This window comes from Ammospiza nelsoni, chromosome Z (assembly GCF_027579445.1).
Source record: "Ammospiza nelsoni isolate bAmmNel1 chromosome Z, bAmmNel1.pri, whole genome shotgun sequence".
In the NCBI taxonomy this organism is placed as follows: domain Eukaryota; kingdom Metazoa; phylum Chordata; class Aves; order Passeriformes; family Passerellidae; genus Ammospiza; species Ammospiza nelsoni.
Window position 1 is genome coordinate 11,427,298 of NC_080669.1, and position 121,896 is coordinate 11,549,193.

The following is a 121,896-nucleotide window of genomic DNA, read 5'->3' on the forward strand; positions in this document are numbered from 1 at the left end:
ATTGTACGGCTGACCATGTTTTGAATACAGTTAAAGATACAAGGCAAAATAAGCAAAAACAGTAAGATTACACCCAGTAGGCCTATAGCATAGATCACAAGGTTCCTCAGCCACGGTCCAAGTCCTAGGCCTTTAAGCCATTCGTCAATTCCTAAACCGTCTTCTTCCTTAAGTTTGTGAAGTCCCTGTTGCAATTCTTTTATCTTAGTGTGAATGGACACCGAATGATCAGACAGATTCATGCAACACATTCCCTCAAACTCTTCACATCCATGCCCTTGTGCTAAGAGCAAAAAATCTACAGCAGCTCTATTCTGCAAAACAGCATGGTTAACACTTTGCACATCTGCAGTTAACATGTCTAGAATTTGTGATGTCTTGTTCAGCTCATCCCTTGCCCAGCATCCTAATTGTTTTGCTAAATTCATAGCTTTATTGGCAGATCCTCCTGGCAAGATAGTTGAAACCACCACCTGTTTGAATGTGCCCCAAAACCGTGGATCTCCTATCTTGCTGCAGTCTAAGTCATGTATGCTACGTTTTTTCCTGTTTGAATTTTGACTCAACTGCATTAGCAAGGACACATTAGGGTGAAACAGTGACAATTTTCCCAAAAAACAGGGTCCACCCTGTGGTTTAGCTGGTATACCATTCCACGCCCTGTCTCCACAAATCAAAAATATTCCTGTGGGTAATTTCATTGGTGCTGTGATATTTGTGCTGTTACATTGACTGTAATGCTGTGGAGAGAATTCACTCACATTCAGGCATGAATCTTGGGTGGCCCATGTTTCTTTAGGTTGGTTTAAATTCTGAGCACCCAAAAGTCTGAAGCTAAACCATCCGCCAGCTGTAGTGTTAGATACGCTGGCATTTGTACTTCCAAAAAGATCCAATTCCTCAGGAGGAGAATGCAAAGAGGTGTTAAGTGATTGGATTAGTAAGCATTGACGATAGCCATCACTCTGACCTGCAGTATACCCTTGTTGCACTGGCAATGTGATGTTTGACATGTTAGACATACATAAGGTTTGATTGTTTATCAAACTGCAAAATTCTCCAGGAGACCACACCGGAAGTCCCACCAGGAATGTTCGAAATGGGTTAGTGACTCCTCCAAGACTAAGACAAAGTGATGATTGGTTAGTTTGATTAGCAAGTGTCACCCATAAATTTTCCCTTGGTTGACTAAAGTGTGTTATTCCTACTGCTTCACTTGCTACAGCATTGAGCAGTATAACAAGAACAAACCTCATTTTTCTTTCTGCTTGCTTTGCTTCTCCCTTTCTTCCTTCTGCTTGCTTTGTTTTTCCTTTCTTCGCTGTCTTTTCCCTGGTTTGCTAGATTGTCTATTGTAAGGCTGAGTCAATTTTTGAATGTACTGATCTAATTCTAAATCAGCATCCTTGCTCACAGGTATAGCATGAGGTAAGTTTGAAGGCAAATCAGCTTTACAGCGAGCTGCTATGATGCGTGAGGCTTTAGTAATTTCAAATATTCTAAGGTTTTCCTGCAACTTCCACCTAAGATATGCTATAATCACTTGTTCTGCACTCTCAAAGAGCTGTAATCCTGTCCGTCCTGGCAGGCCAGTACTTCGTTCAAGAGCTCTAACCCAGAAATAATTTTGAATCCACCTTCCAGAACAAGGGTTACACCATAAATAATCTACTGACCTCTGTGAATACCAATAAACCTGATTACAATCTACACAATGCAAAGCTACCCATGCATAGCATTTATCATTATCCCTTTTGCAAACATAACAAGGAAGTGAATATAAGTAAGGACCAGTATGAAATTGTGGTTCTTCAATCCAAAGCAACCAATTCAATGGTGGTGATCGCAAAGCCTCTTCTGCCTTTTTACTATATGAGGCTAACAGCTCAAGGTCTCTCTTTAATACAAGACGTATCTTATTTCGTAATCGTAGTTCTTGTTCGTTATCCTCCTCAACAACTATATCTTCCCGAGGGTCCCACAACTGTAAAAGTGTTCTAATCATAGAAAATTAATTAGCAATCACTGATACCCTTATTCAAATGAGACCCTTCCCCTTTTGCCTTCTTTTTCTTATCTGTCTTTAATCTTGCTGCTCCTGATTTCACTGGTCCTGCCACTTGCAAACTCAATTTTTGCAATTTGTCAATGCAGCAATCTAATGCTCTATCAGGATCCCCTTTGAAGGGTCCTACAATTGAATGCTGTGTTAAAGGCACTAATTTCCTACACCTTATAGAAACTATACGTGATTTACTTTGAACCTTAATTCTATTTACAATACATTGTACTTCCCATCGATAATAAGCAAGAATTTTCTGTTCAGGAGACTCATAAAGATTTAAAGCTATATATGCATTTTGCCCTGTTTGTCTCCTTAATTCATCTTGCCAGCTTTTACCCCACATGTGCTCATGTTCACAAGTATGACACCACAAATCCCACAATAGTGATTGTTCTATCCAAAAAGTTCTTTCACAACCCCCACAACGTAGAGCTATCCAGGCAGCACAATGTGGATTGTGACAGTCAAGGCAATGTAGTTTCGCTGGATTCGTTAAATGAAAAGTTGATAATGAGTCAATAAAACCAATCAGCTCCTGGGCTGTCCGATAGTGACGTGTCAGTGCTCTGTCCACCGCTTCCGAGTACCCCTTCAATTGTAACAGTAGTGGTTGTAGGACTAGAAGCAGTTTCTTCCCCAGTCGCTCCCTGTCCTCCTCCATAAGGCGATCCACCAGAGGCTGCATCAAAAACAGGTTTAGTCCACTTAGCAGGCACCCACAAAGGCCCTGTAGGTGAGGAAACACAAAGATACCCCCGACCCCAATATAATACTTTTGCAGGTTTTTCCCATAGTCCTGTACTTGGGTTCTTATACTTAACCCAGACCTCTGTTTCCTTAGTATTTTCCTGACCTGACCTCGGATGATGTTTCATTGCAGGGGGGGTATCATCTTCCCCAAAAATGCATAAATGGTTAATCACATACAAAACCTTAGACAAACATGCTTGTGGATCTCTCAAATCTTGATGCTTTTCAATATACTGCTTAAGGGTACCGTTTGCTCTTTCCACTATTGCCTGTCCAGTAGGAGAGTGTGGAATACCTGTCACGTGCTTAACAGACCACTGATTCAAAAGTTTCCAAACCCTAGCACTTACATAAGCTGGACCATTATCGGTTTTAATACTCTTTGGAACTCCCATAACAGCGAAACAACTTAACAGGTGTCTGATAACATGTGTAGCTTTCTCTCCTGCCTGAGCCGTAGCCCATATGTAATGGCTGTATGTATCTATGGTGACGTGCACATGCTTGACTTTACCAAATCTGGCTATGTGTGTAACATCCATTTGCCATTTCTCATTTATTTCTAAACCTCGAGGATTAACCCCGATGCCTAGACCTATCCCACCATTATGATAACTACATGTTGGACATGCTCTGACAATGGCCTTGGCTTCTGACAAACTCAGCTCAAAGTGTTTTGCTAAACCTCTTGCATTTTGATGATATCTACTATGTGCTTCTCTGGCCAATGTGTGCTTGTCAATAGGACAAGAATTACCAATGGGTAGGGTAACCAATTTATCTGCACGTTCATTCCCTTCTCCTAAACCTTCAGACCACTTATGGCTCCTAATATGAATCACAGAATATACTGCATTTCTTTCTCGTAAAGCCTTCCTTAACTGTATCAGTAACTCATACAATCGTTTATTATTCACTTCCTTAATTGCTGCTTCCTCTATTCGTTTGGCTACTCCTGCAACATACATAGAGTCTGTGACCACATTTAAAGGCTCCTGTAAGTTGGACACTGCCCATACTACTGCTAACAATTCCAAAGTTTGTAAGCTATCTGCAGGGTCTGATGCTTCCATTGTCCTTTTTCTTGCCAGGTAACAGCAGCACGCCTTGATTTCTTTCCTGCATCCGTAAAAGCTGTAATAGCTCCTTCTATGGGGCGTTCTTCTCTCAAAGGTCGAGTGATCCAGTTCCATTCTGTCATCCATTGCAAAACTCTAGGCACTAATTTACTAGTCTCTACTTTAGCAGGTGACACCAATAATGCTTCTTGTAAATTCTTTGAATTAATCAAGTACCAGTCCAAGGTTTCTTTTTCCATAGGCAATCTAATAGTAGCAGGTTCTCTACCATCCACTTCAAGAATTCTGAGATGCCCCTTTTTGATTAATGCAGCCAATTGTTCAGTTTTTGAAGATATTGTTTTCTTATGCTGTAGTGGTGGTGATAACCACTCCAACACCCGTATCTCCCCCGTTTTCTTTTGCAACTGAGAGAGAGCACCAAGCAAGTGGCAAGGGCTATTCCAGATAGTAAGGTCAATGGGGTGGTCGAGTTGTCGACGAGACACATACCCTTGCTGTACACAGTTACTAATTTGCTGCAAAGCAAGATGATGCTCCTTTGTCAGGTGTACAGGAGTAGTAGGGTCCACGCCTCTTAACAAAGGCCGTAGGGCTTCTAGTAAATGATTTGGTATTCCCACAATAGGCTTCAGCCACTGTAAGTCTCCCAGCAACTTTTGTGCATCACGTAGAGTTTTAATGTCCAATTGTAATTCCAATTTTTGTGGTATTACTATTTGATCCATCAGAGTCCATCCCAAATATTTCCAGGGCTTTGTAGTCTGAATTTTCTCTGCAGCAATAACAAGCGAATATGCAAGGGCTTGTGGATAAACGTAGGTGTCCCTTTTGTATATTGTTCCTGTACCAATTCATGGGCATGCATAAGACTCTCCCCTTTTAGTGGCCATTGCTTAACCATCACCGGTGTATCCGTTTTCCAGGTGAGTGGAATGGGGAAAGTCCAAGCAATGGCAATTACCCCAAAGGGTGCTGATTAGTTAACACCACTCCTGTGAGCATGTTTGATGAAGGAAATAGAGGCCAATGTTGTGGCCACGCATCTGGAGAAATGATGCTAGTATCTGCTCCTGTATCCAATAATCCATAAAGGGTTATGCTTTGATGCCCATAAGTAATTTCAACCTTTTGTTTAGGTCTATTTTGTAAATCCACAGTTAAAAGTGTAACACCAGTAGAACCAAAATCTTTTTCATCCCGTGTTTGTCCAGTAAATGATTGTATTCCCGATATAATTTGTGACAGTGGTACCAATTGTGCAATGCGTTGTCCTTTTGTAATTTTAATCGGAGGATAAAGGGTGTAAACCATGATTTGTATTTCCCCTGTAAAGTCTGCATCGATAACACCAGGCAAAATAAATAATCCCAACATAGTTGTAGAGGAACGTCCCAGCAATAATGCTCCACATGTTTGTCCATTTAATATAAGAGGGCCCTTTACTCCAGTGGGTATCCTCTCAGGCCGGTTCGTCATTAGTGTGACGTCTACTGCTGCTGTTAAGTCCAAGCCGAGGCTCCCTGCTGTTGCGGGTTGCAGACAGGAGGTAGCAGTGATGTCACGGCAGCAGCTGGTGTCTCCGATGACACGGCGGCAACTTGTGTCTGTCCCTCATTGCCGCATCGGTAACACTTGATGAATGGTCTCGAGCCTCCTTACGTGACTGCCAGTGAGCCGCTTCGGAGAGGAGCAAGAGCAGCTAACACCTGATTTTGAGTAGACTATGCTTTTGCAACCCTAATCCTAATTCCTTTAAGGCTTCTACTATAAATGCCTGTGAAGCTGTTGGCATTAATGCCATTCACTCTAATGCTTCCTCAATAGCCCAATTTGCCCCTAAAGTAGCTAGCACTCTTTGGGTTGCTGGATTGCTATTTTGCAAGGCACACTACTTCAATAGCGCCCTGCAACACCAGCCCGATCTATAGCAGTAGCTACTCTATCGATAAAATTTCCAAATGATTCTTCTCTACCTTGTTTAATGCCCATATAAACCGGTAACCCTCCTGGCTCTTTAACCATGTCAATTGCAGCACTCACTAACCACATAGACTCCCTAAGTTTATCTTCTCCCGATATCATCTGTGCCTCTGTACGTAAAAATGCCTCTAAGCCCATCAGCTCCTTTACTGTTACTCCATGTAATGGGTCATGTGCATTAAACAATAACTGCTGATGCTGAGTAAATATCAACCGAACTATTCCTCTTAAATCATTAGGACATAAAACCTGAGTATTAAAAAGATAATCTAGCATTTGCTTAACAGGTTCACTTTTTACTCCAAACTGACTAACCGTAGAATGTAGCTGAGTTAACAGCTTCCAATCTAAGGGAGTATATTCTGCTATATTATGCGTAAGGTTCCCCTGTGCATCATACTGTGGTGTGTATGTTACCGGACGTGCAAGACTAGAGGCTATTTCCACCGCCTCACCATCCCCCATTTGCATTACTTCTTTCGCCAAAGCAGCCCAAGCTTCCCTCCTCTGTTTAGCCATCTCCCCCCATGGATCACGGTGTGCCCCTGGGATGGGATCTGGCTCTTTAAGGGTGCTATGCTGCTGGCGCTTCGGTGCAGACACCGAGTTTTCGCACGGGGAAGGCAGTGAAGCAGAGGCTGGCTCGCGCGGGGGAAGCACCCCCCCCCCCCACTGGAGCTGACAGTGAAACCGGAGCCGGCTCAAGCTGAGCCGGGCTGCGGGGGGCAATCAGCCCCCCCGCTGGAGCCGACAGTGAAACCGGAGCCGGCTCATTGAGGGGAAGCGGCGGAGGCAAAGCTGGCGGCGGAGGCGAAGCTGGCTTGCTCCCACCCCCACCGTCCGACCCGCCTGAAGCTGGTGGCGGAGGCAAAGCTGGTTTGCTCTTACCCCCACCATCCGACTCGCCCTCCCCCTCTGACAGGAAAGGTGCAGACGGTTCCACTGCGCCTATAGGAAAATCCTCCACACCACTTTCCTGGGGACCCTTAGGCATAAGTATCTTAGTTACAGAAGGTGCCAGGGGATCATCCTCACGACCATACCCTATATTCCTCTTATGAGCTTCTGTTGCCCTTTCTGCTGCCTTTCTCTCAGAGACCTGCTGAAGTAACGTGTTATACACCACCCGCCATAACTTTCCTAAATTCTTTGCTGACTTATCATCGTCTAGCACTGTATCCCACAATATTTCCCCAAACTTCTTCCACTCTGCTAGCTCATGAACTGTATGAGGATTAGAAAAGATACCCTTAGCATGGCCATAGGCTAATAACCCTGGTAACTCCTTTTTTAAATCTATCCCTTTTATCTCTGGCCACTCTAAATATGGGGCGAATAAATCATATGCCGCTTGCCTATTCATACCTATTAATCAGCGCGTGCTGTTGCAGCTCTCCAGGCTCCGGCGGACACGTATTGGCTTAAGTCACAGTTGTGAACCTTAAGGGTGCTTCAAATTCCGGCACCGTCCCTGCTGCCGGGACCCAAACCCAACTTCCTCGACCGTGGCGTAATCCCTTTTTCTTTTAATCCGAGAAAAAGGGCAGAGATTCGGTTATGCCCGCATTCTCCACCATTTGTCGACGGAAGGAGACCCAGACATCCGTTTGATCATCACAGGCCCAATTTTATTGATCAGTACGGCGGGTTAAATACAGTTAATAATAAGCTTCATACATATTGCAAAAGTTGAGCTCAGGATTGGTCAGTTACATATCAGCACCTACGCCTACTTCTGCATTCCTATGGTTCTACTTTTGATACTTTTCACATATTCTCAGGATATATTCAGGACTAATCTCTACTCCCTTTCCTCATGTTGCAGCAAGGTCACTGCTGACCTTTCCTTTTAGTTTGCTGACTGCTGACTTTTCTCCTTCAGCTTAACCAGCGGCATTATTTCAGCGTGGCCTTTCTCAGCTAGCCAATTATTAATAATACTCTCCACACTGGAGTGCTGTGATAGATGGCTGTAAAGTTTTCAAAAGGGATGAGTGAGGAAGGAGAGGTGCGGAGGTAGCCATGTAGGTTAGGAAGAGTTTTGGTTGTCTCAAGCTCAATGATTATGACAATGGGGTTGAGTGTTTCTGGGCAAGAATCAGAGAGAATGATAACAAGGCAGATATCCTGGTAGGAATCTGTTATAGGCCACCAAACAGAAGGGAGGGGCAGATCAAATATTCTATAAGCAGTCTCACAATTGCTTGCCCTTCCTCTCTAGGGGATCTTCAGCTTTCCAGATGCCTACTGTCAATACAATACAGCAGAGAGGGAAAACAATCCAGGAAGTTCCTGGAGTATGTGTAAGACTATTTTCTGACACAGCAAGTCAGCAAAGAGAAGGCACCTGTTGGACCTGTTGTCTGTGAACAGAAAAGAACTAGAGGGTGATATGATGGTCTGAGGCAATCTTGGGTACAGTGATTATGAAATGATAGAATTTTCAATTCTCAGAGAAAAAAATGGAGGGGGTCAGCATAACTGCCATCTTAGATTTAGGAAGATCTGTCAAAGGGCCTGGTTGTCAAAGTCCCTTAGGAGGCAGTCCTGAATGGCAAAGAAGTCCAGGTTTTTAAAGAAGAAAATCTTCAGGGTGCCAGCTGCTCTCATGTGCCAAAAGACAAGCTGATGTGGAAGAAGGCTATCCTAGCTGAACAGAGAGCTTTGGCTGGAATTCAGGGTAAAAAAGAGAATATATTACCTTTGGAGGAAGGGGAAGGCAACTTAGGAGAACTAGAAGGATGTTGTGAGGTTATGTAGGGAAAGAAATAGAAGGGACAAAGCCCAGAAATTAATCTGTCTACTGCTGCGAAAGACAACATAAATGTTTTTATGAATACACCAAACGTTTTCATAAATACATAGAGAAGTGTTGGACAATGTTCTCAAGCACATGGTATAGCTCTTGGGATGTCCTGTGCAAGACTAAAAGTCCCTTCTGACTCAGCATATTCTGTGATTAGGTGACCACGAAAAAAAGGAAGGCTAAGGAGGACCTCATTACCTCAAAGATGTGGGGAGATGCCGCATGACAAAGGATGAAGAAAAGGCAGATGTGCTTAGTGTCATCTTTGCCTCTGTTTTTAAAACAAGACAGGTTGTTCTTTGAGTCCCCAGCCTCATGAGCTGGAAGACAGGGATGGGGATCAGAATGAAGCCTGCATATTAAAGGGGCCATGACCACTGACCTGTCGTATCATACCCAAGTCCGTGGGGCTGGATGGGATTCACTGAAAATTACTGAGGGAGCTGTCAGCAAAGCTCACCAAGCCACTTTCCATCATGTACCAGCACTCCAGGATAACTAATGAAGTGACAGATGACAGAAGGTTGGCAAATATTATGCCAATCTATATGAAAGGTTGGAAGGAACATTCAGGGAGCCATAGACCTGTCAGTTTGGCCTCAGTGCCAGAGAGGGTTGTGAAGCACATGCCTTCACTTGGCGTGTATGGGGCTACTGGGGAACAGGCACAGCCAGTTTGGGTTTAGGAAAGGCTGGTCCTGATTAACTAGATTTTCTTTTGTGGCAGGGTGACCCTGCCTAATGGATAAGGAAAAGACTGTGGATGTCTATCTGGACTTCAGTAAAGCCTTTGACACTGTTCCCCACAGCATTCTCCTGGAGAAACTGACTGCTCATGGCTTGGACAGGGGCACTCTGCCCTGGTTAAAAACTGGCTGGATGGCCAGAGAGTGAAGGTGAATGGAACTATGTCCAGCTGGAGGCTGGTCAGAAGTGGTGTTCCCCATGGCTCAGTGTGGGGGCCAGTCCTGCTAAACAAGTGGTTTGAGTGCTCCCTCAGTCAGTTCAGAGATGACACTAAGTTGGATGGGAGTGATGACTTGCTGGAGGGTAGGAAGGCTCTGCAGAGGGATCTGCACAGGATGGATTGATAGGCCAAGGCCAGATTCAACATGGTGAGGTGCTGGGTCCTTGTGCCACAACAACTTCATGCAGGAGTTGGAGGAGAGTGGCTGAAGAGCTGCAAGGAGGAAAGGACCAGGGCATGCTGGTCATCAGCAGCTGAACATAAGCCAGTGTGTGTGCAGGTGGCCAAAAAGGCCACTGGCTGGGGGTGTAGCCATGAGTACCAGGGCAGAGATTGTCCCCCTGTACCAGGCAAAGGTGATACAGGGGGACCATGTGTGCTGTGTCCAGTTTTGAGTGCTGTGTCCAGTTTTGGGTTCCTCACTACAAGACAGACCTTGACTCTGGAGAATGTCCACATTCTGGAGTAAGTCCAGAGAAGGGCAATGGAGTTGTTGAAGGATCTGGAGCACAAACTCAATTAGAAAAAGCTGAAGAAGATGGGGGTGTTTGTCTTGGTGAAAAGGAGGCTCATGGGAGACTTTATGTCTCTCTACAACTATCTGAAATGAGATTGTAAACAGATGAGGGTTGGTCTCTTCTCCTGGGTAACAAGTAATAGGATGAAAGGAAATGGTCTCCATTTGCACCAGGGGACTTTTAGATTGGATTTTAGGAAAAACTTCTTCACCGAAAGGGTAGTCAGGCATTGGATTAGGCTGGCCAGGGAAGTGGTGGAATCACCATCCATGAAAGCACTCAAAAGGCATGTGGATGTGGCACTTTAAGACATGGTTTAGTGCTTGGACTCAATGATTTTAAAGAATCTTTTCCAACCTAAACAATTCTATGATTCTATAAAAACACTCACTACCAAAAGAAAAAAAAAAAAAAAAAAACAAAAAACCATCACAGGTATGACACTCTGTTTGGTAAATGGATCTAGTGATGTTCTCTCATATACTTCACTGGTCCCCAAGTATCCTTTGACTTCTGCCAGGAGTCCAAATAGCTCACATAATTTCTTAAGGTAGGTGGAAATCCTGCTCATAAGTCAGGAGTCAGGAACTGTTTCTTGTTCCAAATGTGCCATAGACTCATTCTAGATTTGATGGAACAAGCAGCTCTTCAAGAAGATAAAGTTAATTTAAGTTGGCAGGAAGATGACATAACTGACATAACTTTGACATAACTTCAAGATCTAAAATGGACAGGTTTGAATTATCATCTATTTCTTTTTATTTTAAGGCAAAAACCTAAATAGTTTATCACATGGATTCCTGTGGTAAGGCTGCATGTTACATTTTCTGAGTCATGTGATTAATACCAGATTGGTGGAAATCCAATTGTTGAATTAATTTGTGTTACTCTGTGGTTTTTAAAATGGACTGTGACTCAGTCACAGTCATAGCTAAACACAAATTCAAAGAGAACTCCACACAAACACACTTATTGCAACCTTGGAAAATAGAGCACAAAACCTGAAAATAAAAGAAAGGTGAGAGCCAAGATAAAGAAATAACAGGGCAGAGGCAGTTCTGCTGTGGTTTGAAAATAACTCTACTAGTGCAATGATCCTGCTAACTTTTCCCCAAATTCCTGATGAGCAGTTCAGATTGAACAAGTATAATTCTATTGGGCAGATGTACATGGGGAAAAAGAAAACATGTTACACATATTTTTATATGGATTGTGAAAGTTAGTGGTAGATACAAATAGCAACACAGTGCTCATATTTGACAGTTTTGTTAGGAAATTACATACCACCACACTGCATGTCATTATGGTTTTAAATCCCTTGAGAGAAATGGCAGAGAACATTTTATAGTCTCTTGAGAGATTGGTTTTGCTCCAGATGACATCAGATCATTTTACACCTTATAAATCAGTCTAAACAGATTTTCCCTACGCAATACGTTTGCTCTAGAAAACTGGTTAAGGGAAAACAGATCAATGAACTCTTCCTTAAGGTCTGTGTGTCCTTCTCTCTCTTCCCAATTCCTCCCCTCCTCCCCAAATTATGCCCTTGTAACAAGTAGTGACTCTGCAAATCATTTTCCTGTCTTTTCCTTGTCCATGTGGCTGCTTTGCTCATGGCTACAAGTGATCCCATTGTGGCTTAAGGAAAGTGGAGAGTATAGATAGATACATATTGAACTATACCCTAAACTAAGATTCCATCTCTCAATCTCTCAATTCTGTGCCTAAAAATTGATTCAGTTTGTTTAATGTGAAATTATTGTGTCTTCCACTGTATTTCCCTTGCTTACAATCATTATCTATCTGGGAGGAGATATTAACCCTCTGCTTTATTAGATGTTGTTACTACAAAGAAGCCAATCTCAGGGAAATGAACACTGTGTTCCCATATGATTTTTGCATAAGGATGCTTCTTTCCCTTCTAAGCTCCTATGTGCTTGTCCATTGTCTTATTGGAGTTGTTTTAATACAAAAGATTACACTGTGCACCTCCTGCCTTTTATAAACTTGAAAATTCAGAAAATAAAATAAGACCTATGCACAGCATCTTGTTGTTTGCCTTCATTGCACTGAGTTAGACAACAAGCTAGGAATCCACCCACTAAGGACACTCTATATTTGACAATGTGTCTATTTCTCCACATCTGAAGATTTCACTGAGGAAAAAAACCACAATAGGTGTCCTTTCATATTGTACTGTATACTTACAACTGCTTCTACAACAAAGGCCAATTAAAAGGAAATATTAATAGAATTATTAGCATGTGGCTTAGGAGAGGCAAAGGAAGAGCCATTAAATATTATGACTTTTAATATATGAAAGTACGCGAAAGACCATGAACATCTGAGGCTTTATTGGGTGAGTTAAGAGATAGAAGTTTGGAATATGGCAGACCAAAGCTGGAGCACAAGGCTGGGCTAGCTAGCCAGCTGTAGCAGGACCACGCCTCTCTTGTCTACCTCTATTTCTCTGCTACGAGAAGGGACACACAATGCTGATTTTTCCCTTGCTTGGTATTTGCAAATCCTTCATGCAAAGTTCCACAGTGAAAATTTGTATAACATAGCACTTCTGAAACACAGACTAGGAGTACAATAGATCATAGCACTGTAAAACAACAGGCAGAAAATTGAGATCTTCTTTCCCAAACTAAGGTCCCACATTTTAATATAAAAATTGCTATGGGATTCATGTCCAAATGGGAACTTAAAATTGGATAACTTAAGTAAACCACAAGGTATTCAGCACCTTCAGTGCTTTAAAAGAGTGAGGAACAGTCAGTCCTAGGAAAAGTGAGAGCTGTGGTTCCAGAAAGTCTACATATTTCAGTTACAAGACCACTAAACAGTTCCTCCTGGCTTAAAATGAACTTCTGCATATGGCAAAGTGCCATTCAATCCCACTTCATCATTAAAGAAAAAAAAAAAAAAAAAAAAAGAGAGAGAGAGAGAGAAAACAGAAAAAAAGAAAGATACATTTTTTGAATTCTTTTCAAGACTATTTTCATTATCCTTTTAAAGACCTTCTATAAGAGCACAATTGAACTTTGTCTATATCCATCCCATCCTCTGGTAGAATACAGATCTGACTCACTTTAGGGCAAAAAACCAAAAGAGATGGACAAAAGAAACATAGACCAATCCTTTCTGAATAAATATTCAAATATCCTTAAATACACATTTGCACCAAATGCATTACAGTTGCTACAGCTCTTTTGAGTTGGCATGGCAGGATGGGGTGATGAGGGGAGAGCAGTGGATGTTGTCTACCTCATCTTCAGCTGAGGTAGACATTGTGTCCCACAGCATCGTTGTAGTTAAGCTCAGGAAATGTGGGTTAAATGACTGGACAGTGAGATGGATCAAGAACTAGCTGAATGTCAGAGCTTAGAGGATCATGACGAGCAGAGCAGAATCCAAGCAGAGGCCTGTAGTCAGTGGCATTCCTTAGGGATCAATACTGGGTTTTACTCAGTCTTACTCACAGTCTTACAAACAGTCTTACTCAGCCTGTTTGTCCATGACCTGGATGAAGGGACCGAATGCACCCACAGCAAGTTTGGTGATGATACAAAACACCTGAAGGCTGTGCTGACCTTCAGTGCATGAGCTGGAGATGAGCTGGAGAGCTGGGCAGAGAGAAACCTAACAAGGTTCAAGAAAGGCAAGTGTAGAGTTCTGCACTTGGGGAGGAAGAACCTCAAGAACCCACACAGGCTGGGGGCTGACCTGCTAGAGAGCACACACTTTTTGTCTGCGTGCATACAAGTGTGCATGTGCTATACCAAATGTGGGAGAAATGCTGCTGTCCTAGATTTTTAACTGCTTAAATTGTTTAACTTAAGTTACAAGTTAAGTTAAATACTGTTGAATTGAAGTACTAGTTTCAATTGAATTGAAGTTCTAAATGCTATTAAATTAAGTGCTGTTGGGCCTTTGGGCTGTATTTCCCTTTTTCCTTCCCCTTTCTATCCTCAGTGCGCCTTGACCATCTAGTAAGTAGTAGTGGGGGCCTATAGAATCTATTATATTAAACCTGTTTTTGCTGATACTTTTGCCACTGATTCTTTAAACAATTTTAGAACACTCATTCATGACATGGGTGCAAGTGCAAACCAATAACAGATGAACAGATGTTTGAGAAATCACAAATTTTTACCATTCTTACTTAGTATCAGAAAAGGTATTAGGATAAAAAGTTGTGTAATAGTGCACTTGACAGCACCTTGTCAAGTTAGCTTCATTATTTATTGTTTCTAATCTCTCTTTCCTGTGTTTCTTCAGTGAGGGTCTGAACGCAGAATCATACAGGGTAGAAGAAGCCTCCAGGGCTCACAAGTCCAACCTCCTGTGTCAAGCAAGTCCAGGTGGAGCAGGTTGCCCAGTTGAATTCTTAGTGTTCATTCTCCTGATTATCCATTTTAAATATTCTTTTGATGCAGCAAAGTGTGAAAGAAAACACCTTAAAATAGGTCCAAGTTGTAATACTACAGAATTGGCAGCGCATCTAAGCAGCACATCCAATATCTGTATCAACTGTAACTTTGTGAAATAATAAGAAATTGTTTAGACTTCCAGCTGCTCTTGCTCATTTTGCCTGAACAAACTTTATAAAATTCTGCTTTCAGGGGAGATTTCCTAGAACAAAAAGATTTGTTGAGTTTTTTTCAGTGTGGAGCAAAACACTCATTTTTCTTTTCTAGTCAAGTAAATTTCTTGCAAGAATATTGCATTTTTTTTGTGTGTGTTTTATAAGAGCGCAGAAAACCAGATGAATAGTTGAATACTACTGTATTTCATCCCAAAACAATAGCTTGAAAAACGTAATGGCCATTCATAACAGTGACTGTGGGTCCACCTTCTGGTATAAGTTTGTCTCAGTTTAAGACAATTTAAAAAGCATACAATCTGACAATCTGAGAAGAATTGCTTCACCTTATAGTTTTAACCAGTCTATTTCCACCATAAGGAGAAATGAATATGAGTTTTCCTAACACGCGAAACAGCGACAGGCAAAAAATAACAGTGAATCACCATTAGATACAAAATTGCTAAATGTCATTTGCCCTCCGGGAAAAAAGAGAAACTTTAAAATGGTGGAGTGACCGCCCCTCCAGGATGGTGGCCTCCCCAGCTGGCAATGCGGTTTGAAAGACGAAGGGAAGCTGGTGGCAAACCTGTCCTGGGAAGGCAGGAGCTTACAAAGCAGATCTGGTGGCAGACAGAAATCGTGGGCATTGCTGGTGTGCCTCTGGCCCCGCAGAGTCAGGCTCTGGCTCGCTGGGTGCTGGTGCTGCTGTCCCACGCTGGGCTCCGCTGGCATTGGTGCTGCTGCTCCTGAGCCATCGCTGTGTGGGGAGGGAGCAGCAGGGAACAACCAGGGTCTCAGCACGGACGTGTGGGTGACCCGACCCCGACTGGCTCAAGCTTTGCACGGTTGACGGGTGTTGTGAAATTCACTCTGAAACGGGTTCTTATTGTAAAATGCAGCTTTTTGGGTTGCTACTGTTGTGAGCCCAGAAAAACCCACCTGAAACAACATCTACCTTGAGCAAAGGCCACGAGGATAAAGAGCTCTTGGCTCGGGTGCTCCAACATTTTAAAGGGATTGGCACCACCCGCACCTGCCACGCAGTTCTGCTTCTGGCTGTGGCGCTGGGCCTTAAATTGTCAGTAACTATTTTGGGCACAGATAGGTATGGAATCCAATAACATTTTGGATTTCCCAGGACAGAGTATAGCACAAATGTGTTTTAAGTCTCAGGCAGGAATTCTCTGCTTTCAAACTCCTGCTAGAATATGGCCATGTCTCTCACAGGGTTTTTTTTCCTGCTAAAGTTGCTTCTTAAGGCCAAGTCTATTTAATCAGAAATTATCTTTTCAGATGTTCTGGCTGCAATGGTGACCATATTGAAGTTGACTCTACTGACTAAATTCCCTTCAGTTAATAGAGGCAAAATTTCAGCATATATGTTTATAAAACATTTCTTCACAGTACTCTCAAAAATTTCCAACCTTTTCCCACCTGTCTCTTCAGGTTACCATAATTTATTACCATTCATTACCTTCGTGACACATATTATAAACCTTTGCAGCTACATTCTGAAGAAGTCTTCAAAAAAATTTTAATACTTTTAGTTGGCTTCCTAGGAAAACAAGGCTTATGCAGTTATGCTGCCTGTTCCTCTGTTCGCTCATCCCATTGTCTTTGATCCTGTTTTTCAATTTCAGTGAAACCTGATGGAAAATAGAGGTCTCACAGACATTAGATCCATTTGTGAAAAATGCCAATCACTTGTTTTTAAAATTTTAAAAGTTTAATAGTAATAAAATGGTTATAAAAATAGTAATACAATTAGAGTAATAATAATTTGGACAATTTGAATTAGGACGATATGAGACAAATATGATAGAAATAAAGCATTATGGACATCTGGGTACCTTTTTCTGGGCAGCATAAGCCCGAAAAAGGACCCTCGTTAACAAAGGATTAACCCTTAAAAGCAATAGCCTGTTGCATATTCATACATGCAACATTCATACATTCATACTTCATACATGATGCATAAATTCCATTCAAACACAGGATTCTGTCAACTTCTTCCTCATAAGCCTAACAGTGTCATCCTGCCTGTGCTTGGTGGGAAGAAGTTTGTTTCTCTTGGTAATGGATCAACAAATTCCCTTTCTCTGAAAGATTTAGGTGTCCTGCGACTGCTATCTCCCTGCGAGTCCTTTCTTTAGAGAAAAAAAGTATCCTACATAACATAGTTTCTATTTTAACATTTTGTTATAACCTAAAGTTACTAGTAGTGTTACTACACTACTTAAGAGAATTAATACAGCATTACTTTCTAACACAACACCTATAATATTCATTTTAATAGTTGCAAAAAGCCAATCATAAAATACACATTTTTCACACATTCAAGTGAAGTAAAAACACTCAATTCAACGCTTGAAAGTTAATGGTTCTGTTCATGTAGCTTGAGAACCTTGTACTTGGCCTGAAACAAGGCACGGTGTGCTCTGTGTCTTATGCAGGGGAGTTCAATGGCGTGGGACGGGGTGGGACTCTGGGAGCATTACCTGGGCACAGGTTGTTTGGGGAAGGCAGGAACTGTAGATTCCATGGCCTCCAGAACAACTCGCTGCTGCTGCAAGGGCGGCAGCTTGCTTTGACAAGGCTACAAACAAGGCCTACAAACAAGGATGGTGACGACAGGTATTTTAGGGCTGACGGTGCACTCCCACACGGGAACAAATGTCCCTGCGGTTCCCGAGGGGCTGAACAGCGAGGGCTCAGGATGAGCCTCAAGGATGAGCACTGGTCCCCGCTGCCTGCTGTGGGCACCAGGGCGGCTCGGAGCCGTCCCCGCCGGGGTTCAGTCGCAGCCCTCGCCCGGCGAGGCTCGGCACCTTCACCCAGGCTACCGGCGACGAGGCGAGGTTAAGGCTGGACCTGAGGAGGAAATTCTTCACAGAAATTGTGATTAAACATCAGAATGGATTACCCGGGGAGGTGGTAGAGTCACCGTCCCTGGGGTGTTTAAGGAAAAACTGTACGTGACACTCCAGCGCTGTAGTCTAGCTGACATGCTGGTGCCCGATGATGGGCTGGAGCAGGACGATACCGGATGTCTTTCTCCACCAAGCTCATCCCGTGATTCTCTGGGTCTGCGCTGCCCTCGCTGAGAGCGGCGCGGCAGCGCTTGGCCTCGCCAGGCCGCCGTAGGGGGCGGGCCCGTGACACAACCATGGCGGCGCCCGTCGTGCCGGAGAGCGACAGGTACCGGCGCTCCGGCGGCGCGGCTCCCGCCGGGCCGAGCCGAGCTGGGCCGTGCGGGGCGGGGCGGAGCAGAGCAGGTACCCCCAAGGTGCCGGGGCGCAGCGGGGCCAGGGCCCCTCTGACACCCCTCCCTCCCTCCTTCCAGCATCCGCCGGGCTGTGTCGCTGCTCAACGCCGTGGACCCGGGCCGGTTTCCGCGGCTCCTCTCCCGCCTTCTCCAGAAGCTGCACCTGAAGGTTGGCGGGGAGCTGGCTGGGGGTCGTGCGGCGCTGGGCGGGGCGGGGCGGGAGTGGGGGCTCGGCGGTGGTGGGAGGACGCGGGGCTGGGCCTGGCCGGAGGTTGGGAAGCGCGCCTGCGGAGCCTGAGCGCAACCTCCGCCCCTCCCCGCTCCGCTCCTGCCGAAGGATTTTAGATCTTGATTTCATTCATCACTAGTTCTTCAGAACTGTATCGGGAGGATGAAGTAAAAGCCGGTAACAAATGGCCTGAGAAGGTGAATGGCATGCGAACGAGTGATACTTGTTGTAGCCCGCCTCTCCCAGGTGCTGCTGCCTCCGAGGGCGCTGTCTGAGGACCCCCGAGTTGCTTGGCCTTTTGCAGAAACTCCTCCTCTGCCCTCACGAATGTTGTCCACTGAAATCGGATTTGATACCCGGTTTGCAAAAAGCCAGTGATTACACGCTCGAGCGAGACATTGATTATTTATTTCAGATTTGTGCAGGCTCGATTTTCAGTGGCATTCCCTAAGGCAAGCACCCCAAGCATCCAAACTTTTTACCATTTATACATCTTAGCAAACAAAGGCTTTAGTTTTCATTGGCAATAAGTTACATAGTTCTTGTTAGTTAATATTCTGTCTTCTACTGGTTAATGATTGTCTCGCTTCCCAAGAAGTAGTCTGCCTACTCTTTCTTTTTTTTCTCTTGAGTCACTGGGCTTCTTGGGTTTGTGGTCTGTGAGCCAGTGGTTGCAGATTCCTCCCAGGAATTACCTTTCACCCAGTCAGAGCTAACTTCAGCACAGTTGCTGAATTGGCATTATCAGTTTCTCCCTTATCTTGGGAGTTCTGCCGAATGTCCTTGAGGCCCATAAATTCTGCATTATTTGTGTTCACTGTTGGTGGTACATCCTTCTTCCCAGGTTTTGTTACCCTTCCCCTTGGTCTGAGGTCACTGATGCATGTCAGGCCCTAAACCTTAGCAAGGCAACTCTTCCATCAAGTATTTTGTCTTTCTGAATCTTGCACATCACTCAGAGCTTGTTAGCTGCTCTGTGTTTCATGGGTTAATTCATCTTTCTTCTTGATTAGGCTTAAAAGTATGCAAAGATTAACCATCAAAGAACATCCTTTCTTAAGAAAATGTTACATGTTCTGTGTTTTACAACACAAAGGAAGAACCAAATGGGTGTGCATTTGTGGATGTCCAGCAACTAAAAACACCTCTGGAATTGAGGATAAAAATTAAATCCAGAGCTTTTAGTGAATATTTCTGTCATCTTTGCATAAGACGATTATTGATTGTGAAATCAAAAGAAATAAAATAAAAACAGAGAAAGAAAGTTTTTCCCAGTGGTCAAATGTCAAATGCAGGCTAACTCTAAACTTAGTACTAAATATTGCTGGGGAAACTGAAAAATGAATCTTACACCAGAAGTTATTTTGTTAGTTTCATTGTCTTACGGTGTCAGATTTTGTTTATTCCATTGCTTTGTGTTTAGAAAAAGTATAAAAAGAAACACAGAATTTGTTTTCTATACACATATGCATATAGGCTGAATGGTAAAATATTACAGGAGCAGCATGGAAAAAAATGCAAATATATTAAAGATTGTAAGTGTGGGACTGTAAGGACTAATTTGATTCAGCTGCTGGTTTGTTTGTTTGTTTTTTTTCCGTTAACATCACTAGCTTGGATGCCACTGTTATTGCAGAGAGTTTTCTCTGTTTTGCATGGATATTAACGGCTAGGTAACAGGAATGCATCACCAGCTTTTTGTTTGTTTGTTTTGTTCTTTTTCACTACTCCATAGCATTTTAGTAGCTCTTCACAGTTTTAATTGTCATTTACATGAGCTGAAGTGATTATTGTAATTCAGCCCACTCAATCTCATGAGTAGTTTTACTTTCTAAAGTACCTAAGTAACTAGTTAAATTGCTGGAAGCTTGAAATGAACTTCATTGCCTTAGCAAAGCAGACACTGGGAACTCTGTGTTTCTTTTTAACAACTAATGATTCAAATAATGTTTCCATTTTGATACTCTTGTTATAAACGTTGTGATCATTGAAAGTTTTGTGTAATTGCCTCATTTTTTTTATTTGGACAGCTAAATTGTTTTGCTTGTCTAGCTTTGCAGTTTTGGATTGCTAAGTGTTCTAAATGTCGTGTTTGTTAGTAATTGGGTTTTAAAAGAAGGCAATATCTGGATTTTAAATTACTATTTAATTTGCTGTAGTATAGTAAATACAACTGCTGTATTTTAAAAGTACAGCAGATTCTCAATTGTCTTCAGTAACTCAGTAGGCTATAGATTCAAATTTGACTTTCAAAATAAATATGCATTAGGCCTTTATTTCCTTTGCAACAGCATGGGTGATTTTTAGAAGGGTATCCAGAATGGAAGACACATACATAACTAACTTAACTATAGTTTTGCCTTCTGTTTTCTGGGGTGTGATTTAACTAATGCAGTTTGTATTTGCCTTATTTTTATTTATAAAAGTTTGTTGGAGATGATCTGATAATTGAAAGAATAATATTTCTGTAGTGTCTATGAGGTACAAAGAGAAAGCTTTTTCTTCTGATGTATGTCAGATAATCCTGTGGTACTCTGTAGGCTTTTAGTTTTTGTTTTCAGTGAGAGGAATTGAAACTGCTTTGTGATTTCTGTTTAGAAACAACTGGATAGCCGCTGTGTTTATAAAGATGAGGCGAAAGTTTTGATTCTGATAAATATGGTCCTTAAATAAATTGGTCCTTTGATAAATTGGTCCTTAAATGAAATGTCAGGACTAACCATTTTTGTGCTTCAGGCTGAAAGTACCTTCAGTGAAGAGGAGGAAGAAAAACTTCAAATAGCTTTTTCATTGGAAAAACAGGATCTTCATCTGGTTCTTGAAACTATATCATTCATTTTGGAGCAGGTATTTTGTTTTCACTATTAGGCATTAATAAATGTATTTTTTTAATCCAGCTATAGATTTCAAAGATAGGATAGTGAAGTTAAAAAGGAATTAGTGAAAATATATCTGTAGTAGTTTTGTATGTTTTGGGGTTATGATTTAACTGCTTTTTGTTTCAGGCCTTTCTGATTTGGATGGGACTAAGTTCCTTTGTACAGTGGTTTTTCAGCTAATGTAAAGATAAATAATATAAGTGAGGTCTGCAGTACTCCAAGGAAACTCTTGAAAATGATGAGATATAGTATTCTCTCTTATTCATCGCATTGAGCCAGCCATGCATTTTTAAGTTCTTGTGAGGAAAATCCTAGATAACATTACTGAGCACAGCTTAACTTACTTTAGGAGTCAGTTATGGAAAATTTTCATGCACAGAAGCAGACTGTACTGAGGTGGACAGGCACAACTAACGTAGCTCAAGAATTTGGAGGAGTGGACGACTGCATGGTGTAGCACGGTGCAGTCACCTTGTAAACAGAGAAGGCTTTCTGATTCTGTGGTCTACCTCTGCTAAAGCTGGGAAGCTGTTGTATTACCCAGTAAATATGGTAACTGTTTTAAAAATTGTTAAGCCTATGTTGTTATCTACCCATTTAATGTAAATATAGAAAGTAGAGTCTTGTACAGAGGGCACGCATAATGATGGTCTTTTGGTGGATTTAAATCTGGTCCTTTCTTACACATGTCAATTTATAATCAGTTTACTTAATTAACACATTCCACTGTATTAGAAATAAAACAAATAATCGTCCTCATGGCTCCCATCCACCAAAAATCAAAATAAAACCTGAGGTCACCTCCAGACTGGAATTTTTTAAAATTTTCATCTCAGCAAAATAGCAGAATTACCTTGTCCTGATTTCTCAGACTGCTTAATTTATATTATAATTACTGAAGATGAGCAGAAAAAGCAGTTAATTCTCTTCATGATTTTTATGCATTTAAAAAAAAAAAGAGGGAAGAATATTAATATCTTCCCAAAAAAAGAGTCCAAGATGGACTACATGTTGGATGAGAATTCTTTGTTTTCCTGCTGATAGTTGTGCTTCTTGGAGCAGCTGCTTGTTCTCTCAGATAATAACTGTTTTAACAGCACTTTGGTCTGTGGAGGTATTATAGATAAAAGGACTACCCTACAGTTTTTGCCATGTATGTTGCTTCTTTTTTTAACCTGACCTGGTGATGACACAATCCTGTTTTGAAAGTGAAGAACCATTCCACAAAAAAATTAACCCTAGTAGGGAAGTAATATCTAACCCATTCAGTTTAGGCAAACTTCTTGGTTTTTCAGAATATTGCCTTGTAGTTTAATTTTGCTTGAATAGTGTGAATTTGGAAAAGTTCACCTTTCTTGATGGTCACAATTGGCTTCAAAGCCCATCTGTTTTTCACGGATAGCTGCTTTGTGATTATGTACAGTGGAAATCTGTACATATACTCAGATCTGACTTGTGTCTATATTTTTTTGTAGTGTGTCTGTCTTGAGAAGAGTAATTTGTTACACTGCATTTTGAGATAGTTACAGTTTTCCATCTAGCAAGTAAGAGGGTTAAGATGAAAAGGACGCAGATAGTTCCCCTAGCGGAGTTGCTACTAAAAATCTTGTGTGAACATGGTGGACATTTGTGCTAGAACATATCTGCTACAACCTGTAGAACAGCACTTGGCAACAGCAGTTATTTTTCCTTTAACAGGCAGTCTACCACAATTTGAAGCCTGCTTCACTGCAACAGCAGCTGCAAAGCATTCACCTGGATCAAGACAAAGCCGAAGCATTTGCTAGTGCATGGGCAGCTGCAGGTCAAGAGACGATTGAAAAGTTCAGGCAGAGGGTTTTGACCCCTCAGAAGGTAAATGTGTGTGGCTTTTCTTCTGAGAGAGAATAAAGTTGTATTAGTTCAGTTTAAAGCAAAGAGTTTTAAACTAAGGTGCAAAGTTTGTGACAAGCCAGGTCACTTACAGGTACTAGATAAATTTGATTGAGACAGTCAAATTCTGTTGTCTTAAAGAGATGTTACATGTTAGCTGAGCTGCTGTAACTGCTGGAACCCAGCTATAAATGCAGTATTAGCAACCTGCATAGTGTTTGTGAGCAGACTTTACAACATGCCCGGGGGACAGTGTGTTCAGGAGCATTTGTGGTGATTGAGCTCATTGAGTTGGTCATTCTCTGTGCTTGTATCTGAGCTCCTGCCATCTTTAATTTTGTAAGCTGGTTGCGTAGTGAATTTTGCAAGATACTTATAATTTTGTGATTTTTTTATTATGGCATATAATCTTGCTTCCTATGTGCCTGTTGTGCTTAAAACTTGCTGCAAACTTTGAAAGTCTTATTGTATCTTTAGACATAGACATCTATATCTATGACAAGGTATAATAACATCATTTTGTTGATTCATAATAACCTTTCAAATGCATAAGGAATTGTATATAGAAGACACCAGTGTCAGCCAGGATAAAATTTTTAGAAAGAATTGTGAAACATAACTCAGTTATTCTTACTTTATTTTTAGCATTGCTTTATATCATGTTGGGATAACTTTGTTAATTAATGATTTGGTGAGTAAGATAAACACAGAAAATAAATTTTATAAATTAAGTATATATGATACACAGAACTGTAGTTATGTAATTTTTACCAGCTTGCTTGCTCCTAAATAAATCTAGAATTTCACTTAGGTGTAAAATTCACATTTTGAGAATTTTGAAAAGATGAGGTGTATCTGTGGAACAGACTGAAGATACTGAATTGCATTGCAGTTGATTTTTTTCAAAGTACTTAAACTTGATCTTTTGTAAAACTGGGTAATTTTAGACACAAAACTTACAGGATTCTGATATGCAAAATTATAATAACTCATGAATCTAACAGAGTAAACAGCTGATAGTATAAGTATACAAAAAATTTAAAAAAAGGAATCAGCAAGATATTTTGCGTTTCTGGATTTTTTTTGAAATAATGTTACCAATGGCAAGTGTACAAGTCCCAAAGTTTAAATGGTCAGTGGGACGGTAAGTGTAGAGGCAGGAATGACTGTCCATTGAAGGAGGTAAGTAATTTGAAAACTTGCCTCCTTGAAATTGAAGTGAAAAATGAAAGGTCATAAGGTAAATTTTTCAACATACAGAATATATGTGCAGGATGGAAGGCAATTCTGAATGTGGCCTACCAATCAGAGGTCTTTAAAATTTTTCTTCAGGCAGACTATGCATTAATACATGTTTTATTGCTGGCTCCTAGGCCTTTGAGAAACTAATAAAAACACCTTTCATCCTCTTCCATTTCCAGGTTGTACCATTCATACCCAAGGTCCTTCTGTGACCTGGTTTGAGAATGACCTTGCTCTGTTACTTGTCTCAAGTTTTGTCAGCCCTGCAACATACAATGTTTGTGGTGTATGTTACAGTTTTGGAGGTTCTTTCTGACTTCAACACCATCTGCTAGGGCAATGGTGTTTTCCTACTATATTACATCCCATATAAAGAAGTTTTAAACTGTCTTTTTAATTGAACTTGCAGGTAAGCAACTGCAAAAATATTGTAGTGACATGTACTTGTTTTTTGGTCTGAAAGCAGGTTTAAATAGAGGTGTGTGCCACTACATATGCTTAAACCATCATTTTATCTCCTACCTTTTTGCTCAGATAACAGGTTGAGTTTCAGTTCAAGTGTAATTTGAGTTGGAACTTGAATTTGCTTTCTCAGTTTGTTTTGAATATCTCTGAAGTATTACTCCTGTAGACTTGATGTTTATGAGAGTTTTCCTTAAAGATTAGGTTCACAGAACTAATTGCTGAATAAAGAATTAATTCTGCTAGCAAGAAGTAAAATATTTTTTGAAATTGCATTGTAATGGAAGAAAAACTTGGCATGTCCTTATAATCTTCTGAATCTCTTTGTAATATCTTACAAGTGCAGTAGGTGACTGCATTGTTTCCTTCAATATTGTGTGTAATTGCATATCTGCATGTATTTTCTATATTACCTTTCTGTACCTTGAAAAATAGTGGGCAAAATATTCTCCTACTTGTGCATTACTGTATTAGCCCATTTTCTGTAATGTTCGTCATCATCTCTTTAACTGAAGTTAGAAAAAAGTTCTGATCCTGACAAGTATTTAGAGAAGGGTGATTGCTTTTTCGATTACAATAATATACAATCTAAAATTCACAATTTTAGATTACAATGATATACAATTTAGGTATTTATATTGATTTAGAGATTATATTAATTTACTTCTTTGTAGAAAGAGATGTGTAGTCAATTATTAATATCCTCTTCAACACGTAAATACAGGTGTAACATATTAAATAATTGATCCTATATATTTGCCCTCTATATTGGTAATTATATACATGGCCATATATGAATTCCCAATTTACATAGCTTTTCTTCACGTAAGGAATTAAAAAGCTCTCTTGTGGCTTGCTCTCATATGTGAGGTGCCCTTCCCTATCCTTTCCCTGCCCTTCCTATCCTTTCATCATCCTGGTGGCCTTTGCTGTACTCATTACAGTATCTATATGACTCTTATACTGTGGAGCCCAGCGCTGATTATGCTGCTCCACGTGAGGCCTCACATTGTTGAGTACAGGGGAAGGATCATTTTCCTCAGCCTGTGGGCAGTACTTTTCCTGGAGCAGCCCAGGATGGCTCACTATTGACTTGGTGTCCACCAGGAGGCTCAGGTTCTTTTTCACAAGGCTTTCTTCTGGCTGGACAGCATCCAGCTTGTACTGGTGCTTGTCCCCTCCAGTGTAGGACATTTCACTTCCTCTTGTTGAACTTCATGAGGTTCCTGTCAGACCATATCTCCAGCCTGCCCAAGTCCCTCTGGATAGCAACACAACCCTTTGGTGTACCGACCACTCTTCTCAGCTCTTCTCAGACCTCACCTGGAATATTGCATGAAGGGCTGGCTGAGGGGCCCCCAGCATGAGACAGACACAGATCTGTTGAAATGGGTCCATAGGGCCATTGAAGTGATTCAAAGGCAGGAGGACCTTTGCTGTGAAGGCAGACTGAGACAGTAGGAGTTGTCCCGCCTACAGAAGACTCCAGAGAAACATTGTTGTAGCTATTCAGTACTTAAAGGGGGTTTACAAGAAAGATGGAGAGAGACATTTGACCAGGGCATGTAGTGGCAGAACAAGGGGCAATGGTTTTAAATGGAAGGATTATGGATTTAGACTGGATTTAAGGGAGAAGTTCATGATGAGGGTGATGAGACACTGGACCAGGTTGCCCAGAGAGATTGTGGATGCCCTGTCATTGCAAATGTTCAGAAGATTGGATGGGGCATTGATCAACATGATCTAGTGATCAACATGTTCCCAGCCCGTGGCGGAGAAGTTGGTCTAGATGATTTTCAGAGATCTGTTCCAATCCAAACCATTCTATGAGTTTATGAATGCTAATTGTTGGTTAGTTTTTCTTTTCTCTTTCATGTTCTTTTAAAAACACGTACCAGCTTTTTGGTTAGCATTGCATATTTGATATGGACTGTTGCTGACCTGTTTAGGTGGTGCACTACATATGAATTCAGAATTTAGTTCACATGTAATTCTTTTGTACTTTTGCTTACCATCTGCTTCCTCCACATTATTAACTCTGAATTTTCTTTATTAGAAGCTTTAGTGGGTGTAAAGGGTTTGCTTGTGTGGATCCAAGTGCAGAATCAGGATCATGGTTAACATTACTGAGGTCTCAATAGCTCTGTTCCAACATACACAGTGTCCCTGCACACATTCACAAGACAGAGTTTATGAAATAACTAAGATCTGTTTGGAATTTTATATTGTGTTTTACTAAAATCTGTGTGTCAAAATAATTCTAAGTCTTTCCTGACACATGGTACCTAGAGGTTGTCTGTTTCAGTAGTATTGAAATGCTGACAGTACAGTATTTTCTGTCATGTACACAAGAAGGACTGGGCTGTAATCCATTTCTGTTTCAAAACAATAAAAAATGGCAGTTTAATTTTTTTTTTTAATTAGGGATATGGTTTACATATTAAGAGAACATTGGAACCTGAGTGATTGATTAGCTTATGGTCAAAAACTAGTGGGTAACTGAGTGACCAAGTTTGTTGTTTCATAATAGAGCAAAAAATTTGACATTTGACATTTTGACATTTTTGAGAGTAGGCCAGTTATTATGGCCTAACCACTAGTTATTATGCGAAATAATTTCATAATTTTTCTTTATTGATGTGCTATTTCTTTATTGATGTGCTATTTCTCTTAAATCAGATTCTTTTCTTGCCTGCAAACTACAAGTTGTTAAAAAGTAGCATTCTGAGTTCTAGGTCTGTTAGTTCTGAGCAAGAGATACCTTCATTAGGATAAGTCAAATTGTGTTTATTAGAGCAGCAGAACAAGTATTTCCTAGAATACTCATTAGGTGAAGTTTTCTGGGGCATATTAAACACTATTTCTAATAGTTTCAGAAAAAAACATTCTTTTTGAGCAGAGGTTTTTGAATTTTTTTGTGCAGACTGTTTAGCAGATAGGGATGTTATGACTTGAGGAATTAAAAAAACCGTGGAATTAAAATAAAGCTGTACTGTTTAATACTGCTTCTCACTTCATCTTTTGATTTTTCTTTGCTGAATTATTGGCAGTCTTCAACTGCACAAAGTTATTAATTATGTATATTCTGCTGTTGCATTAGTTGGTTCTTTGGTCCTTACTCATATGGCAGTGCCTTTATTAGATGATTTCTGCTGATGATAATACAATCCTAGTCTATTAAAATCATGGTATTTGTATATTGTTTTTCTTTGAACGCATTCTTAATCTGCCCTTTAAAATGATAGGCTGGTAATAATAGTTTGATATTAATCTGATCCACTTTATAAGTCTTTTCTTGGTAATGTACAAGTTTAGAAATGAGGGCACACTGATCAGATGAAAATGTATTTTTTCCTCCCTGCAAAGAAGAGCTGGATTTTTGATAGGGTTCACTATGAATTCTCATGGCAGTTTTACATCAGTTTTGTTGCTTTTCTCCACTTCTCCTCCCCCTAATATTCTGTTCTCTGTATGTGTTTTGGTATTCTGTGAAAATCTTTGTTTTAAAGGCAGATCAAGCTGAGTGCTTCATAGCTTTCTAGTTTTGGAAAACTATTCAGGGTATCGTTAAAGTATCTATAAAGAAAAAGATAAAAGTCCTGGGTTGCCAAGCAAGAGGAGTTTTTTATAGCTTTCAGACAGCATTGCTTAATATAATGATGCGTGGGAATGCAACTAGTGAAATTATGTACCTTAAATTCTTGACAGAGCTGTCAGTTCTGTGTCTTGAGTGCCTATTTGAAGCCATATGGGGAAAACTCTGAAAGTAATTTTCTCAGAAACTGGCCTTCTTGCTAATGGGTGTATATGTAATGTTAATGTGCTAAATTTCCTCTGCTAAATGCTGGCACATCTACAGAAATACTCTGAAACACATGCATACTGTGGTTATGCCAAAAAAAAAAAAAAGAAGAAGAGAATTGGTGTGCTCTGTATGTATTATGTTGTTTTTTTTCTGATACCAGAAGAATGCAAAATAAGAAGGAATACAGCTCAAATGATAAGAAATAATTTTACAGTTTCTTGTTGGTATCTGATTATCTAATTGTTCTTACAGTGACAAGCTGAGGTCACAAAAACAGTGTTGTATACCTACGGGTGTTGTCACAGTGAATTGTGAATCAGCCTGCATTATGTGATGCCGATGCACTCACAAAGAGACTGCAAATGATGAAATACAAAGTAAAACCACAATTTTATACCTAATGGGATTATTTTAATCACCTGCTACAGCACAAATGAGTCTTAGTGTTTCACTCACTCAGCTTTGTTAGTAGGAATTTTAATTGTTTACAGTTTTTAGATACTACTTCTTAAGGTTTTTTTGATGAGTTGCTTCCTATCCTTGCCCTCTTCTGCCAAGAAAGTGTAAATTATGAAGGTTGGAAGAATGTACGTTCTGAGAATGTTTAGGGAGATCTGTATGTTTTGTTCTGTTCCTACATGCAAAATAGCATTTTAAGAGGTTATAAAATGAGTACTGTCCTTGTCTTGTGGAACTTCCTGTGTAATACAAAACATAATTTTTCGTCAATATATAAAAGAGGTTTTGGAACAGGAGTCTGGGTGTGTTTTCAAGGCTTGAAATGACAGGTAACTTATGAGGATTTTTTAATGATTTCTAAAAATGTTTGCCTTATCTCTAATTAAAAACTATCCAACTTAATCTTTCCTCCATTGGATCTTGTTATATTTTCTGCTAGGTAAAAACACCAGTCAGTCATGACTTAATATAAATGGTCATAGACTGGTGTACATTTTTACTGCAGCTGTGCCCACAAATTTGCCATAGACGGAGCACAACAGCACGTTTGCCTTTTGCACTAAATGCTACGGTTTTTGAAATTGGAATGCAGTTTCTAATGTTTGTCATAGAGTCTCTTTCTGTTTCAAGCTAGCTGTTTATCAGTGAAAGATGAAAACTTGCAGTAACTTCAATTAGGGGAAACTCTTTTAAAGTTGTTGCAGCTTAGCACTAGTTTTACTCTACCAATGTCGTGTCATATTATTTCTTTTGTATCCTTCCTTTTGAAGCATACTGGTTCTTTTTTGGAATGTGTCTTTTTTCTGATTTCCTAGGTTAAAGAAGTGAGGGAGATTGAGTTGAATATTGAACAAAGAGGTCTGAAAATACCACTTTTCTTGGTATACATGCTAAGTAATATTTGCTGAAGAAAAAAATAATTTTATCCTTGAAGACAAAAATGGGAAATCAGAAGAAAGAAATCTCCAGCTAGTTTCGGATAAGTAATCTAGCCAAACTTAAATATTTGTTAATAAGGTGGATTTAGTGCATAATTTGTGCATATTTTCTTTTTAGAGTTAAATCCTAGTCTCTTCTATTTTTAATATGCTCTTAATATCTTCTCTGAGAGGTGAGGTACTAGCTCTTTGTTCTGCTCCTGTTGCTTTTTCTAACATTAATTACAAGCTGAAACGAACAGTTTACAGAGCTAAAAAGCTTACTGCTCTTCATTTTAATTTTTTTTGCTGTCTTCTGAAGTTACTGATGTTCTTTGGGGGTTCAAGAGTTGTACGGCAAACATTAAGTGTTTGGTCACATTAGTGAAGATTCTTCACATTCAGTGCCTCTATCTCACTTGCTTGGTTTAATCAATTGACAGTCTTTGACTAAATTGTTTTCAGTCTCTTGATCATAACAGTGCCTTCCTTTGAGGCCAAGATACTTTTCTTCCCCCCTGAGAACTGTGCTTCATTTGATCAATATTTACTTAATTCTGTAAATTCACTCTGTTGGCCTAGCCCAATCCAACTCTTTCCTTGCCTTTATACTACAGCTACTTTTATTTTTGTCTGCTTTGCTGATGGTCTCACAATATTGACAAGATTAGGACAGAATCTGGTTTAACATTGCATTCAGGTACTGTGTCTAAGTAGATAGGATCCATCCAGTGATTCTTACTTCCTTTTGCCTTCAAAAGGACTGAGAAACATTGCAAGAATGTCATTAAAGTTTCAAAATCCAGTCTTAAAAATGTAGTATGAGTCACTGTAGTTGACTATGCCACTTCTGCTTAACCTGGCTGTGCATATGTGTTATGACTGACTGTAAATAGAGACTTGTAGTTCATAAAAATCTTCAACCTATTGTAGTGAATCTGTTATGTGGCTGAGTAGTTGTACCCATGGTTTTGTTGACAGATACATACCATTTTTATGGGGACTGCTCTTGTGTTTATTTTGAAGTGTAATACTGTCAGCTGAAGATGCTAGTCGCTCATTTTGTAATCCATATATACAGGTAAAATATGAATGTTATAAATTTTAAACCTTTCATGACAGAGAAACTTATCTCTGAAACTTATCACTGAAAGTACAAAATGCCTCAGTAACCTATTTATGAAATGGGGATGCTGAATTTTATTGAAGTTGAATATGTTTGTCCAGTAGAGGGCCAGTTTTTTAACTACGGAATACTTTATTTTCTATTTTCTATTAAAAAATAGAAGTCTTTTTCTATGGCTGTTAAAAATGTGGTAACGGACTTCAGTCAGAAATTTCATGCAACCATAGAAAATCCAGCTGTTTCACTGTAGGCTTGCACCTGTGGAGCAATTGTTACAGAGAGACCTGCTGAAAAGAAGGTGCAGCATCCAGAACCTCTTCAATGATATTCATGCAACCTGACTTCAACTGATGTCAGCAGCAACAATGGAGAATAGAAATCAGTGTGTTTGTGCAGTCATTTCCCACACTCACAATGCTCCATTTTCCCGTCAGGAGAAAACTGGTGTTTGATATGGGACTTACCTTTAAGGAAATGCTTTCTTCCTGATTACAGATTATTTCTGTGATGAAGACCCTACCTGTGATGATTGGCAAATTTTGCCTGTCAATCATTGTCTTCTCTTAAAAATTTGCCCCTTTTTTTCTGTTTTAATATTCATTTGTTTTATTGAGTACACTTTTGGCTACATCCTGCTGCTATCTCCTCTGCAGTAATATTCTTCTCTTGAGATGGAGAGAGTTTTTGAAGGAGTGAATAGTCAGGCATGTTTTGTCACCCTTAAATCATTCCTAAATGATTTCTATCACCACAGCAGGCAAAAATTTTCATGTCTTATTTTGATTTTTGATTCTGGAGTGCTGTGTTTGCTGATGAAAAGTGGAATTGGCACCTCCAGCTGCGAATTTTAGAGAGAAGAATTAATGGTTTCCTCTGGTTTTAGGCTGGTGTGATTAGACAGGTATGAAGTTAGAGTAATGCATTGTAGACCAATGGATTTTTTAAATATATAATACATATTTAGTCCTCTCCAGTCATACAAAACTGATACTTAATATATTAAAATGACACATACATGTTGCAATACTTTCTTTAAGTGAAAATTATTCATTTATTTAACTGTTACTTAGTGTATTTTGTCCAGCTGATTATTGAAAGATGAGGGGAAGAGATCCTCGAACTTTAAACATGAGTATTTTGATTTTAGTTTTTTACAATTAATTGAGGAATATTTTGTCTTCCTTGCAGGAACTAAGCATGGCAGTTACTCTTTCAAGAATTAAACTGAGTGAAAGGGTAGCTTATACTCATTTTCTTCAAGGTTATTTGCTTAGAACAAGCAAAAAAAATATAAGTGAAAGAACTGCATTAGAAAATTTCTTTCATTGTGGAGTATTTATTTCCTCAAAATATTTTGTTGAGTGGAAAACATTTTAAAATGTTTTGTTGTCAGTGTGATACATACTACTGTAATAATAGGAGAAAAAGATTTTCTGAAGATGTCTTTCATATCCCATTGTCTCTTCACTGTTCATAATAGTTCCAATTAGAATAGTATTGTTGGCTTAAATTTCATAACACCTCTTTCAATTATTCCAGGAAATGTTTCATTTTTCAAGTTGGACTATTCCTCTGAAGTTAGAGGGAAAAATCACTGAAGTGAATGAGTTGATATCTGAGATAAAATGATGAAATTCTGATTTCATTTGTTAAAATGAGATGTAATTTCTCTCCTTTTGTAATTGTTTTTGGGACATTATAGTCCCTTGCTAAGGTACATTGGGCAAAGACATTAAGTTGTTAATTTTCCCCATTACTGCAAGCAGCACAATTATGTAGTGCACTTTTTCAGTTTGTCAGGTTTCATTTTTAAGGTATAGTTTTTGCTCACACTGGGGCTATTAAAGGATAATTCATTTTTTCTTCTACTTCCTCAAGAATAGGCTGAAGGTTGGGTTTTCATCTCGCTTTCATGCAGTCTTTGACAGTGTTAGTTACTTATTCTTAACACTAAAATAGTAGGCGTTTAAACTTTGCAATCTTAATATGTCAATATTTACTTTTAACTATGAATTAAGGTAGCCTGTTCAGTAGGGAGCCTTGATGTGGTGAAGCTGAACTTACCTCCAGAGTAGCTGCTGTGTGTAAGCTGAAGATACACCACATTTAGTAGAAATAGATGAGGAGAGTGTAACTTTGAAAAATACCGCTGTGCTCTTGTGCATTATTATGGTGTTTTTAATAGAAAGAGCTTCAAGCGTGTCAATTTCTTTCTCAGGCTATGAAAAGCTTAATCTGATGTTCAGTAACACCGAAGTTATTACAAATACCAAATCATCTTGAACTAAATGGTTTCTCAAAATAAGGATTAAATTATTTGTAAATAAATGGGTGAATCTATATACCAGTGGAGCATGACACTAATTTCTGTACTGCTGTAACTGACCTACTTTGTCTGCAGTAGTTCATTAGGCTTGAGACTAATGGAAGACTCTTTTCTGTGGTACCTGCAAAAAAAATGAGCCAGTAAGAAGTTATTGGCATTCTGTTTCCTTTATGCAATTTTTAAAAATCTCAGAAGAAATGAAGTCAATTTCACTACTTTGGCATATCCTCAAATTAATCAGACTGCCTGAGAATGGAAGTAACTATAGATGCACTTAAACTACCCTGAAGTCAGTATTTGAGTATGGATGTAAAGTCAGGAGACGTGGACATTATTTCCTGACTATGCAAGTCTGCAGAAGCATTCTGTGCCATAAAAAGCTGCTGGCAACCAAGAACAGGGGTGTTCATGTTAATCAAGTCTTTCAGCCCCACCAGTACCAGGAGGGGATGACCCCTCAAGGAGAGCATACAGAAGAGCTGGAGAAGAACTTTTTACACAGGCATGTAGTGATAGAATGAAGGGAAGTGGCTAAAAACTGAGGAAAAGGGCAGGTTTAGTTTAGATGTTAGGAAGAAATTCTTTACTCTGAGGGTAGTGAGGCACAGCAACATGTGGCCCAGAGGAGCTGTGGAAGCCCCATCACTGGAAGTGTTTGAGGCCAGGCTGGATTTGGCTCTGCATAACTGGTCTAGTGGAAGATGTCCATGTGTGTGGAGGAGAGGGGAGTTGGAACTAGATGATTTTTAAGATTCCTTCCAACACAAATTGTTCTATGATTAGAAGCACTTAGCTTTCTGCCAAGATTTGAATTTGCAGAAGGAATGGTAGGACTTATTTTCATTTGTGTTCATATTACTGGCTTACAATTCTGACTGGGCTATAAGCTCGGTTTGCTTTAAAATTCTCCTCAGTCATGTTAGAAGGCTTTAGCAGTTCCTTAGCAACTTTGTGGTAATGAAAATATTTTGCTACCTAAGAAGGCACATGTTGGGCAGATTTTTGCTTTAAAAAAGTTCAAGCGGACAAACTAAACTGTAGCCCATTGACTGTGGAAGAAATACTGAATTGAAATAATACTGTTGAAAAACTGCATGATACAGCTGGTCTTCAAAGATTACTATTATATGGTAGTGTTCCCACTTTTATTGACCAATTACCTTTAGGCTATAAAACATTTGTTGTGGTACTAGTAGTAGACTTCTACAAATTGGATATGTTAGTTTGCCTATGCTATATGTTCCTTTCCCATCCCGGGCTTTCATAACCTTTTTTCCTTCATAAGCATAAAACCACAGGACACTTGCTGCCAGTTTAGAGTTGCTTCTGCATTCTCTCCCCACCAGGCTTGTTAAGCAGTACAGCGCGGAATTGTGATTTTCTCCCTTTTTGGGTTTTAAGATGAAACACTGGTTTTGAGCATTCTTCTTGGTCTTTGCTAACTGCTAATCAGCATTTATTGCTCTGCCGGGAGAAATGCTCCTGATCATTTGCTTGCCAGAAAGGTTAATACTGGATATGACAGGACCTTTATACCATTTTCCTGTAGGCAGGTTATCTGTAGTGGATTGTTAAGTAACATTTAACCTGTAGCACTGAATAATTGTCCACATATTTTGAATCAAGCATGTTTTCTGAATATAACATTTTTATTCTATTTAGTGAAAGTTAGGTGTTCTGAAAGCAGCAAATCTTGCCAAGAAAAGGGTGAGCAAGAACTTGAGCAAAAAAGTTAGATCTTCATAACAGGTTAAATTTGATCTGTAAAGTAATTGGCTGTTTCATAACATTCTAAATGCCTGGTGGTTATAAAAATCTGAGTGCTGTTGATTTTGTGTGTCCAAGCAGTATTTCTCTAGTGTGGTTCTTGCAGGTTCATTGCTGTGTTGAGCAAGTCATCGTTGCTCTTACTTTCCATGAGTCTGTGCTTAAAGCGCTTTCTAAGGGACAGACAGGTGCCAGATCATGTATGAGAAACAGGAGTTTGCGTGGTATTAGGGCATCCTGCTGGCACTGTGGTGAGAAGTAAGCTGCCACATCTGAGTGGCAGAGAGCCATATAAAATACTGGTTTTCTGTAGTTTCTGTAATGAAATGTTACAGCCCTTCCAGAGTCAGATAATTACGTGTTTCTCTGGGTCTGGATTGAAGGCACTTGAGACAGTAGTTAATGTTCTGATTCAGGTGTTTATTATTTCTTATCAGTAAAACAGTCTCACAACCATGAGTTCGGCAGTTTTTCATTAGAGGGCACAAAATGGCTAACAGTCTCTTGTTACAAGGTCTTTTAAGACTAAACTATCCAATTAAGAATTGACACCTAGATTATTTTCCCTTTTAACCCAATAACTGATCTCAGAGAGCCCCACTGCAGACTTTTCTGCCCAGGCACCCAAACCCAAGAAGAAGGAAGAAGAAGCATGAAGAAGAAACCCTGGACAGCACCCGTGCCCTCCATCTTGCTTCCATCCACAACATAACTAAAAAATCCCCAAACCTAAATTTCTCACCAAGTGATACACCTACACCACTCTCTATATCTATTTCACACTTTTGTGGATTCTAGTCTATCTTAAAGTCTAGGAAACTTTTTCCATGAATGAGGGTCAAAGTCAGTGCTCCCCTGGGGGTCAGGACACTGCAGAGCAGACAGAGAAATATTCCTGGTGCCCTGGGTTTCCACAGGTAACTTACATGAAAATTGAAGTTTTCTTCTTTAAAATTAAAGCAAACTTCCAGTCTTTATGAGTGTGGAGACAGACAGGAGGTGTGATCTCAGTTTATCAGCCAAGACCAATGGAAAAATATCCTCTTTTCCTGCTCTGGTACTGACTGAGTATTTAAGGCCCTTTTTTCTGTTGTCCTTTAAAAATACTGGACCCTGCTCCAGACGTTTGGCTGAAGTTGGAGGTATTAGGTAAGAAATTTTAGGTGAATACATATTTTCTGAAATTCTGTTCTACTTCATTGTCCCTGTTTCACAATACTTCCCCTTATTTTGTTCCTTCAAATTAGGCCCTTGCCAACCATTTTTTAGTGTCAGTTTCTTGTTCACTTGGGCTCTGTTCTTGCTCTTTCAGGTTGAAGTCCTGCAACATGCTCATTATTGACATTTGTTCTGCTTTCCTTCTCAAAGTTGTAGTCCTTCGTTTTGAGTCTGACAGCCTCGTTCTTGTATAGTTGAGATGATTAGACTGAAGTTCCTTGCCAAAGAAAATGTATTTCATTTGTCGTTGAAGAGTGTAAAATAAATATATCTGTGTAGTTGAGAGAAGTATTTTTGACAACTAATATAGAAACTTGTCCTATTTGACAGACTTCTTGAATTTTTTCTCAGTTTAAATTTAATTTGTAATAATATTTATGGGCAGCAAAAAGTGGAAGTAAGGAACTGTGGTGAAGATATACTGGGAAGAGACAATGAAGTATGCCAAAACACAATGGGTTGTAAGAGAAATGGTGGATTTTATGGGTGTTAATTTTGACTGTGTGAACCTTGATTTAACTGGATGGTGCTTGAGGTTTATGTCAGCTGTAAAGGCTGCCTTGACATTTAATGCACTGGGCTTTTTCAAGAGAGTGACTTTCACCCAATTGTTTTGCCATAGTTATATTAGATGGGTGATGATCTTATCTTACTGTGTAAAATGCTATGGTCTACTATTTAGCATGTCTGCTGGATAGGGCTTGAGTTGGAAAATCCAGTGTTTTACACCGGAAGAAAATTACTGTGGCCATCATGGACAGACCAGGTGATGTTTATGTACCTTTAAAGGTACTGCTCATCTTCAGTTGAAGGGTCAGATCTTCTTATCATAGGGGAACTAGCTGCTTTCTGGTGTGGATCTGCCCTGGGACAGCTGTGGGTGGCCGCTGAGAAGCACTGTGGGTGGGGGAGTACAGAGCTGGTTCAACGTGCAATGACACCTTACCTCTTCTGCAGCCGGTGCAGAGTGAGTGCTGGAAGGGAGAGGTGCTTAAGTTCTCCCGTGTCTGTGAGTCCCTACTGCCATGGTAATCTCTTCAGAAGCCTGAATGAAACAAAATGGACAGAACAACTGAGGATTTACAGGGGTTGTTGAAAGCTTCCTCATATCTTTGTTGCCCTGACTTATTTGCCAGAGAGTTCATAAAACAGGTCTGAAACATTTTCATGTGTTCTTACTATTGGTTTGGCTTATTTCTTACATTTATTTCCCTTTCTTTTTTCCAGCTTGAACCTGTTTACTTTTTGTTGTATTTTTTTCCTAAACATATCCTTGAAGTTAAATAAGTGCCAGAGACATCAGTGGGAATTTACAGCAATAAACAGTATATTTTCAACAGTGTTTAGTGTTGCAGTGACAAGGTAGCTTGCATATTTCTAACCTGCTGATAAGAAATTGTGAGAAGGAGGTCTACACTAGCTAAAAACACGGCTTTGTTTTCATGCTAGGCATGGAGAAATACTTCTCCTCTGCCCCAGTAAGTGCTTTTCAGTTAGTATATCACAGATTCTGGCACTGTTCTTCCATCATTCTTTTTTCTGTAACAAGTTTTATACCAGAAGTAAAAATAATTTTATAGTCCTTTCATATTTGAAAAAAAATGCCCTAAAGTATGTACCACCTTGTGACTAACAAATACTTTGCCTTGATATAAATGCTATGCAGAAATGTGTCACTACTCTCAAAAGGTTAATTAACATTGTAAGATGTCGAATGTCTTCTAAGTAAACGAACACAACCATTGCCAGATACATGTTGCATTTTTCTTTCAAGAAAATGGACCATTTTGATGCCTCAGGCAGCATGCTATTTATTCATTAAAATTTATTCTCATAGAAGTATATCTAAAACAGAAAACAATCATGACTCATACAGGAAAACAATGTAATTTTTAAGGTAAAGCAATATAAAACAAGAGTTACAGCTGCTCCTCAGCTATAAACTCAGGCCGGTCTGCTGCCACATGTATTGTCTTTGTTCTGAGCACTCTAGAGTATTCTGGGATAGATGTGTATTAGAAGTGAAATAGAAAACACAAACTTAATTTTTTTATTTTTGGTGGTTTGTTCTTCAGTCTACTCAGAGTATACAGTATTTAACAGCTTCAGAAAAGTCTTAAAGTCAGACTTCTGTATATTGTATATTGTTTTTGTCTCTGGTGGCATTGTCTTATGATCCTGGGTAAGCTGCTATCCTGTCTAAGGCTTGGTTTCTGTACTAGAGTAATAAACTCTTTAAGTAGCTGATAGAAAGTCCTTTCTAACATAAGGAGCAGAGGGCTTGAACCACAGTGACTGTAGTATGAAGAGCTGTCACATTCCAGAGCTTGATGTCTCTGGTTTTGTCCCTAGTGATTAGCTGTTCTGTCAATAGGTTGTTTATGTTACCAGTTGCCTGCTTTGGCCTCCTTCCACGCCCGTAACCCATAACTTAGGATCTGAGTCCCTTTTCTGTTGACCATTATCAATTTTCTTAACTGAACTATACTTTTTTTTCTTGATAAAAACCGAAAAGTTATTTAGTTTGTTTTTTTTTATTTTTAAGGTACTATCTTTATACTCCTGAAAGAGTCAATTTCTTAATTTCATTGAAGTTTGTGGAGAGAAAAATGTTTTCTAGTTCTGTCGTTCTGGTATAATTTCCTGGAAAATAGGGGCTAGCACAGGGACTTGGCAGAGTTGTCCATTGGTGTGATTGACTTGAGCATTTACACAGAATCCACTCTAGATTGTTCTGTACTTTTGGGTGGGATGGGTCATGCACTATTATTTTCACTATCCAAGATGTAATCAAATTAGAGAAAATCAAAATCAAAGCAGAATTATGGTTAAAAATTCATCTGCTTTTATAAGTTATGTAACTTTTCTTTAAAACATCTTCTAATTCATAGGCTGCGAGCCTACTGTTATTAAAGCTATGCTCAAAATGAAGTGGACTGGACTTGGAACATCTTCTCTGAGTCCCTTTATGTGGTCTGCACGCTTTCATGGATTTTATTTAATGTAAACTTCCTTATTTTAATGACAAATTGAAGCTTGAATGGTTGCATTGCTTGCAGAGCAGCTGCCAGACTTCAGGCTGACCTGCTGGCATTCTTCCTGCTGCTCTGTTCCTATAGCTGTGCACAGAGTCAGTCTGAGGTGGTGTCTTTCCCTTAGCTGTGGTCTTGACTGACCTCCCTAACAATCTTGTACTGGCCTTGGTGGTTTAGATACATCATGATACACAGTTTTCCTCCTGGTATGTGTAGATATGTGGTGGCCAGTGTTTGTTACATAGTTCTGCTATTCATCCTGCATACAGGATATAAATAATATAAATAAATACAGTATAAAGTACATTAGTTTGTAAGTGTAAATCGTATAGCTGCAAGAAATTTTCGAAGCTCTGTCCGTGAGCTGTGTCCATGGGAGGAGCTTTTACCACCCTTTCCTATCTTTCATCTAGACATTACTGACACTGTAGGATGCAGGGCATGTATTGCTGTTCGCAGTACAAGGCCTTTGGCATGGCTTTATTCTGTTAATGATTTTAGCTGAATTTAGCTATTAGATTGGTGAGAGATTAATGAAGATGTGGCACTATTTCACTTTTCCAAATCAGCTACAATATTTACTAGAAGAGGGGAGACCCTAGATTAAAAAGAATTTGTAAATGATCACATTAAAATTTGTAAATTTACATGTTATAAAGAATGTGTAAATTATTTTGGCAGATAGTAAGGCTTTGTATTTCCACTTCTTATTATTCACTAAGGCCAGGAAGATAATTTTGTGGAAGCTTTGTAGTTCTGTTGTTGTGTACTTCATTTGTGCATGAGCTGTACTTTAATAATGCTTGAATTTAACTTCATAGGAAAAAGGAATTTGAACAGTATTAAAAAAAAAAACTCTATTAAAAATTCTATTGCTCACATGCTTACCTGGGTTTTGTCCTTTCAGCATTAATGATTCAAAAAGCAAAATTATTTTTGTCGTTAAGATCTGAATATGGTACTACACACATGAGTAGATCTGTGAATTAAGAAATCACCATTTTTAGGTTGTTTACTATTTACTGAAAGTAAACAACTTAACTTTTTCCTGAAAGCAAAATAAATATGAAATTGAATCTGTAACTTTGCTGATAAACTTCCACAAGAAGAGGAAGCTACTGGATTTTGGATCTGTAGTTGTGTTCTATGGATTGGGTCCATCAGATCTGAGACACAGGAATTTGCTCTATTTGAGTGGTAGTGGTTTGAATGGTAATTTTGATAAGAAAAAAGTACATCTGTCCTGGAGTCCAAGATAATTTGAGGGAAATTGTATACAAATATTACGCATTGTATACAAATGTTTAATGTTTGTAGAATGTGACACTTTGTTCACTGACAGACCACTGGCAGGCCTGAGGATTGAGATCAGTGCTTCTGTACCATCTGACTGTCGTCTAAACTTGTGTTTTGTAGCTTGAAACAGTTGGATGGCAGCTTAATCTTCAAATGGCGGAATCCATGCAAGCAAAGCTGAAGTCTCCTCAAGCTGTGCTAGAGCTGGGAGTGAGCAATGAAGATTCAAAGGTAAGAAATATAAGTCAGCAGAGCTGGAATGAGTTGTCATGGTGACCTTATGTTGAAGTTCTATTAAAGGCATCCTTTGGAACTCTTAATTGTTGTTATTCTTGTTATTATTTTCATTTTTGTATTTCATATAAGTTATAATAAACTCTTGGAATTGTGAAATACTGATATAGTAGCATAAATATGCAGCAGACTGAGAGCTGTGTTACCAGCCCTCTGGGTATAGGGAATATGGTTATTTTAGGTCTCCAAAGTTTTTGTAGATAATTTATTTTTATCACATAGCATGTGACTGTAGTTCTTATGCTTTTAATACATAGCAGGTTGCAGCCTTCTACCATGTGTGTAGTTATGTAAGACATTGCTCATCACTTGCAACTTTTCTGTGCTTTTGATGTATATATGTGAATGATGACACTATGTGAGGCCACAGAAACCAGTATTTGGAGATTTTAAGGTAGAGTCTTAAGTTCAATGATTTTAGTGAGTTAGTGGCATATCAGAATCTAAACTCAGTAAAGAAGATAATTTTTTATTCATAAAATCTGTCTCTGGTTAGCCGGCATGTTTCAAATTAGACACGTGATTTGCTTTTAACCTTGTCTTGCTAACAGAAATTGAAATTTATTTCTGTGGTGTTTGTCAGAATGTTTACCTATGTCAGAACGTTTACTTATGAAAAATCCAGTATAAGGAGTTTGAGGGGAGAAATCAGACCTCAGTGCTGCTTTAGCATTGCACTTAATTCAGTAATTTTACTAATGAGAATGGAGTTTCTGATTTATGGTGAAATATGGTGAAAGCTTAAGTTTGTGCTTCTCACTAAGACTTGCAGCAGTTGTATTTTTTTCAGCAGTTCATTGCTGCAGATACAGGATCTGGACAAAATTTTATACCCAAGCTACATTGGTGAGCATTGAATACTGATTCAGTTCTTGTGGCAAAACTATTAAAAATTACAGACAGAAAAATGTCACTTTCATGTCAGATAGAAAGTTCTGTTTCTTGTACAAACAGAATTCATGTACTGGACTTTTTCTACTGTTTCCTCTCTTACTTCTTTTTGTGGATATGTTTGGATACCAGGATCAGAATTACTTTGATATAATTACAAGCCTAGAATAAACTATGGTGGGCATTTAGATGAAACAATGCAACAAGAAAACTGATGGTCTCACAGTACAGACATTAAAATTTAAAAATCTGGGTTGGTGTGAAGATCACTGCAGGATTACTTCCTAGTACATAGATTGACTAATATTTGCTTAGTGCTGGTAATTTTTCTGCTGTATCTTGCCTCTTTGTGGTCTCTTGGTGCATTAAGTATTGTATCTGAAAATTGTAGCTACTGGATACCTCTTCTTTTCCTCTATGAAATTGTGTGTGCCTTTTGTGCAGAAATGTGGTGTAAATTTAAAATCTATATTCTTAATGATTGGATTATTTTTTAATTTTTTTTTCATAATTCATGGATGTAATGACTTGATTTTTTTTCAGGAAAGACACAAAATGCTGTTACAGAGGAGCTTTTATGGTCTGGCTCATTAGGGGGCAGTAGTGCTCTTTGTCGCCCTGGTTCCTTTTTTTTTTTTTTTTTTTTTTTTTTTTTTTTTTTTTTTTTTTTTTTTTTTTTTTTTTTGCGATAATACTCAGAATCAATTCTGAAATCAGTCATTGTGGGAAGTGTTTAAGTGTTTACATTTCTAATCTGTATATGACAATAGAAGTTTCTCTTGTGTATACAAAAAAAATAAAGCCTATTAATAAAAAAAAAATACTGAGCAAGGCAGATGAAATGGGCTATTATTTTCACTTTTGCTAACTTTAATTAATTATACCAATACATTTGTGTTCACTATAAATCACACTACTTGAAGAACATTTTAACTGTTCTTATTCAAGATGACATTTTAAATTAGTATTTAAATTATCTCTTCAGGAAAGATAATCATAAAACCTGTGGCTATATGGATGTTAATTGTGTGTTGAGAAATAAAAAGAAATCTGGTATATGCTGTATAAATATTTATAGAGTACATTTTGTCAGCTTCAGATGTAATGCAGAGTCCCAGAGGAATAAATCCATCGTAATGCAAAAGTAGGATGTTCTTTATTTCTTTCAGGTGGTTCAAGCTGCTAGTGACATTTGCATTTCCCAGGAAATAAACTGTTTGTGACTAGCAAGAGTTGTGATCGGAGCTCATGATTTTTGTTAAACTGTTTTTACTGGGTTTTGTTACAGATTTGCTGTTTGCGTATATTCAGGCACGGAATTGTGCTTGTGTTAGCCCCAGTGTGAGCAGGGGGGTGGATACTGTGGGCTGCCAGACACAGCCTTCCAGCCCAAGTTGTCCTGTGATCTAGACTGCTTTGGTTGCTGCTGATGTTTGGTATGAGAAAGAGAGAAAAGGAACTTCCAATTAAAAATCCAATTAACAGTGTTTTGTTATAATGATTAATTTTTTCAAATGTATAATTCATCTCAGAATCTGAGAGAAGTGAAATGTCAATGAACTAGACACATGAAACAAACTGGTATAATAGGAAACATATTTTTGATTTGCAAGATCTCTTTGCTTCCCTTATGATATTTTGATGAGTTTAGGTGGCATTTGAGAACTAATGTGTAACTTAGCAGCTGTGTATAAGGGTTTTTTTAAATCGTAAATTTGGTTTCAGATTTTTGGACTGTTGCTATCAACATGACAGTCTGGAGATTCTGTACAGGGTATCATTATTTTTATGGCTATAGGTTCAACTGACCAGTAGAAAGAGCACAGATTAACAATCCTGACAATTTTGATTGTTGTTAATTTGGATTTTTTGATTTGAAAACAAGGACTAATGCCAAAAACTGCTGTGTTTTTTTTAGTATTTCTTTCCTCCAGTAATCTATTTGGTAACTATTCACATAGACACACACTCTCACATTCCTTCCCACTGTTAATAGCGGTAATTCCTTAGGCTATCTAGTCCAGACTTTTTTAAACAACTGTGATAAATTTCTATAACCGTACGAGAAGCCACATAAATAAATAATATTGAAGTGTGTAGAATGATTGAAGGGCTTCGGAAATGTCTCACAATTGGTGCTGAATATCTTCACAGAGGAATATGGGAAGTAGGAGTGTGTTCTTAAAGAGATGTTGCTATTACTCATCATTAAAAAGATACAGTAAGGCACATTACTATATAAGGTATTTGTTACTGTGTATTTTCACACATTATCTGTAGTTACCATTTATGCTTGAAAATCGTTAGGATAAATAAATTATTCTTGCCCAGTGTTGTCTCTCGATAGTTATCCAATTTTCTTCTGTAAATCCGCTCCACAGATTTTATTAGATTCAGTTATCTAATTGCAATTTGTCCTATGGAAGGCTTTGCTCTTTTCTTGTTTTCCTTCTCCTAATTTAATCTGTGAATTTATTCTTAGCCATAAAGAACTTCTTGGGGGAGCTCTATTTTTCAGTATAAATACTATGTAGATATTCCTTGTGAAAAATCAATGTTTTGGTTCTTTTGTTCCTTCTTTATAGATGTATATAAAGAATTTTTACAGGATTTTGCCTGCTAATGCAAGACAAAAAGTAACTGATAATTTTGCTGGTTTGTTGAACCTGGTAGTGTAATACTTTTGGTAAAAGACAGATAATATTATCCTGATTTACTTTTATGTCCTTTTAAAAAATAATTTTCCCTAACATCATTATGGTTTAACAGGGGAATGTAACACATGAGAGACTGCAACAAATTAAGAGAGATGGGCAATCACTAACCAAATATATTTTAATCAGGACAAACGCCAGATTCTGCACCTGGGCTGGGGCAGCTCTGGGTATGTGGACAGACTGGAGAATGAGATGCTGAACAGCAGCTCTGTGAAAAGTGATGTGGGGGTTGATGGAAGTTGAATCTGAGCCAGCAGTGTCCTGGTAGCCAGGAGGGCCCAGTGTGTCCTGGAGAGCATCAGGGACAGCACGGCCAGCCGGGCAAGGGAGGGGACTGTCCCAGTCTGCTCTGCACTGGGACAGCCTCACCTGAGTGCTGGAGGCAGTTTTGAGTGCCACCATATAAAATAGATACTAATTTATTAGAGAATGCCCATGGGAGTGCAGCAAAGATGGTAAAGGGTCTGGAGGTGAAGTGATATGAGCTTCAGATGAGGTTGCTTGCTCTGTTCAGCCTGGAGAAGGAGAGAGTGAGGAGACATCTCATAGCAGTCCAGAGCTTCCTTGTGAGGGGAGAGGAGGGGCAGACACTGGTGTCTTTTCTGTGGTGACAGTGACAGAACCTGAGTGAACATTGTGAGGCTGTGTCAAGGGAGATTTTGGCTGGATATTAGTAAAAGGTTGTTCACCCAGGGGGTGTTTGGGCCCTGGAACAGGCTGCTTAGGGAAGTGGTCACAGCACCAAGCCTGACAGAGCTGAAGAAGCTTTTGGACAATGTTGTCGGGGACATGGTCTGACTCCTGGGGCTCTGAAGGGCCAGGAGTTGGAGTTGGACATTGATAACCCTTGTGGGCCACTTCCAGCTCAGAATATTCTATGATTCTAGGAAAATCAAACAGTAGCCTGATTACATTTGAAACTGAGGTGATACTACATATTCATCATTCCACTGAGTAAGTAGAAATCTAGAAATCTGGAATTGTTAAAATAATAGCATATTTGTTGGGCTTTTTTTCTCCTGTTTTTTACAGATTTTCTATCTATTTCCGGGCAGTGAACAAAATTTATACCTTTTTGCTCTGTTTACTTCAATAAGTACACCATTCTACTTTCTGAGTTTGCTATTGTGATTACTTTTCCCATCTGTTACAAAAAAAACCCAAAGCAAAGTAAATGAGAAATCTTCTATCAGAGCTACATCAGTTACTTAATTCACACTATACATTCTCTGCAGCCTGCATGGCATGCAGGCAGGAGCTGCACATTGATCAATGTGTAAGGAAGTATGGTGGTACTTCCCTTTCCACCTCAGTTTAGCCCTTTGTTTTTCTCTGAAAAGAATTTATGTTTGTGGAGTGGCACAACAGTGGGAGTTGGTGGATGCTAGTAATATTATCCCACTTCTGAGACGTAGGAGGTGGCAGCGTTGAGCATGTTCTGCCTTTATTTGTCATGTCAGTCCTTGCCTTTGGGGATGATGCATTTATGTGATCTTTTTTTTGTTTTTTTCAAAATAAGAGGAGTAATTTTTATCTGTAGGGACTTCAAAAAAGAGGACACATGAAAGTAATAATGCTGAAAGAACTATGATGAGGTCCAAAAATGAAACAATTGCAAATTGCTTCCAACATTCATCAGTTCCCTCTCAACCACTTTCTTTTCTGATGAGAGCATCACCCCTTTCCTTCTCAGAGCGCAAGCAGCCTTGTATGTACACCCTGGAACTGAGCTTAGTTTTCACATCAAGAGTATTTGTAAGTCTCTAACAACTGGAAAAAGAAAGTAGGACAGGCCTTGGGTGAATGCAAAAATATTTAAGAATTAGATTGAGAGAAAAGGGTTTCTTCATTCCTATTCACAGGAGTTAACTGGGGACCTGGATAGCCTCAGACAGCACAGTCCTGGTTCAAGGTTTTTCTGTACTTCTGAACAGGCAGTGTTGCTGCTTTTGGCAAGGTGTACATCATTAAATGAGTTTTGTTCCAAGTATTAAACCCTAATAAATATTGCTGCTGTTAGGAAAGGAGAAAGTTCCCTAAGAGGAGGTTTCAGAATATGAGAAAGGTCCTCATATTTGTAGGAGTGGTAGTAAGAAAGACAGTATAATCTTGAGTGTAGGGAAAAACAGAGAAAAATGAGCCTGAAATTTATAACGTGATTATAACTTGATTCCAGCAGTCAAATTGCTACGGACAGATGACAGAAATTTAATTGCTCCACCATGAGTGACGGAAATTCTGCACTTACGATGAAGAGCAAATCCTGCATTAGACTGTTTGGTTTTGATCTGTCATAGCTATTACCTCTGATTAAATCCATTTAAATAGAGGAAAAAAATGAATCTGTGGCCTGGAATTTTTAAAATGCTGAGAGGTTTTTTTTTTCCTTAGCAGCATAGAAATGCTTGCCTGTGTAACCTATGTTCTGTAAGTTTGGAGTAGTTTGACAATTTTCTTAGTAACTATTTTTCACAGGGTGTGGCTCCAGGAGTATGCGCTCACGTCTGGCAATTCTACCGCAGAGTGTACTTAATTATCTGACCACATGTGTGATTTTACATTATTTAATTATCTAGCTTATAGTAAGGATCTCTTTTCAGTATACTTATATTTCTTTCATCTGGCTATATGCAAAATTTGTGAATACAGACTATATCACATAAATTTACAAACCCTGTAACTGGTTACATTCTCTACACATGCTCTGCTCATGGCAGAATATTCTTAGGACTTTTTCCCTGTCTCTTTGTGTCTTGGAACTAAAGAAGAAGATGGTGCCAGTTGACTGTAGTTGGTTGCAGCCTTGGGCAACCTTGGTCTACACTTAAAAATGAATCTTTTGTGCAGGAGTAAATTTAACTGTCTGTAATATGTAGTTGTACTGTTGTCAGTCTCAATAAACAGCAGAAAAGTAGTTCAAATACTGAAGTTTAAACTTGGTGACCATTTCATTGCCAGGCAGAGTTAAACTTTAGGGCCTTGAGGGAGTTTAAAAAACAGAAAGATATGGTGAGCTTTTCTTATGTAATGCAGTTGTTTATAACATCTTTATTCTTAGAAAACTTGTTTCCTCTTAGCCCCAAACTGGTTTTGTAGTCTTGATACTTCAGTCTTTTTAGATGAATAAGACAAATCCCTGGGATTCATGGCAAATTCTCAGACACTTATATATCTTCTTGCCTGTTAGTCTCAGAAGCTATGCAGTGCCTTAACAGATGAACTGTTGCTTTTATTTGTACGTAGCAATGGAAGATAACCCTATTTGTTTAGTACTTTTGCTATGCTTTTGCAGAACTTCTGGACATTATTTTTCCCTCTGCTTTTACTGAGACAATAAGCTCTGTGGTACCTTCACAAATATGTAAAAAACCACCATCTCTTCCATGCCTGTTTCTTACCAGCTCTATGGTAGAAAGATAAGGTAGTCTAAGAAATGAGTGAGGCTGGGGAGAGATGAATGTGAAAGTTGAACTTGCTCTAACAGAAAATCTAATGTTACTAATATTACTCCTCTGCCTTTTCCTCTGTCACACTAATTTTGACTGCTGCCTTTGAGAATTGAAGGTGGAAGCAGAAGTTGACAAAGTATAACAAAAAGAAAGGCAACAGAGCTGTGAAGAGTCTGGAGTCTGATGAGAAGGGCTGAAGGATCTGGGGATGTTCAACCTGGAGAAAAGGAAGTCAAGGGGAAACTTGATGGCTCTCTACAACTGCCTGAAAGGTCATAGCCAGGTGGGGGTCAGTCTCTTCTTCCAGGCAAGATAGGACAAGAAGAAATGATCTCAGTTTGCATCAGGGGAGGTTTAGACTGGATACTAGGAAAATACCTTCACTTAAAGGGTAGTTCACATTGCATATGAAACTGCTTAATTTGGATTCTATTACTGGTGTAAAATAAGTAAAGTAAAAATACTGTGCAGCCCAAAGGAGAAGAACTGATCCGTGTCAGAGCATTTGCATCTTGGCAGGGTCAGGCCCCACAGCTTACTTTGGGATCACTTTGGGGCTCTGCATCCTGTACCGGGTCATGTTTCCTCCTCCGTACACAATCTGTCACATGTCTTATGGAAAGATACGTGCTTGTCTTTTCTTCTTGATAATGTCAATACTCATATCAGAAGAGGCTGTGAAAACAGTTGAATGGGTGACAAGGAGCAGCTGCCAAACCAATTCAGTACCGTACACATCACACCTTGTTTTTGTGTCGGGTACCTTTAAAAAACATCATGGTGAGGGTGACCATTTCCAGTTACTCTGTTGGTTCATACCTTGCCAGCAGTTCTGTCTTGCTTAGACTATTACAAACTAGTTAGGTGTTTTATGTGACAGGCATCTCACCAGGTTTGCTCAGAGCAGTGTAGCAAGAGCCCACACTTCTTCATTTGCATTCAGTTTACATTTCTGTTCACCATTGTAATTCTCTCCTGTGCTTTACTTTTTCTTTGTCAGTTCTTTAAATTAATTGTTTTGTGAGTTTTGGTACAAAATGGTACTGTCAAGGAAAAGTAATCTTGTGGTAATGAGTTTCAAACCAAGCATCTTTGGGGGTTAATAGCATGGTTTTGAATTTAAAAGCAGTTTTATTGCCCACTTTGTCAAATTGCTGGACTTGCATTCCTGTTACTTTTGCTAATTTTTTTGTCATTTTGAAACTAATGTAATTGCTAAATCTGGCTTTTTGGAGAAATAGTGCATCTGTTCTTGAAAGAGTATAAAGTTAGTATCTCCTGTGTTGCTAACATCTGTCCTGCTCATGGCAATAAATATACAGTACAAGCTGTCAAACAGTATCAACACCAAGCATTTGACATCGAACAGGTGTCTAACAATGTTGTGACACCCTCTCCAGTCCCTCTTCAGGTGGAAGAAGGTAGGTCATCACCTCAATCATATGCAGAAGAGACAGTTTTCACTTGTCTTGTTTCCTGTTGTTTACCAATTGCAGGAGTCTGGTATCTGAAACTGTGTGGCATCTCAGTTTGTGCCACTTGGCTTTGTATGAATGTTTAACAAACTTTAAAAGCTGCTACGACAAGTGACCTTTTCCACTGGTTGAAATACATGAAATATGATCTCTTTCCTAGGAAAACCACAATCCACACCATGGCTTACAGCCTCTGAAAAAATCTTGTTCAGTATGATTGTATAAAATTACTACTAATGAAATAAAACATATTTCTAGTAGTGCATGCTTAGTGGCAAGACAGTAGAGAAAGATTTCAAGGGAGAAAGGAAAAACATTTTTTTCATATTGAGACAGATCCTGTTACTAAGAATATGTTTGGAAGCCTTGGAGTAATGAATAGATAATACAAAAGGTGAGAGAGATCCAAAGCTACTGAAAATGCTTGTCTCTCTTTTTTAGTAATGCCTGATTTGCAGCTTTTTGTATTACCTCTGGTGTATAGAGGCAGGCAGCAGACTTTTAACAAGGTTAAAAATACTAGATTATTTCTATGTCATCTTTTGCAATGTCAACTGAAACAAGAAGTTGGGAGATACCTATGCTTGGAAATAAGTCGTGTTATGAGACTGGGAATTTGACAGCAAAACAACTGGCCAATATCTAGATTACTGTGGAGCTCTACTACTACTACTACTACTTCTAATGGTGTACAGTTCTTTGATTAGGGGAAACCTCAGAGAAGGGTTATGGCAACATGATGCAGTGCTTTTTTTTCAAGCACTGAACAGTCATTCTAAAAAGCTCTTGAAAATTCAACTCAATTGTAATTTGATTTTACTTTCTTAGTGAAATTGCTTTAGAATTCACATTACCATTTCAAACTGCAATTGTATGCTTTTGTGGCCTTCAGGAAGTCACAAAGCACTTGGAGCTACCCTTGACTTTGACATTGAGGCCTTTGATGCTTCTCTAGAATGATGTATAAGTAAGTTGTTTTTTGCTACTTTGAGAAGAACATTTTTCTCTGAGGAACTGCATTCCAAGGGTGAGCCACAGACCAACAGCAGATCTTTTAAGGAATTGTGGAAATAGTAAGGCAGAAGAAGGATATGACTCCAAAAAACTCCCCAAATTACCCAAAAAAGGCATCTAATATGTCTGTTCTTTATGGATAGACAGATTAAATATATTTGCCAGTGCAGAGCATGTGATGTGCAGTGCTGTAACTTAAGCACTGCAGTGAGGCATCAGATTGTGGATACTTGTTCTAAATTCCTTCTTTCCTTCTGTGCAATAAAATAATTTGTTTTCAAAATATTCTAATCTCACTTGACAGACTGCTCGCTTTTTACAGTGATGTGGCTTTAGATGCTGGAAAAATAAGTAAAGAAGGGAATTCTATTCTTCCCACTGTTTTATGAAGCAGTTCAGTAATGTGCTTTCATCATTAGTCTTTTTCCTTTTCTCTCTCTCTTTTTTTTTTTTTTTTTTTTAGTGGCTATGGAAATAAAAATTGTAGACCAAACATGGATCAGCCTTTAAAACTGCAAAAATAGCTTTGCATGTCAAAACCATAGAGCTACTATTTTAGTATGCGTCTTTATATACAGATAAGCATGTCCCATTTGCAGGCTTCTGCAATGAAATTCATATGTGTGGAATTGTGTCAAAAAAGGTTGCAAGAGCAGGGCAAGTTGAGTGTCAGGAAAACTGCACATTGTTACCACTGGAAACAACATCCAGTGCTGTTCTAGCAACAGGTTTGGAACAAGTGCAAAAGTAATCTGCCATTGTATTTGTACATGTGTTAATATCTTCATATTTACCTCAGAGCTTGAAAAATTAAATTATTCTTTGGCTTTGTGGAGACAAAGTTTTTTTAAGAAAAGTACCTGTTTACATAGAATCACTGTTTACTTATTTGCATCTAATTCCTAAGCATCCAATAGAATACTCTCTTCAGTTAAGGGTTTGAGGTTTCTTGTATGAGTGTTTTTTTTGGTGTTTTGTTTGTTTGTGTTTTAGAACTGTTTTAGTGGGGGGAGTTTGGGTTTTGTGTTTGGTTTTTTTTGTTAAAGAGTACTAGTGACTTTACTGAATGTAAAAGTGTTGAGAAGAAAGCCTTTGGGCTAGAAAGGTGTCTTGTAGTTTGTGCCACAAAATGACTTAAAAGTTTAATTGACCTAAAATGTATAAAAACTACCATTCCATTTCTGCCAATGGTTTCTCATAAAACTCCTGGATTTTTACCCAAACACTAAGTCGTTATGAGCATTCTGAGTTAAGGTTGGGCTTTGGTGTCAATAAATACCACATTCTTGGGCACTGTGGGGAGTCTGAATGCTGGAGATAATGCGCCTTGGAGCAGAAGAAGGCTTGGTGCTGCTTCCTTCCTGCCTTGAATCTTAATACAGAGAATCAGCTGCCTTCACTCTGCTTTCTGAAGTTGGCAAATAAAATAATGTGATGATGGCTGATATTCCCACAGGTGGAAATGTGGGGGAATGCTCTACAAAAAAATCCCAACATTTCCAGGGAGTATAAAATATAAAATATACTATATATAAAATAGGACACAGCCATACTAGCAGAAATATGGATGAGGTGACCAAAAGGTTTCTCCCTGTAATTTTTGATTGTAATAGAATAATTTCTTAACAAAAAAAATTATATATATATATGTGAAAGTAGTAAGGGACTGTATGTGTGCTAGTGACAGTAAAATCTGTGTTGCTCTCAGTTCTCTTCCTCTGTCTGTGGCCTGCGTGGCACCTGGAAACTAGTTCAAAATGGGGCAGGAAATTCTAGACCAAGGAGGAGAAAATTACCTCTGGAACAGGCATCAGGGACAATAGCCTATTGTGGGGGGTTTGGTTTCCTTGACTATTCTTGTTAGAATGTTGGAGATGTTTTTAATCCTTAATGATGCTTAACTTAAGTGGAATTTTTTGCATTGAAAGTAGATACCTTCGTCTGCAATTGTCAAGTATCCTTCAAGGCTAGCACAAAAGCAGTAGAACAAACTATGATTGTAGATAGAAACCTTGGAAACAAAAACAAAGCTAAACCCCTTTCTCTTTCTGGCAGTTGAGAATTGTGTTGATTCTCTCTCTAAATATATCAAACCCCCAAGTATGTGGTTTTTTTCCTGTAGAGAGTGAATGAAGTTCACATTCTTATAGTTGCGCCGGTCTGTTTGTAAAGCTGTGCTGCAAAATGGAGCCCTGAAATGAATTAGAAAATGAAACAAAACTGATGGCCTGAAGGTTTTTAGAAATTATGAGACCTTATGTTTCTGGTGGGATCTACAGAAAAATTGTATTGGCACTGAAAGGAATAGACTGATTTGCCGGTGGTTGTGAGTTGTTAGCATGGAGAGGGGTGCGACATAGCAAAGAAAATACAGCTTTAAGCTGTGCCCTGTTTTTAACTGTTAACACTTCTTTTTCACAAAATAACAGTCATCTCCCTTATTTTAGTAGGCATTTAAAGACTGTCATTCTGCTTTACAGATGTAGTGAGGCACTGAAATATGTATGTTTGTCCCTTTAGTATTGCTACTAATGCAAAGATAGGATGATTAAAACTTATTCTTTTCAGAGGCAGGAAAGATAAATTACTTGCATGGAATTTGTTGAAGTTGATGCGTTGGAATTTCTTTTTAATGAAATCAGTTAGAAGGAGAGAAAACAAAATATTTTGAAAAGTCCCACAGATTAAAAAAGCAGGAAATTGCTTAGCACCTTTTTTTTTTGTAATCATCTTTGTCCTTGTTTATCTGAAGTGCTATTTGATTAGATTGTTTTTCTGCTATTAGTAGTGTTGTTCACATGCTCAACCTAAAAATGACATGACTTTTACCCCAAATAATTAACTTTAAAAGAGCTGTCTGTATAAAGTTTTAGAGATGAACATATTTTGTACTGCTTTAAAATAATACCTGTTTTAAAATAATTTTCCATTGTGTCCAAACATAAACCAAAGAATGCAATAAGAAGAATTTGATATGTAAGTGAAGTACATAGAACTAAAAGGTACAGGTGTGAAATAGCAATGATAAGAAAGAAAAGCTTATGTGGTTGCAAACAGCATGCATTATGAAAGAGAAAACAGGAGAGCAAGAAGAATGGGAATTAAGGAAATGTCAGTGTGGAACACATTTAGAGTAAATATTGGGCAAATTAGTAATAGATAAGATAGAATGAAGCCAAAATACTTTGAGTTAAAGGATTAAGAGTGACATGAAATGTATGAAATTGATCAAGGCAGGAAATGAATGTCTGAGAATCAAACTCCTCTTTGAGCTGCAGGAATTAGCCTACTACTTTGTTTTCGCAGCTAATAATTGGTGTGTATCTAAGGGAGCTAAGGAAATAATGGATGAGAGGGATATTTCTCGTAATATATCCAGTGATTAAAAAAAAATAAAAAGAAATTATGAAAGTGCCCAAGAAAAGCCAAAAAAGGGTTGCAGTGATCAGGGCAACTGCAACTGAAATGAAGAGATTCTTGTCTGTGATTATGGTGATTATTATCAAAAGGATTTCAATATATGCCTTTAGTATTTTAAGTAACATTTTCAACGAGGGGAAAAAAACTGAGAACATCACTGGAAATAGCTAAATATGGTTTGGAAGAAATGGTTTCAAACTTTGAAAAGTTTGAAATTTGAAATTTTCACACTGGGAAAGTGCTGTCCTCAACCAAGATGTGAGAAGTAGACATTTGTGGGGTATATGTTGAAAATTCTCTGTAAAGCAAAGTACTTGGACTTGCAAAGGTATCCCTGCTTTAAGCAGGGAATCTGGGCATGGTTGGGCCAGATGGCTTCCTGAGGCCTATTTTCAAGGTAAATTTTTCTGCAGTTATGTAGAGATTTCATTTATGAAAATGTAAATAGGACCTTCTAAAGAACCCTGAAAAAGAGGCTGAAGAAATTAATGCTAATTTTGTATTTAATCTGCCCTGGTTTGCTTAAACAAGAACAGTGAGATAGAGTGCATGGGTTCCAAAGATGAACCTTTTGTGCAAGGTGCCTGATTTGTTTTGACTCTTCATAAAAAACACGCTGTACTAGTCAGTTGGTCACATTTTTAATTTTGAGTTTCACTTTAAGGTGTTCAACTGAATTTTCATTAGAAATGCTACTTAATGGGACATGTAAAAAAAGAAAACCAACCTATAGCATTGCAGATGAGTTCTTCAATGGAATTGATTCTCGTTAAAAATCACTCAATCTCTACTAGATAATAGAGAATAACAAGTAGCTCATAACCTGGCAGACTTGGGACCTATGTCAAACATTGATCAGTAGTATGATAGTTAGTATAGCCTGGCATTACAGTAATTATGTAAAACATGCACAATAAGGAGCAGTTAGACAAGAATGAGCACCAAAATGAGGTTAAAGCTGTTTACAGGATAAAGGACCAAAGGCAATGCTTGTTCTGTGCCTAGAGTGCAAATTCTGTGGTATTCCATATTTAATGTGAAAATAATATTTGGGTATATATTTATAATTCCAGTTACTCTGAGCATGGCTTGTAGTTTAAAAAACAAACAGCTTGAGACCTGGATTCTGATCTCTTGTGACTCTTTATGATTATGGATTTAGTTTATTTTTACTAGAGTAATTCTAGGGATTTAAGTTTGTTTAGTACCAATAAATAGAGTAGCATTTCATGGAAACTTTTTTCTATTTCTCCTATGAGACTGTAATTTGATTCTGCCTTTTACAGTGAGTGAGGCATGAAGGTTAAATATTAAAATTAATAAATTGTTTATCCCTGAAAATCTTCAACATTTGGAATGTTGACCTTAATTTTTGCTGCATATTCCTTTCTAAACTCTGCAGTGCTCTGGAGAAAATACATTTTTGTAATTGGTAACTTATATGATTAATTTCCCTTTGAAGGTCTGAAATTAGTGGTAGATTTGTTTTAACTTTTTCCTTTGTGTGTAAATAAGATTAGCATTTGTAAATTCCTTGATCCATTTTTGTTGTACTTAGAAATAGCAGATTTTTGCCACAATTGGAAAATGCTCTTTAGACTACTGCTCTAAAGGCAGTTATTGATTTTAGTCCAGCACTTTCATATTTCCTCATATCAGTGTTCTAACCTGTTGACTGTTACGCCTTGAATTCTCTGCTTTCTTTAGATGCTAATTTTACTACGATGTTAATGCGCTCTAGAAAAACTGTGAAAATGCTGTGGAAGTTTTGGATTCTGCATAGCTTTGCCTCTCTTTTTCACAAGTAACGAGCAGAAGCATTCCTTATTTTAATCCACTGGCTGCTAAAATTGCATCTTGTCTGTACTTGAGTGTGCCAAGCTGCACACCCAGTTAGCGCCCGTGCCCGCGCTGGCGTGTGCCACGCGCCTGTGCTGCGCCGCCGGCTCAGGGCTGCTCGGCACACACGGCTGCTGCTGGAGCCGTCGGTGGGCGCGCAGTCCCAGAGCATCCCCTGGCACCTGGCACTACCCCTGCGCCTGCACGGTGCCTCCACAAGCAACGCGGGTGTCAGGATGTGCTGCTGGGGCTTCCCTTAGAGGGGTGCAGCCAAAACACGTCACTTCTGTCAGCCCGCTGCAAACACCACCAGCTTGGGGGTGCTGAGTGAGGGCAGCTTGCTGGGGAATGTGGAGTAGTGCGTGGCTGCATTTCTGTGGCATTGCTGAGCGGTGTATGTAGGATCACCTTATAAACCTACTGAAGGTGTTTGTAAAACAAAAAAAGTACAAGCCGGTTGTTGGACTGAATTCACATTTAGTTTTTGGAAAGTGTAAGGAACAGAAAGATGGTAGTAAAATATTACATTGCTGTAGTTAATAACTAAAAAAGTTTTTTGAAAGTGTATTATAAAACAAAAAATATTGATTATTATTAGGCTAAACCTTGGAAGCAGGATTTTGCTTGTTCTTTTTTTTTTTTTTTTTTCTTTAACCGTGGTGATCTGCCAGTGGAAGTTGCTCATCCTAAACATGCAATGCTTGCTGGTGGTAAAGGTACGTTTCGTTGTTGCAATACATAGTGGCAATAGTAATGCTGTTGCCTTCCTCACTTATTTATCCTAATAAAAATTATTTTTTTATTTAAAGTAAAGAAGAATCCCACACTAAAATATGTGCCCTGCATCCCTTTGGGTCTTGTTTATTTTGTTGATTAAATTCTAAAATTAGACTTTTGAAAAGTTTTGGAAACTTTTCTTTATTATATGAAACAAACTTTGCAGTGAAGAAGGAGTTGAGGCATTTTTTTTCCTCTCTTAATGCTCTTGTGAATTAGTAATGGAAACACTTTTTTCTGAGAATGTATTTTTGCATGAGGTCATAGATTCTAATCGATTAAATTTTCTATATTATTCCTATTTGTAAGTGGCTAAAAGTTAAAAACAAAAATAACTCCCAATCCACAACAACCAATCTGAATTCTGTAATCTGAAGCAGAATAACAGAGATAAAATATTAGCAAAAGGTCATGCTGCGTTTTGGTGGTAAGCTCAGGAATAGAGCCCAAGCACTTTCTCCTTGGAAGCAAGTTGTCTTAATTCTACTTCTTGTGAACAGAAGGGAAGAAGGATATTTGTGATGTGTTTTGTAACAGTTGATGGACTCTGAACTATTCTTACACAGTCAGATTCTCAGAAGTAATAAGCATGTCTGAGGCATAGCCACATAAAATAAGAAATTCACACATGCTTTTATTGTCTTTAATCCTGTGCTGTAACCATTTTGTAGGTCTGGACTGTGTTATTGCAGCTTGCTCCTTTGTTTTACTTTTAGCAGTACAAATATGACATGCAGAGCAACATGGGGCAGAGTAGAGGAGTGGATTTTGACAGTCATGATGTTTATGACACAGTTAAAACAGTGCGAATGAAACTTTAGATTTGCATCTCACTGGGGCTATCTGTTTTAAGTAAGGTTTTATGGAAGTGGATAATCTGAAGAAATCTTAAAATCACTGGGGTGTGTTGCCTTGCTTTCTCTTAAGATTTGCATTTACAGTGGCCAATTGTGCCTACCTCAGAGGAAGAGCTTATTTACAGCTTCTTATGGCATGTGAGTTGTGGTAACTTGTGACAAAAGTGAAAACTAGGCATAATTTTAGAGTAGATTTAACCTAATAGTTCTGTCTTTCAGGTCTGACTTGTAGACATATTCATTATTATTTGAATAATTGATTACAGACACTTTTATCAGGATATGTTATGTATTATTCTGGTAATTTTTTTGACATCATAATTTGATGGATGGCTTGCTTGTTGAAAGTAAAAAGCATGTTACTTACTTTTTCTTGATTAAATTTTTTTATGAGCAAGGGATTAATTAATTCCTTATGCTTTATCAGTCCAACTGATCTAGTTTATTACATTATGTTCATGATACCCATGGCCTTGGGAAAGCCATAAAAATTTCAAATGACCTCTCCTGTTTGCCCATGTCATTTAAAGGACAATCCTATTAGGGAAGATGGCAGCAAGCAGAAAGAAACATGCTACATGGAAAAAAAGTACCTTTTTGTCACTTGCTTCTATATTTAGGTTGGAATACCTAATTTGTATTTTGAGAGCCCGGATTTTTATAATCCAAGTAAACTAAGTGACCTGAATTCTGCATTTGAAATGTTGGTTTTAATAATGGACATTTATATTCATTTCTGGACCACGATTCAGCCTCTTTGCAGGAATCAGAGAACTCAGTGCAACAGTTACTATGAGCGTGGTACACAATCTAAATATATTTGTGGAGGCAGTTTTATAGCTGTCTGTTGAGGAGTACTGTATGACTTTGTCCTGAAAGATACTTTTAAATTGGCGTTTAAAAGGAATAAGTCCTTGTTTCCAGAAGTTCAGTATTTGTAAACAGGACATTGTGATTTAGTGGAACTGTGAATAATGTGGCAGGCACTAATATAAATTCTGGTCTAGTGGATGTTTTTGCCTAAATACAATAATAATACAATTTTTCAAATAATAGAATTTGATAATCAATGAATTATAAAACATGGATGGAAGTTGGAGCAGAGTTGTTGTGCACTATGGAGATACCTAAATATAATGTTACTGCTGTCATCAAAATCATAGGAGTCCATTGAACAGAATAATTGGATGCAGCACTGACTCAAAACAGTTGTCGCTTCATCTTTTTGCTGTGGCCTCTTTTTTCAGCAGCAATTAGAAAGTGTGTTAAAATCATGTGAAGTGTATCACTGTAGGGCACATGTGGAGACTTTCTTTCCTAAATCAGATACTACAGCTTACTATAATTTATGCAACCCAAGGTCGCATAAAAGATTTTATCATTACATTGTTTCAGACTTATATTTTAGCTTTTTCTGGTGTGTGAGCGTAAGACTCTACACCTTGGTTTTGTTTTCTTTTTTTTTTTTTTTTTTTTGTAGTAGTGGTAATGTAAAAGGTTAAGGAACATTTTACATCTAAAATTGTGTTTCTTATGAACTCCCATGTTCCCATAGCAATTTTAGTAACCACGCGCTGTTTAACTGGAAGAGCATCTTGAGGATATTGCCTGGTTTCTCTCTACCTCCCATGGTAAACCTTCTGTTTGTTTTGTGAATTCAGTAGTCAGAGGTGTGTGGATAAAACTTGCCATCTCCTCCTTAATGACATTTCACAGCCAACAAGGCTGCCAAGCTGCTATGCAACTTTCCTTTTTACTTCATTAAGCAACACAGAGGAACAGATCACAACAATTATTTTCTACCATAATGCCTCATGTTGACTGAAACATTTGAGTCTTAGAAATAGAGCAGTTCCATAAAATAAAAAACATCTTCAGAACTCCAAGTAGGTCTAATGGGTGAAAAAAGTGCAGAGTCCCAGGTTAAGAAAACTGAGCTTTTTCAGATGAACAAAGCATGAGTTGAAAATGATGAGTAAAGGTTAAACTATGATTATCATAGTATATTATATTAGATATAGAATTGAAACTTTTTTTTTCAGCAAAACCACACTGAAGGAACAAAATGGAGCTAAGTGTTTCTGCTTTCCCTAGTGGTAACATTTGAACTTAGTGACACTTAAAGTAATCTGTGTACTATTTTGCAAAGAACATGAACTGTATCAAAAGTTCTTTAGTAGCTGTCTGACCAACCTGCATCTGTGCTGCTCTAAGGGTAGGGCAGCAGTAGTCTGATAATCCTCTGCAGTACCAAAATGGCTTGCAATATTAATTGTTTACTTGTGGTTATGGAGTTTGTGATTTCATATGTGTATTTTCGTTTTCAAGAGCTGTAATTAAAAAAAAAGAAAACATATTTCCTTCTTTCTCCCTGTCTTCTCTCCAACAACAAAAAATTGGCCCCCTGTTCATCTATAATAGTGGTTTTGGCACATGGTGTTTTGTTTGTTAAAAGGCAAATAGACTCAGTGCTTGTGTTAGCCTGCCTTCAGGGCTTTTTTGCTTGAAGCAGCAGATCAGACAAAATGTTCAAGAAGAGAAGGTGAAGAGTGGACAGTTAAAAAGTGCTCTGTGTGTGGACTATTGTGTCCATTTGAAACATGACTGTGGCCTTGGGAGAAGCCTGCAAGTCAGTTAGAATCTAATTTGATCTCGGCAGAATGTGATAGCAAATCGTTAGTACATATATGTGTTTCAAAAGTGTTTTTTCTCTTCTGGGTGGGCATAGATCACAGTTAATGGCTGGGCTGTGGTGGTGGGGTTAACTGAGGTTGTGTCTTGCTGGAGACTTACTTTGCTTGTGAGTTCAGATTTCACTGGACACTGGGCAATCATTATGATGATGCATTTGAAGAAGAAAAATTGCCACTTTGATGAGCTTACAGTGTGACAAATTGGGGACAGCACTTGGGGAAGGCTGAAAGATAGCCTGCTGTTGTTTAGTGTTTTTACATTGCATTGAGAATAGATAGATTGTTACAGCAGAGGATAAATATATTATTCTGAGGTTTTTTGGGGTTTTTTTTGGTCTTGTGTCCTGTAAGGAGAGTAGGTTCTGGAGCTTTGCCCTTGTAATTTTTCTTTGAAGACTTGTGTTACTACTCAATTTACATATTGATGGAACCTCCTGTCAGCTGCTTTCAGAGTTAAATCAGTAACATGCAGATTACTTTGATAATACTATCTGAAAATATTCCAGAACACACTGAATTAATCTTGCACTTGAAAATGAGAGCTCTACAATTCTGATTGTTTCTGTCCTTCAGACAAAGCAGGACAAAGACAAAACAGGAGAATTGACTCTTACAGAAAGCAATTTTGAATTGTTGTCCCAAATTTCCACTATTTCTTTATCGGTGTTTGTTATTTTAGCTGGCTTATCACTTTAAATTTAGATTATGATTTCTAAAGTAGTGTCTAGTCTGTCAGATTCAGTTATTTTGATAAAATAATTTTACCTCTGAAAATATGACTTTTCATTGTCTGAGATTCTTTACTTTTTCTGGCTTCAAAAATTTTACCCTGATCTTCTGGCCATTTCAGCTTATTTTCCAACACAAACCTGAAATAATGAAAATACTGAATTATTTGAATTGAAAATGTAGAAATTGAGCTTTATGCAGCAAGGTAAGCCATGACTTGATAAGTAATCAATTTTGCTAATTCTGCATTGAATTGATTGTAGAGGAAACCACTGGGAATTCTCTTCTGCTATGTTTTAGGATTTTCCCTGCACAATTTTCTGTAAGGAGTCCACAGAGATCACTTTGTTGAGTAATGGGTTAATGTAATTAGTTGAGTAGACATAAATTCTCCTTCTGCGTTTAAACTAATGAAACTGCAAAGAGGCTGATTGTATTCCCCTGCTGCAACATGCAAAACCAGGAGATTTTTTAATGTGATTTTTAAGAAAATATGGAAGTGCAAAAACTAATTTCTGTTACTATAATAAAGGCATTACAGATGCCAACTCCTCATTAGAATGATACTCCATAAAGCATACAGGTCTATACAAGTCTACAATATGTGCCTACTGACACAGTGATACCTTGGAGTACTCATGCAGTATCCCAGAGCTGTGGTGGATAGAGTGGAAGAAGACAAAAGCAATGGAGAGCAAAAGGGAGTAAGTTTTTTGGACAGATGACGTACAGAATTTCTCCTGTTAAAATACTGGGTGTTGTTTGTACTGTATGTCTTAATCCACTGCAAAATACTCAGTCATGCTTGAGAAAACTAAAAGATGCCAAACCAGAACCAGACCTACCACTGAGTTTCCAGTTTATTTTTATTTTCTTCAGGAGGTTAAAGAAAATCAGCTCTTCTGCACCAGGAAAGGAACCGATAGAAACAAGTATGCAAGAGCCAATAATAATGGTTAGCGGTGCAGTCTGTTAAGTAACAGAGAGATCAGACTGAAAATGTTAAGCTTTTTAAATAGAACTTTTAATATCCCATTATCTTCTTAATTGGACTGTAAATCAGGAGTTGTTTTAATTACCACTAGAGATCTTAAAGAAAAAGTATGAGCTGATACCTTATTAGTGTTACTGTGGTGGTTGACAAATCTGGAAGCACCAAGGATAAGTTGTAGAACCCCCTTCATTATTAAAGACAAACTTAGTAGCTCATAGGATACTATGAACACACTGCCAATCAGTTTCCTTTGCTGTAAAGTTCAAGTGTATGCATTGTGCATGTAAGAAGTGTCTCGGCTTTGATTAACTCTGCCTGTAGGGAAAGAGCTGTAAGGTAAGGGGAGCAAGTATACAAGTGGTTCCTCACAGTTGCCAAGTTTTTCTCTGAATGCTATAGCTTGCTTTTGTATAAACTCACAGAATGATTGTGAAGCAAAGCCTAAAAATGAAGGCAGTAAGGGTCTTCATGCTCAGACCTGGTCTTTCTTATGAATTTGTTATGCTGAGCTTGAAGTACTACATGCTTTCACAAGGTAAAAGGGTTCCTCCCCCCCCCCAATTTGCTGAGATACTGCATTATTTAACAACTTCAAAAAAAAAAAACCCAACCCTATGAAAGGTGACTGGACATTGAGGGCTAAAGTAACATTTGCATCACTGGTGTTTTACTTCCTTTTGCTACATTTGGGGTTGGAAATATTTCTGAGAAACACCATATATGAGAATCTTGGAATGTTTTGCCCTAATTTGATATTTGTACAGTGCTTGCACGGTACAGCTCAAGTGACATAAAAACTGAGAAGACATGATTTTGGGAGACCATGCAATACTTGCTTTAAGTGCTTATGGTGCTATAAGCTGTGGTGTTTTTAACATGAATTTTTCAATTTGCCTTTATTCTCACAGGTTTCATGAGAGAATCTTAGATTACATTTCATCTGAAAAGAGGTGAGCTCTTTTTGGACTGAAACCTAAGTGCCTTTTCTTGTTCAGAAGGAGAGCTTTTACCATGGTTGCCAGACATAAAGATGACCACCTGCATACTTGTTTGCAGTGTTTCTTTTAATGTTGACATTCACATAGCTATCACTGGATTACTCATAAGGAGTAATTATTTGCTGGAAAATACAGAATCTTTTCTTTTATGAAGACAATGGTGAGTAAAAAATGGTAAAATTGAGATCAGGATTTATTCCCACTTTCTAAAAGATTGAAACTTTCAGATCAGAGATTCTGTTTGCATGTTGTCTCTGAGTTGGTTCAAGAAAGAAATAATGTGTTTATAACATCTGTTAATAAATGTTTGATCAGTTGATCATTGTAATGTCTGGAAGTTGGATAAAATACTGAAACATAGCTGGATAGCTATGCAACCATTCTTTATTTTTTATTTACTATTTGAAATTATGATATTTAAAATGCAAATAGTCTACAGGTAAATATCTGTTCCTGTGGAATAATGTAGCCTTTTTAAAATAAATAAATTTATAGTAATGTGTCAAGACAGTATTGAGAAAATAGACCCCAGCCACCTTCCTTGAAAAATAAGTCATAAATCACTCAGTATTATCATTTTTTAAAAAGTGAAAACAAATCTTAAACAATGCTAATGTTCAGATCAAAATGGGTATTTGTGGCGCATGTGGCTGTCATAAACCCAACAAGCATCTATTGTGTGGTTTCTTCTGCTTTCTTGTATTTGCATTTAATTGGGTTTAATGTTGTGAAGTATAAAACTGGTTTAGATGTGAGGGATTTCTTCCATACTGTAATTTTGAACTGCACATGGGAAGTACTGAACAATACATACAGAAAGCTACATGTACAACCCATTTACTCTAGCGGACCTAATTATTTGCAGATAAAAAAGGCAGTTTTAGTCTGGAAGACTGGTATTCATGCTTTCACCTCTGTGCAGTGAAGAACTGTCTGCTGTTTCATCAATGCCTGTTTCAGACAAATGTTTTTTCTTCTTGGTTTCAGCCATTGCTGTCACTACACCACAGGTGATAAAGCAATAGAAAGTGAATTTTTATCGTCTGGAACCACTAAATATAGGAAAGAGAGAGAATGATGCATTTAAAATGCTCCTATTTAAGATATGTAAAGCAGAATTAAAATTTGGTTTCTTATCAAAGTGTAAGGTTTCAGTGCCTGAACTGACTCCAGAAGCAAAGCAGCAGTATATGAAGCAATGCTACTTTCAGGCAGGTTTAGCAACACACACCTAAGCTTCTTATCTTGGTGTCTGCCTTTCACAAATGCATACAGTGGCCTACTTAATTCTTCCAATTATTTTAACAAATTTCTAAATGCCTGCAAGCAGTGGCTGCTATGTGGGAAAAAAAATTCACCCACAGCAACCCCACCTGAAATGCTGAAATATTATAGGTTCATCAGCTTTTTCCTGTTGTAGCATCTTTTACAGTATTTCAGCTTAATTAGTTTCAGAACTCTGTTTGAAAGAGCACAGCTATATTTCATGTCCATTGAAGCTTTCATATTTCTTTGAAGTTTTCACAGTGTCTATAAAGAGTGGGAAAGGAAATACTTCATGAAATTTTACAACAAGAATAAAATATTAAAAATAGTTTGTAAGCTTAATAATCATAGGAAAAAGGATTTTTTCTGTTGTTTTTTACTTTCATGTGTACACTTTAGAATTATAGCTTTAACTTCCACAATTCTGTTATTAACAGTGCTATTAAAAATGTATAATAAACTATTAAATAGATTTCTGAAATAGAGCAAGAACATCCAATGTTGAATACAATACTGATTTCAATTATATAGCGTTCTTATCATGCATCTTATTCTAGCCTATCTTCTTATTAATGATATATTTGTTGGAATTTAATACCATGGCACATGGTTTTGATTTTAGAGTTTTTTTTTGTTTAGTTAGTTTTTCTTTCTCTCTAAGGAACAGTTTGGTGCTCCTAGTCAAATTTCATGGCTTCCAAGTTAAATTTCATATGAAACGTAGGGAGAAAATATCATGATGCTTATGTTTTCAAAAGAAAGAATCCTAGGAGGGAAGCCTTTCTTAGTAGCATCCAGAAAGCAGAGGGTATTAAATTCACTTGTTTTGTATTGTGCAGTATACCTTTGTTTTGGCATTTGTTATCACATGGCAGTAACGTCCATCAGGGACTGTGATTTAAGGTTACTGGTCTAGATGCTGTTCATCTCCATTCTCTGCTATCTCAAAAGTATCACACCAGTCTTTACCTCAGGGGGATAGTCCTAGTCAGTCACTGCAGGAGGCATCACACTGTCTGTGCCACGGCCTCGTCCCAGTGAGGGAGGTGTGCTGGTGCTTCCTGTGCTTCCAGGCGGTGTCCTGGGGACCTGCTCTGCCCGGTGGTTTTCTGTGCTTCAAGCCAGTGCTGTTTGGAGTAACTTTCCTGAGATGAGATTTTGTCCTTTTATATTCCAGCTTGAGGAAAACGAGTATTGCAAAGGAGGAGTGGAATTAATATATGTTTTACTTCAGGCTAAATATTCAACCATGACCTGTGTAGTAATTTCAAATTGAACTCTACCACAGGTAGTGATGTTGGTCTTGCGGAAGAAGGACATTATGAATTTTTTCTGATCGTGGGCTTGTGCTAAGTTATTGAACTATTGCTTTGGGTAGAATAGCAATAGACCAGGGCACTTTGCTGCATGTTTCTATTGTTTGTAACAAATTGTCATTTTGCCTGTGCCATAACTTCATCTAAAAGTAATATATTTTATTTAGTCTGAGTATTGAAGTGGTATACATAAGGTAGTGCATACTCAAGTACTTGAGAAAAGCACTGAGACTTGAAAATTGCAGTAGAGATGTACCCAGTTTCTCAGAATATTTTGCTGGGGTGTTTCAAATATGAGTTTTGGACAGAACAAATTGCACTTAGAAAACAGATCAAAAAAAGCAGTCTGTTGTAAGGCTGTCATCTTGGGGTGCAGATATATATTTTTAGGCAGCTGGTCTGAGATTGTCCTGTATATAGTCACCCGTAGGTAGTGGATATTAATAACATGGGCAGTTTTAACAGATGCTGTGATCAGATAAAGCTGTCTTGTGGTTGTATTACACTGTTTTTATGTCACTGAGAAATTGAAGCACATGGAAGAAACCACCCGAGGGTGAATATCACAGCTCCTGATACCCTGCAGATCCATACTATGATTTAAATAATTGTAAGTGCTTAGTTGGATTACTATAGGGCAGAGCACACGTACAGCCTGTATATTTCACCTTGTCGTTCTTCATCTTGTGTAAATACTAATTTTTTAGTTGTATTCTCTTGTATTGGTATTTTCATGTTTTCTACCCACAGATGTGGGATATGCTTTAGGGATATAGGGTAAGAGCTACACAAAGGATGATTAGATTTTCAATGTAGATTTAGAAGTTTGGCATATTTTTTCAGCCATTTTCCTCAATCATCATCTGTTTTCAAAGACTGTACCATTAAAATAAAATCCCTCTTCCTGATCTGTTTCAAAACTGATGGACAAACCATAAATAGGAAAATCACGTTGTCTTTTTGTAGCTCTTACACTACCAGGAATGTCTTCCTCAGATTAGCAGCAGAAGGAAAAATGACGATGAAACAGAAAATTAGTGATGGTGTTACTTTTGAAAGGTAACTTTTAAGTGACAATTTTTAAGGAAAACATTTTCATTTAAAGTATTATTATTATATCTTGTTTGTTGTCATGGAGTCCTTCATAATGTTAGTGAATCAAGTGACTTCAGTCATCAAATATTTCTTGTCAAATGAGTGATTTTTAGAGAACCAGTGGAAATGCTGGTGTCTACTGAGATTATTGTATACTTCCAAAGAAGACTAAATATGTTTAAGCAGAGAATGCTTTTTTGCCTGAAAGGACAAATCTCACAGAGAAAGGTTATTGCCAAAGATACCTAATATCCTGGTTATAGGTGAAGGGCTGCGTGCTAGCAGAGTGGAAAAGGAATACAGCATGTATGCTGCTCAGCCTAATTATAACATTACAGATGGCCATTACATAAGGAATGCCTCCAAATCAATATCATCCATGCAGAGAGACTTCTAAGTGTATACCTGATCCTGAAAGAGCAGCAGCTTGCTATTTTCCCCCAGGAATCTAGCAGTTGAAGCAGCAAGGAAGACCTTCCCTTCCAAGTTACATTCTTGGTTGTGCTGATTTGGTATTTACATTTGATTTTCCCTCCCTGATCACCATGCTTCCTTCCTTAACATGGTTTTCTTTTTATTGTATGCATGCATCAAGCTGAACCACATATTAGATGGAGACTGTTATGCTTTATTAAAAATGAATTATGTATACCCTGGTTAGGATTTTTTCATTAGAAGGAAGAGTAGGGTGACACAGAGACTGAATTTTGCTGAAAGGGAGTAAACCAAGCTAGCGAGGAAATAATATGCCAAAACCACAGTTGCCAAAGCTACATTTGTCTTCAAGTGCCTACAGAAACTGGCCGTGAGCTTTCAATAACAGCTGTAATTAAGATTAGTGTGTTAGCACGCTATCTGCAAGCACAGGCTCTAGCAAACTGGAAGGAAAAGTAACTGAGTAATACAACAGTAATATAACAGTGGTGGGAATTGGGCTAACAAGTTGCACCATTTAAGTGATGTTTAGGCCTAACACAGAATTAGACAGTAAATAATTTACTATATTTTCATACTAAATGAAAATACCTCCCCATTGCTAGGTAAAGAGCATGTCACCTTTCCTGCCCTGGGCAGCACATAAAGAGGATTGTGTTTGTATCAGTGGTTCTTATAGTTCCCATTTGTAACTAAGCATACACTTGTGTGTTTAGTTATGTTCAATTCTATTACCATCTACTTTTAAAATGCAAAAAAAAAAAAAAAGCTACTTTGATGGTGCAATCTGCACAGATTTAAGTAGTGCAGTCTTCCACCTGTGTATGCACAGTTCTAGAATATATTGCTTTTTTACAGCTGACTGGGTAGAGAATTGTGAGGGGTCTGAACACCAGGGATTTTGGATTTGCCTATGCATCTGTCTTGCTGGATGCACATTCATAAACTAGCCAGAGTAATGCAAATAACTAATGTTCTAGATGAATCAAGGTAATATTAGAGGAAGACCATTGCTGTCTGCTTGGATTTCTGGACATGTGTCTTTTCATAGCAGAATACTCTTCATTAGGATAATGTGCAACTTTTGGGTAGATCAAGCAGTGTTTTTAAAGTGTGCTGGCCCCCGTTTGAAAAAAATAGGTGCCCTGCTAGGTTGCTATGTGTAGCTTCAAATAAGCATTACAGATTTAGCATATGGACTAAATTGAACATACTTAGGCATGATACAGATGGCAAAAGCACATTTTAAGCTTTTGTCAGGTCCCTTTAGTTGTTGGGTTGCATGATGTAGCTACTCCAAATTATGTAAAGCTACTAAATAGCTAGTACAGTCTTTTCATGTGTTACAATTTTTATGCACCCTCATTTATTTTTTATCTTTTAATTGGGACCTTATTTTTAAAATGCATTATCTTTTTAGCATTTAAATAATGAAATTTATTTTCAGTATGATACAGCCTTTGTATGAAATGATACATTGCATGACTAAGTTACATTTCTTGAAAGATTGAAATCCTTACCTAAGGTGCTCACAATGCCAGGAGCTTGCTTATATTAAATAGTGTGGTTAGAGTGCTTGGCTTGTTGATTTAGTTTGTTCTACGTTGCAGTACAGAGCAGCTGTTAGTTTATTACCGGCTTTCTATGGGATTACAATATAAGGATGGGGAGAAGAAGCTGGAATTTGGCAGATTGGTTAATTATGTAAAACAGCATGAGCTATAAAGTTGTTGTCTGGTGCTGCAGCATTGGGATGTCTTGCAGACATCAAAAATACCCTAAGATTTTATTTACAGGAGAAGCTGACAAAGCCACCTCTGCACCTTTAGGTGCACTAGTGGTTAGGTCAGAAAAGGTTGGTATTTTGGCCTTTCAGCTAGAGTCTTCAGGCTGAGGAATACCTCAGAGTAAGGAGGTTTTGTAGGCAAGTGTGTGCAAATGGTTTTTCACGCTGTATGTATGAAGAGATAACGTTTGAAAGAAATGGCAGTCAGAAAGTCATATACTCATGGTATATGAGCTTGGAATATGAGTAAGGCGCAGGCCTATAGAAAAAAGGACTTCTGAGATCTTCTGGCTTTCAGCAGCAGTAGTACTGTTTATAACCAAACCAAAAAAGCATCTTGCTCCTGGGATATTCCTTACCTTGACTACTGCTAGCAAAAACTATTGAGTGTATTGTTCACCTGGTGATGAAGGCTTCCAGTTCCCAGCACCGCTTGTTAATACCCACTTCTTGTGTGCCAGTGTTGCCTATAGCTTAAGAGTTTTTCTCCTTCCCTTTTCTTACATCCCTGGTTTGTTTACAGAGAGTACTAATTGCCTCTCAGCTTTCATTTTACTACACTAATTAAACAAGCTTCCATTGGTACCCTCTTTATACTGTCCTCTCTTTGCTTCTGTGGTTGTTCTTGTAGCTTTCCCCTACACATGCTGGAGCTTAAATCATGAATTTTCTAAGACAGGTGACCAGAACTATTCACAGAGCTCCAGATGAGATCTTACCAGTTTCTTGTAGCACATCCCCATCTCTATTGAAAATTTGTCCCTTGATATAGCGAGATTGCATATGTATTTTTGACATCTGTAGCTCTTGGACAGGTTGTATTCATCCCAATTGATTAATACATCTAAGTCATTCTCCTGTTTTATTGTTTTGACCTGATGATTCCCTAGTAGAATTACAGTAGAAATTTTTCCTGTTCCCAGAATGCTTGACCTTGTCTTTGTGCTATTGTATTTTGTCATTACTATCACTTTGGACCTTGAAGGCTATTCAGTTCTTGCACTATGATGTTCTGATTTTGCTCTGTATTGATACTAGTTCAAATTTTATTATTTTTTTAGCCATCATCAAGTATTATATTTATGATCCAGGGCTTTATCTTTATTTTTGTTATAAGGTAATTTTTCACAATGGTTTGTAAGGACCTCCACTCTTAATCTCACTTACAGTTCAATGGTTTCCTTCCACATTGTAGTCTCATTTTTTCTAGTGAAGTCCTTGCTGTTTTGCATTCAGTTGGGTTTTCTGTATCTTACTTACTAGTTTGCCTACAATATGGTATTTTAGGATTTAGTGAAGTACCTGTTTTTGTAAGACACATTGATTTCAGTGGTCTAAAATATTAGTTATCTTCACAATGAGTTACCCTGGGCTATTGTGCTTCCAGCCATTTTTGTTTGGGTGAGAATCTGTTCATTAAAATGCAATATGAAGTTGATGAAAATGCTAAATGAAGAAAATTAGGTTCTTCAGTGTCAGAAGAACCATTAGTGACTCTTAGCAGTCTCTCTGAATTTCTTATGAAGTTTTCTGAATGTAAAATGTGATTATCTGTAAGCTCGTCTATGCCTTTTTATGAGACCCTTAATTGTAAGACAGTCTAGGCATACTTTTCAAAAGTATATTAGGTAACTGGAACCCTGGTGACACTTCATTTTTGGATTATAAAATTAATGTAGGCTCAGAAGTACATTGAGTTCCTGCTTGCTTCATGCTGTGAGAACGAGGCAGAGCATTTGACAAAAATTTTTGTAAGATACTAAGTTTTCTTTTTTATGATGAAAAAGAATACCAAAGATATTTTAAAAAAATCGTGAATATTCCACTGGCAGGCCAGCCACAATATTACAGAGCACCTTAATACACTATTCAAGCCTGTCTTTCTTGAATGGAAACATATGCAAATCTGCTGAAAAAGATCTGTTATTAGTGTATGCCTGCCTTAACTAACATGACTGTTAGACATGATTGTTAGATCCTGTCTGTGTCAATCTTGCTAGCCTTCATCTTGATAGTACCTGACTGTCTCCTTTGTATTTAAAAATAGAAATGACAGTCTCTCTCCCCCTACCTTTTTAGCTTGATTAGTTCATAGTTGAAGGTGTGAGACACTCGAGGGAAAAGCTAAATTGAAGGGTTGAGGCTCCATTCTGCATGTGGTTAAGATGCATTGTTCTTCCAGGAGCAATTGCTGCCGTCTTGTCTTTTGTCACAGTCACATGAAAGTCTTCAACTTCAGTGCTTTCTATTGTTTGTCGGTTGTGCTGGTGTGGAAGATGAAGGCTGTTGTGCTGATGGAATAGGGAATGGAGAGGGAAACCAGCCTTTCAGCAGCTGGTGCAGTAAGAAACACTGGGAGATACTTAAGGCTGTGCTCAGGACACAGCAAATGCTGCACCAGGGCAGTGAGTGCTCATCTTCCTGTCGTGTAGGCTTTCTAAACTCATTTATGTGTGAACTGTATTTCTGTTAACGTGCTTGCAGTGTTTTCTCATCATGATGATTTAAATAATTCAAGGCGGAGGTCAGGTATATGTGGTACAATTTGATTTTTGTCCATCATGGGCAGTGATGGAATGAAAGGTTACTGTCTATCGATGACTGTGAGTGGTCTTTCTCCTGTTTTTATCTTAGTGTTTAGTAACACTGGCACCATCAACAATGTGTGATGCTAAGCAGCAGCAAAGAAAACATTACTGTACATGCATCTATACAAAAAAGCTCTTTCAGTGGTTATACAACAGAAGTTGGTAGGATAGGTTTTGTGCCAGGTAAAGAGGCAGTGTTTGGACTGAATACTGTTCAAGGGAAAAGGAACAGAACTTCCTTAGGGGCATGAAAGTATCTCTTTCTTCCCTATACTGTATAGATCCTATCCAAAGAAAACAAAATGTGTGCTTAGTTCTTTCATGATTCCTCAAAATTATTTTAGCATTGGAAATTACACTTGTCATTACTATCTGGCTGTAGTCAACATTATTGTAATTACTTGATGTGATTAATGTTTTTTAAGATTCCGTAATTTTTTGCAACAAGAGCCCTCTTTAATGTGAGTAGTATCATATGAACAAAGAGAAAAAACAGATAAATTTACTGATAAACCTCATTAGTGTATTTTGAGTTCTCTATATTGCAAAAATGTCATTCAGGGTTTTGTCTTTTTGGTAACTGAAGATATTTAAAAATACATGTTTCCACTTTGATAGCATCAGATGAGTTCAAATGCACTAGGGTGAGTCTGGGGATTTTGTGCAGCTCAGGGAATGTGGGGGACAGTGTTTAAAAATGAGACAGTTATGAGAAAGAAACACTAATAAAATGTGAATGTGTCACTTAAGGCTATATGCAGAAATGCAATCTATAGATATTCATCCCCTCCTTCAACCAAATATGCTTTTTTCTTTTGCCAACAGAGGGCCTTTAAGTAGCTGTGTATTGCTACATCTCTGTGTTGAAAATTATCCTACCCAGGGGCAGGTTGTGATCCTTCAGTGCTGTGTTGGCAATTATGAAATGCAGGCCAAAGAGGGAGAAGATAAAAGAAGAGAACTTAGTGCATTTTCCCATGGGAGATAGGACCCAGGGCACAATGGAAGAGGCATCACAGTGATGCCAAACAAACTTCTGGAGCATTCAAGCTCAATTTATTTCCTCTAGTAACCCTGTTTCTGTGAAAATACTCCCAAGTGGAGCAAGGAGGGAGCGTGGCCAACTTTCTCTTCAGGCAAGTTTGGTTTAGGCACTGGAATTGAATGTTAATAGATTAATTTGGAAACTTACTCAACCTGAAACTTCATCTAAGAGAAAAAATGCAGAACTATAATGTGACTGAAAATATTTATTCTGATAAATTTTTGCAGATGCTGCAGCTTAATAACCTTCTGAAAGTGATGTATTTAAGCCCTGTATACCTAGGTTTCAGACTGTCATAGACATTTAAGAAATAATGCAGTCCTGCCCTCCAGAAATACCCTGTGTTGTCAGAAACACAAAATAAAAAAGAGAATTTCTTGAAACTCACTGTTATTAGCAGTAAGTTGCCTCTCTCTTGTATAAACTAGAGGAGTTTTTTTTTAAGAATTTCAGAAGGCATAGGAAGTTGATCCACAAAGACAAATATGGACCTCTGTTTGTTTGTTTATTTATCTTGGGTTGGGATTTTTCTTAAAATGTGAAACTTGATGCTTGTCCCTTTACTTTTTTTTTTCAGATGGAAAGAAAAAGTAATATTTCATGTAATTTTTCAAAGATCTCTTTCAAAGATCTCTTTCAAAGAGTCTTTCTTCTGTGATGTGCTTGAAGACTATTATTTTTATAATGAATAATTATCACTGTTATTATTCAGATATGCTTGACCAAAAAGAACTTAGTTCATCCCATTTCGCAGTTACTACTATTTGCAGTTAAAATCAGAAGTGACTGTATGTCCCTTTTTTAATGCAGAAGCATCTTGAATCCTTCTACATTACACCTAGGTCATAAAATGAAACTTGTTGAGAATCAAACATAATGAAGAAAAAGGAAATTACAAAAAGAGAGATCAGGAATAAAAGAGGTGGATGTGTAGAGGATAAGTCTGATGAGTGGGAAGGAAATAGGTGTGCCAGAGCTCCAAGATTTGGTTCTAAAACCCCCTGTGCTTTGGAAGAAACTAACTTAAAGGCTGTAGCCTGCAAAATTCAGGAAGTTAGTGTGGGTCTCTAAGAAATGTGAAAAGTATTTTAATTTCCCCTTCTAATCTTCTAATTGTAGAATACAACTAATGTACTAGAGTTAATATTGTGAGACTGTTGTAGCTCAGAACAGGCCAGTTTTATTTGTCTGTGAAATGAAAGGCTGGTTGGAAACTCTGAAGTATTGTCAGTCTTCATGTATCTAGGGAAGATAGGATTATGTTTCTGTGTAATCCTATACACATAGCAGAGTACAGCAATTAAAATATTGACCATTATAACTCTATTCGTAAAAGCCACTTAAAAAAGTGGTACAGCACATACTTACATTTTTATTCCTCTTTTGGCAGGTCCCAGGATCAGTATTTTCCTTGGTATTGGTGTCCAGTCATCCTTGCAGTTGATATTTAGGATATTCTTTTCAGAAATATTCTAGTTACCAATATATATTGGTAACTAGAAATACGTTTCAGTGAAGTTGTGGAAATAGAGCATTTAGAGTTGAGATGTAAAAGTAGGTTATAATTGGAGGCTTATGTGGTTTTTGGCTAAATCTAAATGTAATTCATTGTAAATCTAATATGCAGATAAAAGAAGTCCTTATACAGAAGATTTAATTAGTCTAGTGGCAATGTATTTTTTTTCAGATAAGTGTTACAGGTATACTTGCGTATGCATTCTGGACTGACCATATGGTTAAAGTATTCATTAGTATTTTATATATTTAAACACTTCGTACTTGTAGGCACTGTTAAACATTCCTATATAAACATTTTTTGTGTAAATGTAGATGGGAAAAAAAAAAAAAGACTAGCTTCCAAGTTGCTCACTAAATTATTGATAATTATCTAGCTATGTGCTACTTGCTGATCCTGCATTGTACTGTAAAGTATGTGTCATGATTATTGCCTGCCATTAGGTTGGAGCTGCTAGCAGTGATGTAATTTCATCTTTGTGTTGTGGAATTGGATGCAACTACTTACCTAAATTGAGGGGGTTTTTTTCTCAGTATAGTTGAAAAGAGCTCCTGGTTTGATTGCAGGAAAATACCTACATTCTAACAGTTTATTTTCCTGCAGTAAATGGAAAGTTTCTGTGTTAGTTACTTGAATCTGACCACACTGATGTGGCTTCTTTATGAAGCTTGTGTCACCCAACCCATGATTTGCAGAAGTACTGCTCCGGTACTTCTTGCTTCCTGGCTTTTTAAAGTATTCCTGTTAAAAATCAATATGAAGAATTTGCTTTAAACCTTCAAGTCTTTAAAAACTGCTTCCAAATTTTAAGTTGTCTCTACGTTATTCATGAATAAGGTAAATAACTTTGTCCATTGCCTGTGTTTGACACTGGAATAAGAGAAACAGTGGGGATTTTTTATGGTTATAATTTATTTCTCTTTCCCCTTTTTTCACTTCTCACTACAAAAATATTGGCAAACTATCTCTTAGAGAGCACCAGCAGCCTTCTATTCTTAAGTACATCTCTAAATAAATTAATGTACTGCCAAAATGGAGTCAAAGTTGAAGGATAGTAGACTGACTATCAGCAGAAGGTGTCAATGGTCTAATGGTGAAAGAGACTTACCATTTTTACCAGACACTCATTTGTCCTGTATTTTGTGATTTTATCTGTGACATTTGTCACAGCACTTTGTATATTTTTTATAGCATGATAGCAAATGTTCAATAACCTGATCTGTGGTGTTTAGGCTCACTCTTACCAGTTATCAGTTTAGAAAAATCAACTTTTAGTTTTGCAGTATTGGATTTCTTTGCTGCTATACCTTCATCCACATATACAACACATATACATAAGAAGTAAAGCTTAGTCTGTTATAATCCAGATTCATCATTATTTGCAAACCAGTAGGAACCAGACATTGTGCTTGGCCAAAATCACTTATGAAACTCAAAGTCCTTTCTCACCATGTTAATTTGATCTTGTATAAATGTCACCAAAACAAATGACAAAGTAAAATGCCACATGCAAGATACACATATATGAAAAACTGCTGCAAATAACACTGACTGCAGTTTTTTCACCACAGATGCTCAGCCTTGAGAGTCGGTGCACTTGTTTGAAGTGTTGCTGTTTGTGAGAAGGAAGATTGTGCTGTCATTTCATTGAATATCTAATTGTGGATTGATGGGGAAGCAGTCTGTAGAATTGATGCATGTTTCATAAATAATCTTGAGTTAATTACTTGTACAGTGTTGTGGAGTTTAAGGCTGCAGATTCAGGCACAGACGTTAGAGGGTAGATGGGAAAACTGTCTGTGTAACATTCTTTGATTGCAGGACAATGTGCTGTTTTTTCATAGCATTTCTCTCTTTTTAGAAGGTGTATAATGATGTGTAGACAAAAGTATCAGGACAAAGAATAACAGTTGTGAGATAAAAAAATTGGGATATTCCTTGAGAATTCTTGGAAAAGTTAAATGAGTGATTGCCAAAAATTAGTTAAGTGAATTTAAAAGCACAGTCTGAGGCAGACAACTCCATAGAAAATTTTAGCCCAAGAATTGTTTCGGCAATGTTGCAAAAACTCTCCTTGAACAACCCCAAAATCCTATGTATATTCTTATGCAAACTGAGATTGGATGAAGTAGTGTAGTGTATATGAAGACATTAGATAGCTTGAATGTATATGCATAGTCTTAAAGAGAGTTGACTTATTTCTTTTATAGGTCAGTACTTCTGTAGTAATTTTTAATGAATTCCTCATACTTTGGAAATTTATTTTAAGTTATGTGTAAGGCCTTAAATCTTAGTTAAAAGGAAAATGTCTTACATGTTGCTCCACTTCCCCTAAGTTTACTCTGTGTTACTCTGACCATTTTTGTGTCAGTTAATATCTTAATACACCACAAGGCAAAAGCTTTCTTGCAGAAATTTTTGGATACTTCTCCAAGACTTGCTGTAATTTGACAAAATAAACAGTTTAGAGAGAGAAGCTGTTACTTGTTGGGAACAATACAGCATATTCTGCTGTGATTTGATTGCTTGTAGCTATTGACTAAATTTGAGGCACTTCTAAATTTGTTCACAAGATGTTTCAGAAATATTTACATGCTATTTTTATTACTCCAGACATGTTTTTTAAAAAGGCACAAGACAGTTAGAAACTGGGCTCATGTTTTATTTTATCCTATTTTTGAAAAGGAAGGACTTTTAAAAAATCGAATTGGATTTTTTTTTTGCCTACAATAAAAGAGTGCTAAGCACTAAACAGGGTCACAAGTTTTGTAAACTTGACTTAGTAGACAAGAGATTTTAGTTTGCATTGTGATTTATGGGATCTGGGATTTTAATATGGTAATTGTGGACTAAGCATTTTAAATACAAGTCTAGAATGGATTTGAAGCTGATAGTGATAAAATATTGCCTGTTATTAAAGCAATTAATAGACATTTCTTAACAGATATGCACCTATAAATATAGTTGCCTTTCATTTTTTATTTCATAACTATTGCATCATTCATTTTAATGGCTTTTATGTGACAATAAATTGCAAAAAGTTTATCACTGAAGTCAAATCTTCCTCTAAAACTCTCTCTGCACATTTTAAGATAATTTAATCTTTGTTCTTGTAATGTGCATTTTGAAATACTTTTTTGACTGCACCATTTGTTACATTATTTAAAAAAATACGAATTTTAATAAAAAGTGAAAGTCTCTCCCTCCAGAATTGAAACCCCAAATAAATTACAGCTAGCGTTTTATACAGAACAGAATTAGTGATTCCTTTATAATGTGTGCATTAGCGTTTTCTGACATTGCCCTGTCTTTATTAAGGATTTGAGACGAGTGCTTACAGTTAAATTGCTTGACATTACTTATTATAATTTTGCAATTATATTGCACTGATAGAGATACCTAAAATATAAGTTGGCTGACTAAACACAATACAAGTTTATACTGTTGGATTAAAAAAACCCAGGCTTTCTTAAATGTCTGATGGAATTTCTAGTCATGCCTGACTGCTGTGGTCTCATTGATGTGAGTGGACAGCTCTTACATGTTTAGATGTTTAAATCACTTACAACAGAATGTGTAAATTGGATGGTAATGTAGACTAAAAATTTAACAATTTCAGCCTCTAGACAGTGAGACAAAGACATGTTGTAGGAGAGAGAGCAAAACATGTGGGGATGTGCCTACGTAGAGGAGTATTACAGGAGAGCAAAAAATAGAAGCTAAGTGAATGAAGAAGTAGCTCAGCTGGATTGCAAATTGTATGGTGATTTGATAGAAATCCAAGTTATATTTTTTTATCTCTTAAGTTCTGATTTATGCAGTCCATTGTGCTTACAGTATCTTGGTCCTGGGTAGTTTTACAAAACATTATCTTTAGACTTCCTTCATTATACAGTTATAACCAGTAATTGCAAAACCAGGACTTTCTTTCTAGGAGCAGAGATTACTTTGCTTAGGACAAAATGCTGTATACCAGAAAGACACAACACCTGCTGTTCAAGAAATAGTGAAAATGCAAGACAGCTCTTCAACTTCCACTCAGTTACAACTAGAAAAGCCTTTAAAATATTTTTAAATTTTTAATTCTGTAGTGGGTTTTTTTTGTGGCCTGTGTACGATGTGTGGGAAACCCAATCGTGAACAAATGCCTGGTTAGCATGTTTATTTTATGATCAATTCATACATTGCACCTTCCTATGCTTGCAAGATGGGCTGCATAATAAGCTCAGATGGTTATTATGGTGTTGGACTGATCTTGATGTTAAAAAACAGTCTGTGAAGACAACTGTTTGTGGTGCTGCTTTTTCACTGTGTTTTGTTGGAATGTAAAAGAAATGTATTGTTCAATTGTTTTCTTTCACTATGTAATTACAACAGTATAGTTTATTCTTCTTTATTTTAGCTACTGGTCATTCATTTAATCAAATGCAGCCTGAAATTATGATACATATGAAAGTGTATACTGATTTGGGGAAGATAAATTTCTCATAATGACTCAATTCTTCATAAGGCATATTAATAAATAATTTCTAATTTATTAACTGAATCCTTAATTTATTCAGCAAACTTTTATTTACTGTTCCCTTATGGCAGATCCAGATTTTGAGTGAGGTTGGGGGTGACTAAACTTGCTGAACACACAGATCAAGCTATTTTTGACAGTGTAAAACCTTGAGCAGGAAGTTTGAACTGTATGTTCTCCAAAATCCCTTTCATCTTCACCCACTCTCTGAATCTGGAAAGGCTTCTTGAATTGCCTGCATAGATGGAAAAGTGTAAGGGTGGAGATGCAAAACAGGATCCTGCTCAACATTGCTGGATTTGCATTAATTCTTCCTTACTGCAGAAAGTTAGCTGTTTTTCCAGATACAGGAGTAGCTGGGTGCACATGCTTTGGGTGCCACATTTAGTGGTCTGGCCTGAAGTGCAAAACAAGACGTGGTCTTTGGACTGCATGTAAAAGTACTAATGTTAACTGCCCAAGTTGTTCTAGAAGCTACTTTACATTTGTACACTTCTCTTAGTGAAATGGAGAAAGAGGCAGGCAGGAAGTAATTGCTGGAGAACAAAAGCTAATTAATGGGAATTTGTGTTCAAGCCTTTCCTTGTAAATAGTTCTTAACTTTTGTTTGCTTATCCCAATGGCAGAGATTCTTAGGTTTCTTCTATACATTCTACTGGGGCAAATATTCTTTCTAGCTCTATGGATATTAACATTAACTCTCTCTGACTGCAGTTTGGCCTGTTTATTAGTTTTGCCATGAAAAAGACCATGGAACACAGATCTCTCTTGTAACAGTCTTCTGAATGTATCAAATTCTGAAATATATGCCCTTCATAAATTCTTTTGTTATAAACAGATTATTTTTCAGTGTTTTAGTTCATCGTATTCTCTGAATGTTACTTCGTGCTGGTGCTTTTCCCTGAATTCATTTCAGTTTGTGCTCATTTTATGTGAAATAACTGAAATCGGACACAGCTCATGCTTTTTCTTCTACAAAGAAAAATCCCTAAACAAAAAACCTCTGTGTCTTGTATGCAGCAGTTCTCTTAAAGCACTAGAGAGGGCAGCATCCTCCCACTGTTTATTCAGTTTGTGGCCTGAAGTAGGTTCAGGATCCTTTTCTACAGAAAGGGGTCACCTCTGAACATTTCAGCATTAAATTTCGTTCAGTAATGGTGGCATGGTTCCTTTGTTGGCAATGGCTTTGTTTTCTGTTTTCTCCAAATCTGGAACCAATTTTCGTTCTGTAGTAAAAGAAAAGGAAAGGGAGCTATCTGCATTTGAAACACTTGATTATTAGAGTTCTGAGAGGTTGATTGCTTTTTTTGCATTTTTCTTCCTGTTTGCACTCTTCTCCATCCCCCTTACCCCTACCTCCCAAAATCTGTCACACTGAAAAAGAGATTAAAGAGGAGCATTAAAGACTCTGTAGAGTCTGACTGCAGAGGTCACTCTTCTATAGAGAAAACAATCTAAGACGGTTTTTTTTTCCCCAAGGAGAAAATGAAAAAGTTTCAGGAAAGAAGACCGTAATGCAAATCTTTCCATTGGAAAGTCTCTGAAAAGAACAAAAGCTGGCTTAAGAAGATCAGAGAATTCTTCATTCATTTTGATGGGAGCAAGCATGACTCTTTACTCTTGGGGCCTGAGCTTATGGAGAAGAATGCAGCTTTTTTTTTTTTTTCCCTAGGAACACTTGAATCTATTCCTTGGGTTTTATTTCATATTCCATTTCCCAAAGAAACATATGAAGAAGAATGAATATATCTACATGTAACTCTACCATTTTAAATCATCATTTAAAAAAATAATAATTCCAGAGCATCTAGTATTTTCTGCATCCTGTGCAGGTCTTGTCCACTGTGACTAAATGATGCTCTATGGCAGGAAAAAATAAAAGTGATGAAATGTTTGCATGTTATGTGGTTACTGCATGAAGGAGGGAAAAAGCAGGGAGGGTGGAAATTGTTTGTGTAATTGTCTTGTCTGGATTGCGCTTCAAATATACTGTAAGTCTAAAGCAAAAACAGTGGTAGAGATTTGTTAGTCACAGTAAATTTAATATGCAATTGATTTCACTTGTGTGTGGCACTGTATTAACTTTACAAGATATTTTTCCATGGAGAAGTGATATTCATGGAGCCGTGGTTACAAGGCACATGTCATTTTTAGCCGCTCCTGTTTGTGCCAGTCAAATGTCTGAGACATGTCAGTGTAAATATTATTCTGAGTCCTCTTCAGAAACTTCTCTTGAAAAAAATCACTTCAGCATCCTTTGTAGGTGGGTAAGGCACACTGTTAAGTACAGGTTAACTTAGTCTGGATAAAACTGAAATGTGATTGTATTTGGAGTTTTCGTTACTATTACAATAAGATGCTACATTGCCTGATAGTTATCATGTTGCCTTGTCTGTGGCCATGAGTATAGGATTGTGTGAGGATATAAAATTGCTCGTTTTTTTACTGGAAAAAAAATCCCGCAATACCATCCTTTTACTGAAAAATCAAATAGCCTTATTTTTTTTCCCCTTTTACAAATTCTTTGAATTTCCTATCCTTTAAAGCTCATTATCTGGCTATAATCACTTTAGACACTATTATTGAGGGGAGGATTAAAAAACAATGGCATTGTTATATGAATAAAATTGTATTAACAATAAGGATGGTATTTATTGCAAAAATAAACTCAGTTACTGGAAATTCTTCCTCCACCCCTCAAGCTTTTGTTGACATGCAAAACAGATTTTAAGTAAGTAAATGAATTAAAATATAAAGCAAGCAAACAAACTGACATATGCCTCTGGCCCACTTATAGTTTCAAATGACTTCTGAAATTTGAGATTGAATTCACTTTTTTCCCAGAAAATATCTAGGTATGCTGGTTTATAACTTATAATTTATCATTTGTAACAGCTGCTAGGTAGTGAATTTTCATAAGCCCTGAATGCTGTGAATAGTGTAATTGTGATTTTTTGAAGGTTAATAAGAGGTGTTATTCTCTACAATCTTCCATATTCTTTCATTAAAAGCAATGAAAACACTGGCCTGAAAGACCATATGAAACATGGAAAACAGTGGTGAATACACATATCCATCCACATGCTACTATTCTGCATGTTTAATTTGCACAATGGAGTCTCACTAGTCTATCTCTCAGAGCAGTATCTGTTTTAAAAATCAGATCTTTGTCTTTTTAATTCTTGACTCTCTTTTATTATGCATTGCTGTTGGACATCCCATCAGGATGGAGTTAAACACTTCCCTGACAAAGCTGAAGACAAGTATTATCTTTCTTTACTTAAGTATATTTAATGGTAAATATTTATGGACCAAACTTTCTCAACAGTGTAGGCTAATTCTGAAACATAATTTCCACTAACTATAATTTCCACTTTTGGAGTAGTCAGTGCTCCATTGTTTAGGGAGCTTTCTTTTTCTGTTTTTCATGAGTCTTTGGATTCTACGCGTTTGTCGTCAAAATAACTGAAGAGCAGCATTGTTCTGAATTCCTCTTTTTCAGCTTGAGTCCATTGTCACATCTTAAGCTGTGGTTCTGCTGTCACAAGAGCTTTTATTGCTGTTTCTGAAAACACAGAGCTCCTGTAGTAAATCAGTAAAGCCCAGCCTGGTGCCTCGGGAGGGGCTGTCACACCCGATGCTGCTGCCTGTTGCTGCGGGCACGGGGGTTATCGTGACCTTGCTGTTTATTGTGCCAAGGCCAGCCAGCTGAATGCTGCTGCTGCACGAGGAGGAGTTGGCTGCTGCTGGCAAGCAGGAATGCTTCCTCTCATCTACAGAGGTTGCTGTCACAGTCCCTTGTGTCTCTTCCTTTAGAAGCATGTAGGTTAGATACTCCACTGGTAATAAACCCCTGCAGAAGCTGCATAGATTTCTGTTGTTTATTAGTAATTATGTTGCAAAGATTTTTTACCTCTTTCAGAAGCAAGTTCAAATGTGCTTCTTTTTAGAATTGCTGAATTTTATAATTCAGAATGTATATGGTAGTCCCAATAATGGAATGATTCATGTGGCAGCTCAGACCTTTGGTTTCTGGAAATTATTTGCATTACCAGCTACTGTGAGCACAAGTGTGAGAGAAAGAGTAATATGATTATTACAGAGCAGGAAAATATATGCAGGAATTGGAGAGACAGGAATGGCTGGGAGAGTCCACAAGGTTATTATCCAAATCTTGGTCTTAAAGTTTGTATTTCTTCACAGAAACTGACAGCAAAGAGATTTCATATGAGTTTCTATTATGACAGCTGCTGCACTTGTGATTTCATTTTGTGAAGCATTGCTATTTTGAACAATGCTTCATATTTTAGTTCTGCAAGTTTTACTCAACAGTGGATATTTAAGGAGTTGCTCAGCTTTTTGTATGAACGGTGCCGTTCCTAGAGGAAAAGTGTTGGCTGGTATATCAACACTGTATGTATTTCTCCTGCTGATTAATTAGATCTAAAATAGTTCAGATGTTGAAATAGCACTTCTCATTGCTAATGGATATCTGTACTGACACCTAGTCTGAAAGGGAATCTGCTGGAATCTTCGGCATATATTTAGGAGTTACTGAGTAGACCTCTCTAACCTTTTCCCATTTTCTATGTATAAATATTAAAAGCTCATATTTTAAAATTCATTACCAAAGTCAGGTTTTTCCCTCCCGTCCCCAGTTATTCAATTTCTATAATTTTTGTTACTGTTATGCTGCTTTTGTAATCAGATTCAAGAGTTACTAAATCATATAGTGAAATAAGATCTTTTCATCTTAGGGGATACTAGCATAGCATTTAATTGTTTTCATAGTAAAATAATATACTCTAATAATTAAGGCCATGGTACTTCAGTGTATTTACTGCTGCAACTGGTATGGCTATGTGTTTGAATATTTATGTTGATTGCATGAATCTGTTTTGGCAGATAAATACTTTGTCATATAAATACTTAAGCACAAATATGGGCTGGGCAGAGGATGGGTTGAAAGCAGCCCAGAGATGAAGGATTTGGGAGTGCTGGTGGATGAGAAGCTGGATGCAGTCCAGAAAACCAACTGTGTCCTGAGCTGCATCAAAATCAGTGTGGTCAGCAGGGCAAGAGAGGGGATTCTGTCCCTCTGCTCTGCTCTGCTCTGGTGAGACCCCACCTGCATCCAGTGCTGCATCCAGCTCTGGGGTCCCCAGTTTAGGAAGGACGGGGAATTATTGGAATGAGTGCAGAGGAGGGTCACAAAAATTGTCATAGGGTTGGAGCAGCTCTCCTATGAAGAAAGGCAGGGAAAGCTGGGGTTGTTCAGCCTGAAAAAGAGCAGGCTCTAGGGAGACTTTATTGTAGCCTTCCAATACCCAAACGGGGCCTATCAGAAGGCCAAAGAAGGACTTTTGACATGGCATGTAGAGATGGGACAAGTGGGGAATGGTATTAAATGGAATGAGAATAGATTTATGTAAGATATTATCAAGACAGTTCTGTACTGTGAGGGTGATGAGGCACTAGCACAGGTGGATGCCCCATCTCTGGCGATGTTCCGGGTCAGGTTGGGTGGGGCTTTGAGCATCCTGGGCTGGTGGGGGAGTTCCTTCCCATGGCAGGGGACATGGAGCTAGATGATCCTCAGGGTCCCTTCCAAGCCGTACCATTTTAGGATTTGATATTGAAAAGAAAGTGTCATCTAAGGGGAGAAATTAATAGGGGTAGAATGAAACTGAAAGATATCTGGAGCTGTGTGATTCTTTTATGCAGTTTTATTGTACTTGGGTGTTTTACTTTTGCTGTTGCAGCTAAGTTTTTGACCAGTATCTATCTCTGAGAACAATGAACTTTTTTTTTATTTGGTCTCTTTTCAAAGTCTTCCCTCCTTATTTTTGTGTGTAAGAATTATCTTTCATCCTAACACTTTTCTGTAATGCTTCCTCCGACATTTAAAGAGCAATTTTATTCCTTAATTGCCATTGTATTGCAATCCTATGTAAGCCAGGCTACTTTTGTTGCTAGTGTAAAAAAGCTTCCCATTCTCAGAAATTCCTAGCATCCTTTTCCTGTTCTTCTGCCAACTTGAATCATATTTTTTGTAAATGGATCACCGGATTTGCCTGTCTCAGTTCTGATGAGGTCTTACTGGTACCCTGTGCTGTGGTTTCCAGAGTTTTCCACCAATTTTATGGCTGGGTTCCTGTTCTTGTCCTGTACTTTACAAGATAGTAAACCTTGTGTCATCTCTGCAGTCAATGTTTGTGTTCTCATCCCCTAGCAATCTGAACCTCTTATTTTTTCCTTCCAATTTTGGAAAAAAGGGCAGAGGTATCAAACATAATTTCTTCCCTGCTAATCTTGAGAGCAGGATGTAGAGTGTTCTGTAAATCCTTGACTAGATGAAAAACTACAGAGTGATTTTACATACCATCTGGCAGAGAGAGCCCATGCAAGAAAGAGAAGTCATAAATGCCTCATCTTACCTGGGCCACACAAGTATGTGTGCACACAGGTGCATAGCCTGTTAAGGACCACACTTAGCAGTTATCAGTTTGTTAGCTTTCCAAGTTTTGTTTTGTTTTCTTTACTTAATTACATACTCGGCGATATGTAAGATCTGTTTCCTTTCATTGCCATACAAGTTCTCAGATTTTTTTGGTTGTTTTCCTGGTATGTTTTAAAAAAATGCCAAGGTCTTGCCTTTCAACTCCGGAAATATTCAATAAGATTTCACTGTTGTTCTTATATGTTATTGTGTGGGAGCTCTAATCCAACAGACCTTTTCCATGTGGTAAAAGTTGCACCTGTGATACTTCTTTTCCTTTCATGGGACTACTCAGATAGTTGGAAATTATCAGATTTATATGTTCTGTTGCCTTGGAGCAACTGGGGTGAGAAGATAAGAATTACTGCATCTGCCTCAAAAATTGCATGGGGGATTTATGTTTGTATTTTCTTAAACAAGGTTGATTCATTCATCACTTCAGTTGAGTACTGAGAAAAATGACATATGCTTTCTGGGTTGTTAAGTTTTGTTTTGCTTGTGGTTTTGTTTTGATTTGTTGATTGGTTCTTTTTGTTATTTTTTTTGTACTCTTGTTGGTATGTCATGTTGGATGGTGAGATTACTTCCAAGCCTGAAAGCAAGGTAGTCTTGGATGCTAAATACATATGCTTCAGAGCACTCTAGGGTCACTTAAATGGTTAGTTTAAACAAATGACAATATTAAATAGAGACATACTTTGATAAAAGTGCAAGTGTTGGAGTATTGAAATGTGTAATCAATATACAATAATACTGCAGCAACAGAAACTGCATCTGTTGAGTTCTTGCACATTTTGTCACCTTTTAAAATGTTCTTCTGAAACAATGGATTTGCTATATTTTCAGAAAAAATTCTCTTGGAGTAACATCTCTCTTGATAAAATTCTAATTGTGTGTGAGTCTATATTGACTTGTTGGAGACATACAGAAACTCAGTTCTTCTCTCTGAGATTACTGATTAAGTGAACAGTTATAGGTGACTGTTGTTGTTGAGGGTTTTTTTCATCTGTAGTAAATGGATCAGTATGTAAAGTCCACTTGAAATATATTGAAAAAGCAGTCTAAATAAAGAACTCAAGCTAACTGAAATGTGATTGAAACTCATTACTTCAAGTATAGACAAAGGAAGTTGGTTTTGGTCTCAGGAAAACAGGCTGTATGTGAGGCTGGCAATTTTATGGAAGTGACATTTGTGAACAATAGTGTTACAAGAACTCCTCTTACAAGATAAAGACATGTTTGCACATATGTATCTCATGGATATCATAATGTTTAGGGAATGCTTAAGCATAAGTGTACAATCAGTGTTTCAGATCTGTTCTGCCATCTTACTGAGAGGAAATTGGACAACAAATCTAGCCCGGTTATTTTAGTTTTAAAAATATATCCAGTGTCCTCTGAATTGTTTACTTCTTTTATTCTTAGCATTTCTTTGCATTCTTTATTCTTGGCAGTTTGTATATTTACGTGATATTATGGATACTAAGAGCTGGATTGTTAAGAAACAAAAATTTACCTTTATGAAACTTATGTTCCGAAAAAAAGCCTTTCTTTAATATCCATAAAATTCAAGATCACTTTTTCACCTAATTTCTAGCACTTAAATTACCTTTCACTGTGCACGTCAACATGCTGTGGGTCCCATGATTCTCATGTCGTTTTTGTTTTATTTAATTCTGAACAGAGGCTAGAGGGCAAAAGTATAATTCAGCTTTATGGGGTAATCTTAAAGAAGCTGAAGCAGACTGAGTAGATGAAGTATTATTGCTACTTGTTCTTGAAAAGAATGACTCTTTAGTTTTGAAGATAAAAGATACAACAGGGTGCAAATCCAAAGAAACTTACCTGTGTGGAATGAATGATTGTTGTCTGTTATCATTTAATTTTTCTATGGACACTGACCACCCTTCTAAGAATGTTTTATGAGAAGTGCTACAAGTAATGTGATAAAATGAAAATGGAGAGCCAAGAAATGCTACTTTTAATGTCCCTTGCCTAAGTATGAAAAAAAAATTCTGTTTCTGAATTCCTTTGGAGTCCCCACTGTGGTTCCCCCAAGTAGCTGGAGAGGTGCATGGCTGATGGCAAGAGTCTTTGGCTGCAATCTGGCTGCCAAGGAAAGCATCCAAGTTCATGGGATAAAGCAGTAGGAGCAGTATTTAATAAATACAGTGCTGTTCCTGCCCCAGCAAGCCTGAGTTCCCCTTCTGTGAGATTCTTTACTCTTTCTTAGCCACCCAGCAGCTCTCAAGCCTCCACTGAGTAAACTCAGGCTCTGGGATTGTCATCTTCCTCTAAGTCGTATGTTGCTTTATGGTGCTATAAGTGATGAATCAAATCTTCTTGATGGAAGCTTTTTAATAAAGGTGAATTTTAGACTGCTACTGACATGCTGAAATGTAGTGACCAAATCTGAGAATTGGGTAAGACAGAGTAATACAGAAATGTAGCCAGGACAATAGGGATGGTCCTAAAAAGACAACTTTACTTAAGCAGTTGCTATTGTGAAGTAAAACAAAAGTTTGTGGGAGCAGAAAAATTTCTCCATATTGAGTGGAAGAATAAGGCAGTGAGAAAACTAATGAACATTTCCTTAATGAATTGCATTTTGATGGAAGGTTTTGCATTTGTGTAATGTGTCTTATGTGACTAACAAAAGGACAGATCTTCACAAGAGGTGAGGTTTGGTGGGTGCCATTGTGTGTAATCCTTTTCTAGAATTGCACCCCTTAGGCTGACCTAGTGGAGTACTGCCTTCCCTAATGCCATATAATGGTAATTATTAAAGTTTTCTGGAAGCTGTATAAAAGAAGTTATCATTTGGATGAAAGTGCCATATTTTACAGGAATTATTCTTTCTTAAGTATGCTCATTTGAAAGTTCAAGGATGCTGTATCCTGCTAAGCCACTGGTGTTTCTATTTTCAGTACTTTGTGTGCTGCTTGAGTCATATTGATTTCAAAATACTTTTATAGTGTACAAAACAGGAAGAATGTAATAGCCTCATACGGCAACTGAGATGTTGGTGTTTTTTTTCCCCTAATTAAAGTATTTATTAAAATTGCAACAGGAATTGCTCAATGTAACAAGAACCTGCATTTTCTTTGTTTGCAACCCAAGCTACTGCTTGAACTCATTCCAGCTGTTTCTTGTTATTGTTCAAGTGGAAGCATTATCTGCTGTGGAAGAAAAGTAAGGGATATACTTTCTTTTAATGTCTTTTCTAAATGTAGGAACATGCAATTTTGCAGGTCAGAAGTGGGGAAGTCTAACAATACCAAATTACTGATGAAATAATAATTTTCCTTGTGTCTGTGTTATCATTGTTTGATCTATTTATTTGAATGTCATTATAATAATATCGTGTAACACCAACTTGCTGTAATTAGGGTACTTTTTGTTTCCCTTACTCTGAATATTCTAAAATACACAAATTCTATCCACACAATGGATAGAATTTCATTTGTGAAATAGTGTTGGCAGTTCACATTTACATGTGGGTTTTGTTTTGTTTTAGTGAGAATGCTTGCACAATTTTTACTTCTAAAGTAAGCTGCGAAATGTAGGAACAGTGTTAGTGTAGTGTTAGTGTTTTCTGCTTCTAATATCTATGGGTACCAAATACTTGCCCTTTCTTCAGGCAGAAAGAAAATCCCTAGAGCACCTGCTTGGTTCCTCTCAGGAGGTTTTAAGTTCTGGGATTTGATGGTTCCACATAGCCGGTCATGTCCTATGAGTGATCAACAGTCTGCCAGATTTCCTGCACAGACATTAACAAGTCTGGTGGAAATCATCCGGTAGGATTTATTTTTGTGCTCTTAAGAGACTTGATTCATTTTTTCCCCTCATACATGCTTGTGATTTCTCTGAAGGGCAGGGACAAATACCAGAGCCTGAAGCCATCACCATCAATGTGCACCTTCGTCCTGGAACAGAGAAAGCTTGCCTTTTGCTGTTGCATGATCCCCATACTAGGAGGGAAAGGTGGGTTCCCATGGGATGCTAGGTGTTTTAGCTAACAGCATTTGAACAACTGTGCACTCAGCCTCTGGTTTCCACATACAATTCATACCCTGAGTCACATGTGGCTAGACACATGTGTTGCATCTGAAGAAGACCATCTGAAGTCATTGCCTGTTATAAGCTTAGGTCCCACATAAGATAAGCCTTTATTATTACTGATGGAATTCTTGGTTTAAAGAAGGAAGATACCAGTGATAATGTTACATTTGTCAATATAAAGGCTTCCCAAATCTGAGGAGTGCAGGGTAGTTTGGACTTTCTCCAAAGCTTGAGGAGGTGACTGGGTTATTTCTGTAGCTGCTTGTAAACTGTAACAATAGCAGCTTAAACAGAGAAAAATTACAGGATAATTTTGAGCATGGGTAAGTCTTAAGCATTTTGCCCCAAAATGCATAATGAACTTAAAAGAGCAGAATATCAAGTCCAAATTTCATAAGGCATAAGCCTTGCCTTTATCCATCTTCCTCTTGTACTGCTGATCCCTGCTCTTTTACAATCTTTTAAATACAGCCTTTTTGCAAGCTGGTCCTTTGCTATTCTTACATCCTCTGCTTTTCACTTCTCCATACCTTTACTAAGATCTCTCTTTCTGTGAGAATACCTCAAGAGTGTGAACCAGGCTGTGCTGAACAGCAGAGAAATGGGAGGATGATGTAAGGGCAAAGAAAAGGGTAATTAGAGCATTCAGTATTCAGAAGTATCTCCTCAAAGAATTCACATAAATGGAAAGAAGGATTAGGCCTCTGAATTAAGGGTCTGCCAGGAAATCTGTTGCTTTGAAGACCAAGGAAATAAATGAATAAAAGCTTCACTAACATGGGGTTAAGATTATTCATTGGTGCTCTGTAGTTTTTGAGGATGTAGAGAATAGCTAATACAAAGACTCTAGAAACCAGAAAGTGCATGATTTAATGTGTTCGGCTTCCCCTACAGGATTTTAATTCTGAATTTCTGGAATCATGCCTTGCTATATCTTTACATGCTCTACACAGCCTCTGCAGGTGCTCTAACAGCTCTGGGCACAGCACACCTGGGCTCTTTGCCTGGCAAAATTTGGATTTTAAATAGGTATGGTAAGTAGGGGCTTTTCCCAGCACTGAGATTACTCTTCACAAATTATACCCGACTTGCCTGGGGTTTCATTCTGAGATGCTCCTTTCATTTACCCATTGCTATACTTTCAGGATTCATTGTCATATATGCCAGTAGGCTATTAGTAATTCCATGACACGGAGGCATTTTTGTTCATCTCTAGGGAACTTTTCCCACACAATCAATTCAGTTCAGCCCTGAAAGGAGGCATTCTTGATTCCTTGGGATAAATATATACTCTTTTCAAATCACAAGATGCAGCTCCTCCGGGCTGCTCTCACTAACAACTCCACTGGTTGCCACACTGAGTGTTAACATAGTGAATGCAGCTGGAGTGTTTGCAAATATGTGCTGGAATGCAAATGTGTGAATACAGCATAAACAATAACACATTGTTCTAGTTCATTCACATTTCTATTCATGTATCTTGTCGCAATTTTCAGGCCCCTGAGAACCATCATCTAGTCTGGCCCCTTGGCTATCCTTTCTGTATGGATTTCTCAGACAGTAGCTTTCTTCAGAAGTTCATCCTCGCGCTCCAAAGAAATGAAAAAATGGACAACCTCTACTAATTGCAGAGGTTTTCCTATCCATGGACACTTGTCACTGAGCCATTCCAAGAGACTGTTGGCAGCTCCCTGACTTTGTAACCAAGATCCCCTTGCTGAGGTGATAATTACATTATTTTTCGTGGCCCAAGGCACAGTCTAAAAGCATCTGAGGCACCAGTGGCACATTTGAACTGCAGTAACTAAGTTGGTGAAAATTCAAGACATGCAGAGTAAAAGAGTGTTTTTTGTCATATTTTTTACCACCTTAACTTTTCATATGAAAATGTAGATGAGAGTACTAGGCCTCTTAAAATACAATAAAACTTTTAGGCCAGGTTTAAGATTGCTGAAGTTCTCTTGCTTTATTCCTGTGTACATGGCTCAGCTAGTCCACACAGGCAGTAATTCATATGAAGAGGAGTTAGCACATTAGTTGCCTTAAAGGGAGATCTTAAGAGGAGCCAGCTGAGAAAAAATGCTTTTGTTGAACTTGAGTTTTGAGTACTCACACCAAAACGTAACAAGGGTTTGCATATTAACTTCTGGACTGTGTTTTCTTAGAGTCTTGGCTATGCTCTTCCTCTCTTAATTTTCTCTGTGTGATTGAGCTGTGTTTTGGGAGAGCCATAGTCTCTAAAGCCTTAACACTTTGTATTAATTTATCCGTGATACTTTGCCAGCTTATTATGAGAATAATGCTTGCCAATGCTCTCTATTAACTTTCATAGTTATCCTTGCAAACAGTAATTGATCTTTTGGTGAATTTAAATATCCTTCTTCAAAGGCATGCTGGGAGGTTTTTTTCTGTGGCTGAGCGATAATCTTTATTATATTTACCACTTTTAACAATGCTCTGGTTTCCAGCTAATTAAATTGTGCAGGGTTTCTTTCTTTTTTCTTTTAATAGAAATGCTTTCATCTTCACTGCTTTTTTACCTCTTGAGATATTTTTAAAATTAAAATGATAATATGAAAAAGCCACAAGACATATGTTATCCAGTCTTGGTTTAGACATTTGTAACGGATTCTTGAGCCTCGAGTGAGAATATATCAAGAAAAGTTTAATTTACTTAACCAGAATGATAAAGGAAGTTTGTTTATTTTGACACAATAGTAGTCACATTTTAATAGAATCAACTCATGATCTGTTGATCATGCATTAAGGTTGTATTAATTTCCACTTCTTCTATTTGCTGTATTTTGAATGCAACTTTTAAAAATTAGTTGTTGAGGGGTCCTACATCACACTTCTTTTATCCTGCATATATGCTGCAATATAGGTTGAATTATTAGAACTTACTTTATTTGAAATAGTGTCTGAAAATCTATAGTAGCATATATGTGTTTCAGAATGCATATTTTCATATAGACTCATATATTTTTACTTTCCTTTTAAAACTGCAATGTTTGTTACTGTCAAACCCAGTTAAGTCAGTAAAAGGTTTTTTTCAAATTTGGTCTGGGAAGAAAAAGTAATTAAAAGTAAAACATAATATATTTTTTCTGGATCAGGAAACTATTTCTTGGTGCAAATGTGAGTTCTGTCTCACTAGCGTCAGTATTCTTTTATCAGTTTTACATGGATTCAACTAAATCTAAATGCTTTCTTCAAAAGAAATCAAAGTCTTTTAATTAATAGTCTTTAGGGCCTTTCCAGTATTCTGTCCTCAGAGTTGTAAAGGGAAGGTTTTGATTGGGGTTTTGTAATAAAGAAAATTAATTTTGTCTTTATCTTACAACCTATTTTATTCATGAAATACTGAGTAAGGCCATTTTGTTCTGCTGATATGTGAAGTATTCTAGAACTTTCTTGTGTGGAGTAATTTGGCTTTGTTAAACTAAATATTTTGAACATGTGAGTATGTGCTTTGTTCTCCTTAATGTTCTGTATTTTGAGAGGTTCAGCAACTAAGGCATACATGGACTTCACAAAGTAGAGACAGTTTTCTTCAGACTCTTCCATGCTGTGTAGAGCATCAAGATTTTGATTTAAGCATTTGGAATGCTTTAATCTCAAGGGTTAAATTTTGGGGGTTTTTTCAATGAATTTTTACATGAGCTGGATATACAGTAAAAGGATGGTAGTATTCCCTTTCTGGAAGCTGTATTTGAGAAATCTAGTGGAAAGATGGGAGCTTTATAAATTTGAGCCAAGACTGCTTATGTTGGGAATGGGGGAATAAGATGTTTCTGGTGAGCTGCATTACTAAGGGATAGTGAAAGGTTGCGTCGTATTAAAGAAAGGGTGCCAGAAGTTGGATGTTTTATATATTTGGGTGAAAGTATATTATGAGGGCTAGGCTGCAGATTAAAAAGAAGGGACCCACTTTTGAAATGCTTGAAATAACTTTCTTTTCACCATCATGTTCCAGGTAAGCATGCTTGCTAAGGACAATGACCCCTGCGGTGTGAATGAAAGTGTATTGTAATTAGAGATGCAGTAGGAGCTTTGGGCTCTACAGTTAGTAGCTATAAATGTGCTTTTCCTGATCACAGGACAGTGGTAAAGTGTAAAAGCTGCTCACACTTTCCTTACAGAGCAAGTTCTTTTATAACTAGCTAGAATTTATTCTTCTGCAGCACTTGATGGGCCTCTGAGTAACCTGATCTAGTTGGAGATTAGTCTGTGCTAATTTGCAGGGGCTTGGACTAGATGATGCTTAAGACTCCCAGCACAGACCATTTCATAATTCTATGATTTCTTCTTATCAATAAGGCTAGAATTGAAAATATTTTAAAATCAAACCCAACCAGTCTGACTACAGTATATAAATTTCATCCAAAAGAAGCCTGGAATTCCATTTTCAGCATCTGTAGAGTGTAGGGTGGGAGAAGAAAGGAAGGGACCACTGCTGCTTGGTTGTTTTTTTTTATTCTGGGTGGTTAATACATGAAGACTGTGTTATGATGCAGGCTGTGCATAGGCTGTTGAGGACAGACTTGTGGGATAAGCAAGTGTGCCTGGTCTCGGGCCCTGACTGTACTTCGCAGCATGTGTGGAGAGCATACTGTCTCAATGTGAACACGTGTGATGCCTTAGTAGTTGTGTTTTGTGTTTGTTGTGTTTTCTCAGAGAAAGAAAAAAGCCTTTTACCATTTTTACAGTCTTTATTCGGGAATATTTTGACAGAAAATGTAGTCTCTGATCTGCTGTCACCTAGGCAGTGTACTGGAATGTTCTCACAGATTTTATGGATTTAGACGTAAAGGAACTGAAACTGAGGGAGACTTTGAATTTTATCACTGCAAAAATATTCAGCAGTTTTTAGCCAGTGTACTCTTTTGAGCTGCTTTGCTCAATTTGATAAATTATTCACAGATGACTGCAAATTCTAGCCAAATTGCTTATTTAAATGCATCATTACTGGACACCTCACCAGCTTCTCATCCATTTTCAGCACAGTGTACTTCTACTTCATTTCAAAGCTTATTTTGCTCAAGAAACCACTCTATTTTTCCTGATTTAATGGCTTTGCTCAGAAACTTACGATTTTACTACTCTTTTTAAGAGTAGTATTGCAACAGATACAATGCTTGACTGTAAGGTTTTTTAATGCTTATTTGGACCAGTTTATATGATAATGTGTAAAGTCATCTGTTATTTAATGAACAGTTGTTTATTGGATTTTACCATTCAGATTTGGTTGGTAGGTATTTCATACAGAATGGGTCAGGATTTCTGGATCCAAGATGTCATGGTATTTGCTATTCAAATGTTTTAGCTGAAATATGAGTGAAAACAGCCTGTGTCCAAATCCAAATTTTAAGGGGTAGACTGGTTCTCTTGGGTATACTACAAATGTGGTTAAATCAGTAGCATTAGAGACTACAAAATTAAGTCCCAGTGAAGGGGTAAGGGAAAGAAAAGATTAATTATTTGCATTTTTTTAATGTTGTTTTTTTATCATTTGAAACCCCACCAGCAACACAAATGAAAACCAGATACTTACTGCTTTTTGTCCTTTACAACAAAAAGCCGTGTCCTTTATCGAGCAGGCCAAGGCTGTAATAACTACAGTGTCTGCCCACACATAACAGTAGGTGTGGGAAAGTCCTGTACAGATAGGGATCTTGGTTTCTTACAAAGGAACTTATCAGTTGCCAAGATAACCCTGATGACTTTGTAGGCGATGCAGTGTGACAGACCATCAGGGGTTTGGCCAGCCGCCACCCAGAAGCACTGGCAGTCCTGAGGATCCAGCTGTCCACCAGACAAACCATTGGCCAGAGCTTCCAGCAGGTCTGGGAGCTGCTGCCCTCAGCAGCACCTGGAGCTCAGAAACCCCAGTGACAAGCCAGGGCTGGCACTGGTCTGGAAATCCCAGCCTTTGGCAGTGTCAGTATTCTTTGCTCTGCAGCAGCCCTCTGGACAGATTGGTAGAAAAGATGGGAACCCTTGTGTCCTTCCCAGTCTTCAGGCCCAGGGAAGCAGACAGAAGAGCAGGCATGTTTCTAGCTAGTGTTTTGTTAGAATTTGAATTTTTTTCAGGGATATGTCAAATTCAGCATTTTCTATCTGAAAGTTACTATACTGAAACTTTCTTAACTGGCTATATTGAAACCTTAAATTCTTTCAGCCTGAAAAAAAAAATTAGGAGATTGGAAGTTGGTGATATCTTGCATATGTGTGGCTACAGTAATATTGTTTATGAAGTCAGGGCAGAAAACTAAAATATCCAGAAGAGAGAAGGATTTGTATGTTTTCCATGAAGGAGCTTGAAACAATATAAAATGTTCTGCAGTTAATTTAGAAATTTTTTTGAAATTTGAGAGAGGAAAAAGATATTGGGCATAAGAAAGAGGTTGGAAATAATTATTAATTTTTCTTGCACTTTAATTCTGATTTACTCTTTAACAGATCACAATCAACAGTTTGCAAGGGAGTGTGCCACCCAAGTTTCCCTATATTTAATACTTAAAACCTCAAAACATTCTTGTGCTTGTATTCCTATTCTTGAGTATTTGTTCAACTTCTAAGCTCCTGGTTTAGTTTTTTAAAACTACAGAGCTTAATACCAAACATTTGATCTCAATTAAATATTTTTATTTTAATTACTAGCATACCAGAGAAGGGGAGAACAGTTTGTCCTGTTTCCAGATACATTTGAAAGCTTGATGAGACTTACTAGCAATCAGAGCATGATCAATGTGCATGTTCCTGACTGAATTTTTACAAAGATTACCTTGAGCACAATTGTTATCTTTGTGTAGTATTAATTAAACAATATATCCCAAAGCACATCAAGAGTGAACAAATAAAAACCCAGGTGGATGGCTGCTCTCATTAGATTATCTTCTTTTCTTTTGCTTCCCTTGTCTGCCTAGAATTGATATTTCTATTTGGAAATGCTAGATCTTAAAGTGGATGTTTTGAAAAGTTACTGCTGTTAATGTGGCAGAGTGGATTTATCATTTAGAGAAGGAAAGATAGCTGAGAGGAGGCAGGAAAAGCAGGTTGCCAGAAGCCCTTTTCTGTTGTGTTTCATTCTTGTGTGTCTCTGTGCAAATGCAGCATTTTGGTACTAAGACTGTAATACTGCATTATCCATTGTCCTGAGATTATGGTAGTTATGCAAACATCCACATTTAGCAGTAGGGTAAATTTTAATTTAGAATGAAGGACAATGTTGAAATGTCAGTTTCAGATAAGTAAAAACAATAACAAAATAAAATTTTGTCAGTCTTTCACCACTAACTGCTTGTAAAGACTGACCATTTCAAGACATGTTCAGATTTTTTAAACTTTGTGGTGTTCTCATATGCTGGAACAGCTCCTTACTTCTGTATCAAATCTGTAATGTATATTTTACACATATTGTCTCTTTTTTATCCCCTGTTCTTAAGAGAGAGATCCTTGAATGTAGCATGTAAAGATAGGCATTGTCTTTAGTGGCTTTATATTGTGGTAGCTATTGACTTGTGCTGAGAAACACTGCTCTTTTCCAAATATTTCTAATGAAAAGCATAATCTCCCTTTTCTTTTTCACCATCATAAAATAAGTTATTCAGACATGATCCTATACTATGGCTTCTATGAACCACTTAGCTTGAATTTGCTAAGTCTTTTGAAGTCTTTTATTAAATTTTTCTTAGTTCTCATGGTCTCTGATGTGTGAATTTACTATTTACTCTCTATTTGTCCATACAGATATACACTTGACAAGGAATTTGCTTGCTTTGTCCTTGTTTTGTTTATAGCTCATCTTTCTTCTAAATAAAAAACCGCTAATGATTCCAAAGATACCAATACATGTTACTTTTTTTACAAATTTGCTTTTAGAAATCAGAATGTGCCTCAAACATATCCTCACTTTTCAAAGCAATTTTTGAGGAATGGGAAACTTTTCTTACTATTTGAGGGAACTTTCATTAAAAACATTAAACCTGTTTTCACTCAAGTGCAGATTGTTTAGTTATATACAATTATTGAAGTGTGACAGGATCCTTCTACAAAATCTCCTAAATTCAGCTTTGTAGTTTAAATGTTCTTTTTATACCCATTAGCTGAATGAAAGCACAAGAAGAAAATTAAAATTAGTTTCTGTTGTGTATCTGAAAAAAGCATCAGAAGACTGCATTTAATGACAAATTTGAATAAAGAAAGCTTCAGGGTATGTTGGTGCAGAAGCAATTGGCTGTAGGAGATGAGATGATATGGAAACAGATAGGAAGATTCGAGATTTTCAATTTGAACAAGAGCTGACTGAGAATGTTTCTTTCTGTTGTGTGGAAATCAGTTATATGATAGTGGCAAAATTAAATATTCTGCATGTGTTCATTTAGCTGCAGATTGGCCCTTTCGGGACTTATCTCAAATGCAGGAGTAAAATAAACTGCTTCTGAGAGTTTTGAACATTTTATTTCCTCTGTACCCAAGAGAATTAAAGGGAAAAAGAAGTAAAACATGGATCAATTAACTCCTTTTTCAGTTATTTTACAAAACAATACAGATTGCAGGGAATGAATCATCTGATGATATTTCGCTTCTTAAAATTTTAATGAAAGAGATTATTCTCTGAAGTAACCTGCTGTGCCTGTTTCACAGTGACAATATACAATATTCCCTGAAGCTATTTCTGACATCACTGAGTCTAGCATGGTTTAGGATGTTTGATGGAAAATTAGGTGTGGGAGAGATGCTGGTTAGAGTACCCAGTATCTCAGGGATGGTACACAAAACTGAGGGTCGGGGCAGAGTAGACTTTTATCTTACTAGCTGTCACATATTCTCAAACAAAATAAACAAATGGACTGACAATCTGATATGCTATTCTGTCACTTCACAGTGGTAGAAAGCCTGCTTCTGAGATTTTGTAGGTGTGACAAAGTCAAGGTACATGTTGCTATTGATGATGTGTTGTTTGTAGAACTCAAAGCTTTATGTCATGTTGGGTCATATTAGCAACAGCATTGCAATCAATGGGCAGAGACTAAGGTATGTGGGTGGGCTGCTTCTTTGTTTTGAGCTTCATGATTTTAAGGTTCAGTGGAGGCTTGTGGCACTAGTTGATCTTAGCTGTCAATGTCCAGTGGATTTTTGGTTTTTTTTTAATGTGGCTTAATATTTAGCATGCTTTGAGAAACTAATAGTCTGTTATACCGCTGAATTTACTTTGTTGTAATAAATTTAGTGGTATAGATATCTTCTGATGTAGGGTGCATCACTCTTTAGATGAGAATTTAAGAATCTGGAGCTAAAAATCTGCCATTATTTCACTGCTTTCATTAGATTGTTCTGTAATATAGCACCTTTGTAAGTTTTCTCATCTTCATTATAAAATTAATTCAGATTTGTTCCCCATTACTTTAATGGCAAGACTCTTCCATACTTATCTGTCACAGTGTTTAGGAACCTTCATTTCAATTTGAAGTGAATATTTGCCTAATTTATGTTCATTTGTTTTCATTCCAATGTTCTTTTACCCTCTTCTTTCTCTCTGTTGTATTTATACCCTGTAATAAATGTAAGGAATCCTATATTGTGAAAGAATTTGAGGAAGCTGAGGTAAACTCTCTTCAAGTATCTTAATAATTAATTACTTCTAAGTTTCTTTCTGCCTTTTTACTGGTCACTCTTCTCTATATTTAGTGGCATAGCATTGTACAACTGACATGGTTTTAAATGCAAAGTTTTCAGTACTCCTTAGGATCTGTATTCCATTTCTCTTTCTAGATGACCTGTAGATTTCATGCTTGATGATGTAGAATATTATGTATATTATTTCCTGCATATATTGGTGCTAGATTTGCTAAACTTTCTAAATATTCAAACTAGCTCTTGCAATATAATTTTGATGTGATATTCTGTGCAGCATTTTATTTTCCAGTTATGATTATGTCAGTGTCATCAGCACAGATGGCTTTTGTTCAGTTCCTTTTATTTGGATGGACCTCAGAAAAGTATCTATTATGTATGACCTCTGCAGATGCACTGTGAAATCATAAGCTGTCCAAATGTGGAGCTGCTTTTTGTTGCACAAGTGCCAGTAAATTTACAGAGTTATCAAATACTGAACTACTTCTGTACAGAAGGACCGAGGCACTAATGTGCATTCAACAAGTTCTTTGTTTTCTTCATTGCTGTAAAGATAAAGATCAAAAAAACATGTTGTTAACTGGGAAAACTGCCTAAATGAAGAACAGAGATGGCCTCTGCAGCTTGTATTTGAGATTCTTACAAAGGGAGCTGAGGAGACACAGCAAGATCTTCAGCTAGAATTGTACTGCTGTTGTGCTGAATTTTATAAGCATAACAGGCTTGATCAGAAATTAATTTAAATAACTGTTAGGCTAATCTTAACAATTGCTTAGGTGTAGATACTGTTCCTGAAAATGCTGTGACACATACTATGAGAGAGAAAATCACTTTCAGCATCTTTAAATATTTCCCTATTTGTAGAGTACATGTCTTGTAGACTTTCTTTTCTTCTTCTCTATGTTTAATTTCTCTGCTTTCCTGCAGGACACTAAACATTGAGTGTTATTTTATGACTCAAGATTCATCAAATCATTCCAGTAAATTATGGCTTTACAGTGTTCTTGTCTTGTCCCTGTATTATGAGAATAATAAGCTTGCTTATTGTTTACTTCTGTAAAAAAGCAGTGAGCATATGTGTCTATTAAAAACCGTAGTGTTAATTAGAGTTATGTTAATACAATTGCCTACAAAAATCATGGAATTCTGTTAAAGGTGATGAAAATATTTCTTTCTTCTTATTAGAAGTTTTAAGCAGAAGCCTTGGTGAAAGACATCACACTCTTATGGTGGAGAGAAAGATATAACCTTAGAAAGTAAATAAATTGTTTAAATGTTGACATATGTGAATGCTACAATTTTATTCTTATTTAGCTTACAGTAAACTCCAACTAAGACTAAGAAATTTGAAGGGTCTACCCATATGTTCTTTAGATAAAATTTTAGCTGCTTAGGTCCTAAAACAAAGAATCAAACAAACAAACAAAAGGAACCCCAACAACAACTAAAAAACCCCCAATCCAGTAGTAAGAAAGTGTTCTTGATTGCTGTAAAAACGCAAAGAAATGTAATGGGTACTAATGCTCTAAAAAGTATTTCCTATGCTATAAAAGGGTATTTGGGAAAAGTATTTAAATACTTTTCAAGGAATAGGAATTCTTTTACTTACTAAATTCAGACAAGTTGTTGCTTTACTGTTGAAACCCTCTGAAATCTTGGTAGAAGGGGGGAAATCTGCTGCACATTCAGTTTTGGGGGGACTTGTGCTTCTTACCAGGCAGCTGCATACCAGCTTTGCAGTGGCTTTAAGTGGCTAAGCTATTATGGGAATGTAACCTCATTCTTCTGCCCGAAAGTCCTTGTGGATTTGAAAAGTTGACTCACATTACTCAGTTTGCTCCTTATGTATACAAGTATGTCAGCTGAACTCTCCTGAACTGTGCTGCTTTAACCAGCTGCTTATGCATAGAAATCAGCTGTCTTTTAACATAAGCAGATAAACAGTTGACAACTATAGCAAGTCATTATCAGATTTGTCTGGGTGGAAATCCTTTTTTACATTAATGTGCTGTCACGTAAAGCTGTATGAAATCTTGAAGCATATTTAGACATGTTTAGGCACAGTCTAGTGTTTAGCAGCAGGCTAGGAATTTCTGCAGTAGAGCAGCAGACTACGATTTAAAGAAATAAAGGGAGTGAGTAGATGAATTGAAGTGATGGCCTTGCATAGGGGCATTGCACAAGGAAGGAAAAATATTTTACCATCTAGAGAAGCAATAGATCCTTTGGCAGGAAAAAATGAATCAATTACATACTTTTTGTAGTCTGTATAAGTTTCTTAGTATTTTTTCTGTAAATTTAATGTTCACTAATAGTTAATATTTTTATTCAATATTCGATAGAAAGAGGGCTCATTGGGTTCTTAAATTTGAAAAGTGTGAGTGTAGAGGAAACAGTATATACAAAACCTGCAGAAGCAGCAATTAAATCAATTACTGTACTTTGTGTTTACTTAAAAAATAATATAATATTCTGGTATTCCTAATTCTCAAGGGCAACAACCATTTTATTAAAAAGGTGTCTTTAGGAATGGGAATGCAAAATTGAAGGAATTACCCAGGTATTGAAAAATATACAGTGAAAAAAATGCATGTTTGCAAGAGAGTTGATGGTGAGCAATAATTCTGTTTCATTACCAATGATAATAATAAATTTTTCAGAATCCACATGGATTCTTATTTTTAAAAATAGAACTGGAAGCAGGACATCATGTTTTTCTGAAGTTCATTCATATTTCAAAGTCATATTTGGCCTATTCCTGGAGTTAAGCATGAGGTTTTTTTCCTGAAAGGAAGTGGAGACTTCACAAACTGTTAGTTCTTATAGAGAGAAAACAAGATTTTCAGGAAAGAGAAACTGGAATAAAAGTGGAAAAAATGGAACTGAGAGTTAAGGTGCTTTGGGAGTTAAAGCAAATTCCTTCTTATTGCGTTATAAAATGTATCTTTCTAAAACTGAGTGGATAAAATGCAGTATAACCTTTAAGCAGCTACTTAATATATTCTCCTCAATTTGACAGTGGCATGACAATTAACAGCTGAAGGGAAGGCATTTACTGAGATAGCAATACGACTGTCATTGACTCATACTAACTTTATAAACTGGGCTGGTACATCAGGAAGTGTTTTTAATTAAAGCAAAAGTATTGGTACGGTCACGGAAGTAATAATCCTTTGGAAAACTGTGCTCAAAAATGTGGTGGCAGACTTTTTATGTGAGTTTCAGGAAGGATGGAACAAGTCTATGAATAGAGGTTGAAGGTTATTAGACAAATAATTTCACATGAGACTGAAGAAACCCAGCTGAATTCTGAAAGAGTTTCTAATGGGAATGCACAGATATTACCTTTAAAGCCATTGGTTTCAAAGTGTGCACAGAAGAAACCTGAAAATATTACAGATTTTTTAATCTGGAAAGCTGATTATCTTTTAAGGGAAGCTCTGCCTGCACATTTCCTTTATCTTTTTCATTCCAAATCTTTGTTCCATAATTTCTGGCATTTTGGTTCATGGGGTGACTTGCTGGGGAATTTGTTAGGTTTTGTGTTCTGAGGTAAAATGAAATTGAAGTGCTATTTGGTCTGATTCTGTAACACTAAATAAAAATTTTAATGACCAAGAGTATTTCCAAGTTAATTTTTTTAATTAAACCCATGCACAGAAGGGTTATTTTGATAGTGTAAGTAGATTGTGGAAAATAAATTAGCATTTGATGACTTTGGAAGGCCAGACACATTGTTTCAAGAGGTAGTTTCAAGAAGCTTTGACAGTGATACCAGAGTGTTTGAAATATTTACCCTGCAAATGCATGAAAGGAGAAGAGAGTCCGAAGAGAATTTACCAACTGAAATTGGTGGAATTTAAATGGTGTTGCAGTTCTGGTTAGCAGAGTGTGACAGAATGTGTTTCTTTCTGGACCATTGAATTGATTTCAAGTTTGAAAAGTTTGTAGAGGGCTTTAGGATCAACTTGGATTAGGAATCGTATCAAGCATCAAATATGCCTTTGATTTTCAGAATTCTTTGATTTTCTGATATTATTGCAAAATAAAATCTGTTTCACTTTCCATGCCTGGAAGTGTTCAAGGCCAAGTTGGATGGATGCCTGAGCAACCTGATCTAGTGAAGGCCCCTTCCCACACAAGCCAGTCTGTGATTCTACAATGAAAATTGCTTGCTTCTCTAAGATTGAGTCTCTGGCTTCCATGGTATTATTAGATATTCCTGTAACAGGCTTCAAAGTCTCTTGTTGAAATAATTTACAACACAGGAAAAAATGCATTTTCTATCTTAGTTTTGTTTAATGGTAATTTTTCCTCATTTATTTTTTCTGTCCTCTGCTAGTTCTACTAGAGCAAAAACAAATACAGCTATGCGTTCTAAAAATAATGACACTTGGTTTATCCTCACTGTATAAAATGCATGTGTCACAACTTTCAAAAAAGGAGTTTGAGACAAAAGGTTTGCTTATTGAGAAAATTTGTATTGTCAGTCTCTTGCTGTACAGACACGTGACCTGCTCATGTTAAGACTGGCATTCTGATTCCATGCTAATAGGCCCATTGTTATTAATATATGCTGCCTGCTTCTGATCTGCTCTGCTTAGAATGCATGAGGGTTTTCAGTGTGTGTGACATTTAAGGGTTATGGATTAAAAAAATTAAATTCTCCAAAACAAAAAATAACTCATACATTTTTAACAGTTTATAAAAGAGCTATTCTACATTTTCCCTCTAGCAAGATGGTACAGTATTAAATTAAATATTGTTATTTCTCTGGTCATGTAAGACTTAATGTTCTGGGCAAAGATATTAATTGTCTTTTGAAATGGACAGATGGTTTTGCCTAAAACCTGCTTGTTAATTAATTGGATTTTTTGAAAAATAAGTAGTTTTCAAATTAGGTTTGAGTCTCATTTTTTTTTATAGTGACTTTTTCCTTTTGTAGGCATGAGGATATTTTCAAGAAGTACATTGTGTGATGGAACATCTTCTATTGGATTGTGAAAGTAGAATCTAGGTAGGATAGGAGTTCAGATGTCCAAACCTGGATTGAAAATAAATAAAAATAACTCAAGAGTCAAGGTGTTACAGCTCTTCATTACAACATGATGAAACTGAATTTACTGATTTATACAGATCTGCACTTTACACAGTAAAAGATATAAACTGCTAGTAGAAAATGATGTATGAAACACGTTACCACTATTAGAGTCTCCTAAGCTTTTTCAGAAGTGCCACTTCTAAAACTTCAGCTGTTAGTGTTGAGGATCAAGAAGAAAATGAAGTCAGCAGAAGTGTTTGCAAGTCATTTCATCTTTCTGCAAAAGCGAGAACTGAACATCAAAGCTATGGCTAGGTAAACTTAGCAAGAAAGCATTAGACTGTACAGTCAGTATAATCTCATGCTGTGCTGCAGATCACACACAAACCTGTGTACAAATGTAGTATATCTTTGGTAAGTTCTGGGGGATGCTGGAGAGCTCACTTGTGTACATTTTTTATACACTTGTGTACAAGTTCTTTTATTCTACACTGGTGTAGTATTAATTCACTGAACACAATAAAACTGATACTTTTACCCTGTTCCATTTGCCCCTTTTGTCCACTGATATTTATCTTAACTACAATAAAATGGTTTCATGCTAAGCATTTATGTAAAATGTGAATGCCCTTGAGGATATTTCATTTTTGTTAGAAATTATCTGTAAAATGAGTTTATTTATTTCAGGTGCATTTTTTCTCTCTGTTATTCAAAAAAGCTTGAAGTGAAAAAAATGTTTTAAAGAACAGAATACAAGATTTTAAGTAATGAATGCAGCATATATGCATCTAATATTTTCCCACAGATTTTTGGGCAAGATTTTTATACTAGAATAAGGGTAGTGCAGAAGGAACTGTTTCTGATCTAGCATGGATTGGCTTTGTGATAGGGCGCCCCAAAAAAAATTAAACAGCCCAAATAACGTGTTCACTACAGTTCACTGGAAAGCAGCTGTAAGAAAACAAAAAAACCCCACCCGAACAGATTAAATAATAAAGCATTTACTGCAGTTCACTGAGAAGTATCTGTACTGGCAAAAATAGTGGGCATACTTTGAGACTTTAACATCAAGTGAATTAAAGATTCTTAAAATTTGTTTAATTAAAGGTGTTAAAAATTATTGTACTGATAGAGTAGAAAGTTTTTATCACTGCAAAACTTAAGAATTTTACTTGACTTTTTAAAAAATATATTTACAAAAAATTTTCTCTGTTCCTAGTGAAGCACTCTAGTCAAATCCTTATTCAATAGGAGCAAGTTGATTGTAGGTACATTTTTTAAATAGGTGGACTTTGTGTTGGTCTGTAACTGTGGTCCCCCAAAATTGCTGTTTGCCATGGAAATACAGGGACAGACTGTTACTGAAGCCCAGGTATCTTCTAGCTGGGTGTTACAGGGATGGCAAAAGAAGGAGTCTTTCCCTCCTCCCGCCTAGAACACAGAGTGACGACAGAAGCCACTCTTGCAGAGTCTTGATCCTGAGGTCTGTCTTGTCCAAGGTCTGTGTTGATCTGTAGATTGATCTCCATGAACTAATTACTTTCTTTGTAATCCCCAGTCACAACTGATTTCACACATTTTCTTGATTGTGAAGCTATTAAAATAGCTTCCACCCATGGTCTGGGTGGAAAACATTATTTGTGACAAAGTTATATTTAGTTGTAAAATTCTTGCATTATTTTGTGCTTTCAACTGTAGCTGTTCAACTAGAGAAGATTTTGGAGCTTTTTGTAGTCAGCAACTAGAAGCAGTTGGCTGCTGGGATTACTTGAAGTAACTGAAGTAAATTACCTTAACTTTTCACTAATTTGTGTAGGTTTTAATTGTGAGTCTCTGTCAGTATTTCTTGGTTTCCATAAAACAGTGTTAGAAAAACATACTCGAAACTGCAACACTAGGGAGATGATGCCATGCTGCATTAGAGAGTGGTGTAGAAAATACAGCATTTTCTAGTAGCCATTGTTATTATTATCATTTGAATAATGGCCTGTGAGATTCGTTCTGGTATGGCTTCAGAGTAGTGAAATATTCCAGACGACTTTTGAGTAAGAACATTCAGCAAGTTAATTTACAGCCCCATTTTGATATCTATCTTCACCTCTTCAGTCTCTTGTTTGCTTGGAAGTATTGCCACATACTGGCCTGTAAATAGCATTTTCAGTTCAATTCATAGCCAGTCAGTACCCAGCTGTGAAGTAAACAAAGTCTAATTTCACAATTAGGTTAGCGCCATGGAGTCATAGCATGATTTCACAATCATTAATACTATATCTCTGCATGGCTGGATTGCTCACAGTAGAATTGTAATGTCGGGTACAAGATAGCCATTCTGTCACATTAACTGGAATATATGCAGCTAATACAGAGTTTATGCCAGCCTTGTGTTTTTATGCTGTCTTAGATTCTGAGAGAATGGGCTGTGCAACCACTAATGCAAAATTAATGTATTGACTTTCTATTAAGCACATTTTAGCGGTTGGAGGTAATCTAGCTCCTTGTATTATCTGACCATAACATTTTACCTCTACACTAAGAGTCCTGTGGCCCAGTGGTACTCTGAATGGTAGTGTCTAGAGAGGTGTAGCTGACTAATAGCAGCAATTTTTTATTCAAGAGCTCTGGACCCTTTGAGTATTCACTCTTATACATGCTCTTTATGGATATTTTACTCTCTCTTTAAAGTTTCAGAGTTATTGAACTTTGTGCTGGAATTCTTTAACCAGACTCCAGTTGCAGCACTTTCAAACTGCTAGTGATAAACAAACAGGAGGTCAGTAAGTCTTCAGATCTTTACTATTCAACAGCCTTGTCTCTTGTGAACTTCATTGGCCTCCTACCAAGTTATCTAGATCATCTTTCTGGCTACTCTCACTGCTTATCAGTCAGTATCTATTGAAATTACTTGTGCATCCAGATCTACATCTAAAAGAGGCCCATCTAAAAGATGTAGTTGCCAGCTTTTAGGGATTTTTTTTGGATCAGCTCCTTCTGAGAATTATTTGGAGAAATTGAATGGTCATGAATGGGTTGAAATTGTATTCCTTGTCCGTTCTTCAGGTAAGGGATGGTTATTATTTGTTGCCAAACATGGTTCTTTGTTATGAGGTGAACTCCCTAAGCAGGTAAGATCTTTAATATTTAACAGAATAAACTAAAATCTCCTGTCACAGAGATACATTTTAATGCTGCAATTGTTACAAATAGGTGTATAGATTTGAGACAGTTTAAAGAGATGGGCAGTCTGAAATGAGTAACTTCCTCCTTGATTCCAACTAATCCCTTCCCACCAATAATGAATGAGATAACCAATGGATGTAAGTGAAGAAATAACAGTTTAGTAACGAACAAAGTGGCAACAGGCAAGAATAAAAAAGGTAACAGTAAATAACGGCTAGATAGCCAACTGCTGCAAACTCACCATCAGCTGGAAATGCCCTTCCTGATACTGTGCCCAGCAGGGATGGCCTCAGGCTTGTAGGACCGAGGGACGAGACAGCAACAGATCCGTGCCAGAAGGCAGAGCTCTCGGGGCAGATGCAGCAGCACATGGAGATCTGGCGGCTCCCCAGGGCCGGCACCCTCGCCCAGAGGCCCAGCAGGGCGGGGGGCACTCGGTGTTCCCTGTCCCCTCTGTCCTGGGTCACTCGGTGTTCCCTCTCCCCTCTGGCCTGGGTCACTCGGTGTTCCCTGTCCCTGCTGTCCTGGGTCACTCGGTGTTCCCTCTCCCCTCTGGCCTGGGTCACTCGGTGTTCCCTGTCCCCTCTGGCCCGGGGGGAGGTTTTTGCCAACCTTAATGATGTGTGATTCTGAGAAATTAGTATTTGCAAACTGACCTGTAACATCTTGCTATTCCATTTTTCCTTTTGAAGAACTCCTATTGTTACAGGGCTTGCAAGGGTTTTTCAGGGTGAAGAGGGAGACAAGAATGTTGATCTCATGTTCAGAAGGCTTGATTTAGTATTTTATTATATATATACATTATTACTATACTAAAAGAAATAGAAAGAAAGATCTCAGAATGCTACCAAGCTAAGAATAGAAAAGGAATGAAATAACAAAGGAGCTCTCTCTGATTCTGTCCCAGAGAGAGCTCGGTTCTTGATTGGCCATTAATTATATACATCAACATGGGCCAATCACAGGTGCACCTGTTGCATTCCACAGCAGCAGACAACCATTGTTGACATTCTTTTTCTGGGGCCTCAGCTTCCCAGAAGGAAAAATCCTAAAGAAAGGATTTTTATGAAAAGATGTCTGTGACACTCCAATGTTAAAAAGACAAAAAAAGGACATTTAGTTTGAATATTAATTTCATATCTATCTTTGTGAAAAGATTACACCACATTTACTTTTTATTGCTTGCTCTACCATTTTAGTTTTGCATCATGCAGTGCTGTCTTGGAAGAGAAAAATGTAATTAATTGGGAGCTAAATGGGTTCATTTTGAGAGAGAAGGATAAAAAGTGTCTTGGTTTTGATACTTACTGAAACCATTGCAGCCAACCTAAGTACTGGATTGTGCTCCTGCTATCTGTAAAATAATCTGAATCTAGTACTATATTCCTTCATATTACTTACTGTCTTTTAAAGCAACCTGTATGATTCAATAGCACACAGACTTGAAAATAAAAAGGGCTTTGATACCCTCTGTCGAGTTGCTTATGTTAGCCAAAAATTGTTGTTTTCTTTCCTGAGAGGATATTACTTACACACTTATGTTCATGGTCTGGCTTTGAAGAAAATGGGGGGTGAGAGATCTTATTTCATCTTTGGTATATGTGAAAACACACAGCACTTGTATTTTCAGTCCTTAGCACTTTGTTCAGTTTTCAGTAAGCAGTGAGAATTCACACCACTCCACTGCATCAAGCTTTAAATAATTTGTCAGCCAAAGCAGTAAAGGAAAATTGCTGAAATTCCATTGTCTGAAGTCCAAAATAGCTAATTTTGTGTCATTAGAATGTGTGTAACCTTCAGTGACAAATGAGAAAGTTGTTGCTTGATTACTTTTTAGTATAGTGGTTGTTTCCACATTCTTACTAATTTTGTGGAGTCATAATGAGAAGACCACATAATCTATTACTAATTCTTGTAAAAAGGCAAAGCTATTTTGTCTCATTTGACAAACTTTGGTTTTAATAACCTCTTCCAGTTTTGCACTGTGGTCTGTTGTCTGAGAAATGTTGGTGTTTACTTGGTTAGGCTAGTGGTGTAATGTAGTTTTTTTCACATCAGTGAGACATCTGACATCAATGTGTCATTGATACAAACAGGTAGCTCTGGTTCAAGGCTTTGCTGGGTTGCTTATGGCAAGGAAGAGATACCAGCACTTATTGTAGATTATGAGCATTGTAGCAAAAGCTATAGATATATTACAACCCTTAGAATACAGTAGAAATGGTAAGTAGGAGACGTCCTCATAAAATTAAGTAAATTTTTAAAAGGATAAAATATGTATTACTTTACAAACAACCTTATTCCCTAGGAGTTTTGCCTTTGATTCTGCTGCGGACTAGACTGCTAGTTAACATCCCTCATTCCTGCATGACTTCCCTGTCTTTCAGCAGCTGAGATTTGTGTGCAAGTCCCCAGCTGCTAGCTGCTGGAATTATTTGCCTGCTGGAGATCAAAAACATACTTGCTGACAGCCACTAGCATCCCTTTAGCACAGAACAAAACAGCCCCAAACATTTTATCTTTGCTGATCTGCCTAACAAAATCCAAATTTGTGATACTTTGAGTGACCCATTTCAAACAAAAAAACCTAATTTACAGATTATCTAATCTCAACATTTTGTGAATATTTAAACAGATTTTGGAAAGGAGTTTTCACATCAGTTACATTGATTTCATGTGGGTCTCAGCTTCCTTAGATCTTTCCCCTCACTGCTGGCATCTTTTATCCAGCCGCTTTTCTTGTGCCTCAGTAGAAACAATAGATACTTTCAGGTATTCCAGCAATGAAGGTTCTTTGTGGTAAAACAATACAGCATTGCAGTTTCTTACTGAATCAGGTAGGCTCAGAAGGTCATAATTCAAAAAGATGCCAGCTTCCTCCGTTCCTAAATGGAGGTATAAATCCTTCTTAAAATGTTAATCATCTGCAGGGTATCACCATATAATATTTCTGTCAGATCTGTAGCTCTAGATGTGGACACAGATGATAGCAACCCAGGTTTCTTCTCTGGACAGAGGAGGTTTGATCTGGCTTTTTGACAAGGGGTGGTTTGGATGACAGTTTGAGTTTCCTCGAAATCCAGCTTCAGACCCAGCATTAAATGTGTAACTGATTAGAATATAAAGTGTTTGTAACTCCAGGTTAATTATATCAGCTGCAAGCAAGCTGTGTGAAAAGCTCTTCAAAACACTCAGTGCATGGTGTTGAGCTGCTCTTCTTGCTAATAGAGGGTTTTGACCATTGTATATCAAGATGCAAAGAGTTTTCAGTCTGCCTTTGGTGCTGTAAGTTGAGCTTTGCTGTTCTAAGATACCTAAGGTGCATTGTTTGCCATTTAAGCCTCATAATCTTGCTGGATGACAATACTAGGCACTTAATATTTATACTCAGTTTTGTTAATTTCCTAGAATTTGATCATTTTCTGATCACAATAATGAAAATATTTCCCAACTATAGCTATGTGACATCTTTTTAATGTGGCATCAAATCAAAATGGCATCAGCTGTGGTCAAATCTGGTGATCATGTGAGGTCAGAAAAGCTTGAAAGCATTTCTAGTGCCAGCATGATGCTTTCCATTTCTTCAGCAGAGGTTATCTGTGAATAAAATAATAAAAAGAAAAGTGAATTCCTTATCAGTTGAGGTGAATGTAAGACTGTTGTGTCATTTTTGATGTGAGCTATCTTTAGAATGGAAATATGAACTCATTGGTCTTCATGGCTTTGAAGACTTATACATGCTAGCCCCAGTGGAAATAAAAGAAACACAGAATCACAACTGCCTGGTTTTCCTTGCAGAGTTCCTGAACTTAATTTTTTAAATGTTGTTAGTTCTGTGACAAGTGAAGTGTACCAAAATGGGAAGATAAGAATTTAATTTCTTCTGAGGAATAAAACCACTTATCACAGTATAGCTCTGATTAAAGAAGAAAGTTGTATTTTGATAGTTACAGACAGTATAAGCAATATGCAACAATTAGGGTGTATATGATTTCTTGTGAACTTTTTCCAAACTTTATACAGTGAAATTTAATAGGGAGAAAGCCTGTTTGGGTGGGTTTTGGAATTGGGTTGGGTTTTTTTGTTGTTGTTTTTTTTTTTTTTTGTGGTTTTTTTTTTTTTTTTTTGTGTGTTTTTTTGTGTTTTTTTGGGTTTTTTTGGTTTTTTTTGGTTTTGGGTTTCCTTTTTAAATTTTTAGTAAGATTGCTTCTTCAGAGGGCTTTCTGCCATATTTGGAGTACAGTAGAATTTGCAAAATTAGATGAGAGATGGAACAGGAAGATAATAATTATTGAAACATGTGTTCCTCAGATTAATCTGTGACATTCTTAGTAATTGTGGCAGCCTTTCAGTGAATGAACCAATTTTTAAATGCATGTTTTGTTGAATATAAGGTTTTTGGAAATTATGCGTGCTTTGCTATTGAATCCTGAAAATACAACAACATTCATGTGGATGGAGGCTTGTTGCTCATAGTGACTGAATCCTTATGGAGTCTAGTGAGGAACCAGTCAGGAGCTTGTACAGTGTGCATAGTTATCTTCAAAGAAGGAAAGGGCATGTGAAGGTAAATACAAATACAGAACTGACATAAAGCAAGTCAGCCTTTCAACAGATCTCCTATGAGCCATTTTCCATACCTGCAACATACAGGGAAGTATCGACATAAAAGACATGCTTTTAAGTGATAGGCATACACTGATACACATCTACTGCCCATTTCTCCAGAAAGCATGTTTGCTTACTGTGATGTTTTTCTTAAAGTGTATTTAACATAATCTGCAGAGAAGTGTCAACCCTCATCTCTAGATTTCTGGTTTTTAAAAGTTTTCCATGCAAAAGTATTATTGAAAGGCCAACCAATATAATGATGGTACTTACAGGAATGTAAATTCCTAGGAACATTTTGCTTGGATACAGCTATTGGAAGAAAAGGCTTTTCAATCTCTCTTTTCTCTAGCAAGATGGTATTTACTCTGACACAATGTACTGAGGTGAAAACTGTAGTTTTGGGGTTTTTTTCTCAGATAATTATCTCAGTTTTAAAAGCATTTTTCTTACCTACTGTGGAAAAGGGACCTGTCTCCCTCTAATGCTCTGTGAGCTTCCCAGCCTGTGTGATCTTTTTAGGAGTTATGTCCCATTTCCTGTCCATAGTTTTGCATCAGTTAATTCAGCCAGCAATGGGTATTTTTGGAAGGATGGAGAGGAACAGGAGTAATGAAAATGGTAGTGACTGACAATTCTTACTGCAGTTTGGGAGTATGTCAGGTGTTCTGTAGGTGATCAAATGCCTGCAGAATCTGTTGCTTTACTACCAGATTGGACAATAAATTCATTCTTGCCATCTTCCATGCAAAATGATCCTGAATCTGCTGGAGTGAGATTCAAGATTTATCTGTATGTATCTCCATAAATTCCAGTAACACGTTGGTTAGATCTCAGGAATCAACACAGGATTTGGTTAGGATGCTTGCATATATGTTGCAAAGAGAGGGAAGTATATCTTTAGTACGATGCAGATCATGATCTCCCTGAATCCACAAGGAATTTGAGTTTCTTAAGCTTATATGAAAAAGAAATGCAACTTTGAAAGGTAGAATGCAGTATGTTTATGAACTAGATGTTAATATGTTGGTCAGGAAGCATGGGTTAGGGTTAGTATCTTACATTTTATAACAGTTACACACCGAAACTTGAAATGCATGTAATTTGGTAATAAAACATGATTTTTTTTCTCTACAAAAATAGTAATTTGGTATTGCAACTGGAGATAAGCTTTGAAAAAGAATGAAGTTTGAAGGTTACATTTTTTGATGATGTGAAAGAAGTTTAATTAGGAATATATTAGTCTGTATTTAACTCCCAGTGTTTTGCTGAATCCCTGAGCTGAATTACATTCATCTACAGCTGTAAGAATATGAAGAAGTTTTAATTACTGTCTCTTATATGCAGAGAGTTAACAAACAGGTGTACTTCTAAGAAATGCTGGTCTGTTTTAATGCATATGCTCTTCTTAAAATTGATCTTCCTGACCAAGCCACAGAAACTTTTTGATAAATTCTGTGAGATACAAGTAGAAAAAGTCGTAAGTGCCTAGGTGAATGCACAGTTCTCTGGGACCCAAGCAAGTTTAAAGGAAGTCTGAATTAATGTAGCACAAAAATTGATAGGTCCAGAGGGAAATGCACACTACTAAGAATCAACTGGGGTCTGTTTAGGAATGAATCTTAATTTGTCCATACACTGATTAGCTTAGTTATCCCTATAATTCTGTTATATCTGAGATTTTAAGGATACCTAATAGGAATAAATTGGAGAATGGATAGCAAATGTGAAAATATTCTTCTCTCAGACCAAATGGAGATGTGGCTCAAGATAGTATTAAAGGTAATATTAGAATATGAGGACTGGGATGTATGTTATTTCACTTAGTTATTATTAAAAAGCTTTGCTGAATATACTCTTATTTTTTACATGTGCTCAGTCACATAACATTATCATTATCAGCAGACATTTAGCTTATAAATATATTATATAATTCAGCTTATCCCTCCATTTGCTTCAAAATACTTGGCATTTATTTTTCAACATCATTGAAGTAGTTATAGCTTTGCAGTTGAGAACAGTAGTAGCTGTGTTTTTGTGTTCAAGACAGCTTTAAACCAGAGGTTTGGCTTTAGTTTATAACTTCTAGTGCATTACTTTATGCTTACACATGGGGTTGGGGACTTAAAAGTGTGGAATCGCTGTGTAGTATGTAAGGTTGCAAAACTCTGTCATTAGTAAAAAGGCTTTTTTCAGTAGCACATTATGAATATCTAAACTTTTGTATTAAAAACACCCAACAAACCACTACAAACACATAAACATCTCCACTGTAAAACCAAACAACCAACCAATCCCTAAAAGCAAAACCCAATCCTTTGTTTATAACCCGAAATTTGCCTCTGCTTTCTGAAGTATTTTAAGGAGGCAGTTTTTGCTTGTTTTCCACAGAAACATTTTGCAGCAAGAAGGTATTAATGATTGAAATAGTTAGCCAAGATAATGGGAAGTTGGAGACTAACATATCCTGTATATTTGTATCTTCATCATTTTATGCTGATGATAGTGTTCAGCTAAAAAAATTGCCTGTTTGGTGGTGGTTGTAAGCTAAGTATATATTAAAAGACTGTGGCTATTTTGTAGAATTAGCCAGACATTCAGAATGGCTGTTTTGGTTAGGATAACATATTGATATTGACTGGGAATACAAAGGTTTTTTCTTCATTTTCCTCTCATTTCTCTTTTCTCTTTCCTGCCCCCCTTCCACCCCCAAAGGAAATTTGGTTTTAGAGACTGATGAAGACGTTATGTTTTTTAAAATAATAGCAGACAGTAAGTGAGAAGATACTTAAGGGGAGAAAACAACCCTAATCAGTTAAGCTTATTAGAATTTCACGGTTCTCAGGAGGCTGTGAGTTGTAAATTGATACAACCCTGGGGTGACAGAAGAGGTGGAATTAAATCAGATTTCATCTAGATGTATGCAGGCAAAATGGCACTAAAATCTAATTTTTACACTTAAAATACATTCACTAGTGATACATGTCCAAACATGTTAAACCACACATTTCAGAAAGCTTATTACCATATTCCTCTCAGTGAATTCAGAATGATGTAAAGATTTTTCTTGGTGACAGTTGCAATTCACATACACCTTTCCAGTAGTAAATGCAGTGCTTTGTCATGTTTTACAATAGATGAACACACTGAAGAGCAACTTTATTTAGCTAATGTGCTGCACATACTCTTTAGCTACACTTACTGAGCATATTGCTCCAGTGCAGTCCCTGCCACCCTTCATGGATATTGTGTCAGACAAAAAGCCTGTCTCCTTGTTTTCAAAGCAGCCCAAAGAATGAACGTTTGGTACTTTAGAGATTTCTTTGTCTTCATAAAAATATCACGTTCAGCCATGTTTATCTGATGCTATGAAACTGTCACACTCAAGCCTAAAATTCTTAAAAGCAGGAGCTAGGAGTTAACACTGGCACAGCAGAAAAATTGGGGATGTAACTAGAAAAACTTGGATTGACAAGGTGTGACAATGGGAATAAATTCAGTTTGGTTTTCTGGTTGCTCGGTATAGTTTTCTTTCACATGAAGATGATAAAAAGAAAGAGAAAATGAGATGCCAGAAATGAGGGGGAGAGTAGTGTGAAGGTGAGGGATGGGAAGATATTTATAAGGAAAGAGGAAAAAAATTATACACTTGATAAAAAGAAGACTTTAGACGTCCAGCAAATTGCTGTTTTCTTATTTACGTCTGGAAAAAACATAGTAGATCAGAGGCAATATCTGAAAACTTGTATGTGCAGATAAAAGAAGTCTGCTTAACTGTACTTTTCATAAATAGGTTGAGGCTTTGTCTGCACACAGTGACATTTAATTAAGTAGGTAAGCTGAAAGTGATTTTTTTTCATCCTGTGTTTTAGTTACAGTTGAAATATTATTAGGGTTTTTAGTTTTATATGCTCATCTGAGTAAAATTCCATTAAGTATATTAGGAATTTGCCTGTTCTGGGGGGTTTAGCAATAGTCTATCTAAACAGTAATTTTTAAGACAATTTTGCTGAGTAATTGAAGAACTGGGTGGTAACCTCATCTTGTGGTGCACAGTTTTAATTGCACTTGTTTATATTCACACAGAATAAAGCAAATAAGTAAATAATGGAAATCTCAGCTAAAAATGGGGGGCCATCAGCCACCTGAGGAGTAGGGTTTTTTTTAGGGATCTAGTTATGATACAACATTTTTGTGATTTGTAATAGGAACTCCTGACCACATAATAATGATAATTTGTCACCATCCTTAGCGGACTCATGCTAGTGAAAAATTTAATGTAGTAATATAACATTTTTAACTGGTGTCATACATCTGTATGGTTTTTTTTGTACACCACTCTCTGTTGAAGTGGTATAGTAGATGTGCCAGGTTTTTAGACATACAAACAAATGTGTTTTTGCAGATGATTAAGTGCAGATAAGCAACACATTTCATACAAGATTGTTACACCTCTCTCCCATTGACCCTCCTACTCCCACCCCAGAACAGAAACATGACTTGCTTTCTTTTAGATCTCCACAGGCATTTGCCTGACACAATCCAACATACATTTTGTCCTAGTTATCAGAGTATGACTATTAAATAATTATGGGAAGAGAGATCTCATCCTTTTCATAAAGCAGAGTGGGTTTTTTTAATAAAGTGTAAAGAGTATCTGAATTAAAAGGTCTGCAATTTTTTTCACTTGCATACTTTATCTTCTAACTAACAGTAACTAATGTAGGTAGAAAATACGAAAGACAAGCAGGGAGAGAGAGAAGGAGAATTGATTGTGCTTGCTGATTTGAAGAAATACCAGAAGATGCCCTTCTTGAATGAGACACAGAGACTGGAGAAATGAGATCAGATGGTCAGAGGTCTTTCTCTGCCCCTCTCTGGTGGCATTGCAAAACCATCACATCAAAATGCAGTAGACTTCCAGAAATCATTCAAGAAATTATCCTAGCTATTAATTGTGACTGATAAAAGATATCTTGTATCTTCCTTTTGCTGAACCTCATCTTTGCAGTTCTGATTTCTTCCATTCAGTCACTAAAATCCTTCTAGGAAGGCAAACGGCAAGCAAAATCCCAGCTGAAATGGTAGATGCCTTTGCTATTAATGTATCTTTCTTCTTTCCTCTACCCGCTTTCTCTTCTGAAAAAACCCTTGTTTGCTTTCTTTTTTTGTTTCTTAGCTGTTAGAAAGCCTTTAAAAATGCTTTTACTTCCCCTGTCATGGCATTATGCTCTTTGGAGGGAGGATCAGCTGGAGTCATGGCAAAGAAAACTGCTGTCCTGGTAGTTTTATTTTGTATTCACCATACGATTCACAGTATTGCATTGTTCCTTCCCAGAGGGGGAAGATTGGTCTCTCATACAAATCACTGGTCCTTTTCTAGGCTGAAATTGTTGGAAGGGATCTTTCTTTCTGCAGAGTGAGAAGGAGGAATTGCACCAGACAGGCTGGCCCCAGTTATTTTATCTCTTTCCTGTGTCTCTTACAGCTCCTTTTGAGGAGCAGGCACCAGGCAGTACCTATACTGTGTTCCCAGGGCTTCTGCTGGTCTTGTGCATTTGGTACGCCAAATTCAGTGACATTATTTGGCATAACTTGAGACTTGCATTGCTTTGAGTACACAGAATCTGGCCCTCAGCCTTGTCTGTATGCAAAAGTGTCCTTGCTCATTTAAGCTGAGTGGATAAACAAGTGTTTTTCTATTGACCCAAGTGGTACATGAAGTTGCTACCAGTTAAAGAAAAGTGGTGTGTATGCATTATTTCAGCTGATAATATTTTGTGAGTATTTTGTGAATCCAGAGATTCAGCTTTCACAGAGCCTCATTATTGTTCATGGTAGTGCAGCTTTTATCCTCAGGAATGCCTCTAACCCTTGAAAAGTCGAAGAAAAACAAAGAGAATGTGCAGAAATATAAATTTACTTTTAAATAAATAAAGGCACAAAGTGAAGTAGAAGGAATAAGGCTAGGAACTGTGTGGTTAGATCTGTGGTTAGTGATTGAAGGTAGCAGGCTCCAAGCAAGTTAAGCAGGACAGAAGTTTTAATTCAACCCCCATCTTCACAGACATCAGCACATGCATGCAGAGGATTATTACCACCATCTGTTTTATCTACAGCAGTTTTCATCAGTTGTGTTGTTTTGTGGGGTTTTTAAGTGCTTAAGCACTGCTTTGAAGCCATTGTGTTAATTGTTAACTTTGGCTGAATCTGCATGGATGCCTATAGCAGTGTCAGCATGCTAAGATTGGAACTGTTGGATTAATGAATGAAGTATCAGCTCTGTGCCTGTGCAGTACATTAATAACTGTGCCAGTTCAATCAAATACACTACTGACTTTGTCACTGTGAAAAGTATTTACCAGATCTTAGATGGACTGCTGAGAAAGATGAATGTAATCTTTCATTTTAGTCTGACTTAAAAATAAGATAACTAAGTTCTTCACTTAGATTATTTTGTTACTGTTCTTCACAGGGGGAGACTAGATATACTGATAGATTTGAATTCTTCACTTAAACGAAATATACATGTATGAGGAACATTGTAGTGAATAGAAGGAAACCAAAGGTTATCTTTCATATAGCTTAATCTCATATTCTGATTTACTGGAGTTAATGTTGAAAAGAGAAAAGAGAAATGAAGAAAAGAGAAGGAAAAGAAAAGGGAAAAGGGAAAAGGGAAAAGGGAAAAGGGAAAAGGGAAAAGGGAAAAGGGAAAAGGGAAAAGGGAAAAGGGAAAAGAAAAGAAAAGAAAAGAAAAGAAAAGAAAAGAAAAGAAAAGAAAAGAAAAGAAAAGAAAAGAAAAGAAAAGAAGTATGCTTAATCCTTAATTTTTTTAAAATTGTGTTTTCTTTCTTCTTTACAGAACCTGAAGAAGGTGTTTGTAGAATTTAGCCATCAGGAGCTATTTGAGTTCTACAACAAGGTCTGTAGATTTTACAATATTATAATTTTCTTTGTGAACACCTTATGCTGCTCAGCAGGAAGTGTTGCCTATATGAATTAAATAGAATAAAACTGGAAAGAAGAGATCTGACTTTAAGGCTGTTGGATTCCTTTGATCACATAAACCATTTTCAGGAAGAGCCTGTGCATTCACCTTTGGAATAGGCAGGGCTTGGGTCACTGTAAGCATACCTGGCAGCTGGATCAGGAGCAGTAGCTGATTATTGGCAGTGGGGATCTCTCTGGAAACAGCATCTTCATGTTGCATCTTCAGTCAAGATGCTGGGCTCGTAATCCAGTCAAAATGAACTCTTATTTTTTTTTTTGCTTGTTATTATGCATTGGAAATTCAGAGGAAAACATCTGTGCATGCTAAAGAGGTAGTATTTAGACAACTGTTTCTTTAAAATTTGAATATTTAAACTGCAGCAATGAATTCTAATAGCTTCATGTAAAAACAAGTATTCATGAGTACAGGATTTTTATATTGGTATGCAAATATATTTGGTATGCGTAGTTGAAGATATTGGTTATTTCTGTTTGCATGTTTCTAAACAACCCTTTATGAGTGGAGGTTTTTTCCTCTCTTTTTCTTTCCTTTAAATAGCTGGAAACTATACAAGCACAGCTGGATTCCCTTACGTGATGTTTTTGAAGACTTATTTCTCCATCACGCTCCTGCCACCTCATTATTTTGAATTGAAGATAGATTGCCAAGCTGCATTTCCTGAAGGATTCAGCGGGTTGCTTCTTGTAAAATTATATGGCTTATCTGCTTTTCAGACCAGTACCATAAGCCAAGAGTCTTTGTCAAGGGTCTGAAGATTCTAATGGACTTTCTCTTATTTGCTTAGCAGCTGTGGAAAATGCCTTCTTTACTTACAGTGGGGAAACACCTTGCCCAGACCCTCCTCCCCCGGCCCCCTTCCTCCCCACCTCCCCAAAGAATGCTACCCTGCTTCAGGAATATTTTTTTCATTCTGTGTGTTACTTGATTCTGGTAGAAATTTGCATGTTAGTGAGAGTGACCAGGAAAAAAACCCTCTTTTGTAGACATAAATGTAAAAGTTATAAGAAAGTACACAGCTAATAAAATCTCTATCCTTTTTAAATAATACTCACACAATTGATAATGCTTCTTGCAGATTTGTTAAAATAAATTCAGAATTTTGAAAATTTATTTTGGGGCTAGTCAAATTTCATTTCTCTGTCTTTATTCTATTTTAGTTTGGTGGGGTTTTTTTTTCTTTGAAAAAATCAACAATATCTCTGTTTTCAGTGTTTACTCTTGACACTGAAAATAAACATGGTTCTTGGCACTGCATGCCCACTAACGAATGTAAGAAGTGTGATGTATAACTGAGGGGAGAAATCTCAGAGTATAAAATAAAAAAATACTGAAATGATCTGACAGATTTCTGAAAGCTATGTTGATCCTTCCTCATGCTCTTTTTACCGCCAGCATTTTTACATTGAACAGGAAAAATTGAAGTATAGTGATTAAAGGCCAACTTAGTCATACTTTCACCCATTAGTTCCAGATGATTGATGAGCAGCAGGAGAAAGGTGAAAGTCATCTTAGTTCTTGTTTCTTGACAATTTGTGTATGACTCCGGGCTCTGGGCTTTTAGAAGGCAAGAGGAAATTTGCCTGTTCAGAAATTTAATTTTTTTTCTTCCTGATGCTTACTTCAGGGATGGTTCATACCCAACTGGACAGTTTCCTTCTTTGCTCATGACTGTAGGTATAATTATAACCAAAATGTATGTTTTGAATAGCTGGTTTCTCCTGAATAGTTTAGGTCCTCCTGTACCAGATTTCCTGCTTTGTTGCTTTTTTGTGCCTTTTTGTTGCTTTGTTGTTAGGGATTGTGCTGTCAACTTTAGAATACTGTAAGGTTTGCACAAGCTGTCTGAGCTGAAAATTATTAGGTTCAGATGATAACAGCCTATGTGTGAGTGAAGGGCACTGGAGAGAGAGCACACACGTACTTACCGTAGTCCTTAGCTCTTTAAGGAAGTGCCAAATGATACTTTACTGCTCTGGTGCAGTAACACTGTTACTGTAGAAAAAGAAGAAAGTCACCTGGAAGAAGAGAGTCAACATTGCCCAGCAGAATACCCTCAGCTTTCCACTATAGCTTGTGAGGCTGGCTGCCAAAATCACATCTTGTCATAAGCACGTGTGCCATTTTGTCTGGAGATACAGATGTCACCTCCTAGGTGTGGTTGTTCAACAAGAGCTTGGCAGCTTGCTTATCTCACCCATGCATAGACTGGTGCATGTCTGCAGCTGGACACATCCCCACCATTGCCTCTGCTTGCTGACAGTAGCAGTGCTTTGTAGTCAATGCCGCTGAGGGAATCCCCTTCTGCGTGACATGTCTTCTCTACCAGTCCTGTGGCACAGTATGCTTTGTGCAAGACCACTGCTCTTGAGCCTTTTCACTGAGTGTTCAGAGCTTATGTTCTGGAAATCAGGTCTAAAGAAAGTTCAGACCTTCCTGTGTAGATACAGGACATGCTAAAGCAGTTGTGTTAGGGGTTTAAGTTATCTTTGTGAATGCAGGCAGTGATTGATGAATCCTGGAGGAGGAGGTGAAGGCTGGACTAGTTTTGAGAGCAAGAGCCATGGACAAATCAGCAGGCATATCTTAGAAAAAGAAGTCAGGGTCAGAAGAAATGGAGCACAAGAGAAACAAAGGAGAAGGTAGAGAAATGGATATTCCCAAGGATGGAATTTGGGTATTGGAAAATACCAGGAAGAGAGCAGAAACATTGGAAAATAGGACAAAAGTATATATACAAAGAAAATATTAAGCAGAGGGGGAGATAACCTTATAGTAGAGTGAGAGTAGGGGAATCAGAGTAAACCAGAATTAGCTATGGAAACTAGCCAGTTGTATAACTGCATCTAGTATTTCAAACTAACCCAGAAGTGCAAACCTTGGTGCAAAGCTGACCAAGATCAAAGTATGGGATAGTGAAATACAGATTTTAAATCTAGCTTTAATAGTAAATATTTTAAAAAATTATAAAACTATGTTGAAAGGGATGAAAAAGCCTAAGACTGCAATAATTTTGTAAAATACAATTAATGTTTTTCCTTGTTTGCAGATGACTGAAAAGATTTACAATTTCTTTACAGTGTCTGCCTTTTATTCTTTACTAACTGTACTGAATTCTTAGTGTCAAAAGCTTTATTGTAAGAAGTACAGTGGTTACCTTTAGTCAGGGACTGCTGAGAAATAAACATTTAGTTGAAAAAGACTTTTCTGTATGTAGTGGGAAGCTTTGGGGTTGTACATTGTTACAGAGCGAGGACATAACCTGTACCATCTTAGAGAAGAACACTGCCACTTAAATTTAAGTGCTACTGACTAAGGAGAGAAAATTGGCTAACTGAGAAAGAGCAGAAGACTTTGGGGGTTTTGTTAGGTCTTGCGGAAAAGAAAGCTTTTATCCTGGTTGCTTCTCTCTGGGTGTGAGTGAACCTGGAGAGGGGAAGATTATTCTTCTCCTGAGAGAAGCTGTCTCTGCTTGGTTTGTATAG

At 37.5% G+C, this 121,896-nt stretch overlaps 1 protein-coding gene across 4 annotated transcripts; it reads left to right on the top strand.

Moving 5' to 3' along the window:
- The first annotated feature begins 17,908 nt into the window (after positions 1-17,908).
- COMMD10 (COMM domain containing 10) lies at positions 17,909-119,280 on the top strand. Of its 4 annotated transcripts, none has more exons than XM_059492385.1 (7): positions 17,909-17,957; positions 18,103-18,193; positions 20,990-21,100; positions 22,831-22,986; positions 40,778-40,888; positions 118,265-118,324; positions 118,952-119,280. In XM_059492385.1, the coding sequence occupies exons 1-7, from the start codon at positions 17,926-17,928 to the stop codon at positions 118,988-118,990; spliced, it is 600 nt and encodes a 199-aa protein (XP_059348368.1). In that variant the 5' UTR covers positions 17,909-17,925; the 3' UTR covers positions 118,991-119,280. The 4 variants fall into 4 exon arrangements, with proteins under 4 accessions (XP_059348368.1, XP_059348370.1, XP_059348369.1 ...); XM_059492387.1 differs by lacking the exons at positions 118,265-118,324; positions 118,952-119,280 and adding exons at positions 62,715-62,756; positions 77,786-78,170; XM_059492386.1 differs by lacking the exons at positions 118,265-118,324; positions 118,952-119,280 and adding exons at positions 56,428-56,472; positions 60,934-61,019.
- Positions 119,281-121,896: the final 2,616 nt, after the last annotated feature.

Bases quoted from the DNA above. Each gene is read 5' to 3' on its own strand.
- COMMD10 (XM_059492385.1), top strand. From the start codon at position 17,926: ATGGCGGCGCCCGTCGTGCCGGAGAGCGACAG. The intron at 18,194-20,989 runs GTTGGCGGGGAG...TTTGTGCTTCAG, and splicing joins TCCAGAAGCTGCACCTGAAG to GCTGAAAGTACCTTCAGTGA. The intron at 118,325-118,951 runs GTCTGTAGATTT...TCCTTTAAATAG, and splicing joins TATTTGAGTTCTACAACAAG to CTGGAAACTATACAAGCACA.